Genomic DNA, 144,179 nt, shown 5'->3' on the forward strand with positions numbered 1-144,179 from the left:
TTCTTAGAATATCAGCGAATCTGTCACCATAAGGTACTTTTTTATATAAAGGGTTATTCAGCTGCCCCTATCGACATTATTTTATGCATCCCGCAATGTTTTCTGGCCTTGAAAAACACACGCGAGATTTTCATATTCTTTCCCCTGCTACGTGCAAACTTAGGATACTTTCGTAGGAAAGTTGATGTTATTAAATTTTTTACTGGGATACGTTTCCGCCGAAGTCCACGGTTTTCGAGTTATTCAAGAGAAAAGTACAAAAGTGACTTTCAAACGCACCTTCACTCTCACACTCAATCCCCATCGGTCGGGATTTCTAGTATGTTGTTTATGGCACTCCCTGTTACCTCTGTACAAAAATTTGCGACTGTATCTTATTACGCCACCGGCTTAGTCGAGCACTTACAAATTGTAAAATGACGTTTGTGTAAAAAGTTTTGTGAATTTAAAATCATGAAATAAACAGTTACGTCCATATATTCGTCAGGCCTTCTCTCTACGGAACTACTGGGCTTGTAAGAGTTGACTTTAGATCGAGTTGTCAACGTAATTAGTTTTAGCATAATATACACTAAGTCATTTTTCTTTCTTTACTCTCACGGTCACGCTTAAATCAATAACGTTCAGAAAGTTGCCGACTATGGAGGTGAAGTAATAACTCGATCAATAGAGACCAAAAAAACCGAATATAGGAAATAGTTTGTTCTGTGTTAGAAGGGACTGCCGCGAACAATATACTAGAAATCCTGACCGATGCGGGATGAGTGTGGGGAGTAGAGGTGCGTTTGAAGGTCATTTTTGTATGTTTTTCTTGAACAAAAGCTTGGTCTTCAGCAAAAATGTATCCCAGTACCAAATTTAAGTAGATTAAATTTCCTACGAAATGGTCCTGTTCATTTTTTCGAATGACTAAACAGTTTGCGTGTAGCGAGAGAGAGAATATAAAAGCCTCGCTCGTGGTTTTTGAAGGCCAGATATAACTTTACCGGTTGCATGAAACCACGTCGTTTGGGGCAGCTGAATCACGCTGTATATGCAAACCGATTGCGTTAATCCTTTATACTGGCTCGAGTGTTGCGCTAGTTCAGTAGAAAAAAGTTTTCAGCTTAGTATTCCACAGATTTTGAGAATACTGTGATAATGGTTAAATAAATATTCTTGGAAAACTTGCAAACAAAACAAATCTCCACGTCCAAAACGGAGAACAGAAACAACATTTTGTATGTACCCAAATCACAAAAATCTAATTCAGGAACAATCAATGTAGTTCAATATTTTCAGTACCCTGAAAAAATACTTTAAGCAAATGGATTAACTCAAGATGCAAATGATGTTGTAAGCGGAAAACTGAACATGGATATTAAGTACTCAAGGTATTCTGCAATATTAAAATTAATGTCAGTGAATACAAAAACTGGAAACTACAATGAAGTTATGAAATGAAATATATATGCAATTGAATACAAGGTAGGGGAAACAGAACAAATCGAGAAAAATGCTTCGAAAACTTCTAGGGTCGAAAACATATGCTACATGTTTCTCGAGCACGTAAAAAACGAGAATCCAGATTAGTAACATAAATGTATGAATATCTGAACATAAGAAACAAAGCGGTCGGTGGAACTGAAACATCGTTCTCTACGTCGAAATCTCAGTGAACTAGAAGTGAGAGAGAGTGGTTCAGTGTCAGACATAGATGTCATCTAGGGAAAAACCCCGAATAACTTGATTGGAAACAGGGAATTGGAATTATTTTTAATTTGTATTCAGAACAATATCTCCCATATAACTATACGAAGACATAGTGATTATTATACGTATCTGTCAGTGTGCGTGACGAAGTAAGCAGACTTAGAAGGCATTTTACTTCGTCAAGACATTCTGTAACCATCCACCCGAAGGGTAGTCGATTGAGAGTGGTTATTATAATACGGTGAAAGATTATGTGAATATGGGGACGAAGAAAAGAAGGTAACCAGATATTTGTGCCCACACTTCAGTGAGAGTGACACATTAGTTAGGTTTACGGTTTGGGATATTGATGCGGTTACTCGCACGTTCAACCACACTCCCAGTAAGAGTTCCTATTAACTTTGATTAGATGCAGATGGCTAGGACATTAACGGTAGCTGACATTCATTCATACAGCAATTGCGATAACGTATAGTATGTACATTTTTATGCTATTTTAATATGTTAACGCCTAACGAGATGAAACTAAGCTGGTGACCTTCACCAACAAGATCTTGCTGAAAACTCAAGGAAATTCTAGTCGCACGTAAAATCGGTAAGCGGGTCGAAGGCTTCCATCCAGTCACTCACTGATCAGTGTGGCCTGGCAACGGAAGACAGCCAAACTAAAGTTGAAATTTTAAATTTAGCATTTGAGAAATCCTTCCCGCAGGAGGATCGTACAGATTCCCGTATGGAGGACATAGTGATAGACATCCCTGGGGTTGTGAAGCAGCTGAATGGGTTGAAAATAAATAAATCGCCAGGTCCTGATGGGATTCCAATTCGGTTTTACAGAGATTACTCTACTGCATTGGCTCCTTACTTAGCTTGGATTTATCGCGAATCTCTTGCACAACGTAAAGACCCGAGCGACTGGAAAAATGCGCAGGTGACGCCTGTATATAAGAAAGGTAGAAGGACGGATCCTCAAAATTACGGACCAATATCCTTAACATCGGTTTGTTGCAGGATTCTCGAACATATTCTCAGTTCGAATATAATGAATTTCCTTGAGACAGAGAAGTTGCTGTCCATGCATCAGCACGGCTTTAGAAAGCATCGCTCCTGCGAAACGCAACTCGCCCTTTTTTCACATGATATCTTGCTAACCATGGATGAAGGGTATCAGACGGATGCCGTATTCCTTGACTTGTGGAAAGCGTTTGACTCGGTGCCCCACTGCAGACTCCTAACTAAGGTACGAGCATATGAGATTGGTTCCCAAATATGTGAGTGGCTCGAAGACTTCTTAAGTAATAGAACCCAGTACGTTGTCCTCGATGGTGAGTGTTCATCGGAGGTGAGGGTATCATCTGGAGTGCCCCAGGGAAGTGTGGTAGGTCCGCTGCTGTTTTCTGTCTACATAAATGATCTTTTGGATAGGGTGGATAGCAATTTGCGGCTGTTTGCTTATGATGCTGTAGTGTACGGGAAGGTATCGTTGTTGAGTGACTGTAGGAGGATACAAGATGACTTGGACAGGATTTGTTATTGGTGTAAAGAATGGCAGCTAACTCTAAATATAGATAAATGTAAATTAGTGCAGATGAATAGGAAAAAGACTCCTGTAACATTTGAACACTCCATTAGTAGTGTAGCGCTTGACACAGTCACGTCGATTAAATATTTGGGCGTAACATTGCAGAGCGATATGAAGTGGGACAAGCATGTAATGGCAGTTGTGGGGAAGGCGGATAGTCGTCTTCGCTTCATTGGCAGAATTTTGGGAAGATGTGGTTCACCTGTAAAGGAGACCGCTTATAAAACATTTATACGACCTATTCTTGAGTACTGCTCGAGTGTTTGGGATCCCTATCAGGCCGGATTGAGGGAGGACATAGAAGCAGTTCAGAGGCGGGCTGCTAGATTTGTTACTGGTAGGTTTGATCATCACGCGAGTGTTACGGAAATGCTTCAGGAACTCGGGTGGGAGTCTCTGGAGGAAAGGAGGCGTTCTTTTCGTGAATCGCTACTGAGGAAATTTAGAGAACCAGCATTTGAGGCTGACTGCAGTACAGTTTTACTGCCGCCAACTTATATATCGCGGAAAGACCACAAAGATAAGATAAGGGAGATTAGGGCTCGTACAGAGGCATATAGGCAGTCATTTTTTCCTCGTTCTGTTTGGGAGTGGAACGGGGAGAGAAGATGCTAGTTGTGGTACGAGATACCCTCCGCCACGCACCGTATGGTGGATTGCGGAGTATGTATGTAGATGTAGAACAAACAAATTCGTTATTATAATTGTGCAAGAAGGTGACGAGTGTCCACCAATTAACACTTCCTTTGCTGGCGGTGGTGGAATTAAGACGGGAAGCGCCCTCTGTTATGCACTTCACTATGATTTATAGATGTAAACGTAGATCGCGTGTTCGTGAAGGTGGTAGGAACGTGAGCAGCGGCTTGGGTCGCCTTCCGATGTTCTCTGATAGATACAAATATTAGCCGCTCATCGACACTTGGACGTCCAGGAACTCTGACGGCGAAGATGGCAGGTTCAGCTGCATTCCACGAATCTAGTCGCGCGCCGCGAATGCAGGGTTTTTAGCGTCCTATGTGAATGGCCGGCATCCTCATAATAAAAACATTACAAGCGGTTGCTCGCGGGTGGGTGTAGTTTGCAGTAGTCTGCACGCAAATTCACCCATAATCGACATACCTCGAAAGCACAGAACACCCAACAGCAATGGAACATACCGTTGGATTGAATGGAGCCGACCGAGTAAGTTCATGGAATCGGAGACACATCCAGCTGAAATCTCAGTGCTAAGTGAACGCTTCAATACAGGTTAGTAGCATAAAGGGAGAGAAGGAATCGCCTGAACAGATGAAAGAGAGAGAGAGAGAGAGAGAGAGAGAGGATGAGAGAGACTTATTTACACTAGCTAAAAAAGACCTGTAACTTAATTTTTTTTTCTGGGGACTTTGCATGGGGGCTTAATTATATTAATATGAAATGCAAATTCTTTTTAAATTTTTAGTATCTGTATGTCCGATTACGCTGTGTCTCGTAAACGGTTGGCCCTGGCTAGTTTTAGTACGCAATCTGACTGCATAGAACAACAACAAAGAATGAAATGAAATTTCCGTTAACACAATTAATTAATTAAGTCCCCAGCAACTATAAAACCTACGAAACCAAAGCACAAGTATAACTGTTCTGTGTGTCGAAGTATGACTCAACGTACACATCTGGCGCGGTTCTTCTTCAAAAAGAAAAGAACTTTCAAATACCATTTATACTGAAGTGATAAAAAAAATTAGAAATACTATAATTGCGCAACAAAACCAGAGTTACACTCTAATACAAGAACACAAGCCAGATGCTTTGTTGACTGAACCTGTAATGACGCATTATTTAAGACATTGAGATAATAAAAAGAAAAGGAAATTTTTTTTTTCTTTTACCTTCATATATTGACGAAAATCACTCTAATCGTTACAATATATCTCCACACCGACTCGCTACTACCACATCTCAACAAGAACTCTCCACCACGACCTCTCGACAAGCACTCTTCACTACGACATCTCAGCAAGCACTGACTACTACGAGTTCTCAACAAGCACTGCCCTCCGCTACTTCTCAATAATCACTGCCAGTGGAGGCGGCGAAACAAAACTCTCTGGCGCTGTGGCTCAGTGTAGCCACCTTTCATATGCCCTTCCTCCACGGGCTAGAATTTGATGGTATTTTTGCCAGCATTGGTGGTGAAAATACCACCAAATTCGTCAAAAAAAAATACAGACAAAAATAAAAGATAATATTAATACGTAAATATCACATAATTAGATAAAAGTTTGGCTTTGGACTGACCTTTCAATAACCTAATATATAAAATACAGTAGGCAATACAAATTCTTTCATACATGTGGCTTTACATAATAGTTTACACAAAAAAATCAGTTTATACAAATGTTCACATAAAATGCTTTCAATGATTAAAAAAAAAAACAAGTAGTTGATAGTTCCAGGAGTAGCACCCAGCAATGGTCAACAGGTGCAACCAGTAACAAGTGACATCATTTTAGTAAAAGCAGTTCCATCAGTAGCACCCAGCAATGTTGAACAGGTGCAGACACCAACAAGTGACATCATTTCAGTAGAAGCAGTCCATCAGTGGCACCCAGCAATGTTGAGTAGGTGCAGACACCAACAAGTGACATTATTTCAGTAGAAGCAGTTCCATCAGTGGCACCCAGCAATGTTGAGTAGGTGCAGAGACCAACAAGTGACATTATTTCAGTAGAATCAGTTCCATCAGTGGCACCCAGCAATGTTGAACAGGTGCAGACACCAACAAGTGACATCATTTCAGTAGAAGCAGTCCATCAGTGGCACCCAGCAATGTTGAGTAGGTGCAGACACCAACAAGTGACATTATCTCAGTAGAAGCAGTTCATCAGTGGCACCTAGCAATGTTGAACAGGTGCAGACAGCAACAAGTGACATCACTCAGCAGAAACAGTTCCATTGGTGGCACCCAGCATTGTTGAACAGGTGCAGACACCAACAAGTGACATCATTTCAGTACAAGCACTCCATCAGTGGCACCCAGTAATGTTGAGCAGGTGCAGACACCAACAAGTGACATTATCTCAGTAGAAGCAGTCCATAATATTCACTATCACTGTTCACACTGTTCATCAGAGTTTATAAGCAGAAATTAAACATGTCTTAGTGGCACCAATCATGTAGAAAAAGTACAAGTAACAGTCCATAATATTCACTATCCTAATCACACAGTTCATCAGCAGAAATTAATCATTTCTAAGTGGCACCCATTATGTTGAAAAAGTGCAGGTAACAGTCCACAATATTCACCATCACTAATCAGACAGTTCAGGCATGAACAATAGTTTGAATCCACATACAAATGCTTTAACAAAATTATTCTCAATGCTCTTACACTAAACATACAAATTCTAATAAACACACAAATGATATCAGATAATTGTCATATTAACTATTACAAATGCACAAATATCAGTAAACCTATAATATTTATGGGTGTCAGTGCAAGCCACTACAAACAAATAAAATAATATTTAGGAGATAGGTGGGTAGGATTAGGAAAGGAAAACACACAAAACACACTCACTCATCTTTCATCCACATTAAGTACTACTGTGTAATTGAATAGTGTTAACTGTGTAAATGCAATTCTGTCAAAATTTGATGTTCATCATGTGTATCAAGTAGTAGTGGCAGCAATGTATAACAGTCAATAATAGTTAAGTCAACATCATAGTCATCATGTCAAGACCAATGTTTGCCAATCCAGATCAAAATGTACGGTTGCTGAACAACTGTCAGTGAGCCAAGATATGCAATTACTTCCTCTCTCAAAAAAAAAAAAAAAAAAAAAAAAAAAAAAATGTACTGCTTATTGATTTAACAAAGTGTGTGTAGACAATCTTCCTTCTACTTGAGTGTTGTAGTCTGCTATCTTCATCCTCTTTGTTCCATATAGACCAACAAAAAAAAATATGCACCTCACTTACTTTACCTCTTATCCACCAAAACTCCAATAATCATCAGCATCACAGAATCTCAATACTTCAATAATACCTCTTACGTCGATACATATAAATCTTATCATCAATATCATTTACCTTACCTCTTGTCCACAAAAACTCCAATAATCATCAACTTCATTTTATCTCAATACCTCAATAATACCTCTTCAATACGTCGACACATATAAACCTTATCGCCAATATCATTTCACTTCCATAACAACTGCTTCCTCTAGTCAGTCTCCTCGAACAAGTATAGATAAAATCCTAATGCAAATCTCATCATCCCATACAATCCGAAGACACACTGTCAACACACAACCTCTGTGTAATCCATCTGACCCAAATCTTCTACTCATTATAAATTATAAGATGGATTTTGGTTACCTTGTCCATCATTAAATAAAAGAAATGCATACATGACCTCTAACAGACTTAGTTCGAATAACTCTCAGTAATTAAGTACGATTACGGAGTGTGAATGATCATAATATTTCACAGTGTGTACACCACTTCAAGAATTATGGCAAACAGAAGCAAACATGTGGAGTATTTCTTGTGTCAAGTTTCACTTCCTATTTCAATTGCTCACGAAAAATGCAGTGTAATAACTGTCAATGGTCTTAACCTAGTTTTGGTATGTCATGTCGTTAGCTTCCTTCCTATTAGCATAAATTTATACAGCTTCCATAAAACCTCCAGCTCATGTGACTTCTATGAAGTTTATGGTACTAATGTCGTTTATGTCGAATTATAGCAGTTCATTTTCCTATCTTAAAAATATAAGGCACTGAGCGTAAGCAAAACATGCAATAGCGAGTAAATATACCAGTAGAGAACAGAATGTCAACAAGTGGATGCAGCACAATCCCTACAACGAGGCTCTGCCAAGCGAACAATCTATAATTAATACAATAGTGTGACCTAAACTCTATGTTTGTACACAGTATATCAGCATTTCTATATACCAAATTAAAAAGTAGTTATGACAACAAACAGAAATGTATAAATATGCAATCCATACGCATAGCAGCAAACATATATCTTACGTAATAAACAGGTCATTAGCATCACATCAGCATAAGTAAATAAATGTTCATATGTCATCTTAATAAGTAAACATGAAGGCGCAAGCAGATAAATCACAAAGTATAACTTACATACATATCAGCACAACTAATCAAGTGACAATTATAATTTAAATATATAAGCACAGCAGGCACATAATTAAAAAATATGACATCAGTGAAAAAGCATTGCAGCCAAGCGATGCATAATATATACAAATAACAACCCTGTTCATTAATAAAACATTGACAAAACAATCATCAATCATTGTCAAAATCAGTTAATGTACGCAAGCACGTCGCTTCACAAGTAAATTCATAGAACATGAAATTAGCATAAAGTATGAATCACGTAATTGCGAGCAGCAAATTACGTCTAAAGTACGTACCTACGTGGAAATATGTTACCTGAAAAAATAAACTCAATTAATAGTTACCTTTTTAGTTTATTAGTTTCTTCTTGGAAATTACATTCTTTCTGAAATTTTCTCGATAGCAAGTCCTCTTAACGTCGGAGACACACAGAATTTACCTGAAGTTCTTAAATATTTTATGCAACCGTATCCAGAAAAATACTGAACGTTAATAACATAATTCATCAAGTCACTATAGCTTTATACTGAACTTAGTCGGAGAAATTAGACTGTGTATTGTTTACGGCTGTCAGTGCATTCAAACTGAGCGCTCGATCAGCTGTAGGCGCGTGACGTAGGAAGCAATTGTTTGCGGTCAACGACTGCCTTGTGCGGCGCGCAGACTTGACTGTTGCTTTGAGTATATGCCGCCGCCAAAACACAGCGCGGTATCCTTGTATTCTCTGCATGTTTACATGTAGCTGTTAGTTTCTCAAAAGTATGTCATTCCACAAAAATTTTAACGTTTGATATATGATGTATTCCCTTAGAGCGTCGAGATTTAAGAGTTTCTACTTCAACAGTGTTGTCATGTATAATTTTGCGAACTCTATATGGACCGTTATAAAGCAGAAAAAATTTGCGACACAAGCCTTTTCCTTTGTGAGACAAACGATGAGACTTAATTAATACCTTTTGGCCAACTGAAAAAGTTTTTAAACGACCAGGACGCTTAGCTGATTTCTCTCTTCTAGCAGCCGCAGATGCAATATTTTGCAGAGCCATGTTCACAACTTCAGAATGCCGCAGTTTCCGTGAAGGCGGAAAAGGAACGATTTCAGATATGCGATTTGTCGGTGCTTTGTTTTTTAATATCAGTATAGGCGGTAAAGAAGTTGAGTCATTAGGAAGTTCATTAAGAATGTTTTGAAAAATATGAAGATACTGATCCCACGTTCTGTGATTCTGATGACAATAAAGACGACACAATTTATTGATTTCCTTCATCCATCTCTCTGAAGCGTTAGATTGAGGGTGAAAAAGTGAAATGAAAATTGGTTTAATTTTACGACGCCGTAGAGCACGAAGCCAAATTTTAGAACGAAACTGTGATCCATTATCTGATATAACCTTATCAACATGACCAACTTCTTTAAGAAAATGGTTAATGAAAGCATTAGATACTGAACGAGCTGTTGCTTTGCGTAACGGTGTAAAACACACATATTTTGATGTCAACTTCACTGCTACGAAAATGTACGCAAAACCATTAGTAGAACGATCCACTGGACCGAACAAATCGACTGCAGCCATGTCCTTTAATTTCCCTGGAATGATAGGAAACAACAGTGCTCTGTGAGAAATTGTTGGCGGCTTAGCCTTTTGACATAATTTGCATTTGGCCAGAACAGATCGAATACATTTTTCCATATTACTGAAGTAGCAATTTTCCCGTAATTTATGAAAGCATTTTCTGGGACCAAAGTGTGCATAACTGAAATGCGTATACCAAATCAGTTTATTGACCCACTCATCAGGAGTACAAACTAACCAAACAGAGTTGTCGACCGATTTTCGTTTAAAAAAAAAGAACTTTCCAGATAGATCGCAAAAACAGGGTGTGGCCAAATCGTCCAATCCAACAAAGCGTCCAAGAAAACTACAGACACCAAGGAAACTACCAACATCACGCCCCGTGGTAGGAACAGCATAATTACGAATAGCGTCCAATTTCTCTGGATCAGGAAGAATACCTTCTGTAGAAATAATGTGACCGAGAAATTTCACCTGAGAACGACCAAATTCAGATTTTTCTAAGTTCACTGTAATGCGAACTCTTGCAAAGATACGTAATAATGAATCCGAAATTTTGTTATGCTCACTCCAAGAACGTTTCGCAATAAGAATATCGTCAACATATGAAGTAATATTGTCACGAAGATAAACAGGTAAGATTTCGTTTAAACTACGAATGAATGCTGATGAAGATACAGTAAGTCCAAATGGTAATTTCCGAAATCACTTTTAGGTAAAATAGTCATATCCGGTTATTGTTTACTTACTCTCTAGATAGATTGATAGTCGAAGAGTTGTTTTGACAGATGCAAAGAATAGTAAAAGAGTAGGCAGCGGTGCAGAAAACTAAAAGGGAAATAGCACCACTACAGCTCGGGGCCCTATGCACGCTACGGCACATATTCACTTAGTGTAGTGAATCCCCTGGGGACTTTAATAGTCGCACATAATTTCTAGTTTGTGACTTAGTGGCAAATTTGGCGGAAGTGCGTACGTAAATTGATCTAACCATGCACATGGATGTATGTCATTCTTAGAATTGCGAAAGATCTTAAATTTCCAAACAGTCAAGAAGTGTTTATAGTCAAAGTTTTCGCCTCGTGGCGACAAAGACCTACCGCGACTGTTCCAGTCCGAATGTCGATTATTGTCAAGTTCACGCTCCTGGCGCTCTCTTGTTGCATCCCGTAAATGAAACAAATTATTTTCTTCAAACCCCTCTGGTATCTGTGACTCTAAATTTCTTTTACTGTCTTTTCCTTCAATTTCGCCTTCAATTTGCTTGACTTGCTTTCGTAATGCCTCAACTTCCCTTTTAACGCGTTCATTAAATTTTCCCTGATTTTCAACATGCTTATTTATGTTCTGATACTCTTCGGTTTCTGCAAATGGCAATGGTGCTGTATCATCTGAATCTCTGTCCCCATTTAAACTAAGACTTGTCAATTTATCTGAAATCTCCTCAACTCTTTCCGATAAATCACCTATTTGTTCTTTCTGTTTATTTACGTCTTCCGTAAGTGTCGCGACTCGGGTTTCAGTATTAACACATTTAGTAGTTAACTGTTCATACTGTTGTGTTAGGTTATTTAATCTGTCATTTGGTACGGATTCCTCGATTCTCTCAAATATTTCTTCCTTATCTCTTGCACATTGTAAATTTAACTCTGAAAATTTCTGTACTATCACGCGATCTTTTTCTTCCTGTTCTCTGTCCTGTTCCTCTTGTCTAATTTCTGTTGAAATTAAACTATTATTGTGAGCATTCAAAATCGGTTGTACTTCTTCTCTAATTTCTTTCTTTGATTCATCTTTCATGTTTTTGAAACATGTCCCTATTCGTGAATCTAACCGTGTTTCCATTGTTTCCATCTCTGTTTTAATTGATCCTATTTGTGAGCATAACCGTGTTGTTATTGCTTTCATTTCTGTTTTAATTTCAGATCTCAAAGTTCCCATCTCAGTTTTAATTGTCCCTATCTCTGTTTTTAATTCAGATCGTAGTGAGTCTAACCGTGTTTTCATTGTTCCCATCTGTGATCCCAAATTTAATATTGCACTCATTAACTGCTCCATTTCTTCTGTCGTTAACCACGTAATCTGTGAATTTTCTGATTGAGAAAAATTTTGAACTGTTTCCGGACTATTTTCCCGACTTATTAAATTGTTTTCCACTTCATTGTTCATCATACTGTTCTCCCGTGTTGGCGAATTCGCCATGTCAACAATTTCGTCATTCTGACTATCCATCATTTTTGCCTTTTTCATCGATCGCGTAATCATTTACAAAACATACAAAATTCGTCACTATATTAAAATTACACACAATGACTCCTCATCTCCAACAATACCATTCACACGAAATGTTTCCCTCAAACACGATTAACGAACAATTGAAATAATTGCACTAAATTGTCAAACGCGTATACAAGACAACAAAATTAAATTTTGAAAAATACCATTAGAAGAATGCCAATTACCAAATCTACACATGCAATATAGACTACAAATACTAAAATACAAATTACTACAACACTACTACTGTCTACTATTTTTACAATCAGAAGAATTCCAAGAGACGATCCGAAGCAGCGGTCGCCACGTGCATGGGGGCTTAATTATTAAATTTGAAAATCATTTTTATTTTTGGTAGCTGTATGTCCGATTACGCTGTGTCTCGTAAACGGTTGGCCCTGACTAGTTTTAGTACGCAATCTGACTGCATAGAACAACAACAAAGAATGAAATGAAATTTCCGTTAACACAATTAATTAATTAAGTCCCCAGCAACTATAAAACCTACGAAACCAAAGCACAAGTATAACTGTTCTGTGTGTCGAAGTATGACTCAACGTACACATCTGGCGCGGTTCTTCTTCAAAAAGACAAGAACTTTCAAATACCATTTATACTGAAGTGATAAAAAAAATTAGAAATACTATAATTGTGCAACAAAACCAGAATTACACTCTAATACAAGAACACAAGCCAGATGCTTTGTTGACTGAACCTGTAATGACGCATTATTTAAGACATCGAGATAATAAAAAGAAAAGGAAAAATTTTTTTCTTTTACCTTCATATCACTCTAATCATTACAATATATCTCCACACCGACTCGCTACTACCACATCTCAACAAGAACTCTCCACCACGACCTCTCGACAAGCACTCTTCACTACGACATCTCAGCAAGCACTGACTACTACGAGTTCTCAACAAGCACTGCCCTCCGCTACTTCTCAATAATCACTGCCAGTGGAGGCGGCGAAACAAAACTCTCTGGCGCTGTGGCTCAGTGTAGCCACCTTTCAACTTGCAGGACCACTAGAGAACACCATAAAAATTAACATCCAAAAAATAATATAAATTTTAGTATTTCACTCTCCTTAGTTCATTTCGTAATCTTATTTCTTCAACAGTTTCTCTTTGTCCTTTTTCTGAGTGCCTCCCTCGAATCCTCCTCGCTAATCTCATGTCGTTATTCGTTTGTTAAGTTTTCTCGCAATTTGTCTATCGCTAAAAATGCTTCTCGCTCTTTATCTGTTTCATTTCTTCGCTGTTCTTTCTGCTTCTTTCTTTTCAGTTCACCATTGGCAAGACCTCCTCCTCCTTTTTGTTTCGACTTCCTCTTGAATATTAATGTTAACACACGTAAATTGCACTTAATACACTATTAACTATCTTTTAAAAACACTCATTCTCACATAATTTTATTTCGGTTTCTCTTTCAGGGCTGGAACCTGTCCCCGCTACAATAGGACAATCAAATTTTCGTGAACATTCTCGAACACCTCGAAATATTCTAGAGCATTATCAAACATTCTGCAAAATTCTAGAACATTCTGGAACGTTCTACTACATTTGTCAGCAATCTCGAACGTCTTACAACATTCTGAAGCATTGTAGTACATTCTGTCTCGAACATTCTAGGACATTCAGGAGGATTCTGGCTACTTAGACACTCGATTCCCAGCCAACAAGGGAAAATAGACAAATCAGCTGCAGCAGAGCATGCTCTTCAGTCCGGAAGTCACAAGGTGAAGTTCGCTGAAACAAAAACATTGTCTACGGTTATCTAGAGAAGCCATTGAACATACGGACAATTTTAATAGAACATAAAACTTAGTGACATATGGACAATAGCTCCGCAGCTTTGACAAGACGACAATCCATAGTTAAGTTTTATCTTTGACAAGGAATATCTCTGCCTGTCTTTTTTGCAGTACATATGTCGCTTGCAGACGACCGATCCGCCAATCCGCAAGACTCAATAGAGGAACAACGCCTCTGAAGATGTCCATCGCAGTTCTGGACGAAACGTTACGAACAGAGGAGTTTAATGGACCACGGCCTTGTACCTCTAAACATCTATCAGCAGCAGTGTCATCCGGTCGTGAAAGCCTTCATTTTGTCATACTTAACGGCTGTTCTCTCTCGCCTGATGAAAATATTAAGTGCCCTAAATGTAGGTTTGCCTTTCTTTAGTAATAAATAACAGAGAACGAGTTTGCACGTTTACGGTCTGTGACAGTACTTGGGTAACCAATACCACTCTCCCACTCCCTCCCGTCCACTCTATGACCTCTCCACCCACCACCTTCCTTGCGTCGTTCGTGAGTGGTACCGGAGAAAAGCGGTTGTCGCTAAGCCTCCGCACATGTTCGAATTTCTCTGGTTCTGTCGTCATGATTCCTAGAGAAGTGGGAGGGGGAGATTTCAACAATAAGCTTCTTCTGATGTACGAAGCCTTCCTTGTAGCGTATGCCACTAGTTGTCGCCTTTCCGCGGCGCTCGCACGCGTACTAATCGAATTCGTGACGAAATCTGTTTCTGTTCTTTGCATTTTCCCCAACTCCTCTATCAGCCCGTAATGGTAAAGGTCATAGACTGGTGGGAAATAAGAATCGGCCAAACGAGAGCTGAAGTCTTTCGTTGTAGGTCACTTTTCCTTCGGATTCTTCCATTGAATTTCAGTCTGGAATCTGCTCTTAAACTAGAGCTACGTTTATGTGGTCGTTCGACTACAGGTCGCTCCGTACGCTCCTATATATTTAAGGGCTGTTAACTTGAGCAAATACCTCTGTTTACTCCATAGCACCTGTGCTCTGTAATTTATGTAATGAAGTATTATTTATCTTTATGTGCTACGTGAACTCTCCCTGACATTGCTAAGTAAATGGCGCTAAATAGCTTTCTGACAGCATCATTATGTTCGCCAACTGTTTCGAAACGTTTGCTAGCGACCTCCTCTTTGATGTATCTCCGTAGCGCATTATCGTGAAATGACGCTTTAAGGTGACCGTTTTAGGTAGATGTGCAATTAAACGTAGGTACTTGTGCAGTTAAACAAAGCCACGTTGATTCTATTTGTCATCCAACTACTCACTGGAACAACTACATTCTTCCTGGAAAAGAGACTGTAGAAAGAAGCATTGAATATAGTGTATACTTTGCCTGGGTTTTATTCTTTGCATGAAAGACTTTGAATTTATCTTGACAAAATCAGTAATAAGTGAATACACACCATTTCATTAAGTAACAGCTACAGTAAGGCAGAAAATACGGGGGTGAGTCAAATGAAATTCGTAAATATTTTTTAAATATTATTTATTGTGCAGAAGTGGTACAAAGCTGTATCACTTTTCAACATAATCTCCCCCACGCTTAATGCAAGTCCTCCAGCGCTTACAAAGTGCATAAATTCCTTTAGAAAAAAATTCTTTTGGTAGTCTGCGCAACCACTCATGCACCGTGTGGCGAACCTCTTCAACATAACGGAACTTATTTCCTCCCATTGCGTCTTTGAGTGGTCCAAAGATATGGAAATCACTTGGGGCAAGGTCTGATGAGTGGGGTGGGTGAAGAAGACACTCAAAATGCAGGTCTGTGATTGTTGCAACTGTTGTACAGGCAGTGTGGGGCCTTGCATTGTCATGTTGCAAAAGGACACCTGCTGACAGCAATCCACGTCGCTTTGATTTGATTGCATGCCGCAGATGATTTTTTAGGACATCTGTATATGATGCACTGGTGACAGTGGTCCCTCTAGGCATGTAATGCTCCAAAATAACGGCTTCTTCGTCCCAAAAGAGAGTTAGCATAACCTTCCCTGCTGATGGTTCTGTTCGAAACTTCTTTGGTTTTGGTGATGAGGAATGGCGCCATTCCTTGCTCGCTCTCTTCGTATCCGGTTGGTGGAAGTGGACCCAGGTTTCGTCCCCAGTAACGGTTCTTGCAAGGAAGCCATTACCTTCTCGTTCAAAGCGCCGAAGAAGTTCTTCACAAGCATCAACACGTCGTTCTTTCATTTCAGGAGTCAGCTGCCGTGGCACCCATCTTGCAGACATTTTGTGAAACTGGAGCACATCATGCACAGTGTGGTGTACTGACCCATGACTAATCTGTAAACATGTTGCAATGTTATTCAGTGTCATTCGGCGGTTTTCCTTCACTATGGCTTCAATCGCTGCAATGTTCTGTGGAGTCACAACTCGTTGTGCTTGACCTGGACGAGGAGCATCTTCCACTGAAGTCAGACCATTTGCGAACTTCCTACTCCATTCGTAGACTTGCTGCTGTGACAAACATGCATCACCGTACTGAACCTTCATACGTCGATGAATTTCATCAGGTTTCACACCTTTACCACGCAAAAATCGAATAACAGAAGGCTGTTCTTCCCTGGTGCAAGTCGCAAGTGGGGTGGCCATCTTTATACTGATACTGCGACGGTATGTATGCATCTGCACTATGCTGCCACCTACAGGCCATTCTGCACTCTGTTTGTAGCACGCTTACCAACTTATAGGATAACGGCGCGAAATTTCAGTTTGTTATTACAAATTTAAGGTTTTCATTTGACTCACCCTCGTACTACGTATTCAGTGACTGACCTGTGATGACGACGGCTCTGAAACGAAAGAAAGAAAGGGTCATGAGGTATCGTTGGGTGGGAGACCCCGAGGGGTTGTTCAGCTACCTAATTCGCAAGAGTTTTTTTTCCTCAGCACACAGCTGTCCCTTTCAAGGTGCGTGTAAAAAGGCTTCGTTAAGGGAAACTGTTGAGTATAAATAATTAAAAAGGGTGCATATGTAGAAAAGTATCATTTTTTACTTATATAATGGAGAAAGGGTGAATCCGGTGTAAGCACACAGTCTATTACTCTCGAGTACCACCAAGGGAACCTCCAGGCTCAACGCCCCACCTGATCAACGGTGTCATATGGTCTCATTTCGTCAGAAAGAGTAGAAAAGTTTGAAATTTAAGCCAGAACATTGGCGCAAATTCTAATGGTCAGCAACTTTATTCCAAAACCCTTCCTCGTCTTTCCGGCCTAATTTATTCTATGACCAGAATTCGTACCGGCTACCTCCGAGCCGGGCATTGCTGCAACGGAGTGCGTTAGCAGTCTCGGCTACGGAGACGAGTGTGATTGGCTAGAGTCTTGGACAGCGTGTTGTTAGTAGTCTCGTGTTTATTTCTACTTGGGCTGTCTGCAACGTGACGCTTATCGACGAGACACCCGTGTTTACAGTGGGGCGAAGGATAGGACATGCAATGCTATACGCGATAAGAGAAGCAACAGGCCACCACAAATCGCGTTTCTGTTTCAGTTTCAACTGAAGTCATGAGCTCCTGTAAAGCGGATGTTATTGTGACTTATCATTACCTCCAGCGGTAAACGGAAAAACAAAAGGAAGTTCTTTGTGTACCCATACAATGCTATAAATGTGAGAATAGTTGAGTATTGGTTTCTCGTGAGTTCTCCCAAAACGGACATAAATTCCACTAATTCTATTAGAATCCAGACAGTTTCTTCTAGTATAAGCGCTGTTTTTTGTTATGCTGGTACTGCTAAATTAAGTGGTTACTACCACAGCTCTTTCATTTCTCTGTTGCGTTCATTACTGAGAGGAATTTGTTGAACGTTTTGGTACCACGCCAGAAAATTAAAAGTTTGTCACAGAAATGCACTCCTCCCTAACAATTTACCAGGAAAGACCCCAGCCTTAACAAACATCATATAGCCTATTGTAGATCCTAAGGGGGTTAACGCATTTCCATGGAACTGATAATAATCCAATTAACCATAGCCAGTTTACTTAATTCTTCCAAAAGAGGATACATGCTGTATCCTAGTGGCCCATTTATTTCAGCCAGAAGAAATATAGAATAATACTGAGACAAATTCAGTGATATAAAATTTATAAAGACATTAACAGAAGTATTTAGAATGTACAGAAACAGATTCCTGTCTTTGTAAATGATAAAGTATATAGGCAGGGGGGGGGGGGGGCAGTTGGGCATTGATGTAGACTTCTTTCGCATATTTTCCTGTTGTCAGTGAATTATCTTATGGGACAAAACATTTACTTATTCACTAGAAGTGAGCAGCAAGGTTATTGTACAAAGTAGATAACGATACGTTCTGCAGAATACTTTCTACAGCTCTTGGAATTCTTACACTCTCTTCCAAGTACACGAACTCCTTAACGGGTTTTGTTACTGCCAACAACTGCCAACAAAACCAAGTTTCAGCTGGACTGTGATGCACACAAACACAAAAGAAGACGCATATGCAAGGGTTCACAGAGGAGATACGGACTCTGCTACAGAGATATGGTATTCAGCAATTTCTCATGTAACATAAAGCAAGATATTGGGAACTTTTGTTAATTCAAAAGAAAAATATACTTAATTAACCATTCTTTCTAAAAATTATTTGAAGGTTTATATTTAAGTTTTAAAATTCCTGTTAGTTACTGGGCGGGTTCGAGTGAATTTTATAAAGCTATATTTCAAGTAGTGATGTGGCTGGTGTAGACATGAATATCACTATGTTATAGAGGTAGGTAGGTTAATGTTAATGTAGATTAAAGTCTACAATTTGCTTGTCATTTGTTAATGGTGTCCTTCTTGATAGGAACTACAGTGCACAACGAGTGACAGTTTTGTCACAGATCAAGTTTCGTGCTTTGTTCTAGAAGCACAATTATTGGCTTTCACTTATGCTCAGAGATCTCTCGTTTTGCACCCTACACATTAGGCAACACGAGGAAAATCTCAATTGTGAAAGGAAACTATGTCGTAACTCTAGTAGAGACATCTCCATGAGTTGAAAGTTCGGTTGTATGTTGGTCCTTACATGTAAGACGCGATAAATGACTAAGATTTTTATACGAGAGAATGTTAATATCTACGTCACAGCATGAGTATAATCAACATTTTCTAATATGTTATGCTTCCTATGTTGATACTGTTTCGATATCTGTTCTATGATAAGAAAAAGTCACAAAATATAAACCCTTATAATCGTGCAAAAACATTAAGTTCATATAAATTCATAATAAAAAATTCCACACATATTCTTGAGGAATCGTCAGAAAACTAATGCTGACTGCCTGATTATTATTTGATCTTCTACTCCTGTGGAAGCGGTGAACTAAAACGCTCACAATGCAACACAAACACTTATTCACTGAAGAACTGTAATTCTGTCATTTCTAAGAAGAACTTTCAATAACTTTCACCTGGCCACATGTAAAACCGATAACCATCGCATTAACATCACGAATTTCAGAAAAATTAGGTTAGCTGTACTATTACATATGGACAGTAATACTAGGGGTCTGTTGTTAAAATCAGTGATTGATTTTTGCTATAAATGAGAATAATTGTAACTATCATCTCCACTTCACATTTCATTGTTGTGGTGTCGCCATCTCGAACCGGCACTCAGTGAGTAATAATGAGTGAGAGAGCTTGCTAGCTAGGAAGTCTATTTACCGACAAAGAGTGAGAGAGAGAAAGAGAGAGAGAGAGAGAGAGAGAGAGAGACAGAGAAAGAGAGGTAAATCTTCAGGGGAAGAAGCTTGCGACGTGCTCGGCAAACTGTGAAGTGACGTCAGAATTACATATCACATAATATGATAATGGCAGTCGATAAATTTGGAGACTCCATATTGTATTTCTACATCTACTTCTACACACGTACTCTGCAAGCCACAATATGGTGCGTGGCGGAGCACACCTTGTTTCACTCCAAGTCACTTCCTTTCCTGTTCCACTCACAAGCAGAGTGGGGGAAAAACGATTGACTATATGCCTCCATATGAGCCCTAACTTTTCTTATCTTTGTTGTCCTTGGGTGAAATGTACGTTGGCGTTAGTAGAATCTTCCTCCAGTTAGCTTTAATAATCTGTTCTCTAAATTTTCCAGATAGTATTCCTCGTAAAGAACAATTCCTCTCGTCCAGGGATTTCCATTTCAGCTCACGAAGTATCATCGCAACACTTGCATGTTCAAACTATGGGTAACAGATCAAGCGGCTGGTCTCTGAATTTGCCTCGATATCCTCCTTTAATCTTACTTGGTGGGGATCCAAAACACTCGAGCAGTATTTAAGAATGGTTTACTCACTCACTATTCTCCATATTCAAGGCTACTCTTTAATGTTAGTTTTACACTTAAGACATCGTTTCTGTGACATGACAGGCAGTTATCAGCGTGAGCAAGCACTGATGGGAGCATTTACGTTGTTAACGCATGCGGGAACTTTATGGTACTCTCCTTTGAATAATATTTTCTGGAGTTCAGAACAAACAGGCAGTTTGATCATTTAACAGTAAATCTTGCAGTGGACGTTAGGGGTTTGGAAGCTATGTGCAGCTATAAAGGAAAGGAACATCTCGAAACGCTTACTAGGGACATGATGCTGGTCACAATAATTTATCACGCCGGTGTGCAGACAATGCGTTTGCGTGAGAGCTGTATGGAAACTCAAAACACACTGCCTAAAGTGGCTATAGGCAAAAACAAGTCGGAGCATAACGTCGTCTTCTCTCTGGGCTTGAATTTGCGAGTCAGGGATTGGCTTCTTCTCCTGAAAAGAGAAGAATATTGTTAACTTTGATTAGGGTAGGCCGATGGTTAGAGCAGACAAGTTAGAGGGGAGGTATGGAGCTCGTGGAGTCTTGTGGCTGGCACAAGACCCTTGTAAGCTCGTCTGTGGAAGTGCTTTTGTGAAATTTACCGAGATTTGATGGTAAGTGAGGAGGAACTTGGTCTACCAATTCAGACTCCGGTCTGGAGTGGTCTTGTGATTCAGACTCCAGTCTGGAGAGGATACTGGTCTTGACTTTGGTTATAAGTGGTTTGCACTTGTGACACTCGTCCTGAGTATGACTTCGCGCTAGCACTGGTCTTGACTGAGAAGCCTGTGGTGAGGACTTAGCTGCACAGACACCTCAGACAACTTGCTGTGCCGAAGACAATCTTATTCATGACAGATCTGCCGCCTTGACGTTTGATCTCCACGTGCATACTGCCATATAAGTGAATCAGAGTGATCCATGGTATGACTGGCGAATGGGAGTGTCAGACGCTGGAATCTGTCGAGATTTCAAGGCTGCGTTAGAGGGTGATTGCAACCCGTCTAAGAGATCACCAGCAGCGACTTTGCATATTTCGTGCCCGCAATAGCAAATTACAGGCGCCACACATCACTGCTCTGCTGATGCTTGAACTACAACTGTCACCTGAGACAGTGCTACACAACGAGAAAGGGATATAGCATTGTTTCTCTGGCTTGTTAGGGAAAGCAGAATGACAGTCTCGTCACTTCTTCTCAGCTGCACCAACATAGTATAACTTCTGTGTAGAGTAAATCCATCAATATCTACTAAGTGTTAGATTATTTCAGACTGTGTCATCCATGTTTTGAGACAGAGTAAATAATTCATCAGACAAAGCTTAGTCTTCGCCAACCAGTCGCTATCCGGTGGGGTGTTACGTATTCATCGAGTCTTTTGTGTTGCCAACAGCCGCTAACATGTATCGTTTATCCTACTATTTTAATCAATACACTTGTGTCATAACTTTTATAAAAGATCAATCCCATGTTAATATATTAATCACACATCAAGAATTCACTGAAATTATGATGGAGCCACCGTTTCATTAATATTATTTCAGCATTCAAACTCTCGTAGATTCTGACAAATATGATAACCTCTAATGCAGGCTAACAACAAGAAACACAGTCAAAGGGAAAAATCAATTTAGTAAACTCTGGTGCCAGGTATTAAGTGAAAGGCTCACTAGTTAATGTGATTGCTGTCAGGGCACAAATTCATGGTAGCCTGTAGCCTTTCAAAACAGACCGCAAGTCCAGTGTAGTCTTGCAATTTGGCGACCACTGCCAGTACCATGAACTCATGGCATCTTCTGTGACTGTCAGATATGACTCCTGTTACAATGTTTCTGTTTTCCCCTGTTGAAATTCAACTGCTTCTCTGAGGTTAATTAGTTTCGCGTGGACATAAGAATTTCTGGCGCTAAATATATTAATGATCTGTAAACTGGTGTGGGTAGATTGTCTGAATTTTCAATCATTTGTGGTTGTGATTTCTGTGTCACTTGTTGATTGTTCCTGACGGAGAATGGCGCTGTGTTAATGTGTGGAATGGTAGATTATCTGCGGCCCTCGCATTTTGTCGTCGATTAGGATTGTTTTTATTTGATAAGCATTTTCAGGGACTTAGAATTAGTGGCTCGCCAGAGAAAGTTTCAGGGTAGAACTGTGTGGCATTTGGACGAGGAGCAATAGAAATTTCTGGGAGTAGAAACCTGAATGCTTGCTCACCAGAAGCAAGACACGTTTGCTCCAAAGTGATGAGAATATTCGAATCTCGTCGCAAATGGATCAATATCAGACTGGTAGCACTGATCAAGGGGAAGTTGCGGTGAATTCTCAGTCGAATGTTGTAGCTTACCTTACGGATAGATCGAACGCGGAATTCTCTAATTATGACGAGGAAATTCAGTCAGACAACGAGAGCGAAGATGAAACTGCAGCAGAGCATCACGTAGAAATTGCAGGCACGGCAAGACGTAGTGAGAGTGATTGATCGCTGAGCGATAGAATCGTGTTCCTCTAGTCCTGGAAGCCCTCATGCGATTTATGCAGGAGGAGGAGAAGAAGAGGCAGGAAGCGGAGAAGAAGAAAAAGGAGGGAGAGAGAAGATAACCTCAAAGGAGATGAAGGAATTAACATCAAAAGGACAGGAAGGGGATGAAGGAGTTAGTCGCTAAGGAGAAAGGAGGTATGAATGGTAGCTGAAGAGCTGGTTGAAAGTGTAGAGCAGATTAAGAAGAAAGTCGTGGGTGTTAAGGAAGATGTAGAAAGCGTCAAGGAAACACGACAGAGACGCGAGAGATCACGAACGAGGCAAAACGCGATGCCAGGACAGCAACATTAGTATCCCCAGGTACACGTAAGGACGTTTTTTAGCTAAGGAACAAGTGAAACAGACCAAAACCAAAAATGTTCTTGCCACGATCCAAAAACGGGGGAGAAAAATCGTCCAGAAAACGCAAGAGGAAATTAGCGAGAACATGAAGCGCATGGAACAGATCGAGACCAAACAGAAAGAAATATCAGATCGTAAAGAAGAGCAGGCTCAGATCGCATCACAGCAAAACGAGATAGCAAAATACGTTCAGGAAGCACGTCAGCGGGTTGTACAATTAGGTCACGGTCTGGTACGGCAGCACTCTCACACGATCAGTGCGCAGTATGAGGCTACATCACCAGCACAAGGCGAATGCCGCAGGAGAACACACCAAGCGCCATGGGCCTACGACAGATAGCACGCCGTCAGTATAGTAGAAACCGAACCAGAATACAACTGTGCACGTCTTCGCCAAACGAAAACGTTACTCCGTGAATCTGATGACACAAGGTATTCCTGCCTGTCGCACGAGGTGACTGAAAGCAGTCTCCCACTATTCGGCCTAATACATTATGGCCCGTTTTAGGGTTTGACCTCAATTTTTCCGAAGTGTGGGCCATTTTGGAAAGGAAGCGTTACATGGTGCACCATATATCCCTCGTGCATTACGATCTCATGCACCTATTATCGGCAGGGCACTGCCATTCCACCCATATTCCAGCTATTTTGGGCGAGGAGATCTTACGGAGTGCAGAATCTCCATCGATTGCCTGCTGTCCTCTTTTGCCCCCACAACAATACAGGATTTCCATGCACACAGTATCCAGCGCTGTAGGAGCCCAATGTGGTGGAGCTGTCATGTACCCTCATGGTCGTAGCCCTCTGACAACACAGGGATCGGACTGCTGATGAGCTGTGGGCTCCCCACATATGCCAAGTAGTAGATGCCTACCTTCTTGGGCCTCAGGACTCCTAGCAACAGCCATGACGCCAGGTGGCCTTTGTTGTGGCTGAGTGGCACCCGTGGGGAGAGCCCCTGATTGGGCTGCGTGGCATCAGGGCAGATGACCTGCAATGAAGCAGACCAAGTCATCTGTTGCTGAGGACTGAATGGCCCCAGCAGTCTCAAAGACTGAATACAGTGCTGCGATCTGTGATCCCCAAGTCATCCCCCTAACCCACTACACCATGGGACAAATGTAGGGCTACAGAGAGAAGGGAGCCATATTCGCTTTGTTGTTTAGTGTGCAGCAGAACCAATGGGGACTCGTTTTTGGCTGCCAAGCCACTTGTTTTTCTAGAACACCTGGAGGATAAGTTTGGGGAAGAGGCTGCACAGTCCAAAATGTGCAATAGGTCAGTACTGATTCAGACTGCTTCTCCAGCCCAGTCATGGGCGTTAATCACAGGTGACAAGCTGGGTGATATTTCCATTTCGGTCACGCCCCATAAAAGACTCAACACGGTCCAGGGGATTAGTTTTCATCACGACCTGTTGCAGTCCGACGACGATCTACTCGCCAATTTAGAGTATAGGGTGTTCACTAAGTCTGGGGCATCTGTAGGGGACCTAAAGTCAACAGGGTTGCTACAGGTGCCTTCATCATTACCTTTGAGGGTGATTTGTTACGTGAGAAGGTTAAGGTGAAGGTCTATCTATGTGATGTCAAACCATATGTCCATCGCCCAATGTGGTGGTTTAAGTGCTGGAAATTCAGACACACATCTTCCCAGTGCCATTGCAGCTCCACATGAGAAGACTGTAGATGTCCACTAGATCTGAATACTCCATGTGCGCTTCCCACACCTGTGTTAACTGCACGCTGGACTACACAGTACTCCAAAAGGAGAGGAAAATTATGGGTAAAAAGACGCTGGACAGGAAGACTTACAGGAGGCTAAACTGAAATGTAAAAAGCTCATCCCGTTCGATTGCTATCTTTTTATGCTACCGCCACGACGATGTCACCCTCCTCAGCGACGTCAGTCTCCTCATCTGAACCTCCTACAGTGGGCCCTCAGGGCCTCCCCTCACCACCACCCCCTCCTGTAGGTTGGGGGCACATCTTCTTCTATTGCTCCCAAAGCTTCTCCTTTGGAGCTGAAGCAGCTGCAAGCTGCTGATCGAAGTGCTTCACAGTTTTCATCTGTACCTGAAACTGCTTCTGAGAAGCCCTCCCAGCAACCGCCTAAAGAGCAGCGAGAGGGCAAACAGTTCAATCCCCCACACCATCACTCCCTAACAATTCCACATGTGAAGATGAGGTGGTGATTATAGCATCCCCCAAGGACCAAGATCTCGCCGATGCCTCAGACACAATGGTATTGGACACTAGCACTCAACCAGTGGCAGCAGGTGACTCTGTGGCGTAAACTGCCTCCTTCGTCCCTTTTGCCTTCCCAAGTGACAGAGAGCGTCATCCTCCAGTGGAACTGCAATGGTTTATTTCCTCACCTGGCTGAGTTGTGACAACTTTTAAGCATTACACCTGCTTTTTGCGTTGCCCTTCAGGAAACTTGCTTTCTTGCAATGTGGACCCCTGGCCTTCATGGTATGGGAATGGAGGTATTACAAGAATTGTACTGACTGTAACAGGTAGTCAGGTGGAGTCTGTATCTACGTTCTTAATATAGCGCACCTGTGCCCCTTCAAACACCTTTAGAATTTGTGGCTGTCAGAATGAGGACGTTGCAGAAAATCACCAGCTGCGACATCTACCATCCTCCAGATGGTGAAGTAGCTGCACTCATTTTTCAACTCCCCCACTTTTCTGCTTCTGGGTGATTTTAACACCCATAACCCTTTGTGGGTTGGAATCAAGATTACTGGCTGTGGTAAAGAAGTCAAGGATCTACTAACTCAACTCAACCTTTTCCTCCTAAATACAGGTGCCCTTACCCATTTCAGTGTGGCACATGGCACAAACTCAGCCAGTGAGCTCTCGATTTGCTGTGTTGGCCTTCTCCTGTCTATCCACTGGAGAGCTCATGAAGATTTGTGTGGTAATGACCACTTTCCTCTCTTCCTGTGCCTGGCTTGCTTAGGTGGGCTCTTACCAATGCTGAATGGGATGCTTTCACCTCCACTACCACTATTGAATCTCCGTTGGATGGCACCATTGATGAGGTGATCCAGGCCGTCACTACTACCATTGTTGCAGCAGCTGAATCGGCAATCCCTTGTTCTTCATGTTTCCTCTGGCAGAAGTCAGTGCCTTGGTGGTCGCCGGAAATCGCTGCAGCCATTAGAGGCTGTAGTCGGGCTCTCCAACATCATAAGCATCACACATCACTGGAGCACCTCACTGCCTTCAAACAGCTCCATGCCCGGATCTGTCAACTCATCAAATGGCGCAAGCAGGAGTGTTGGGAATGATATGTCCCACCCATTGGAACACAAACCTTTGCTTGCCAGTTTTGCACCAAGTTCAGATGCCTTTATGAATATCAGACCTCTCCAAGTATATCTGGAATTTCCACAAATGGAGCTGTACATGTCGATCCAGACTTAATTGCTGAGTGTCTTGCTGAGCATTATGCTTGCATTTCTATGTCTGAGAATTACCGCCCTTCTGTTCGCCTCCTAAAACAGCAGGTGGAATGACGACACCTATCTTTTGCTCCCCACCACCTTGAGCCATATAACGCTCCCTTCGTTGAGTGCAAATTTCTCAGTGCCCTTGCCGACTGGCCTAGCACATCCCCTGGCTCCAGCCGCATTCATTACAATTTCTCATTGCCCTTGCCGACTGGCCCAGCACATCCTCTGGCTCCAGCCGCATTCATTCCCAAATGATTAAAAATCTGGCAGCGGATTACCAGCACCACTTCCTCGCCGTCTTCAACCGCATCTGGAGCGAAGGCGAACTCTCAACGCAATGGTCCGAAAGCATCATCCTCCAGTGCTAAAGCTTTGTAAGAACCCGCTAGATGTGGATAGCTGTCGTCCTATCAGCCTCACCAAAGTTCTGTGCAAGTTGTTTGAATGTATGGTAAGCTGACGGTTGTGTTGGCTGCCTGAATCTCAGAACCTTCTGGCTCCATCCCTGGACGGTTTCCGCCAAGGTCGCTCCACCACTGACAACTTGGTCTACCTTGAGTCTGCCCTCCAAATAGCCTCTTCCCGGCGTCAGTACCTTATTTCCGTCTTTTTTGACCTGACGAAACCCTGCGATATCACTTGGTGACACCACATCCTCGCTGCTCTGCACGAGTGGAGTCTCCAAGCCCACTCTTGATTTTTTTATGGAACTTTTTTTCGCTCAGCACTTTCAGAGTTCTAGTCATCGGTTCACACAGTTTGCCCCGCATCCAAGAGAATGGGGCTCTGTCCTGAGTGCCCCACTTTTTTAAATTGCCATTAATTGTCTCGCAGCAGCAGTGGGCCCCTCAGTCTTCCCCTTCTTATATGCTGACGATTTTTGTATTTGTTTCTGCTCCTCTTCTATTGGTATGGCTGAATGTTGCCTGCAGGTGGCCATATGAAAGGCATAGTCATGGGCACTCACTCACGGCTTTCAGTTTTCAGCCAGTAAGACTTGGGTCAGGCACTTCTGTTGTCGTCGTACTGCCCACCTCCATCCAGAATTTTACCTTGATGACCAGCTGCTTGATGCAGTGGAGACTTACCATTTTTGGGACTGGTTTTTGACACCCGTTCAGCTTGGCTTTCCCACCTTCGTCAGCTTAAGGAAAAATGCTGGTGGCATCTTAATATTATTCAGTGCTTGAGCCACACCGACTGGGCTGCTGACCACCCTACACTGCTGCAGTTGTAAGAAGCCCTTGCACAATCCCATCTTGACTATGGGGGCCTGATGTATAGTTCAGCATCGCCCTCAGTATTGTGGCTGCTGGACCCTCTACACCACTGTGGAGTTTGGCTTGTCAAGGGAACTTTCCAGACCACCCTAGTAAACAACCACCTCATAGAAGCTGGCGTTCTTCTATTGCTGATTAGGCGACAGCAACTGCTTGTGAATTATACTTCCCACATTCATAGTTAGCCTCACCATCCAAATTACTGTCTACTTTTCCCTAGCACAGCGATCCATCTCCCACAATGGTGGCCTAAATTGGGGATTCCAATTGCAGTCTGTGTCTGGTCGCTTCTTGCTGCACTCGACACTTTCCTTCTACCAACTTTCCTGTGGGTCCACTCATGTACGCCTCTGTGGTCCACGCCTCAGTAACAACGTCTTCTGGACCTATCACAAGCCCAAAAGGCTCAGTTCCACCTGATCCTCTCCGCCAGCACTTTCTCTGTATTCTTGGCGAGTTACAGGGCTCAGAAATAGTCTACAGGTATGGCTTTATGGTCGATGGTCACGTTGGCTTCTCTTACGGTCATGCTGGACACATTGAAAAGCGCTTCCTGCTGGATGGCTGCAGTTTTTTCTCTGCAGAGTTGGTAGCCATCTCTCACATTCTTGAGTATATCCACTCCTGCTTAGGTGAGTTCTTCGTCATCTTTAGTGACTCCTTAAGCAGCCTACGAGCTCTCAACCAGTGCTTCCCTCGCCATCCTTGGTAATGACTATCCATGAATCTCTTTATGCCCTCAGAAACAGTGGACGTTCAGTGGCAGTCATTTGGACCCCAGGACGTGACAGGACCCCAGGCAATGAACTTGCTGGCAGGCTTTCCAAACAAGCTACCAATACATTAACTCTGAAGATCTGACCGCCAGAGACTGATCTCCAATCGTTCTTATGCAGTAATGTTTTTGGGCTCTGGGATACTGAGTGGTGCACCCTCAGTACACCAAATAAACTATGTGTTTTCAAGGAGACAACGAATGTGTGACGGTGATCCATATGAGCCAGAGACTGATCTCCAATCGTTCTTATGCGGTAATGTTTTTGGACTCTGGGATACTGAATGGCGCACCCTCAGAACACCAAATAAACTACGTGTTTTCAAGGAGACAACGAATGTGTGGCGGTGATCCATATGAGCCACTCGTAGGGACTCCATTATCCTTTGCTGGCTGTGCATTGCCCTGGTCACCTCCTCCGTCGCAAGGCTCCGCATCAGTATCGCTGTGGTTCGCACATGACTGTCGTCCACATATTTTGGACTGGCTAATTTTAGCCGCTCTGCGGCGGACCTTTAACCTTCCCACCACACTGTCAACGGTGTTGGGAGACGGTGCCTCAACAGCTGATAAAGTTTTACGTTTTATGCATGAAGGGAGTTTTTATCTCACAGTCTAAGGTTGAACGTCTGGCCTTCTTCCCTAGGCCTCCACTTTCCTTCCATTTTAACTCTTCCTCACTGTTCCTTTGCTGTTTGTTCGCCTTGGTGTTCTTGTTTTCCCCGTCAGTGTTCCTGCAGCCTTGTGTTTTAGGCTGGAGATTTTAGTATGTTGCAGAGTGGCTGGCTCATCCATTTTCCTCTTGTAATCAGCCAGCCCCAGCCGTCTGCTATACTATTTTAATGCCTTCTCCTGCTTTCTTCCTTTTAATGCCTGTTTTCCACTTTTGTTTTACCTCTTTCGTTTCGTCTTTCAGTGTGTTTGAGTTTGTTTTCCACCTTTTTTACTTCCCAGACTTGTTTGTAGGATGGCTTTATTCTGGGACCTGTTTGAATATGGAAAAAGGGTGTGATGACCATGTAGTTTGGTCCCTTTCTCTCCAATCCAACCAAGCAAGCAAGCAAGCAACCAACAGGAGGAGGCCTTAGCAGTGCGCAAGGATCTTTTGACACGGATTTACGAAGATGAGTGCTGCAGAAACGAGGGAAAATTCATTCCCAGGAAATGTTGAACCATTCGACCACAAACATTTCTTATAATTTCAAAATTTCCAAGTGTACAAAGAGAACAACAAAAAGTTGGATAGTTCAGTTCGGGAAATTGCTACCGTGATCATGGCCAGTGAGATACAAGCTGGAATTTATCTGCAGATTTGCGGAGGGATTGATTTCGGAGCATATGCGCAGTGTTGCTGAGAGCCCGCTCATATTAAGAGTTCAGGGACACGTTGATTAACACACACCGGTCGCAAGACACACAGGAAAGAATCAAAGAGGAAATTATGCGAAGCAAAGATCTAGAAGCGCCAGGATTCCGTAGTCCGGTGAAGTTCTTTGAGTCGCTAACTAAGAGGAATCGGTTTTTGGACCAGTCGTAGAATTCCAAGGAAATATTGAGGCATTATCATGTCGAATTATCTCTGCACTACCAAAACCTCCTCATCGGAAGGTGCAAAGATGCCATTGAATCATTCTTGGTCGCGTTGCAAGAATTAGACTCTGTCAACGAAATACAACATGCAAGAGACAAGAACAGAAACAATAACTGCAGTTGGCAAAGCTCGTCAGAAAGGAGCGACAGCAGACTAAATGGGAGAAATTATAGATCGTGGGAAAACAACGACTCGAACTATAGAGGGGGTAACCAGCCACCATGCGAGAACACAGGTAGACGAGAAAATTACAAAAATTATTACAACAAACGGACAAACGGGAACTGGAGAGAACAACGAAATCCAAACCAATTTCAGCGGGATAATGGAGAACCACAGCAGCAAAGAAACAGCTGGGAGAACAAGAGTCAATGGCAGCAAGGAAACCAACAAGATTACCATATCCAGATCAGCCCACCCGACTCGTCACAGGAGAAACGTAGTAGAACTGTAAACAGAAACTGACACTCGGCTACTGAGGACACAGCACAAAACAAGGATGCAGGAACCTTCAGAACGAGCGACATTAACAAGCTAGAATATGAAGACACAAGGGGGCTTTTGCATGATCAAAAAGAAGTCATGACACGTCTGGATCTACGAGTACATCCTTTTATTCACTTTATCGTAGTTAACTTCAATCTGACCGAAATTGTGTGGAGTAAAAACTACGTTACGGCCGTCTCGGAATCTGTGTACGATAGATGTATTGCAGATCACCCATGACCAGCACACTAGGTGAAGAAAACGAAAATTACTGGCGCACTGAGGGGAAAGCAAACGGAGGTGCGTATACAAACCCGATTGATGTTCAGTTGCCAAGGGCACACCTTGGTAAACGAACTTTTTGGTATTCCCTTCGCTGGCAACTGAAATAATATTCGGCATAGATTTCCTGAAACAACAACAGACCATATTGGACTTGGGACAAGGAGAGCTCATTTTGCAAAAAAATGTCGTCAGCAAAATTAAAATTGCGAATCACACAATACGCGTGCAAATTCCTGCTGAGTGCCTCAACCTAAACACCACAAAACGGAAGGAAGGTAGAAATAAATCGTGGCGTGACGAGTGTTGTCGCTCCACGCAAGAAGATGAACAAATTCGACAGGAGGTGCGCTGTGCTAATGATAACATTCGGGTTAAACGTCTCCTCAGCTGTTTTCATTAGGGGACTCGATGATATCTGAAATTATTCCGTGAAACAAAAAATCACCACTTACGTAGATGATCTCTTAACTGAAGAACCGACGTGGAACGGACACAACGTGATCTTAAAGGAAATACTACAGATCTTCAAGGAATGCGGCGTAACTGACAACGCCACGAAATCATGCATTGGGACCTCACGAGCAAACTCCTCGGCCATATCACCACCGCGGAAGGAATCCCACCAGATCTGGACAAGATCGCGGCGATAGCAAAATTTCCAACGCCAACAACTAACTCGGCGGCTTTCTTGGTGTTGCCAATTTCTGCAAGAGATTCATTCACGTGAAGAAACTAGCTACAGCGCGACTATGCCAGCTCACCGAGAAGAAGGCGCCGTGGGACCCTTAAAACTGCGCTGGTTAATGCACAAATTTTGTCGCACCCAAACCTGACGGAGGAATTTTGTACGGCAATGGACAACTCATACTCTGATCTGGATGTAATCATCTTTCAGGGATCAGCAAGAGGGGAACATGGTGCATAAGACCATCACTTTTGGAAGACGTGTCATTAAATGCGAGAGAAAATGTTCGTTAACCGAGTTGGAAGCTTTGGCGGTTGTGTATGGCTTCGAAAAATGTCGACTCTTCTTGTACGGGAGAAAACCAAGACTCTTCACCGATCACAGAGCCTTGGGTTTCTTACTCATGGCGAAGCTCCGCAGTGAGAGACTCATGAGATTGCTACAGGAATACGAATTTACATTTGTAAAGAGGAAAAGAACATCATTGCGGATGTGCTGTCATGTTCACCTGTGGGTCTGGAAAGTAGTAGTGCAAACCCACCAGAAGAAAAACACTACAGCCTGTATTATGTTAAAAAAAGTGGCGTTTGAGAATTATATCACCACAAGCCTAAAGGACATCAGCAGGGGACAGAACAAGGATCCAGTTCTGCTTGCTCTGAAGAGAAGGTTAAAAAGGACAGGATGGAAACTAAGCTCAGGTAGTTCTACCAATCGCAGGAAGAAATCTTGTTCTTTTGTAGTGAAGGAGAATGAGCGCCGTGCTGTGTTTGCATTCCAGCTGAGCATGTAAATAAGGTCATCTGGCACACTCACCTTAGCTATGCACATTTTGGAGCCACGAAATGCTACCTGGAACTACGCACACTGTGCCAGTTTAAAGATATGAACAGACGAATTGGGAAAGCTTTGGTAGTGTGTAAAACCTATTAGAAATCAAAGCATGATTTGGTGACAATGCAGTCACTCTTGCATCCCATAATTGCAACCATAGCAAAACACCTCGCTGCAACCGATTTAATGGCCCTCTTGTGCACACTGGTAGTAGTGGTGCTGACTTCCAAGTATGTCACCTTAACTCTCCCAAAAAGGCAACAGCACAGGCAGTGTGAAGAGTGGTCAGCAAAGATTTCCTCCCCAGATAGGTCATGTAGATAGGATTATATCCGACAGTGATCCCCAGTTCCGGTCAGGAAGATGGAAAGCTTTGTTAAGCTAACACAGGATTAAATCGATATACGCATTCAAACGGCATCCCCAATCGTCCCCGGCAGAAATGATAATAGAAAGCCTTTGAACCCTTTGCCATAGATACTGCACGAGGTGACACAGCACCTGGGATTATTTCCTATGCGACTTCCAGAACGTGAAGAACGAGTTGCAACATGGAGTCATTAAGATAGCACCAGTAACTGTTCTCAAGAACAGGAAACCCAGAGGTCTAATCCGTGAAGTTGTAGACTCCCCCTCGAGAACTCATGTGCAACACAAGAAAATTTTTGACGTCGCTCTCAGGAGGCTACATGAGGTGGGAGTGAAACGAAAAGAGATCTGGGATAGAAACGCATTCGTAAGAGAATTCCGCATTGGCCAAAAAGTGTTGGTCAAAAGTTTATGACTGTCTAACAAGCAGAAGAAGCTGTGCCAAAAATTCTACACTATTTGCAATGGATCTGTTCAAACCCGAAGGATCGCTTACATAAACACATTGGAACTCGAAACCTTGAAATCAAGAAAATCTCTTGGTATTCATCATATCTGTCATGTGAAACCATTTATAGAACATGACTTTATAGGTGCTCCGTTAGGTTAGAATCAATTTGTAATTAGATATTCAATGAATCAGCAAATTCTGTGTGTTATTGTGTAGCGCGGTCTATATATTTCGTTTAATGAATTTCTGCAATTGATGTATTTGTAATGGTCATTTATTAGCTTATGGTACGATACCTTGAGGAAAGTATCCAGATGAGTAGTGTGGCTTTTACATCATCGTATCGACATGTTCACTGCCTGCCTGCTTGAAAATCAAAGCCAGAATTGAACAGAAATTCGTCATAAGTGACAGCTCTTCGTGTCAACTGACACCTTTCTGTGGCATGATAACTTCTGCACGTTGACTGAACAGAGTTCAGGATCTAACCTACATTTACCTTTGTGACGAACGGCCATTATGTCTTTGGACCGTACTGTCGTTGTCCATTATGACGCCCCATGGAGTATTAGAATGTTAGTCAAGAAACGACCGCATTAGGAACATCAAATTCAGCTGTATAGTTCTTGTAGTCGTGTCTTCCATAACATCACTGTAGCCTGTAGGAGTATCTCTGTGCCTTTCCCGCGCTACATAATCCACTGCCCAAGAGGTGAGTGTACGTTGCTTTCTGCTGTTTATCGACGACGAGATTGCGACCGTGCCACTGAGAATATTTGATCGTTTTTCGGGTGTGTTATGAGTGGTATTAGCTGCACACGCATTAGGTGTGTGGAGGCGTTATGTCTGCTGGGCCATTGTCAGCCATGCAATGAAGCCTTTCTCGATGTCTTTGTATTTTGCAGGTGCAATGAGAGCGCCGTAAGCGAAATACACTATGAGATCTGAGCAAGGACATTGAGAGTCACGGTGGTGTGGCGTACCTCAGGATCAGGAACAGGAGAGCAGCAGTAAGAAGGGGACTGTTGGCGAAGGTGAGAACGAACCTACACCAGAAAGTTAATTAACATTTTTGTGTTCTATAACAGCGTGGATCCAACAAGAGGAAACTGGATGCGTTTTTTTAACATTTAAAGTAACAAGTAAGCAGGTACTAGCGACATTTAAAAGTTTCCTGCGAATGCAGGAGCTGGCGTCATGAGACAGAACATTTATACAGATGATTAGGGGCATGGTTTCAGACCACTTTGGAAGTACCAAGAAAAGGAGGAGAATACATAGCGTAGTCATAATGTGAGAGTAGAAAGGGCTTAGAGATAAGGTTGACAGGTGTTGGGTAAAGAAAATAAGTTAATACTAGGTGTCGAGTGGAAAAAGCGTGTTGGGGAGGAGTGGATGGAGTGCTAATCTGTCATAGGGATAGTGCATGACAAGAAATGGTATTAACACAACTCCCACATGCAGACCAGACACACCTCACACCATGTGTTTAACATAAGTATAAATGTTAAGGATGTCATGTATAGTCAATATGATAACTCATATTTCTTCTTTTCATTCTTATCACAATCACTGAAGTAATTGTGTATGCACTCATAATGTGTTTATTCAAAGAGTTTACTTTTTGGATAGTTGTTTTACTCATGAGAAACTATTATGTAGATCATTGTAAAACACTGGCACTGAAACATACTACGAGGACTGTGCCGTTAAACTCACTATTCATGCATACTGTGGGGCATTGCAAGGCAACACCTTATGGCTGGAGACAATGACCATAATGGCAGCTTGAAGAAGAATGCCTGCAGCAGGTAGTCCAGAAACTGCCGAGTGGAGGGCCAATCGTCAGCGCTGAATGCATGGCGGGACAACTGGGGGTCTGCCTGCCACTTTCACGGCCCAACGAAAGTGAAAACGGAGGGGAGCTGCACCACACACTGTGACTGACGTAAACCTGCCAGCCCCGGGTGACTGTGAATGGAGTTGGCCCACTGGACAAGAGTGGCCCATAATTGATGCCACGTCACTTCATTGACAGCCTGGCGGATGGGTCTGCCGCCAAGTAAATGACGGCCAAAAGCATCCACCCTCAAAATCGCGAATTGGACCGCCAGACTGGACGCTCATCCCTGACGTCACACCATACCTTCAAAGGACGGAGACGAGGTGCACCACAACGCCCAGAGGTATTCCCCAGGTGGACACACCCCCTCTACAGACAGTGTGCATTATCAAGTGGCCATGATCAGCATGAATTGCTCTTACAGTCATGTACTATGATACAGACAGGCACTGGCGATGGTGGAGACATCACAAGTTATCCATTTGCACAGTGGGAGAGAGGAAATCCTCACTAGATGATAGGTTGCACACCAAACTCAATGCTGTGTCACCATATAATCCAAGGGAAGACTGCACTCTATCAGGTACTGGATTGAGAGATGAGACAGAGTCACTGACATCATTACCTGAGTTTGAGATGTTGGGTGATATGCAACCATACCAGTGTCTCATTCGCTCCCACCAGATGTCGTGTATATCACACCCAACAGCATGCCAGAATGCCAATTGCTGCCAGGTGCCTGGCTGCCTTACTGATGCTGCCATGGACCATATGGGAGGCCAGAGCAAGAAATTTTATGACTGAGCAAAACTGATGCTCCAGAGCCTTTTTAATCGTTTAGTAATTTTCTGCTGAAGGCTGTGGTGTAGCAGAGATCCTTGGGTCCACATGAATCATGCTACACTCAGCAGTGTTCATCTGTATGTCTTGCAGGCACGCAGTTTTGTGTGAGTTACTGACCTCTGAATAAGGTCAAGTTAGAATGTCATCTTTATGTGCAGTCTTGATTGGCATAGTTGCCCCCAATACCCATGTTACCATTATGAGATCTCAATACTATTTGATGATTTCCCCTGTACATGACCCAGTATGATATTTTGAAGAGAGACACTACACATGAGGAAATCAACCATGGTGGAGGGCCACTCTCACTATTCTCCATATTTAAGGCTACTCTTCAATGTTAATTTTATACCTAAGACATCGTTTTTATGAGATGACAGAAAATTATCAGTATGAGCAGACACTGATAGGAGCATGTAAGTTGTTAATGCATGCAGGATCTTTATGGTGGCTCTCTTTCGAATAGTATTTTCTGGAATTCAGAACAAGCACGCAGTTTGGCCATTTAACAGTAAATCTTGAAATGGACGTTTGGGCCTTGGAAGCCACACGCAGCTATTAGGGAAAGGAACGTCTCGAAGCATTTACCAAGGACAGGACACTGGGCCCAAGAATGTTTCGCCTCGGTGTGCGGACAATGCGTTTGGCCGAAGAGGCGAAACGAAACTGCCTACCTGGACCTACATGTTGGGCACCTCTAGCCACAGTAGAGGGAGGGCATTTCGACAGCGTCAGAAACGCTCTTTGTGAACAGGGATCGCGGCCGTAAAAATTCCATGTTCACCATGGACCTGACGCTATCGAGGGAGCCATTAGGTGGTGTCCCCGTCGGAGGTTCGAGTCCTCCCTCGGGCATGGACGTGTGTGTTGTCCTTAGCGTAAGTTAGTTTAACTTAGTTTAAGTAGTGCTTAAGCTTAGGAACCGATGTCCTCAGCAGTTTGGTCCGATAAGACCTTACCACAAATTTCCAATTCAGCTGGTGTTGTCCCTCTGCCTGAAGGTATTTTCGGAAAGCCCCAAGTCTCCATAACAATTCTAGAAGGAAAACAAAATTTATGGTGGCTCTGAAATTATCTCTATTGGGACATAAAAGTCACTTCTCTTAGTTTAGCCGAGACCCCAGTTGGACATGCTGTAACTTTCACGCCATCCAGATAATTATCTTTGTGATTAACGTCTCGTTCGTTTTTGAGATGTAAGGAAACTCAAAACACGCTACCTAAAGTGGTCATGCGAAATAACAAGTCAGAGCACAACATCTTCTCGTCTGTCGACAGGAATTTGTGAGTCAGGGATTGGCTTCTTCTCCTGAAAAGAGAAGAATATTGTTATCTTTGATTAGGATAGGCTGACCGGTAGAGCAGATGATTTACAGGGGATACACGGAGATCTTGTGATTGCCACAAAAACCTTGTGGGGCCTGTTGTGGGAGTGCTTTTGTGGATTTTACCAAGGTTTGATGGATAGCGAGCAGAGGAGAAACTTGGTCTTCCAATTCAGACTCTGGTCTGGCGTGGTCCCCTGATTCAGACTAGCATCTGGAGATGAATCTGCTCCCGACTTTTGTTATAAGGGGGCTGCACTCGTGACACTTGTCCTGTACACTGGCACTGGTCTTAACTGGGGAGCCTGTGGCGAGGACTTAGCTCTACCAACAGTTGGCAGCTCAGTCATCTCCAACAACTTGCTGCGCCGACGGCAATCTTGTTCATGACAGATCTGCCACCCTGACGTTTGATCCCCCTGTGCGCACTGCCGTATAAGTGAATCAGATTGGTCTACGGCATAACAGGCGAATGTGAGTATCACTCGCCGAGCTTTCACGGCCCCATTAGAGAGTAATTGCAATCCGTCTTATAGATCGCCAGCTGGACATTGCATATTTCGTGCCCGCAATAGCGAATTGCAGGCACCGCCCATGGCTGCTCTGGAGACACCTGAACCACGAACGTCACCTGACACCTGACACATTTAGAAAAGGGTGCAGTATTTCTACTCCAGCTCGTTGAGGCAAACAGAATGCCAGTCTCGCCACTTGCTCTCAGCTGCAGCGATGTAGTACAACTTCTGTGTAGAATAAATCCATCAAACCCCATTCAGTGTTAGATAATTTCAGACTGACATATCCATGTTTTGCGACAGACTAGTTTAATCAGACAAACCTTAGTCTTTACCAACCAACCGCCACCCAGTGAAGTGTTAACTATTTGTGTTGCCAACAGCCGTGTTTTATTTGTGAACACGCTGACTTGTATTGTTTGTCCTATTATTTTAATCAATAAACTTGTGCCATAGCTTTTATAAATGATCAGTTCCGTGTTGATATATTAATCACGCATCAACAATTGACTAAAATAATGACAGGGCCAAAATTTCATTAACATTTTTTCAGCCCTCATTCTCAAGTAGATTCTGATAAATGTGACAACCGCAAATGCAGGCTAACAACTACAAACACAGTCAAAAGGGAAAATCAGTTTAGCAGACGCATCGTCCAGGTAGTCAAGTGGAATGTTTGCTGAAGCAGAAGTGATTGATGTCAGGGCGTAATCTCACAGTCGCCTGTAACCTTTCAAAATATACCGCAAGTCCATTGTACTCTTGAATGTTCTACACACTGTCTCCTTTGCAGATGAACGACAGTTTCCTAAAATTGTCCCAATAAACCGAAATTTGCCTTCCGTGCTACAATCCTCAGATGCTCATTCCATTTCATATGGCTTTCGAAAGTTACGCCCAGGTATTTAACCGAAGTGACCGTGTCAAGCAGCAGACTGCTTATGCTGTACTCGAATATTAAGGGATTGTTTTTTCTACTCATCTGCATTAACTTACATTTTCTACATTTAAAGCAAGCTGCCATTCTTCACACCGTCTAGAAATTCTAAATCATCATACAGTCAATCAATGATGCTTTCCCATACACCACAGCATCATTACCAAACAGCTGCAGATACCTGCCGATCATGTCTGCCAGATTATTTCTCTGTGGAGAGAATGACAGCGGTCCTATCACATTTCCCTGGGGCACTCCAAACAACGATCAACACTCGACATCTAGGAAAACATAATGATTTCTATCACTTAAGAAGTCTACGAGCCACTCACGTATCTAGGAACCTATCCTGTATTCCCGTGCCTTCGTTAACACTCCGCAGTGAGGCACCGCGTCAAACGATTTTAGAAAATCTAGGCGTAAGCAATCTGGCTAATTGCTCTTCATCGACGTTTCGCGAATGCGAGTGCAACCCATCCGTCCCAATCTGTCTGGTCCCAGTTCACATAGTGTTGCAGCATCTCCATCAGGGAACGGTGTGTACGTTCTGGCGCTCCACTGGACTGCGGATGTTACACTGTCGTTTGTATTTTCTCTATTCTCAGTAATTTGCAGACTCGTTTCATGGTATCGCCTATGAAATTGCTTCCATGTCGCTCAACAGAACCGTCGGGATCCCAAATTTTAGAATAATGCTTTCCACCAATTTACGTGCAAGCGTATCCGCGTCTTGTCGAGCTATTGGTTCGGCTATTACAAACTTTGTGAGAGAGTCTTGAAAAGTCAAAATATATCTGTGGCCGGACTGGGTAAAGGGTAATGCACCTACGATATCAATATCACAGCGCTCAAATATAAATTCCGGTGTCGGAGTTAGCTCTAGTGGTTGCTTAATCTTAGCTTGCGTGATCTTGTTCTTTCGGAAACTTTTGCATGTCCTTATAAACTGCTCTATGTCAGCTTTCATACCTAGCCATGTATAGTACTATTTTATTCGTTCATACGTCCTTCCCATCCTTTGATGGCCTCCTATGGGAGATATGTGCATCTGTTTTAGAATTGCCAATTTATTCTCTGCACTCACAATCTCATCTTTGGTTATCTGGGATGTGTTACTGCCTCCACTAACCTCGGTCGCGTCAGCTGTCTCTTTGGGATCAGCTATCTCAGCTGTCGCCTCTGTCTCCGTTATCTCGTCGCTACGCGAGTCCTTGACTGCGGCCTAGGTTGCTGCGTCCCTTCGCTTATCTTTGTGCCTGTCAGTCTCGTTTGTGCCCCTCTTTGTAAGCTGCGGTGTTTGTTTGTCGCCGTCTTGCACACTGCGAATGCGTGATAGCGCGTCGGCCACGCGATGTTGCTTTGCTTCTTCATATATGATTTGGTAATCGTATTCTTCCAGTTTTAATCAAAACTTCATTAATTTCGACGATGGATCCGTAATGCTATCTAACCACATCAGTGGTTTATGGTCCGTGAGTATCTTGAACTTCCTGCCAAAGAGGTACAGTCGGAAGTACTTAACAGCCCATACCATGGCATGCAACTCTCGCCCTATTGAGCTCTAATTCAACTCTGCCTTGTTGAGAGTACGTGATATGTATGCAATTGGTAAATCCTTTCCCATTGGACCTTGACTCAAATATGCCCCTAACGCGTACTTACTGGCGTCAGTCGTTAATAAAAACTCTTTAGTGAAGTCTGGATACTGCAGTATCGGCGGGTTGGTTAACTTCTCTTTCATTTTTTGAAACGCCTCTTCCTGCGCTTCCGCCCAAACAAACGGAACTCCTGTCTTTAATAGTCAATATAGGGGTTTTGCAATTTTGCTAAAGTTGCTCAAAAATCTTCGGTAGTATCCGTTCAAGCCCAGATAAGTTTTTTAAGTCAGCGGTTGTCCTTGGTCGCAGATACTTTTCTATTGCTGCTACTTTAGTGGGATCGGGTTTCAGACCTTCCGCTGTCAAAACGTGTCCCAAGAACGCAACTTCCGTCCTTAGGAATTCACATTTCTCGACTTGCAATTTTAGGTTGGCTTTTCGTAAGCGATCAAATACTTCCTCAAGTCGCGCATTATGGTCCTCAAGTGACGCACCCACGACGACAATGTCATCTAGGTAAATGAACACTTTATTTCCCTGTACACCCGTCAGTACGGTACTCATTAACCGTCGAAATGTGGATGGAGCCGTCTTCAGGCCCATTGGCATCCTATTGCAATCATAATGGCCTGTAGGTGTGCTAAATGCCGTTTTTTCTCGATCCCGTTCGTCTATCAGGACTTGATAATACCCTTTCGCGAGATCTAGGGTTGAGAAATACTTTGCCTCCCCTAGGCTATCCAGTATTTCATCAATTCTGGGCAGTGGGAAGATCATATTCAACGACATATCATTTAATTTCCGATAATCGGTAACCATTCTCCATTTTTGTGTGCCGCTGGCATCAAGCTTCTTCGGTAGTAATAACAGAGGGAAGTTAAATGGACTGGTACACTGGTACTCTGCGATATTATGCCGTCATCCAGCATGCCATTTGTTTCCTTCCTGTTGTGCTTGGGAAATTCGGTAAGGCCTCTGATTTATGACCGTCCCTTCTGCTTCAGGTACTAGTGGAATCTGGTGCTTCACTACAGTGGTGTAGGTGAGCACATCTCCCGGTAAATGAAAGACATCATTGTACGCCAAACACAGCTCCTGTATGGCTTCTTGTTCTTCTTGTTTAAGTGCTCTATACGCATGTTTTCTTTCAACAAGCTCTGCCGCGGTTTTCTCCCGTCTTTCTTTTCCTGCGGTACACGTCGGATTTTACAACTGCAATAAAACGGACCTCTTGTTCCCTGGTGTTCATCACACTTATTACGCACATCCCATCCCGGATACTCACCATGGCTTCTGGTATATAGACCCCTGGTCTAATCTCTTGTTTCGGAATTACCGCTTCATTCCCTAGTTTTCGTGTCACGCGAACTTTTATAAATCTTTCTTCTCGCGGCCCGATTCTTATTTCTTCCGAATCCTCCGGGGCTGGAGACATGTCACTCCTACTCGTCGTGACCTTACATCGATTCTTCGATCTTCCGGGTGGCCATTTACTTCGCTTAGTTTCATTTTCCTTTGGTTTCGTACAACCCTCTCGGGGCGGCGCAGGCGGCGGCCGGCTTACGCGCCCCGCCGTGTATTTGTCTTGACCGATACCATCGTTATATACACGGGATGGGCCTCTATCGTCCGGTTGCGTTGCGGGGACTGTTTCTGTGTGCGCGGCGACCTTGGCCGGTATCTTTCCAAACCTCGTTGCAGCTGCGTAACTTGCTCGTAGAGTCTTCCCGTTTCTATCATCTTGTACATTTAATCTATTGCCGCTTGCTTCTTCGCATTCTTCCCGCAACTCTATCTATTCGTCTCGTACCTGCATTCTTCTATGGCCATAATCCAACACGACTTTATTTTTGTCCAGGAAATCCCGCCCCAGTAACCCATCAAATGGCAAATCAATAGTCTCATTAACTACTTGGAACTGCGTGACCCAGTTGCTTCCCTCACCGTTGCTTAAACGTATTGCCACAGGACCCTCTGTCCTGATCTCTTCGTTTACGATAGTTTTTATCGTTACCACCCTTCTAGGACCCCACCTCACGTTTTCCTTCAGAACCTTGGAGTGTATAAGGTTAATATGGGCACCACTATCTATCAATAACTTTGTTTCAGAGCCTTTCACATCCTTGTTCTGTACGCATATGTAATCATTTTTTCCCGTGCAGTCAGCAGCTCTTATGATTCCCGACGCAGCGTAATGGAACTGCGGAATTACGCCCGATGCTCGTTTCCCTGCACATTTTTCCTACGTATGTTAGCCCACTTACTTTCGCGACAATCACGAGCATAGTGTCCTGTTCGATCACGCGTGAAGCATGTCACTGGCTTGGCTTTAATACACGGGGCCGAGTGCCCCGTCATATTACATGCCGTACATCGTACTGGTGGGGGACACTGTGCCCGAAATCCAGTCCCTTTGAATTCAAGAACATCGAATTCTTTTATGGGGATGTGACTACGTTCTGTCTTTTGGGGAACCTCCTTTACAGTATCTGTCTTCCGGACAGTATACTTTTTCCTGCACTCACGCGATATGTGCCTCTCTTTCCTGCTGTTAAAAAATTTCGCACTACTTCTTTTCTCTGGCCGAGCTACAGTTGCTGCGCGGCGCTTATCTCTTTCCGAGTTTATTGTATAATCCTCGGTAGCTGCTAAATCAATAGCTTCGGACAGGGTGATCCGTTCACCTTGAGCCCGTATTACTGTCTTTATCCGCTCATCATACAACCCTTGTATAAACGCGGCCCGTCCTAACTTCCGTATCAACGCATTGCATCCCATTATTTCTTCTTCCTCCATGACCCTCTTCATTGCTTCTCGAAAATGGAATTGCACGGAGTCCACGCGAGAGCCCCATTGAGCTACACCTTCCCCTTTTTCTTGCCTACTATTGAACATGGTGAGGGCATAGTAGTCAATAGTGCGTTTACTCTCGTAATTTTCTAACAAAATTGCCCTCACGTCAGACCAAGTTTCTGTGTGATCTCTAATAGCTTACTGCGGGCGGAGCCCGTTATTTGGACAATACTAAACTTTAAAAATACTTGCTTATAAGTTGGATCTACTAGGTCGTAAGCGTTGTCACAATTATCGATGAATTCGCACAGTTTTTCCCTGTCACACTCAAATTTATGAGGCACTAACTTGGTGGCCTAACTATAACTTACAAGGAGACGGCACGACCGTGGGGTCGGGGAATTGTCAGAAATTTTGTGTGGTGAAAGAAGACCCCTAACACCTCAAGTGGTTAAAATATTAGGACGCACTACCCGGAAAATCCCGAGAAAAATCGATCCAAAGTTTTTTAGGTGCCTTATGAGTATACAATGTTAGTCCATTGCCGAGCCGCTGTCCAGCGTAGATGGTTAAGGCTCGGACTCTTACGTCAGATGTCTCGGGTTCGATTCCGCCTCCGGCACTTTTTTTCCTTCTCTTTTATTTTCTTTTGTTATTCCACCAATTATTCAAAAAGTTTCTCAAACCTACATTATTTTTAAAACATTATTTTAGCTCAAGAACGTAAAGTATTTCATTCGCTGAAAACTATACGTGCTCATTGTTCTATTTCGTTTTATGGGGATTCAAGGTTTAAAGAGGCTTTGTAAGGGTCCCCTTGGGATTATAACGGTCATCCGCGCATAGGACTGTGCGCGGGCCGTGAGAAGTAAATGGCAGTTTGTTTTTCGATTTCGTCGTGAACAGACGTGCCTGTTTCAAATTTCAACGTGTTATTCCGATCCGAGGTTAAAAATGTCGACTGAAGAAGTTGGTGGCTCGTCTGCAATAGGAGAAGAAATTCCTGAAGAATCCATTCACAGTGATGTATCAAAATTACAGTTGAAGGACGCAGTGGTGTATTATGAAAAGCTGTTGATGGAAAGTAATTTAATTGCATCGACATCTTCGGAAGAAATCTCTCGCGATGCTATGTTCTTGTTTATAATTATTATATGCATAAAAATTGAATGTTTCAGAACCGACTTTGTTATTCTGATTAAAAACCCAACGTTCCTCCTCATATACTTTACTATGAAAAACTGAAAACCCACCGCCATGCATTGTGTTGTTGGACAAAAAGAAAATAATTTTTATTCAGAAATGTAACTAATTTGATAAAGATAATGTAGGTTTGAGAAACTTACTGAATAATTGGTGGAATAACAAAAGAAAATGAAACAGAAGAAAAAAAAGTGTCAGAGGAGGAATCGAACCCGAGACATCCGGCGTAAGTGTCCGAGCCCTAACCATCTACGCCGGACGGCAGCTTGGCAATAGAGTAACATTGTATACTCATAAGGCACCTAAGAAACTTTGGATCGATTTCTTTCGGGATTTTCCTGGTAGTGCGCCCTAATATTTTAACCATGCGAGGTGCTAGGGGTCTTGTTTCTCCACACAAAATTTCTGACAAATCCCCAACCCCACGGTCGTGCCGTCTCCTTGTTAGATATAATCTGTTCTCACTGAGGCTTACTTGTATACCCCCACCTGAGTCTACTGCGTCAGCGTTTCCCATTTTCATTAACCTTGTTTCTTGTGGCCTGTACGGCGAACTCGGCGCTCTCGAAGCCAGTGCGTGGACCGTCCCGCAACGAGTGCTGCGCGAGATGGGTCAGCTGCTGTGGTGGCGCCGACCTGCGGCCCTCCGATTTCGCGACTGCGCGATGCGACGCTGGTGCTGCGTTGGCGTGAAGCGACGACCCTCTGCGTAGACGCGGTGCGTCCACCCTCTGGCTCTGCGTTGGCGCGATGCGACGCCCCTTCGCCTATTCCTGTACTCTATTTCTGCTGATTCTCCACCCTTAACCCCACACCTGGCACCAAATTTGTTTCTCCGCCTGTCGTGTCCCACTGACAAGTCCTGAGAGGGAGTAGATGGACTGCAAGAGTGGGCGCCAAAGAACTTACTTGACAGGAAGTCTCGTGCTTGTGTGCTGTCTTCTGTGCACCTGCTCCACTGAAATGAGGGCTGTAGGGTGAGTTAGAATACGGAACTCGGCTGGGATCTCAGGGTACACTGGATGCAATCATTAATCAGTGCATGCAGATATATATACTGGAAGCACCCCTGGCTCATCCGTTTTATAAAAAGTTGTACATACAGAGTCGACTAATTGCCTTCTTCGTAGTGTAGCCTCTCATAGTTCCCTGTGTTTAAGTCTCAATCTAGCAGAGGCGGGCGCACCGGACTAAGTGTTGACTACGTGGAAATAAGTCTAAGTCTCCTCGTAGTTACGCAGCACTGCACTGCGATCTCACAGCATCAGAACTCCAGCTAAACCATATCTGACCGAACGACCTGCTGCTCTATCACTGCCATCACTCCTTCAACAATATGGTGGCTAGCCTTTTAATAACGTTATTGCTCCCGGCACCACTTGTTCTAGAAGTTTCCAGTACTCTTGAGCATTGCGTGTGTGTCACGCTGTAGCACGCGAGGCCTATGGGACGAACAGGCCGTACGCCGCTGTCCAATGGTTGCGTCTTGCGACGGCTCTCGAGCCTCGTCTACATCTACATGTCTACTCTGCAATTCACCTTTAAGTGCTTGGCAGAGGGTTCATCGAACCACAATCATACTATCTCTCTACCATTCCACTCCCGAACAGCGCGCGGGAAAAACGGACACCTAAACCTTTCTGTTCGAGCTCTGATTTCTCTTATTTTATTTTGATGATAATTCCTACGTATGTAGGTTGGGCTCAACAAAATATTTTCGCATCCGGAAGAGAAAGTTGGTGACTGAAACTTCGTAAATAGATCTCGCCGCGACGAAAAACGTCTTTGCTTTAATGGCTTCCATCCCAACTCGCGTATCATATCTGCCACACTCACTATTACGTGATAATACAAAACGAGCTGCCCTTTTTTGCACCCTTTCGATGTCCTCCGTCAATCCCACCTGGTAAGGATCCCACACCGCGCAGCAATATTCTAACAGAGGACGAACGAGTGTAGTGTAAGCTGTCTCTTTAGTAGACTTGTTGCATCTTCTAAGTGTCCTTCCAGTGAAACGCAGCCTTTGGCTCGCCTTCCCCACAATATTATCTATGTGGTCTTTCCAACTGAAGTTGTTCTTAATATTAACACCCAGGTACTTAGTTGAATTGACAGCCTTGAGAATTGTACTATTTATCGAGTAATCGAATTCCAACGGATTTCTTTTGGAACTCATGCGGCTTTAACCTACTTTTATTTTGTTAATGTCAGTAGGCATTGTTCCATTTAAAAAGTCTATGTTTACACTGAAATACACTTTCTAAGTATTATTACAGTCTGTTGATTGGCTATGTGGCGTGTCGTAACATCGGTGTTGCACAATTTCAGCAAGACTACAACAAAACCAGTTACTTATTATTAACGTAACATGAGGTTTTATTTAATCACTGCTTTTCCCGGCTAGTGATCGTTATTTTGTTAAAGAAATCTCCACCTGGGAACGTGTAGCAATGTTGTCTGTCAAGCAGTGTAAATGGCACTGAGTTCATTCACAAAGTGATCATATACAACCAGAAAACCAGCTAAATGCATTTTAAGTAATCTCAACTATACAAGAGTAATGATTTTTAGCAATCTTCAGTGCTGTTGCATAATAGTCTCATTACTAGTTACATATCGTCTATCTAATTTACCACTACTCTTTTCTTTAAGCGAAATGAACAGTTTTGTCACACAATACCACACGCACGCAACACTAATTATTGTTTCCTGTCAAAATATTTCGTAAGATTTGTTACGAAATAAACAGGCTTCAAACATCAGCAAAGAACAATTTTTATTACGTAAGATGCTGTTTGCATAGACATAAGTTCACTATATTTAAAGATTATTCACAATCTAACTGGAATTTATTACCTCCGAGTGTGTTCTGGATCACCAATACACAATTTTTATCGCAATAATGACCAACAAGATTTATGTCTGTATAAAAATTCAATTTAAAAGTGCCGCTGCAATATTTCACTAAGATGGCGGCTAACATAAAACAGTCACTTACCGATTCTCCTTCAGGCACTGTTTTATTACCAACAAACAATATATATGAAATCTTCTTCTGTACCTTCACTATATGCATTAACATTTAAAAGTATTTCTCAGTGTTAATCGCTTAATATTCAGCGTTTACCAATAACCCCCGCTGCAGATCAATGGCGCTAATGACTGCACTCCACTGTAGCTGATCAGAAAGCTTAATATTTATATAGGACGAAAATCATAGTGAAATAAAAGTCGAAACAAAGTGGATTCATTTCAGTGGCACAGAAACTTTATTTTTCAGATATTACTTAACCACGTAATCCAGTCTGTTTTAGAACTCTGTGTTACGAGACATCAATCACATCCGATCAGTACAACAGTTCGAACAAGAAGAAGGATTATTCTAGAAGAATCATAGATAACAAAGGATTGAAATCTTCATTATCTTTTTCCATGTGTATTGTCTGAGATATAATTTCTTACAGAATATTAAATTGTCATTGACAATAATTATTTATTATTTTATTGTCGATGAAGTCCTTTTTATTAATATCACGAGAATGTTCATTCGCACTCCACACACAACGCTGTCGCGAATATGATTCTGAATAAAATGCAGGCGTGGATATTACAGCTAACAATACGAGCCATTGACTAGCAATCCATTCTGTGAAAAACGCCCATCAATAGCACTTTCCATTTCCGCAATATTTGCGGTGCAAGTTTTAGATGAGTCACTCTGTATATTAAATAAACAATTTTACTGCTTACAGGTTAACTACTATCAAACTATGGCAGCTGTATGGTGAAAAAAATGTGGCTTTTTTATTCGTGCTTGTGCTAGTAACATCTGCAGGAATCATCGACTCCTGGGATGGAAACTTTTACAGTTTTGTCGGCATATATGGCCTGAGGATCTGTGTGGCATTGTTTAGTGCAAATAGAGTAAGATTATTTATTACTCTTTTTATTGTTCAGTATACATATCTTAGCTGTGGCCTCAGTGACGGCAGGTTGCTGTATAGACTATAGGCAATAGTGCAATCTGTTGTCATCAGTGGCAGACTCAAGGTTCTGCCGTCCGTACCATGGGCCGGTGGCTCGTGGTCTGGCGGGTTGCCTACTTGCCGATCAGCAGGCGCTTCCCATGTGGCAGATCTGCTGCGAAGGAGCAGTGACCTCTTTGCGTGTTTGATCGATTCAAACGCCGCCTCTAGTCACTGTCCGCTTTATCCTATCAGATGGACCACCTTGTCGGGTACCATGATGTCTGATGTAGTGATATGTGCTGATTCTGGCCTGCCAGTTTCGTAGGCTCTCAGGTTCATACGACACCGAAGTATGATAGCAGCTAGTGCCCCAAGCTGGAATGGTGTTGGTGGACCTGTGGACTACCCACCGGTGGCAGTTTCACTCCTGGACTCCGGTATTACTTATCCATACTTACGGAACTGATGTCATTACACCAGGCAGCGAGAGTATCACTGGCACCGTGTGACAATACTGAAGCAATCGTACGCAATATATTACAATACAATAAGCAGAGAATCGATTGTGTACAACATGGATACAATCAATCCTACTGATCGAGTGCCCATAGACTGGCTGGTCGGGGTATTTGTTGAAATCAGGAGAGGCCTTAACGGTGCGTCGTCATTCATAATAACTAAAACGGTCCAGTTTATTACGAGTGGTCAACGGTTTCTGTTTCTGCTACATTTACTTAAAGGGATTTTTTTCAGTACGATCTGCGTTGTTGCGTCCAATCTACTGCATCGTACTAGATGTCACAAGAGCAACGAAGGCAGTTCGGTGTCCTTTTGTCTTACATTTTACCGCTTAGCTCGTTGTCTCTCTCACACAGAAGTGTTGATGTTGCTCGCATGGTGACTGACGAACTGCGTCGAAAAATTTACGTCTTGCAGCCTTTACACCTCCCTGTACTAAAACAATGCTAGGCTATGGGGACTTAGAAAATTTTACTCTCTCATTTCCATACTATCTTAGAGAAATTGGAACAAAGTAGGTCCAAAGTAGGTCCAAAGAAAAGTTATTGGTTAGGCATTACTAATGGTAACGCGGCACAAAAATGGTAAACATACATGAATAATTTTGTCTGTGTTCACAAACCACCTTCACGATTCCAAAATTCCAGGCTAACTTTAATTAAACACTGTTTGCATGTTTCGTTATTTATCGGAAATACTGAAGACATGAAGTCACCTTCACAAACATTTTTACTGTTGGTAGAACAATCTGGAATTGCTCATTATTGTCCTCAACGTTACTTACACCGTATCAGTTAAATTTATTAAACCTCCAGTCAATTAAAATTTCGTCTACAAAAGTTGGTGTGAAAATCTAATGCTGCAATCATCGCTGCAGATTCGACTAGCACCACGATTCTTTTATCAGTGTCAAATTGCGTAAAACTAAACGACAAAAGACATGCGGAAATGAATCGAGACCACTGCGCAATATACTTTGGCCGTAAACGCAAGATAGCTAAAAAATGGTGTGCTGAGTTCTTAGCCAGGCATCGTCGATATCACTATCGGCCAGACGTCGTACCATTCAGGGCTTACATAGATCTTGGTACCGCCTCTGTACGCTCCTGGCATCTAGTGGTAGTCTTCTGCACCAACTGTAGTTTCTGTGTGTTATCAGATGTAGCTTTTAATTGTTGTGAAATGTCTCTCGGGACTGTCGGAAGCCGTGAGAAGAACGCATACCATTAAATAACGTCGTTTTAAACATCAGTTGGAAGCATGCTTACCACTAACGTAATTTTACCACAAGACATGAGAAGTACACTTACCACAAAATTAATATTTCTTTTTTTTTTTTGGACGCCGGAAACATACCTTCCACCAACATAGTTGTTATATTACATTCACTGGAACATATCTTAAAATTGTAGAGCCCCACAAGTCGCAGATAATTTTTTCTTTATTTTATATATTTCACTCGAGCAATGCGAGTATCTTCAGAACTGTGGAAGTACAATGTGTTACACCACCATACAGTAAGATAAATTTAACATATTCAGCTTACAACGTGATAATTTACATTACGTTGCCGAAGGCCACTCATTAGAAATATCGGCCTGTGTTTAGCACTGCCGTCATATATAAGACGGAGTAACTTGGTTGTTTGCAGTTAAGGTAAACTCCCTGGTCAGGTGCAGTCTAAGACTGAGCAGCAAGAGATACCATTTCTTTTTGAGCGAGTCGAAACCCTATCGATATGAACTTTCATTGAAACTACCTCATGAAGCTCTATGTAAAGCTGTGTAATACAAAAATACTTATATCACTAAACTATGACATATATCCGCCACTTTTTCAGGTGTTCACCTGTACAAGTGTAAAGATATACCAGATTATTAAAATAGTAATAAAAGGACACAGTAAAATTACAGATTAAAATTATAATTGTCACTTTTGTGGGCGTTAATATGCATCTTATGTATATAACAGGCATTAAAACTGACCGATGTTAACGTAACTCAAATATAATTTTTATATGTGGTGGCACGATTCCTGTTACATCTACAATTATTAGAGTGCAATATACCGAGAGGAAGATGTTTACAACATATATATTTATTTTCAAGTCACATATTTGGTACATATACGTTTTTACTTGTACCCAGGAAGGTAACAAATGAGAAATTACACGGAGCTTTTGTATTTAAATTAGCAAGACCATTCATGTCAGCTCTGCTAACGTCATAAAGATGGTAAAGCGTTGCCACTTTTACGGGTATGAACGCATTTACAAGATTCATAACTGGTGATAACTACATTTTAAATTAACATAAAAAAGAAATTGTCTTTTCAGACGCTGACTTACGTATGTCGCACTTGTAAGTGCCTCATGAAAATCATTAAAACCACCTACAACTAAATGCATATGATTGCAGGAGCAGAACACGGAAGATTATTCGTCTAAAGATTAGAGTTCATGGAAACACAATTTTAAAAAAACGGTGTATGAAATTTTCATATTTAAGTAAAACGGCCCCCCCATGAACCATGGACCTTGCCGTTGGTGGGGAGGCTTGCGTGCCTCAGCGATACAGATAGCCGTACCGTAGGTGCAACCACAACGGAGGGGTATCTGTTGAGAGGCCAGAAAAACGTGTGGTTCCTGAAGAGGGGCAGCAGCCTTTTCAGTAGTTGCAAGGGCAACAGTCTGGATGATTGACTGATCTGGCCTTGTAACAATAACCAAAACGGCCTTGCTGTGCTGGTACTGCGAACGGCTGAAAGCAAGGGGAAACTACAGCCGTAATTTTTCCCGAGGGCATGCAGCTTTACTGTATGATTACATGATGATGGCGTCCTCTTGGGTAAAATATTCCGGAGGTAAAATAGTCCCCCATTCGGATCTCCGGGCGGGGACTACTCAAGAGGATGTCGTTATCAGGAGAAAGAAAACTGGCGTTCTACGGATCGGAGCGTGGAATGTCAGATCCCTTAATAGGGCAGGTAGGTTAGAAAATTTAAAAAGGGAAATGGATAGGTTGAAGTTAGATATAGTGGGAATTAATGAAGTTCGGTGGCAGGAGGAACAAGACTTCTGGTCAGGTGACTACAGGGTTATAAACACAAAATCAAATAGGGGTAATGCAGGAGTAGGTTTAATAATGAATAGGAAAATAGGAATGCGGGTAAGCTACTACAAACAGCATAGTGAACGCATTATTGTGGCCAAGATAGATACGAAGCCCACACCTACTACAGTAGTACAAGTTTATATGCCAACTAGCTCTGCAGATGACGAAGAAATTGAAGAAATGTATGATGAAATAAAAGAAATTATTCAGATTGTGAAGGGAGACGAAAATTTAATAGTCATGGGTGACTGGAATTCGAGTGTAGGAAAAGGGAGAGAAGGAAACATAGTAGGTGAATATGGATTGGGGGACAGAAATGAAAGAGGAAGCCGCCTGGTAGAATTTTGCACAGAGCACAACATAATCATAACTAACACTTGGTTTAAGAATCATGAAAGAAGGTTGTATACATGGAAGAACCCTGGAGATACTAAAAGGTATCAGATAGATTATATAATGGTAAGACAGAGATTTAGGAACCAGGTTTTAAATTGTAAGACATTTCCAGGGGCAGATGTGGACTCTGACCCCAATCTATTGGTTATGACCTATAGATTAAAACTGAAGAAACTGCAAAAAGGTGGGAATTTAAGGAGATGGGACCTGGATAAACTAAAAGAACCAGAGGTTGTACAGAGATTCAGAGAGAGCATAAGGGAGCAATTGACAGGAATGGGGGAAATAAATAAAGTAGAAGAAGAATGGGTAGCTTTGAGGGATGAAGTAGTGAAGGCAGCAGAGGATCAAGTAGGTAAAAAGACGAGGGCTAGTAGAAATCCTTGGGTAACAGAAGAAATATTGAATTTAATTGATGAAAGGAGAAAATATAAAAATGCAGTAAGTGAAACAGGCAAAAAGGAATACAAACGTCTCAAAAATGATATCGACAGGAAGTGCAAAATGGCTAAGCAGGCATGGCTAGAGGACAAATATAAGGATGTAGAGGCCTATCTCACTAGGGGTAAGATAGATACCGCCTACAGGAAAATTAAAGAGACCTTTGGAAATAAGAGAACGACTTGTATGAATATCAAGAGCTCAGATGGAAACCCAGTTCTAAGCAAAGAAGGGAAAGCAGAAAGGTGGAAGGAGTATATAGAGGGTCTATACAAGGGCGATGTACTTGAGGACAATATTATGGAAATGGAAGAGGATGTAGATGAAGATGAAATGGGAGATACGATACTGCGTGAAGAGTTTGACAGAGCACTGAAAGACCTGAGTCGAAAAAGGCCCCCGGAGTAGACAATATTCCATTGGAACTACTGACGGCCGTGGGAGAGCCAGTCCTGACAAAACTCTACCATCTGGCGAGCAAGATGTATGAAACAGGCGAAATACCCTCAGACTTCAAGAAGAATATAATAATTCCAATCCCAAAGAAAGCAGGTGTTGACAGATGTGAAAATTACCGAACTATAAGCTTAATAAGTCACAGCTGCAAAATACTGACACGAATTCTTTACAGACGAATGGAAAAACTAGTAGAAGCCAACCTCGGGGAAGATCAGTTTGGATTCCGTAGAAACACTGGAACACGTGAGGCAATACTGACCTTACGACTTATCTTAGAAGAAAGATTAAGGAAAGGCAAACCTACGTTTCTAGCATTTGTAGACTTAGAGAAAGCTTTTGACAATGTTGACTGGAATACTCTCTTTCAAATTCTAAAGGTGGCAGGGGTAAAATACAGGGAGCGAAAGGCTATTTACAATTTGTACAGAAACCAGATGGCAGTTATAAGAGTCGAGGGACATGAAAGGGAAGCAGTGGTTGGGAAGGGAGTAAGACAGGGTTGTAGCCTGTCCCCGATGTTGTTCAATCTGTATATTGAGCAAGCAGTAAAGGAAACAAAAGAAAAATTCGGAGTGGGTATTAAAATTCATGGAGAAGAAATAAAAACTTTGAGGTTCGCCGATGACATTGTAATTCTGTCAGAGACAGCAAAGGACTTGGAAGAGCAGTTGAATGGAATGAACAGTGTCTTGAAAGGAGGATATAAGATGAACATCAACAAAAGCAAAACAAGGATAATGGAATGTAGTCTAATTAAGTCAGGTGATTCTGAGGGAATTAGATTAGGAAATGAGGCACTTAAAGTAGTAAAGGAGTTTTGCTATTTGGGGAGCAAAATAACTGATGATGGTCGAAGTAGAGAGGATATAAAATGTAGGCTGGCAATGGCGAGGAAAGCGTTTCTGAAGAAGAGAAATTTGTTAACATCCAGTATTGATTTAAGTGTCAGGAAGTCATTTCTGAAAGTATTCGTATGGAGTGTAGCCATGTATGGAAGTGAAACATGGACGATAAATAGTTTGGACAAGAAGAGAATAGAAGCTTTCGAAATGTGGTGCTACAGAAGAATGCTGAAGATTAGATGGGTAGATCACATAACTAATGAGGAAGTATTGAATAGGATTGGGGAGAAGAGAAGTTTGTGGCACAACTTGACCAGAAGAAGGGATCGGTTGGTAGGACATGTTCTGAGGCATCAAGGGATCACCAATTTAGTATTGGAGGGCAGCGTGGAGGGTAAAAATCGTAGGGGGAGACCAAGAGATGAATACACTAAGCAGATTCAGAAGGATGTAGGTTGCAGTAAGTACTGGGAGATGAAAAAGCTTGCACAGGATAGAGTAGCATGGAGAGCTGCATCAAACCAGTCTCAGGACTGAAGACCACAACAAAGTAAAACGGCAAATATTCTACTCAGATTGGCAGTGATAACATCACAGGGCTGGTAATGAAACGCCGCTTTTATAGGCACGAAGACACACATCTAAAATTAACCACTATTTAAACATGACATGTTAAAAAGCAAACCAAAAGTGTAATTGACGTTTTAACAGGCGTTTAGGTAGCAAGCACAAAACAAGCAGTCATGTCGTCACTAAAAGGCTTGCAACCGTCATACTCTTCAATTATTATGCTTATAATGTGATGTCAGTTACATTTATTGGCATAGTTTGTTCCCATTACGGCTCAGTATGGGACAATTATTATGATCGTCTAATACCGTCAGCGGATAAACATGAAGGGCATGCGACACACGGAACGCTTTTTCTACTATTTGCAAGTGGACTGCACGCGCCAAGAACACTCATGAAGCAGAGTATTAAGCGCCATATTTCCACTGTATGTAACTAAGGTAGTATTCTATGGGAATAAGGACACAATTTAAACCGAGGCTTCCTATAACGGCTTTTGTTTAATCACGTGACACGTTGACGCACCAAGGAAGCTTCAGTTACTGTAAAAGGCATCGTGTGTGGTTGAAATGGCTCTGAGCACTATGTGACTTAACATCTGAGGTCATCAGTCCCTTAGAACGTAGAACTACTTAAACCTAACTAACCTAAGGACATCATACACATCCATGCCCGAGGCAGGGTTCGAAGCTGCGACCGTAGCGGTCGCGCGGTTCCCGACTGAAGCGCCTAGAACCGAGGCATCGTGTACAGTACGTTGTTGACGTATCTTGTATATATGCTTCCGCGTATAGACAAATTCAGATAAAGATTCTAAAAATGGAACACGTTTGAGAATAAAACAGCCGTCTGTTACAAGCTTTTTACTATCAAATTACGGGTGACGTTCATTCCTGCAGACATTGCATGACCGTTTCATGCGCGGCCAGCTACGGGTTTAGTTAGTTACTAGGTCGCAAGTGCCTGTCTACAGTACGTTACCGAAAAACAGGAAGAATCCATTCATATTAAACTCGTTCTGATTGTTTAACAAAGTGTGTGGGTTTCTGTTCTTTTCAATGGCGATTCCCAATTTTTCCATTACATTCAACGCAGAACCTTTATCTACAATGTGAGCAACTTTCATACTATCCTGAATGTCGCCTAAAATATGGTTGTTTGCGTTCAGGTGCTCGCCCTACGCGTTACAATTTGAAGGCAGATTACAGTGTTCTCTACACGGCGTCCGAAACGGTCTTCCCGTCTGGCCGATATATGTACTTCCACAATTCTGACCATTAATTGTATATACGCCTGACCTACTGTATTTATCCTTAACGACAGTCTCCCTGTGTTTCGAAACACATCCTAGCGAGTTACTTGTCCTATCTGCGACGGTAAATTTATGCCTGGGAAAACGTATGTCAATGCAGTCAATTACAGAACCTTTATATGTGAGTGCGATGTAGCATTTTCTTTCGCCTCGATTATTTATATTACTGTGTTTCGCCGGCTTATTTTTCTTTATTATACGATGTGACTTCGCCACAATACGTTCATGAAAACCGTTCCTTACTGCAACCTTTTTAATAGTCTATAGCTCTCTAGCTTTTTCCTAGTCTGTGAAAGGAAACTGTAACGTTCTATACGACGTACGCAAAGTATGCTTCTTTGTGCTGACTGCTGGGATGTATTTCCAATAGTAATTCCAAAGTACGTGGGATTTCTGCACGCTTTAAAAATATGTTTCCTGTTCATTCTGTCAACAGACACATCGAGGAAATTAATGTTAATTTCAGACTCATGCTCTAGCGTGACAGTAGTTTTTGGATGCATTTGATTTAGCCTGTCAGTTACCTCAACTAGCCCGCCCGGCTAGCTGCGCGCTCTAACGCTCTGCTTCCCGAGCGGGTAGGCGTGCCGGTCCCCGGCACGAATCCGCCCGCCGGATGGTTTCTAAGGCGGTTTTCCATCTGCCTCGGCGGATGCAGGCTGGTTCCCCTTATTCCGTCTCAGTTACATTATGTTGGCTATTGCAGCGCAAACACATCTCCACATACACTTACACCATAATTATCACGCAAACATTTTTGGTTACACTCGTTTGGTATAACACGTTCCTGGCCTGTTATGGGTTTGGGGACCACTGAGGGCTACAGCGGGACGAAGCCTCTCCGTCATTTCTAGATCCCCGGTTCGAGACACAATACCTCAACCATCTCTTGTTTCGTTCCTCGAAATAAAACTGTACAGTCGTCTACATAACGACAATAATACAGTATTCTCTATTTTATGTCAGGGTACGTGCCGAAAAACCCACGTTCCAAGTCATGAACGAAAATTTCTGCCAGGAAGCTTGATAGACAGTTATCTATCACTATTCCATCCCCCATTAGGTAAAATGGTGTTTTAATTTATAATTTTACTATGTCCCTTTAAAACTATTTTCATAGCCGGCTATGTTTTTAGACTTGCATGAGTGAAGGCACGAAAAGTCTGCGGATATTTGTCATATTAGTGTCTTTTCATATTATATAGCTTTACACAAGGCATCACAAGGTAGTTTCAACTAAAGCGCAATTCGATGAGGTTTTGACACGCTCAACAACAAATGGTATCTCTTGCTGTTCAATCTCAGAATGCACCTGGCCAGAGAATTTACCTTAACTGTAAAACCAACTAACTCTATTTTATACATGATGGCGGCGCTATACACAGGCCAATATTTGTAACGAGTGGTTCTCGGCCAACTAATATAAACTATCATGTTGTAAGTTGAATCTGTTAATTTATCTTATTTTATGGTGGTGTATACACATTGTATTTCCACAGTTCTGAAGATGGTCGCGTTGGTAGAATGAAATAAAGAAAATGTTACATGCTCTACAATTTTAATTTCTAACGATCGCTGTTCGCGTGCAGGCAAATACCTGCGCTCGCTATATAGGGCTATATCATACCACTTCTGCATGTGCCTGACATCTTGTCGTACTACGCTGTGCCAAGTGTACAGAATCTACTACAACCATCAGTTTCTGCTTGTCGTGAGGTAGCTACTGCTGCCACTTGTACAGTCGAAACACATTGCTGGTCGAGAACCTGTCGTCTGCTGCTATATAATTCCTAATGTTGTCTATCATTAGCAAGTTCCACCAAATTACAAGCTATCCAACAGCTTTCAGCCATAGACTCGCATATTTTGTCCATAAGTTTGGAATTAATGCTATGATTAATCGGCGAACCATCGTCTTGTTTTATCTCTGGCGTCTTCAGTGTGTTTCAGACCCATCATCAGATACCTTTCCCACATCAAAAGGTAATCTGCTACGTAACCCACCAACTGTCACTGCAGTGACACCAGGGAAAACTGGTGAATTCAAGGATGCAGGTTAGCCACAGTTCCTTTTCACATCAGTTTCTCTGCAGAATGTGCAATAGAACATCGACGAGATGTTCCTACGCTCTAAGAGTGCAACGGGAGGAGAGTGGAGGCTATCTTTCAAATCTTTAACATAATGCAGAGCTTCAGCAACCGTGAGTTGTTCAGACAATAAGAAATTCAGCCTTCAGTTGCAAGGTGAAATTTTTTTGTCTACCTAGTTCTCGATGCCAATAATGGTATCTTCTTCAGAACCTATAAATTAACCCATACGAACATATATTAAACATTGAAATACATCATCAATCTAATGATTTCATAATAAGGAAAATCGTGATGCTTACAAAAATTACATCTTTCAACGGTAAACAACCTGCTACCTGTTTCTGACGTTAACTGATGTTCTGCGTAATTTCGAAGCCTGAAGGAAAAAAAGCAAGAGAGAGACTGAAAGCATAAGACAAACCTGCTTGATCAATAACATATCAAAAATAGAAATCAAGTCTGTCGACAAACTTTCATAAGTAACTGCTTTTAGTATGAGGTTATAATTTCTTATTCATGTATAACTACTTAGTCATATATCATTCATTTATTTGCTCACCTTGGAAATAATACAGACTATTGGAATATGAGTGGGCGGCGGGTTGATCAAGAGAGACAGTAGCTACATCATAAGCAAAGCTTGAGACCAAGCGTCGCCCGAGAGCCAGCGATCATAGTACAAAGAAGGCAGGATGTAGCGAAGACGCTCATTCTCAGGTATCACCTGAAGATGACGGCAAGATATGCGGTCGAAATATTGTGTTACGAAGGCGATTGCACCCGGTTGGACACTCGAAAACAGTACAGACAATACTTCACAAGTTAGCTCAAATGCTGCATATGCCTCCTTTGACCGCACAGGTGGTTACAGGCTAGTTATTTACACATTACATAGTGTTTTGACTTTAATGAAAGTATGCATATTAGTCACTGATGCTACTTACGTTATTAGCGGACCACTGTAAAAGTTAATAACAACAATAAACATTATATTCTATAATACAGATTCTAGTTACTTTTAATTAAAACTGGTTTAAAATACTTGTCATCCATAAAAACAGATTTTAGTGCCAATTATAATTTTTCTACCCAACAAAAATATTTTTTTTTATTGGGTAAGTGAACAAAGATTTATACGGTTGCATATAAACTGAAGATCCAAAGAGACTGGTACACATGCCTAATATCGTGTAGAGACGCACGCAGAAGTGCCGCAACACGACTTGGCATGGACTCGACTAATGTCTGAAGAAGTGCTGGAGGGAACTGACACCATGAATCCCACAGGGCTGCCCATAAATCCGTAAGAGTACGAGGGGGTGGAGATCTCTTCTGAACAGCACGTTCCAAGGTATCCCAGATATGCTCAACAATGTTCGTGTCTGGGGAGCTTGGTGGCCAGAGGAAGTGTTTAAACTCAGAAGAGTGTTCCTGGAGCCACTCTATAGCAATTCTCGTCGTGTGGGGAGTCACATTGTTCTGCTGGAATTGCTCAAGTCCGTCGGATTGCATAACAGACATGAATGGATGTAGGTGATGAGGTGGGATGCTTACATACGTGTCACCTGTCAGAGTTGTATCCAGACGCATCAGGGATCCCATATCACTCCATTATAGAGCCTCCACCAGATTGAAAAGTCCCCTGTTGACATGCAGGGTCCATGGACTCATGAGGTTGTCTCCATACCCGTACACGTCCATCAGCTCGATACGATTTGAAACGAGAATCGGTCGACCAGGCAACATGTTTCCTGTCATCAACAGTCCCATGTCAGTGCTGACGGGCTCGGGCGACGCGTAAAGCTTTGTGTCGTGCAGTCATCAAGAGTAAAAGAGTGGGTCTTCGGCTCCGAATGCCCATATCGATGATATTTCGTTGAATGGTTCGCACACTGACACTTGTTGATGGCTTAGCATTGAAATCTGCAGTAGTCTGCAGAAGGGTTGCACTTCTGTCACATTCTCTTCGGTCGTTGGTCCCGTTCTTGCAGGATCTTTCTTCGGCCGCAACGACGTCGGAGATTTGATGTTTTACCCGATTCCTGATATTCACGATACACTCGTGAAATGGTCATACGGGAAAATCTCCAATTCATCGCTATCTCAGAGATGCTGTGTCCCATCGATCGTGCGCCGACTACAACATCACATTCAAACTCACTTAAATCTTGATAACCTGCCATTGTAGCAGCAGTAATCGATGTAACAAACAAATGCGCCAGAGACTTGTTGTCTTATATAAGCATTGCCGATCGCAGCGCCGTATATTGCCTGTTTACATGTCCCTGTATTTGAATACGCATGCCTATACCAGTTTCTTTGGCGCTTCAGTGTAGGAAGCTTTTCTTGTACACTGACAGCCTTAGTGCTGATTAATGAAGACGATTTTTTTCTCCAATACAATATGTAATCATTATATTAGTATTCTTTAAAAACTGTGTTTGATTATATGTGACGATTTTTGTTAACAAATATAAGTAAGACTAATTCCTTTTGGCGCTGGCGGAGGGCTGTAGTAACGTGCTCTACCGCTACTTGCCTCTAATACGTACTAATTCGAGTCAGTCGACTAAGCGTTATCCGAGCGGAAGCTCCCTCCTTTTCGCAAGCTCTATTTCATGTTCTCAGCATTTTTTGTTTTACCTATCGTGTATTCTGAAATATGCTTTCCTTCTAGAATTCTTTTGCATCCTACTGTAATTTGGGTGCAAAATTGTTCTCACTATGTGTTCGGCCGAAAACTGCCTGATACCGAAGCTTTACTTGATGGACCCGTCCTCACAGCTTCAATTCTGCCAGTACCTCGTCTCCTACCTTCCAAACTTCACAGAAGATCTTCTGAGGCCGGGTCGTGAGTCGTGCCTGGGTAGCTCAGATGGTAGAGCATTTGCCCGCGAAGCCAGAGGTCCCGAGCGCACACTCCGCTGCAGAGTGAAAATCTCATCCATAGCGGATTGTCCCCCTCACGTCTTTTTTTTTTTTTTAAAAAAAAAAAAACTTTCTTTGTGATCTTGAAGTACCCTTCCACTGACTGGATTGGTTTCTGGATCACACTCGTAACACCATGCAAAGTCATCCTTCAAGTGATTCAATTTTTGCTTGGTTGCTGGTTCTTACTCATAACACCGAGCAACGTCATTTCCCACGATTTTTTTTTTTTTTATCCGTACCTGCAAAACTGCCGAACACATGAAACAGCGCTTACGAAACAATCGGTTCACTCCAACTGATACTTCCTCACAAGAAAATTTCGTCAGCTGTCTCAGATTGTGCCTAGGGGAGATATTTAGCCGGAAGATTCGTGACTGCTGTCTACAGAACAGGTATTCTAGATACTTCTGGTTCCCCGCGTACATATTACGGAGGTGCGTGTAGAAGAGCTAACTCCATGACGACGCATTTACAATAATACAAATTAGGCTTGCCTTTGTAGAATCCGTGCACTCTTGCTGACCTATAAGCTACACAGAAAATTACACCATAGGATGTTAGTGAGAGAGGCTGTTGATTTGTTTTTTTTTTTTTTTTTTTCAAAATAAGCAATTATGCTTACAGCAAAAGTTTCTAAACCATACTTTTTGAGAATCTCAGTTATATGTTACATCCTATTCAAGTTGTCGTCGTTATTAAACCCTAGAAAATCAAGGAAAGCCTCCTGCGTTCCTGTTCAGTACCTCCATTAAATGGAGGTAATTGTTATAGAGAAGCAACTGTACTGCATTTTTTCGAAATTTACACAGGACCACTCAATAATTCTGCGAAAAAAAGGAACAACATTTACTGTTGCTGTCTCTCAAAACAGCATCGATTACGACAGTTGTTATCTCCAAAACTCTCAGTGATTTGTTTTAAGCACAAGACTAATATTCACATATACAAGAAATAGAAACGTCCCTTAAAACTGAACCGTATGACACTTCTTGTGCGGTTTCTTCCGAGACACGAAAATCTGTTCTCCTTCTCTAATTGTCTGTATTATGCCCCTGCAGACTAAGCGAAGGCGTGCAGTAAATTATGTCGAATATTTGCTTCACTCGTTGAATGTGGCAGCTGTTAATTCGCATGGACACCGTAGGAGGGGGTCTCCGATCCAACAGTGCCATACTATCATTTCATTTCAATGCTCTTGCCATTTGGACTGTGATACGACGGAGGAGGACACATTTTGCAGCCGATGTTGGGCACACTTGGTCTACCCTCTAAGCAGTCACGGAATGATTTACACGTACAAATACACCTATACTCTCCAAAATAATTGCATGGCACAGGGTACTTCAGATTTTACCAGTTGTTAGAGCTTCTTCCCGTTTCACTCACATGGGGAGCACGCAAATAATGATAGTTTAAACGCCACTCTGCGTGCTGTAATTAGTCTAATCTTGTTCTCTCTATACCTACGGAAGCGACTGTAAGAGGGTGGTGGTGTATTACCTGAAGCATCATTTAAAACAGGTTCTTGAAACTTTGTAAGTAAGCCTTCTCGGGATAGTCTGAGTGTGTCTTTATGCGCCTGCCTATTTAGTTTGTTCAGAATTTCAGGACCATTCTGACATAGGTCGAAGGAATCTGAGAACCAATCCTACTGCCCTCCTCTGTGTACGTTCAGTATCCCCTCTTAGTCCCATAAGTATGGCCGTATAGGTCCCACATGCAACAGCAATATTCTCGGATGGGTCGCACGAGTGTTCTGTAAGCAGTCGATATTGCAGGTTGATTGCATTTCCATAATATTCTACCAATGAACGGAAGTCTGACACTCACTCTACCTACGACTGAACCTATGTGAACGTTCCATTTCACATCCCTAAAAACCATTACACTCAGGCATTTGTATGAGCTTCGATTCAAGTTGTGACTAGGTAATAGTGTAGCCATAGGTTACTACATTTTTTCGCTTTTGTGAAGTGCCCAGCTTTACATTTCTGAACATTAAAAGCAAGTTACCAGCCTTTCCAGGTTTTTTCAGTTAGTATTTCATTACAGCCAACTGCATCAAATGCGAAAAGATGAGATTACCATTAATATTGCCCGCAAGGGCCACAACACACTTCCCTGAGGCGCACTTGAAGTTATTTCTACATTTGTCGAAGACTCTCCATCCAAGACAACATTCTGCGTCCACCATATCAAGATATCCTCAACCAACCGCAAATTTAGCTTGATACGCAGCACGATCGTACCTTCGACAATAAGCGTAAGCGTGGTACTGAGCCAGATACTTTTCATAAATTAAGAAACGCTCCATCTACGAGGGCATCTCGAACCGTGGCTTTCAGGGTCTCATCTGAGAACAGTGCGAGATGGGTTTCACATGATTGGTGTTTCCGGCATCCATGCTGCTTGTCATGGTTCAAATGGCTCTGAGCACTATGCGACTCAACTTCTGAGGTCATCAGTCGCCTAGAACTTTGAACTAATTAAACCTAACTAATCTAAGGACATCACACACATCCATGCCCGAGGCAGGATTCGAACCTGCGACCGTAGCGGTCACGCGGTTCCAGACTGAAGCGCCTTTAACCGCACGGCCACACCGGCCGGCACTTGTCATGGAAGAGGGAGGTCATTCTATTGGAAATATTTCATTGCGCTTGAGCTCAAAATATTTTCTATGATTGTACAACAATGGATGTCAAGGATATTATTCATGCCTGCAGTGATGCGACACTTACGTTGGGGCAATATTCCTGGATTTTCCTTTGTAAAGGAACATTTGAAAACGGATTACAGCATTTCTGCTTTTGCTTTGATACCCCCAATTTCAATTCATTTTTCTTCCACGTGTGCCTGCACATTAACTTGGCCACCATTAACGTCTTTTACATACGACCAAAATTTATTTGGGATTCGTGAGAGATCTTTCGATACTATTCTGATGCGGTAGAGGTAAAAGGCTTCACGAGGTACCCTCTTGACAGCCCGACGTGTTTCATTCAGAATCTGTCTATAAGCCCCGTACTTAGTTTTACATCTGTTATGCAGTAGTCTCTGTTTCTTTAGAAGTTTGGTAGTCTTTAACAGGCAGATCGATCAGCAGATGTGATGATAGATTCCTTCTTCTGACCTCATATGGCGAAGAGCAAAGTTTACGAGACTACCCTTTGATATTTGTGTGAAGCTCGTGTTTCAGTTTTTTTGAAGTAGCACGACAACCTCTTGAGATGCCACGGTTGAGTCGTCGTAAGCTGGCCCCTGACAGTTGGTAAAGCTGTTGCCAGCTTCCAGCTACGAAGTGCAAACGGTTTCAGGCGAAAACAGTGGCCATCTATAGAGCTCCATCAACATTGAGACGTAAGCGTAGAGACGTTTACAAAATCGTGGAACGTGATTGGTTGCTCTAGGCACGCGCAGCTGCTGCGCCTCCCACGGGAAATGTCAGGGATCAGCTTATAGCGACTCGACTATAGACCGTGTGCACAGGTCCAGTATGGGTCGCTGTATATTTTGTTGAAATCAGGGCAAACTGTTGTTTACACAAGCAAATATCGAATAGATTTGACAAACGTATTTTGTCTCAATACAACACTAATTGAAGTTTCGGTTATTTGTTTCTGCAAGCGTGTATTACAGTATTCTAAACGTAATGAATAGCGAACAGATAGACTCACACTTACAATTACTCTGTCGGGTTCCACAGACATTACAAGCCACTATATCTGCTATTATTTATTCCAAAAAGGGACATTCTAGTTCTGTGAAGTTCGGAAGGTAGGACATGAGCTACTGATGAAAGTGAAGCTGGGAGGTTAATAGTATAGTAATTGCACCTGCTAAAACAGGAAGTGATAGAAGATAGAAGTGAGTCGTACCTTGGCAGCGTAGATGTGCTGGCACAGTAGTTGGTGCGTTCGGCCAGGGCACTGGCCACCCTTCGTAATACTGGTAATATAAAAATGTCTCTCACAAAATTTTATCTTGCGCATATTTCGGGCAGTAATGTGGCAACACTGTAATCACCTGTACGGTAGCTACCTCTGTCAGCATGTACTGTAGCGCTGTGCAGTTGGTGCAGTGTTTTGGGTTAGGGCGCAGTAGGTCGAGAGTTCGAGTCTGGGTCTGGTTTATTTGTTTTTATTTGCTAAAAGCAGTCTGCGTGATAAGGTATCTGGCGTCTTAATAGTCATACAGCGATTACAGTAGGTCTTCTATAAAACATTTGCGTTACATACTACGAACATAGAAACGGAAATACAATCGTTTCCATTGGTCTGTTTTTAAAAGAATTGAGTTTCCTCTTCCGTGTTCGTAGTAGGTAACTGCAAATGTTTTGTAAAAGACCCACTGTGATCGCTGGTGAAGACGCCAGATACAGTACCACGCAGACTACTTTTAGCAAATAAGTCTCGACTCAGAATCGAACCCTCGACCTCTTGCACGCTAATCCAAAACGCTATCCACTGTGCCTACTGCATAGCGCTTTTACGTAGCCTGACAAAGGTAGTTACTGTATACACGATTACAGTTTTGCCAGACTTCCAATCTTTAACGCCCATTTACGGCCCGAAATATAAGCAGGACGAAATTTTGTGAGATATATTTTTGTATTGCTTGTATGTGAGGAATTGCGCTGCGAAGCCCGAGTGCGCGAATTTTTCTTCGCCCTGCACGTACACGCGACGTCTGCACAGAATCGTAGATGGAAAGACGACGAAGAAACAGAGAAACAGATAGAAAAAGATGGTAGAGCAATCAGACACGAAAGGCAAAGGTACCGGGTTTAAGTCCCGCTCCAGCACTCAGCTTAATCCGGCAGAAAGTTTCGCATTTTGACTGCTGATAGCGAAAACGCACTCGAAAGACGTGCCCATATTTTATACACAATAGTTAAAATATATAACCTATTATTACGTTCAAAGAAAACAAAGGTTATGGCCTTCAGGGACCAGGAGCCAATTCCAAGCAAAATAATGATAATGATCAGAAAATAGAAAGTATGTATTTGTTCAACTTCTTAGGAAATACTCTCTCTTTCATAACAGAAATGGACATACAAAATAAACCAAAAAGATTTAATTACATTAACGGAACAATATATACGTAACTCCAAGAACTAAAGTAAGAAATATAACATTACTTGTAGAAAAGGGCGTCAGTACAAATGATGACTCAGAGAAGTGAATTGTAGACCTTAAGAAAAAGAAATGAACAAAGAATTGGAGTATCCACTATGTGATTCTTTGGAAGAGTAGCTGGGTACACTAAATCCGACAGGGGAATGAACACTGACATCAGAAAAGAAATGCAAGTGAAAAGCTTAAATGAGCGCATGAAGAAATACAGGAACAGCTATAAACACCACACCACAAGAATGGGAGACGATCGAATACTGATATTAATGACCAGTTATTACCCAATGGACAGAAGATCTTCAGAAACACGGAGGAAAAGCTGGCGAGATCAATAATTTCAAGCAGGAGGGCCTAACAGGCAAAGATCTCATACGTGAAGGCATTGAGCTCTTGTGAATTGCAGATGACGAAACAGGATCGAGATCGGAAGCACACATCATGATCATTCTGTGGCTGTTGTACTACATCGCGCGTAGTTTCCAAACCTGTTCGCCTTCACTAGACGTCAAGCCTAGTGAAAAAAAAATGTTGACGAATACTAATATGAGCCTGGAGAACCACCAAAGCGTAACTGAAGGAAGCACTTAAAACAAGGGAATAAAAATTAGTGTTTGATGTCTGGTTCACGCCGAGATAGAAATGGGGCTAAAGCTGGAAACTAAAATGGCAGTGCTCTATCCAAAAGAGCTACCTCAGCATTCGCTTTCATCAGTTCGGGGAAAAAAAGTAAACCTAAAATATGAATGACCGGCGGGGGATTTGAGCACTTGTCTTTATCAAAGCGAGTCCACTGTCTCACCCACTGCGACACCGCACTCTGTAATAAACCATTTCTTCATATACGGAAGAATGTAAGTGCGGATGCAACGCAAGCCCTTCAGTTATTCACGCCAAGAGATTAAAATAAAACTATAAATGACAGAAGTCTTCTTACGACGTTCTCAGTAGTACTTTGGGGAACCTAACTTTAAGCAAGAGAATCTTTTTAATTAGGGGAAAACATTGCCCAGGAAGATCATGAACCTTTTGTTTTTAATAACAGTTTATTGGGTGTTACGGCTGTTCTTCATTAGAAAACTAACTTCTTACTAGCAAATCCACCATCTTCACGTCTGTAGTCGTCGCAAAATGATCCTATAACAGTAAAATATTTCGTATTTTGTGTTGAGTTACTCCATTCTTTTGTCGCTTCCTGTCAACACAATTACATATTTATGGCTATAAATTGTATTAATCAATGTTTTTCTACTCGGAGACACTTACATTTTTTCTATTAGACTTTTCTTATTGTCGAAACATGTATCTTTCAGTTATCAAACTATCGTGTTTAAACATGACTTGTCACAACATGCTGATTTTTGAAGATCCTAAATTGATCAAAACTAATAACTGTGTGAGAACACTTTTGTCCATTTGTGCATTTTGTAATAGCAGTTGTTTAGCGTACAGGAGGCCAAGCACCACCTCACTTCTCTCTAAAACGGCGCTTCTTACTAACCCGGAAGCTCGTATCGCAGACAAGCAGGCGGTACGCGATATCCGTTCGCGGCGCTCTGTACCGGTATACGCGACTTTCGCTGCGCTCAGCGACAGCAGTGACACAGTTATCGCGCGGAGTGTGTGACCAAGCATTCCGCTGCTATGATTAGACGCACAGTGACACCAGAAGCATAAACATTTCCTTCCTCCTCGCGGGATGTAAGGAAGAAGTGCCGAGCCGCTTGCGGCATCACAGGAATCCAACATAGCTCGCTTGCGTCGTTTCACGGATGATAGAGGAAGTTGGAAGATAAAAGTCTTTCACTGGCTCAAAGTCTCTCAACTTTGTCATTTTCTTTCCAGGGTTCTTTGATAAGCATTCTTACCACCTGAGCCCCATCTTATCCTGTTACTCACTCCTGTGAACGGGAACGCGTTATGCAGGTATTGGTGTCACTCGCGTCCATCTATAAAAGATAACCTGAAGATGCCTAAATAAGGCGAAACGCGTAGTTGAAAAATAAAAAAAAAAAAAATTGCAACCAAGACTGTTTTTAACCAATACTGTTAAGCACAGGTTTGCTGTATGCCACATATGGATTGGAAGAATTTCTTCGTCTTTGTATTATTTTCAAATGACTGACTGCGTCTGCAAAGGGGGTTCAGAGTGAGTAGATACTTTCTGTTTATGCGAGATTACTGACAGATATCTCATGTTAAGAAAGATGAGAAGCGACAGCCAAACAGAAAGCCTCCTGTACTGTGTCCGTTCCCAGTCAGAATGTTACCGTCACACATCACGTTTCGAAGATATGGTGACCATCTTTGTGGAAACAGGAAAACAGCCGGCCGCGGTGGTCTCGCGGTTCTAGGCGCGCAGTCCGGAACCTTGGGACTGCTACGGTCGCAGGTTCGAATCCTGCCTCGGGCATGGATGTGTGTGATGTCCTTAGGTTAGTTAGGTTTAAGTAGTTCTAAGTTCTAGGGGACTGATAACCACAGCAGTTAAGTCCCATAGTGCTCAGAGCCATTTTTGAAACAGGAAAACATCAGGGTGAACTGTTTTATTTTCTTGAAGCGTGTCACCTCAAGGTGACTGTTTCACTTAAAATTTTGAAAGACAGTTATAACACCAGCATGAAGTATGTACACTATGTGATAAAAAGTTTCCGGACACCTGGCTGAAAATTACTTACAAGCTGGTGGCTCCCTCTATCGGTAATGCTGGAATTCAATATGGTGTCGGTCCACCCTTAGCCTTGATGACAGCTTCCACTCTCGCAGGCATACGATCAATCAGGTGCAAGGTTTGTTGGTGAATAGCAGCCCATTCTCCACGGAGTGTTGCTTTGAGGAGAGGTATCGATGTCGGTCGGTTAGGCCTGGCACGAAGTCGGCGTTCCAAAACATCCCAAAGGTGTTCTATAGGATTCACGTCAGGGCTCTGTGCAGGCCAGTCCATTACAGGGATGTTATTTTCATGTAACCACTCCGTCACAGGCCGTGCATTTTGAACAGGTGCTCTATCGCGTTGAAAGATGCAGTCGCCATACCCGAATTGCTCTTCAGCAATGGGAAGCAAGAAGGTGCTTCAAACAGCAATGTAGGCCTGTGCTGTGATAGTGCCACGCAAAACAACAAGGGGTGCAAGCCCCATCCATGAAAAGCACGACCACACCATAACACCACCGCCTCCGAATTTTGCTGTTGTCACTACTCACCCTGGCAGATGACGTTCACCGGCACTCGCCATACTCACACCCTGCAATCGGGTCGCCACATTGTATACCGTGATTCGTCATTGCACACAACGTTTTTCCACTGTTCAATCGCCCAATGTTTATGCTCCTTACACCAAGAGAGGCTTCGTTTGGCATTTACCGGCGTGATGTGTGATGAAATCCAAGTTTCTTACCTCCCGCCTAACTGACATAGTACTTGAAGTCGATCCTGATGCAGTTTGGAATTCCTGCGTGATGGTCTGGATAGATGTCTGCCTATTACACATTTCTCCCCTCTCTAACTGTCGGCGGTCTCTGTCAGTCAACGGACGAGGTCGGCCTGTACGCATTTGTGCTGTACGTGTCCCTTTACATTTCCACTTCACTATCACATCGGAAACAGTGGCCCTATGGATGTTTAGGAGTGTGAAAATCTCGCGTACAGACATATGACACAAATGACACCCAATCACCTGACCACGTTCGAAGTCCGTGAGTTCCGCGGAGCGCCCCATTCTGCTCTCTCACGATTTCTAACGACAACTGAGGTCGCTGATATGGAGTACCTGACAGTAGGTGGCAGCACAATGCACCTAATAGGAAAAACATATATTTTTGGGGTGTCCGGATACTTTTGATGACATAATGTATGTCAGAAGACAAACGCCTTTCCAGGAATGTGTGTAACGACCTCCTGAATGTGGGGGGTGTGCCCATTTAAACTGTAGACGGTACAAGACCTTCCAGATGACAGCTTTTCGAAGCATGTGATTTTTCTGTTTTGGCTTCGGCAAAATGTAGGAACCTCTAATCTCTCAGTAACTACGTTGCTAATCATAGACGCTTATTTCACTATAGAAAATACGCTATTTTATAAAAATTTCTGGACGTCTGTTAGTGGACATTAATACTGGGTGTGTTCATCCTTCATCTTTATGACGGCTTGAACTCCGTTGGGTACACTTTCAGTGAAGTGTCTGAATGTCTATAGACGAATGACAGCCCATTTTTTCTCAAGAACCAAAGCCAGGGAGGATAGTGATGTTGGACGCTAAGGTCTGGAGCAGAGTCGACATTCTAACTCATTCCAAGAGTTTCTCCATTAGATTCAGGAATGTTACTATCCACAAACATTCCTTCCCATATTCTTCTTTCTGACAGCCTAAGTTGTCATGCTGATGCAAACAGTCAGCGTCTCCGAACTGTTCCGTTTCTCTGTTGTACGCAATACGCATTGCTGTAAGATGTGGTCATATCCTTCCGCATTTAGCGTTTTCTTACTCGCAGTAAGAGTACCACACCGTAACTACTTAAAACGCCCCCATATTGTAACACCACCTCCTTGGTACTCCACTGTTGGCACTACACATGATAGCTGGTAACGTTGGCCAAGCATTTGCCAAACCCTTCCATCGGATTGCCAGAGTGTATAGGGTAATACAACACTCCAAATTACTCGCGTCCAGTCATTCATTGTCCTGTGGTGTCGCACTTCACTTCACTCCAAGCATAGCTTGGTACTGGCTGCAAAAATAAGTGGCTTTTGAGTAGCTGCTCGCCCGTTGTACCCTAATTTTTCTCTTTACTTCCTATGCACAGTCATTGCGCCAGGTGGGCAGGTGATAGCACTTTGGAACTCACGAGTGACTGCCTCCGCTGTTTCCATGCGACTTTTTACGCCCACCCACCGCAATGTTCAACGCTCCCTCGTTCCGTCACAACATGAGATCTACCTGGTCCTGGTTTAGCTGTTGGTGGGTGTCCCTTCGCACCACCACTTCACAATCATGTCTCCAACAGTTGGTTTCGTCAGATTTAAAATGTTGAAATGTCCTTGACAGACTTGTTACTCAGGTGACATCCCACGACTACACCACGTTCCAAGTCACTGAGCTCTCCTGACCTACCCATTCTGCTGTTACAGTACACCCCACCTCCTTGTATCCTGGTGATTCCGATTCTCGTGACACTGAGTGGTGACCTTCGCATTACGTATGGGTGTCCAGATTCTTCTGATCGGATATTTATTTCAACTGAACGACAGCCATGCATGGGACATTTACGACCCGAGGTAATAGTTTAGGATGCATTTAATCATATTTTCAGTAAATATGTTGCTGATGACGACGTAATTATGTTTCTTTACTCTGTCGGCACCACAGCTGGCGAATCGCCATTACTATGTAACGTTTTCTTTGTAACGTAAGATAGTGAAATGCGTCACCGAAATGGCAGGCAACCAACAGGAATTGCTTCAATCCCTATGCTGTCACAGTAATGTGACCGCCGCATATGTTCAACGTCAAAGTCCAATAACCACCTCACAGACGGTAGGTGGCAGCACTGACAGTGGAGGGAATGTAAAGCGTCTCTGGGGGACGCGGGAAACAATGCAGTCGTTATCGTAGCCCAGATAATGGAGCGATTTATCTGCCGTCCAAAAGGGGATTATCATTCGCTTCCGGGACAAGGGTGGATGCATTAGCGATACGGCTCAGTTTGTAAACTGTGCATATGGTGCCATGGTTAAAGTATACCGTGCATGGAAAAAGGCGCTATCCAAAACTTGCACCGTGACAACTGTCGTGTTACACGGGCCCTGGATGACAGGGGTGAAGGACGACCGCGGCAAATCAACTATGGTGACGGTATTAACAAATGCTGCCATACAGGAACAACGTACTATTTTTCTTTTGCTGCAGCTTATATGCAAAGAAGCGCGATTCAGATGCGGATGTATAAGCATTCGTATCTTTCAAGCGTGCACATGGTAAATGAGGAAACTTGAACTATGGCGACGTTATTACCAAATTCGTCCATACTGGATCGCCTTTTTGTTATTCTCTTGTCGGCTGGTGAAGGATAAACACCGGTAAACATCCATCTGATAATGAATACTGTGTATCTGGCGGCGTGTGAGTCGAAGACCACTGTTGTGGAATGGTGCGCCAATCGGTGCTGCTGCTTCATTATAACGCACGTCCCCAGAACGCAAATTTCGTAAAGCGGAAGTTACGCCAAGTCGAATGGGCGACACTCGAGCACCCGCCCTATAGTCCTAATCTCTCTCGATGCGATTATCACGACTCTGTGAAAAAGGCCTTGAAGAGTCGTTCTATCGGCCGAGGATGTGCAGCAGGGAGTTATGGACTTCACGCAGCACAACACAGTATTTTACCAAAAGGCAAAAGCGGTTCCTTCAACCTGTTGCGTCAGTGAAATGATCGACTCGATGCTCACTGCGATTTTGCCTTATTGGAATGCTGATTCTGGACTTTATGGACTTAGAACGAAAACTTTTTAATCGCCACTTTTAATAAGATAAGGAATGAAAGTGTTAATATTCTCATGATTCCTACATGTGATTTAAGTATTTATCCGAAGTTCTGCTGAAAACACAATTATTTTAAATTTTACTTACGTATACTTTTTGTTAATCATTAAAACAATGCGGAGTTATCACGTTGCTCTGTTAGCCATAAGTGTTGTTTTTTTATACTTGTTAAGCAATGAAGTATCTAAAGAAAAATCAGTTATTCTTTGTACATACAATTACGCAGTAATTGTGTTTGCATTGTACAACAATAACTGTGATTTTATTTTTACACATGTGTGGCGATTTCGATGACCGCTTTTCTTCCATCTCCCTCATGCCGCAAGCAATTCTTTGTTCCGCTTTGTAGTCAGTTATTGTCAGAGTTAGTAGACAATTTCTTTTTTGTCTCTTACAGGGTTCTTCTCCAATTGGTGTAAGGGATACTCGTCTTCTTTTACTGCTTCCTAATGTCATCAGAATTCCCACATCCTACGAGGAACCCACATACATCTTTTTTGGGCACGGAAAAAGATATAGTGCGCGCAATTGTCCTACCATACATTCAAGGGTCATCTGAGGTCTTAGATAATGACTCCTAATGCGAGGGGTTGGTTTAATGTGTCCGAGCTTGTCATTTTTAATGTTGTCACCAATTGAGCCATGATTATCTTGTTTGCTGCTCAGATCCTCTAGTGAAAACCCATCTCTTAACTTTTTCGAAGCTAGCTGGAACTGTTCGTCGATTAATATCCAAAGTAGCCACAAAAACTTTTACAGAGCCTCTATCGATCTCCATTCTTTTCAAAGTAGAATGCATGGTTCAGCTATCTGTCTTTCGTCGCACACCTGTATTGAGCTTTTGTTTCGCCAGTATGGCCTACTATTTAGTCAAGTTGCTTAGCCTCTCACTTCCAGTAAGCTGAAAAGTAATTTAAACTAAAATAGGCGTTTTTTAAATGAAAATAAGTGAATTTTGTCCTAAACCTGCCATATTTCATTTGGAAAACGGTTTTGACATGGTGGATTAATAATACTAGCTGATAACTCTTTTTTGCTTGCAAAGAGAAATATTCTTGGCCGTAATTATAAAAGGTTTTTGCTTTTGATTGCTTTTTTCTTTTGGTGTTTACATTACTTTCGGGTGCCAGGTTTTCATCGTAGGTGCTATCTGAAAGAGGTTGCTCACAATCCTGGTGGTGGTTCTTCAGTTGATAGACCTCCGAAGTAAAGGACTTCAACCTTTCAGTATACTACAGTGGAATATTCATAGTACCTAGACTGTTTTCTTTGCTACGCTTCGCTTTGCTCTCACTGTGGTCTTTATATGGATCGTATTCTTTTTGTGATGTCGAAATATTATTTCGTTCAAAATCAAAATGAGTATCTTCTATGCTATCACCGTTTTTGAGGAGTTCATAGTTAACTTCGTTTACTTGGAAGGACGTTATTCCGTTTGAGCATTTGATTAGAATAGGAGGTGGAAGAAACTCTTCTCTCAAAAAATCCTGCACACTTATGGACTGAAAGTATTGGGCACATTCGTAACTGAAAGTTAGCCGTACCTCCCCATTAGCAGCCTGTTTCTTAAAATTTAAAGCTAGCACGCTTATTAGAACTTTCCTTCATGGTTTGATTCTTTCATCTTAAGCAGTCGTTCTGGCTCTAGATGGTCCTCAGCGTTCTGTATCTTGACAATTAAAATTATTTTTCTGCCTCTCACAATGAGGCTACAGACTGTCAACACTTTGATTTTAACGTCTACATTCTTATCGTAGCACACGTAAATTTGTATCATTGAGCACTTTAAATTTCCCACAGAATATATATCTAACATGCATCACATGTTGTGATAGATACAAAGTGTTTAAAGTACATGAGTGTCAAAGGTGCAATGATATATCTTAACGTTATAAAGATGTCCCATGTCTGGAAAGGGGTCATATATTCATTTATGCAACTGAAACACATTTTACGCAAGTACAGAGAGACATTGATTTTGTGAATTTTAGAGCGAATACTGTTACATTATGAAGATGTTCCACGTCAAAGATTTTTTTATATGGATAAGACAGTAAATTATTTATTTACATTTAGCATCATGAGAAGACTCGTAAAATGTAAATTTGCTACTTGATCTGCAGATAGGTGTAGGAATATTATTTGCTTTGGAGGGTGGAAAATAATTTTTGGAAAATTTTCAGGAAAGGTGTGTTAGATAACTCAGTTTGTTCATCAGGATATATTCTGGACTGCTGTTTTTGTGTTTGTGTATTTCTATTTCTTCTAATATATTCACAGTGGCTCCTTTTTCTGCTAGAGGTAAAATTTTTAGGTTGTTCTGAATGTTCTTCACTGAATGGTTTTCCTTAGCAATAAGTGGTGCAAATGCAGATTTCTTCAAAAGTTGCCAAGCTTTAAAGCATCAATATGTTCTTTGATCTAACTTCAAAACTTCTGCCTGTCTGTCCAGTGTACAATTTTGGGCATGTATCACACTTGATTTCCTGATTTACTGTAGGGACTCTTGGAGGTATTTACATCATGGATTACTTTTTGTTGTAATTTATTATTTGTGGAAAAGCTGACTGTGATATTTGTCGTTTTAAATAAGTCTGCTATTTGCGATGATAGTGCGCCTATGTATGGGAGAGCAGCATATTTAGATTTGGCTTCTGTGGAAGACTGATTTGTTTTGGAGTGAATGTTATGTGGATTTTTGTTAAGTGGGTCCATCATTTTTGTTTGCATTTTGTTATGGAGTTTTTCTATTATTATTGGTTTATATCCATTATTATGAGCAACTGTTTAAATTATAGTGATTTCATTTTGTTGGTCTGTGTCACTCATTGGTACTTTTTTTTTAATTCAGTGACCATCTAACATTATGCGCGGTGTCTGTTTGTTCTATATCATGTCTCCCTACCACTTTCGCGCAACAACGCTCTGAGTGTGTTTTTTAGGGAATTGACTAGCTTTAACCTGGGACCTGTTGCTGGTAAGGAGACGCCAGACCACACATGATATGTAGAATTCAGAAGAGTTCAGTGAGACTAGCAATGATATAACCAAATACTTAATGATTTCAGCGCCAGCTTCACTGCACTCCCTGTAAAAGAATCTTAATACTAACTAAATTTAGTGGAAGGGGTTCAAGGCTCTCCTATTTTTAGTCAGCTGGTAAAATAACGTCGAAAAAGCAGTTAGGTCTACCATTGGAAATTTTATTCTACTCACAAAACATTGTTTATAAATTGCACTATTGATGAAAGGAAATGTTTTAATACAGGATGGTAAAAACCGACTGTGTTCAACAAAAATGTGAACGAATATTCCCTCAATGGGTTTCCAAGTTCTACAATGGATCGAAGGATGACCTATGCCATATCACATCTATAATCTAGGTATAAATTAAGTTTCACAAAAGAGAAAACTATCAAAATGGTCTACAGTGACCCTCAATTATCTTTAATTACTTATCTAACTTGTCGTAAATCACAGTGGCTGATGTGGCTTCTCAATAACTATATAACAGAAAAATCATCGCGTTTCAGATTTTTACTTCAAGTGGCAAATGTGAACACCATGAGCTTTAATTGACGATCGACACTAGTATTACGCGAAAAGGGGATGTAACAGATGAGACTTCTGCAGTTCTGAGTGAAGCTTTATGCACTCAAAATGCGGCATCGCGTGCGTTCATTACCTTGTCGGTGTTCGTCAGGGGGCGGCGGACAGCACAGCTCCGCTCACCTCACCGTCTCGGAAGCAACTCTCACCTAACTTCTCCTTACTACAATTTACCGAAGTTGGTTTAAAAAAAAACCTACTGGCTGTGTTTTCATCTGACCAATTAGGGTCTCAATGTTAACCTTAAGCTCCGCCTACAAAAATTCTGTCTATCCAGTGAGAAACGTTATACTTTTCGTGGTGGGGCAATGTTTTTAAAGTTTGCAACGTAACAGAGACGCGAAAAAGTCTCACACTAAAACTTGCAGCTGGTGTGGTCCTTTTAGCGTTATCGTAAGATCTATACTGTTCTTCTGGGGGGCTCTATCTTTTAACATGGGCTGGGGGGGTGGTCCTAACGTAACAGAGATGCGAAAGAGTCTCACGCCGAAACTTGCAGCTGGGGTGGTCCTAGTGGTTAGCTGGCGACTTGGATGTCCAGTCCGTCCCTTATCGTAGGGCCTTCCAACTTAACACGGTTCTCCTCTCGGCTTCTGTTCTCGTTTCTCCCCTCGGAACTGCATCTGTCTCATGGTGGGAAGGTATGACATGCATTTAGGCATTCTTGTGTTAGTCTGTGGTATTCCATTTGCTCACTCGTTACTCGTATTACTTTGGTTAGTTTAATGTCACTATTTATTCTGAGCTATGTGACATACTACTGGATTTGCTTATCATGTCAGGGTTTTCATGGAAGGTGTTGGATTTGACTGACACCTTACATATCACCACCCTTCGAACTTAATTTTTGCACTGAATTTAGGCAATGATTGAATCGTTGTCTAAGTCAGTCAAAAATTATTCCTCTATCTAAATTTTGTTGCCTACTGTTCAGCCACGTTATTCTGGTTCTATGCTAGTTTCTATTACTAATCTATATTTTTATATTCTTCCACATTATTCTCAAAAATGACAAAAGAAGAATATTTTTATGCTATTATTAATTTTTAATTATTTTCTTTCTTTATTTAAGTGTGAATTTTTGTTTTTTAAGAAGTTTGTTATCGAAAATGATGAGTCTTTCACATCGATTTTCTTAGAAATATATTTTTTTATAAATGTAGTAATTAAGTAAAATTTATTCCTAACACATTTTCTAAATATCATGAACAAGTAAAATGTTTTTGTTTCTAGACACTCATTTCAACATTGTTACACTAACAAATAAGAATTATTTCCAAGAATTGCTTTGGCAAAGAAATATACATACACAAGTATTGAGATATTATCCTAACAAATGGTACAAATGTTAAAAAAAAAGGGAAAACATCCAACAAGATAATTTATTATTCTTTGTTTTTATAAGAAGAAAATAAGTAAGATATTCTTTTATTTTTATGAGGAGAAAATAAGTGGCATATAGTTTTAGTGTTTATTATGCCTTACTTTTGTTCTTTATATACTGTCCATTTCAGAACTAATGACTTATTTTTATCGATAGTCTATTTTTTACTTAAGTCCATAGTCAATTACTGTCATTTTGTAGTTTATTAGCTGTCTGGTGTGCTTAACTTATTTAGTTTTTCACACATTTCTTTTGCACAATTCCTACATCACATAATTTGATTTCATACATTCACACAGTCCTATGAATGTTTAAGCATGAGGTTGGCGAATGTTTTTGCACGAAGGTGATGGACTTGAGCGAGATGGATGTGGGCAAGTATTTGATGTACAGCTTCGTTCGTCATTCCTTGTTGGCTTTGCAAGTGTGTGTTGCTGTTGTGGAGGTCCCATAATGGAATGGAGCTGTGAGTGCCGAATCTCGTGGTTTGCTGGCTTTGTATGCGTGAAGGTCATCCTTATGTGCCGCTGAAAGCGGCCGTTTTTCGTTGTAATACTTTGCAGACGACTAGTTTACAATAGGATAGGGATTTGGGAAGGTATGTCGTCTATTCTTCACCCATCTTCTTTCTTGGTCTCAATCTTGCGAATCTTCAACTTCTGTTCTTCCTGCTTTTTCTCTGCTTCTTACTTGCTTCTTGGTTCTTCTCTGGGCAGGATATGGAAATATTTATTGATAACTAGTCGCTTTGAAGTTCTCCTCTTAGTAACAGTTTGATAAATTGTTTGGGTGTGTCATTTTTACTTTGTGGAAGTTTTCTTCAGTTTCATGCATCAGCGTGCTGTTTAATAGCAGTAGCGTGACTTTTACACATATTTTTTTGCCGGTGGTGCTTTGCCCAAGCGGTCTTCTCGTCGGGCCATTTTTTGCTCGCTCCATTCATTCGGGGCGCTCGGAGACCCTTCCGTCGTTCGGCGTCCCGTCTCTGCAGGGCTCTGCCACTGTGCGCCTCCATGTTCCGTCCCAGCAGGGTTCCGCCTAGCGGCAGATTTATTTACTGCCCACTTTCGATACAAGAGGGGCCCTCTGTTGCTCTCGCTGTCCTTTCCCTTCTCTCAACGTTTCTGCCTTGGAGGAATCGTGTCTTGCTAATTATGTCCTTTTCTTTCTTGATACTTCTCTCGTTGCAACTTGTGGATCATTGCATCTCGTCCTTGTTGGAGTTTTTACAATGGTTCTTACAAAAAGTTTTACTTATAATCATCTAACATATGTCTAGTATCTACATTGTTTTAAACCTTTTTAAAAAGCTTTACAAATTTAGGCGCCCTTTGCATGCTACAATTCTAAGATATTTTGAGTCTTAACTTCTACAAAAATCCTCAAATTCGTTTTTATTTTTGTGTAGTGTCGTGGTGTATAGCATTTTAGTATTTCATGCTGTTAGACTATCTACGCTTTATCCCTTCACCTTAATTTATGGTACTATTGGTGTTATTTTTGTTTTTGTTTTTTTGAAACTACTTTCTTTTTCCCACCTTCCTCTCTCTTCATTCTTCTTTCTCCTGGCAATCTTATCTGCAACATAATCTTGAAATATTGTGCTGATTATTTACCAGTAATAAAATTAATCTTCAAACTTTTTGATATGGCTCACGTGGTGAAGTCCTACGATTTTGCCTGTTTTTGGGTTCATTAGTTCCACAGCATTATCATGAGCAATTCGGCTAATTATGACAGGTCTTTTGCATGCAGCATAAAACTTACGTATTTTGTGTTTCTGTTTGCTGGAGAGATGGTGTGTTTTTACAAATACTTTCTGGCCTACTGAGAATGTTCTTTTAATTGCTGTTCTATCTCCTCTTTCTTTTCTTTTAATGGCTGCCTTTCTGATGCTGGAGAGTGCTGTTGCTAAGACTTGTTTGTGCTGTCTACATGGTACAAATTAACATTTTCTCTGGTTATGTTTGGGGGTTCAATATTTTTAAGTACAGTAACTGCAGGTAGTAGTGTAGTGCTATGTGGCATTTCATTTATTACTTCTTGAAAATCTTTAAGGTATATATCCCAAGTGTTGTGTCTTTTGCCTGCATATAATCGGCATAAAGTGCCTATGTCCTTCATAGATCGTTCTGCTAGATTTACGCCAGGTTTGTACTTCGATATGTAGATTGGTTTTATTTTGTGTTGTTTTAACGTGTTCTGCCATTGCACTGATTTGTATTGTGGGCCATTATCCGAAATTATTCGTTCCACTCGACCTACTTGTCTGAGAAAATCTTGTCTAAATGCTTTACTTATAGTAAGACCTGTTGCCCGTTTTAATGGTGTCAAGGTAACATATTTAGAAGTAAGTTCCAAAACGACAAATATGAAAATATATCCATTTTTTGTGCGTTGGAGGGGCCCCATCAAATCTGTTGCAGCTATTTGTTTTAATCTTTTAGGGATTATTGGAAACATAGGTGGTTTGGTTTGGAAAGTGACGTGTTTAGCCCTCATACATTTTTTGCATTTGACTAATACTGTTCTAATTCGTCTTTCCATATTAGGAAAATGGCTTGTTTGTTTTATTTTTGAAAAGCATTTCTTTGGTCCAAAGTGGCCATTACTTAAATGCATATACCATATGTACTTATTAATTAGTTCATCTGGGATATAAATTAACCATTCATTCGTTGCAACATTTCGTCTAAAAAATAAAACATTGTTTTTTACGAGATAGTGCTGTCGAATGTCTGGAAAATCCTTACTTCTACACTTGTCTTTGATTCCCAGTATTTCGGGATCCTTGTCCTGTTCTTTGCCTATGATTTTCAATGCTGTCGTAATGTAGTTTTCGAAAGGTACTTGTTTCATGTAGTACATTGTAAACTGGTCTTCTGCTGCTTCCAAACCTATGTTATTGGATGCACCCTGTGGACATTGTGATAAAGCATCTGCTAATACATTCGCTGGTCCTGGTATGTGTGTAATAGTGAAGTCAAATTCTTGTAGTATTAACATCCATCTGGCTAACCTCCCATGAGTTAGTTTGGCGGATAACAGAAATTCTAATGCTTTGTGGTCAGTGTATACTTTTGTTTTTCTTCCGAATAGGAAGTATCGAAAACGTTGGAAGCCCCATACAATGGCCAATGCTTCCAGTTCCGTGACTGAATAGTTTTTCTCGCTTTTTGTGAGTACCCGACTGGCAAATGCAATTGTTCTATATGATCGTAGCCCTGCCTGTTCGTATTCTTGGAATAAAACAACTCCTAAACCTGTTTTCGCGCTATCAGTGGCCATACAAAAATTTTGTGTTAGATCAGGATGTGCTAAAATCGGTGCTGTTGTTAGTGCGTTTTTCACTTTTAAAAATTCTTCATTGGCTTGTTGATCCCATACCCATGGCGTGTTTTTTCCAGTCAATGCACATAGGCATGGTGTTGCGAGAGAGTCGATCCAAATAAATTTTTTATAGAATCCGGTGAGACCTAGAAATCCTCTGAGAGTTTTCTTATTATATGGAGTACAGAATTCTTTGATTGCCATTAGTTTTTCTGGGTCGGGCTTTACCCCTTTCTCTGAAATTGTGTGTCCTATAAATTGACCTCTCGCCTTCCAAATTTGAATTTTGTTATATTTACTGTGACCCCATGCTCTTTCATTATCTGTAAAAACTGATTTAATGTGTCGTTGTGATGTTCCCAAGAGGGTTCTGCTATAATCACATCATCAACATAACAAGTAATTTTTTGTAAAATTTCAGGACTTAGTATAGTATTAAATCCCCCAATAAACACTGCTGGTGATATGTTTAAACCAAATGGCAATCGTTTAAACTGGTAACATCTACCGAATACGATAAATTCTGTAAATTTTCTACATTCTGGAGCCAATTCTATTTGCCAGAAACTACTCTGTATATCAATTGATGAAAAAATCTTAGCACCGTTGAAGTTTTGTATCAATTCCTCTAATTTTTCTGGGCGATCTGTCTCAGTGATTATGATTGTGTTGATCTGTCTGGAATCAAGCACTAACCTGATGCTCCCATCTAGTTTTTGTACAATATGGAGCGGGCTGTTATATGTGGAGGTAGCTGGTTCAATAATATCGTCATCTAACATTTTAGATATCTCCTGGAATACTTTATTCCTGTAGCTTAATGGGATTGTATAGGGTGGCACCCTAAATGGTTTGTGCTGTTTTACTTCAAACTTGTACTGAAAGTGCTTAATACTGCCAGTCTTCTGTAAAAATACCTCTGCTTTATCTCGTAAAATACCCTCTAATTCTCTTTTACTGTGTTCCGAAATACTAGAACTTCTTGCAATTTTTACTCGATTTCTTTATGAACTTCTAACATGAGTTGAGGCGATTCCCCCTTTTGTGCATACCATTCTAATTATTCATCCTCTTTATCTCCCGTCATTCTTAATTGTTTGTTTATAACTGGTATTTCTTCTAATTTTAGCTTTTGCTCAAAGAGAAGTGTGACATTCCCGAATGTTACGCTACCTTTCCCCATATATATTATCGCTCGTCTCTCATTTAAAAAATCTGCACCTATAATCAAATCTACAGTTAGTTTAGGTAAAATCACGAAGTTGGCTTCGATATTTTTATTTATTTATTTATTTATTTAACCTGGCAAGATTAGGGCCATCAGCCCCTCTCTTACATCTAACCAGGCATTCTACTTATTTTACATTCATATGTTTTAGTAGGCATGTTAAACTACATCTAGTACAAAAAGTGAAATAAACAATTAGAAAGGTACACCTGGAAAATACATACATATAGAGTTTATATTCGTAGATCATAAGTACTGTTATAATTAGACATTATTGAAGAGACAGATTTTAGATAGGAGTGCCGGCAGCAGGGAGTATGAGGGAGACTCATGGTGAAGGGAGGAGAAGAATGGAGAGACATGATGAAACATAATTAAGGAAATATAAAGGAAAAGAAAATTGCGTGGCTAATAGAGATAGATGAAGAGGAAGGCATCTCAGGAGCAAGATAGGAGACGCTAGCTTTGCTATTTGACAGACGAGAGGATTGGCCTTGTACATTAATTTTGTGGAGAACTTTTCGAGGATGATAGTAGGAAATGTTTCAACTTCTTCTTAAAAGCAGCAGGAGATTGAATTTTGCGCAAAGTAAGGGGCAGTTTGTTCCAGAGGCGGACAGCGGCAACTGAGAAGGAGTTTGCAAAAGTTTTTGTTTTGTGAGTGGGCACAGTTAGGATACCAAATAAGAGTGACCTCGTGTTTCGATTATGATGGCATGACAAGTTTTTAATCTCTGAAGCAAGATACTGGGGTGCTTGCGCGACGAGGAGTCGGTGAAGTAGACATAGAGTGTGGTAGTCACGCAATTTGTCCGGCCGCAGCCACCCTAGCTCGGAGTATGAAGCACTAACATGATCATATCGGCGAATGTTGCAGGTGTAACGCACACAGGCATTCATGGTTAGCTCTAGCCGTCTTTTGTTTTCACTACTCATGCCTTGTTGAATCACATCACAATAGTGGAGGTTCGGTAGAACGAGTGCTTGCACGAGATGGCGTTTCAAGTCCTGTGGAAATATGTTCCGAAACTTTTTGAGAGCATAGAGACAAGCAGACGTCTTTCGGCACACTGCGACTGTATTCTCCGCCCAGTTGAGATGCTCATCCAAAGTTACACCCAAGTTCTTCACTGTTTTCTGATGTGGTATTGGAGTACCGTCGAGCAGAATAGGAGGTAGCCGTTTGCGGAAATCTGAACTTATTAATTTCTGATCGGCTATTAAGATTACTTGCGTCTTTTTTGCATTTAGTTTAAGCCCCAGCTTTTTCGCCCATGTCACTACCGAAGACAGATCATCATTCATCTGAGCGATTGCAGTGTTTGCATCTTCAGGTCTGACGCTTTGGTAGAGCTGGAGGTCGTCGGCATAGAAATGATATTTACAGGAGGACAGAACCGACGAAATATCGTTGACATATAAAGAAAACAAAAGTGGTCCTAAGACTGATCCTTGCGGCACTCCTGAGGAAACATGTTTCCAGGAAGAGTTTTCATTTACGCAGACAACACATTGTGTCTGTCTTTTAAGTAGCTTTCAAACCATCTCATTGCACTATCAGAGAAATTAAGCTGTTGCATTTTTCTGAGCAATATGTCAAAGTTAACAGTGTCAAAAGCTTTGCTGAAGTCCAGTAAGGTCAATATTGTTGCCTTTCGATTGTCGATGGCATATTTTAGGTCATCAGTTACTTTAATTAGAGCAGTGTGTGTGCTGTGATGTTTACGGAAACCGGATTGAAATATGTCATATAGGCTGAATTCATGCACGTGTTCAGTGATTTGGTCATGAACAATATATTCAAGTGCTTTGGAAAAGCAGGCAGTATGCTAATTGGTCGGTAATCACTAGGCAGTTTCGGGTTTTCGATCTTAGGGATGGGTCGAGTAATGCTTGTTTTCCATGCAGTGGGGTATATTCCGTTCACGAGGGAAAAATTAAATATGTCAGTTAAGACAGGTACTAATATATCGGCAACATTCTTAATCATGGTTATACCGATACTGTCGTTGCCTATTGCATCAGAAGAGATTCTCATTATTGCTTTTCTTGCCGTATTTGTTGTTACATGTTTTAGATGGAAGGTATCGTTGTTAGTTATCCTGTTTGGGGATTCTTGTGGACGGTAATTATCAGCCGTGCGGGTATTCAGAGGCGCAGAGAAGAATTCATTTAATTCGTTAGCTGACACATGAAAAGTAGTTTCCGATTTTGCCTTTCCGACCCCCAAGCTACGGAGATTCTTCCATAGAGTCGTGGGCGTCAGATCGCTGCATGCAAGGGAGCGAGCGTGCCTGATTTTAGCATTGCGAATGCATTGTTTCACTCCGTTCCGTAGCTTTCTATATTCTTCGAAACGCTCGGGTTTCGGATCTGCCTTGAAACGCCTGTGGGCAGCATCCCTATTAGTCATCATTTGACGTAATTCAGCTGTCAGCCATGGAGCAGGAGATATTCTTACAGGGATTGTGCGCACAGGTGCATGTTTGTCATAGAGGGCAGTGAGTTTATCACCAAGTTCATTAATTTGGACGTCGATTGTAGGTTCTCTGATTATTTGATGCCATGAGATTTCTGAGCAATCGGCTGTTAGAGCGTCACGGTCAATACGTTTCATGTTCCTACAAGTTATGTAACGCGATTTGATCCTTAGGGGCTGCACAGAGTAGGCCTTGATACGAAAGAGTTAACCTTGTTCGTCTCGTAACTTCCGCAGCATTGTTTCTAATAGGACCTCTTACTTTAATCTTACGTGTTTTCAGAACTGGCAATTCCTCATTGGCATCACACTGCATGAATAAATTTTCTGAGTTCGCAGTCAGTTCACTTCCACTATCAATTACAATATTGACTGGGATATGCTTTGCCATAGCCTTCACAATTGGTTGAATTTGAAAGGGTTAGTTCTGTTCTTCTTCTTCTTGCATCAACGAATCCTCCACTGAATCATACATGAGTCTTTTCAGGAATTTCCCTTGTGCATTCGAACTTTCTGTAGGATAAGCTTCGACTGCTACTTCTCTCTCTTTTATTTCCTCTTCTCTATTTCTTCCTTCATTTACGGTTTCTTCAAAATCCTCTAATTTTTCCTCATCCTCGTCTATCTTCTCCTTCTTCGTCGCTACTTCCACATAATCGCATCTAAATGCTCTAATTATCGCTTCATAACTTCCTTCATTATATACGCTGGGTTGTGCGCCCACTCGTAACTTATTTTCAACTTCTGTTGACTGCGCATTATCCTCATTGAATTCGCTTTCCCTGGTTTCCATCGCAAATAGCTCTGCAATACTCATTACTTCGTCCTTTCCTCCTACATTCGTTGTGCATGCCTCTGGTAATTCATCTTCCTCGTCAGTATTCTCCCAATTAATTTCGTCCCAACACGATATTGTTATTTTCTTGTCTTCCTTATCATCTGGTCCCTGCGGATTTGTTTCTTCCTTCTTCTCTTCTCGTGATAAAATCTTTACTTCTCTGTTCAAGGTGCTGCAATTATCCCGGGTCGGTGCGTCATTCTCTTTGGCATGGCCGCTTAGCTGTCAATTCGAATGTTTATCGGGGTTTGGTGGTCTTACCTCCACCTCTTCTATCTGTATTCTCTTTTCTTGTTCAGCTTGTTGATAGTGGTTTCTTTGTTGATAATTTGTCGCTCTATTGGTTCTCCAGTAGCCGTTCCGGTTGTCGTTATTCCCACTGTAATAGTTGTTGCAGTTCCTGGGTGAATTATAGTTATTGCCATATTCTCTTCTAAATCCATAACCCGTTCTTTGTTGAAATCTATTGTCGTTTCTTGGTGCGAATTTATCACATGGTTCGTAATTATTGTTTCTTCGCTCTGTGTCTTGTGGATTCCACTGCTTTTTGCTTTCGTTTTCACGTGCGCTTCGTCTTTTTCTTGCGTCATCTTCCGAAAATATGAACTCTAGTTCCCTTAGAATACCTTTAAATGCTTCGACGTCATTGCCTCCGCGACCTACTAATGATTGCTGGTATTTCAATGGTAACTTCATCGCGCATAATTTAATCAACTCTCCGTCACTTTATGGTACATCTAAGCACTGACTTTTGTTTGCCATTAATTCGAAAAATTTCACGGGACTCTTCTCCCCTGAATTTTCAATATATGGGTTCTGTAATAATTCGTACTTCACTCTGTTCTGTGCTTCGCTGGACCAATATCGTGAGAGAAACTTCTCTCTGAAATCTTCGTACGATCGGCATGTCGCTGCAACATTCTGCATGGTTTCTGCGACTATTCCTGACATGTGTTCACATATAAAGTCTAATTTGTGTGCTCGCGTCCAGTGTTCTGGTAATCCTACTCGGAATTGATCAATAAAAGTTCGTGGATGTAATGAATTTCCTTCTCGAAAATGTTGAAATTTTCTGACTGTGAGGAAATGATCGTTGTCGTGCTTTCATATGTAATTCGCGATTCTTCGCCACTTTTGTTTCTGATCATTTCTCCCGTCGTTCTTTCTGGTTGTGGTAGATCCATTGGATATTGTCCACTGTAACTTTCGCCTACCCTTGCGTAGTATCGTTGGAGTGGTACGCAATAATTTTCTTCCATCGGTTGTGAACGTGTAGCTGAATGCATTGCACTGTACTCTTCGCGACCTGGCTTTCCATTGTCACGTATGTTACTTTCCTCCTGTGATTGGAATCGCAAATGCGTAATATCTTCGTTAATTTCTTGTTTTTCCGGTGCTGTTACAGATACGGATGTGGTTGCAGACTCTGTGCTTGTTCGATCCTGTTCACTACGCTCTTCAATGGTTTGCAACAACTCTGTTCGCAATTTCTGAAATTGTTGCTTCGTTTGCGTCTCTATTTTGACTATGCGGTTACCATATCTTTTCAGCGCTGCTTTTGTGATACGTTTGTGTAACACACTGTTTTCAACAATTTCACGAGCTGTACCTGCTGCTTGTCTAGTAATTTCGTTTATCTGTTTCTCTAGTTTCTTGACTTCTCCCTGGGAGTTGTTACGTCATGTTTTGATCTCGTCCTGAGTGTCATTAAGCAATGTTTGTACGTCCACTTGTACCTTGTCAATGTCTGTTCTCAATTGATTGTAACCTGTTATTAAGTTTCCTATGACTTCTCGAGATTCTTTTGCTTCGTCTTCAATATGACTTAGGTGTAACTGAATTTTTTTGTTTTGTTCTTTAATCGCACGCATTTGTCTCGTGGTTTCTGCATTTTGTTTCGTCATTTCTGCATTCTGAATTTTAATTTCGTTCGCAATTTCTTTATTTTGTCTTGTCATGGTTTCCGTCATTAATTGTAATAATTCTGCCAGATTGGTGGATCCTATTGCGTTTTCTTCCGACGTCCTACGCTCTGTGTTTTCGCCCAAGTGTTGGTTTGCAGCCGATTGCATTGAACTGTGCGGTGACACGTTTCTGCTCGAATTCCTTGTACTCTGTGGTGAGGGAGCTCTGATTACTTGTACTATGGGTTCTACGTATTCAAAACACAAGTTAGAATCCTCATCGGCTGTCTCTCTACTTTCCTGCTCCTCTGTCGTATGCTGACTTACGTTTTCTATGGCTTGACGTACATTATCCTCGTCATGGTGCGTTATATGTCCTATTTCTCGCGATACTGCATCGTCTGTTGTACTGTCCTCTATTAGCTGTCCATTTTCATGCTGGGTCTCTACCTCAATTCGGTCAAGGTCTCGATCTGCCATTGCTAATCTTTCCGAATCCCTTATTTTCTGTTTTAAAAGCAATTCACGCTCCCTACTTCGAGTCAACATGCGCTCATACGATCTCACGCGTTTCATAAACTTTTTGTTCACACAACTTGACAAACCATTCACTTACTTGTTGGGTCAGAACCAACTTGTCAACGATGTATCCGCCACCTGTGCGTTTGCATTGGAGAGAAAACTTAAATCTAACAATATTAAAATTCATAACTTAATTATGCTATTGTCTCTGCCAGAATGTCTCACTTTTATTGAATACTTTCTTACTATCTATCGCTGCAGCTACTGTTTTCGACTATTTATAAAGTTCAGAAAAAAAATTTTTATTACGAAAATTTTTTTAACAGTATATTTTTCTGACCGAGTTAGGCGTGTGGTCGACCTTCAATCATGGTATTTTACCATCCTGGCAGGGTCGCCATTTTCTAACATTCTGCGTGGTGTCTGTTTGTACTATATCGTGTCTCCCTACCACTTTCGCGCAACGACGCTCTGAGTGTGTTTTTTAGGGAACTGACTAGTTTGAAGCTGGGACCTGTTGCTGGTAAGGAGACGCCAGACCACACATGATATGTAGAATTCAGAAGAGTTCAGTGAGACTAGCAATGATATAACCAAATACTTAATGATTTCAGCGTCAGCTTCACTGCACTCCCTGTAAAAGAATCTTAATACTAACTAAATTTAGTGGAAGGGGTTCAAGGCTCTCCTATTTTTAGTCAGCTGGTAAAATAACGTCGAAAAAGCAGTTAGGTCTACCATTGGAAATTTTATTCTACTCACAAAACATTGTTTATAAATTGCACTATTGATAAAAGGAAATGTTTTAATACAGGATGGTAAAAACCGACTGCGTTCAACAAAAATGTGAACGAATATTCCCTCAATGGGTCTCCAAGTTCTACAATGGATCGAAGGATGACCTATGCCATATCACATCTATAATCTAGGTATAAATTAAGTTTCACAAAAGAGAAAACTATCAAAATGGTCTACAGTGACCCTCAATTATCTTTAATTACTTATCTAACTTGTCGTAAATCACAGTGGCTGATGTGGCTTCTCAATAACTATATAACAGAAAAATCATCACGTTTCAAATTTTTACTTCAAGTGGCAAATGTGAACACCATGAGCTTTAATTGACGATCGACACTAGTATTACGCAAAAAGGGGATGTAACAGATGAGACTTCTGCAGTTCTGAGTGAAGCCTTATGCGCCCAAAAATGCGGCATCGTGTGTGTTCATTACCTTGTTGGTATTCGTCAGGGGGCGGCGGACAGCACAGCTCCGCTCACCTCACCGTCTCGGAAGCAACTCTCACCTAACTTCTCCTTACTACAATTTACCGAAGTTGGTTTAAAAAAAAAAACCTACTGGCTGTGTTTTCATCTGACCAAGCAGGGTCTCAATGTTAACCTTAAGCTCCGCCTACAAAAATTCTGTCTATCCAGTGAGAAACGTTATACTTTTCGTGGTGGGGCAATGTTTTTAAAGTTTGCAACGTAACAGAGATGCGAAAAAGTCTCACGCTAAAACTTGCAGATGGTGTGGTCCTTTTAGCGTTATCGTAAGATCTATACTGTTCTTCTGGGGGGCTCTATCTTTTAACATGGGCTGGGGGGGTGGTCCTAACGTAACAGAGATGCGAAAAAGTCTCACGCTGAAACTTGCAGCTGGGGTGGTCCTAGTGGTTAGCTGGCGACTTGGATGTCCAGTCCGTCCCTTATCGTAGGGCCTTCCAACTTAACACGGTTCTGCTCTCGGCTTCTGTTCTCGTTTCTCCCCTCGGAACTGCATCTGTCTCATGGTGGGAAGGTATGACATGCATTTAGGCATTCTTGTGTTAGTCTGTGGTATTCCATTTGCTCACTCGTTACTCGTATTACTTTCGTTAGTTTAATGTCACTATTTATTCTGAGCTATGTGACATACTACTGGATTTGCTTATCATGTCAGGGTTTTCATGGAAGGTGTTGGATTTGCCTGACACCTTACAACCCATGGCTCTGAAATATGCCATTTTTTGTTGGCAGGGATGGCAAGATAAGTCATCAATACTGACATCTGTAGTGGTAGACTTTCTGTAAATACTAAATTGATTTTTATGGTTACTATTACAAATCTTCAGGTCAAGAAAGTTAATGCTTTTATTAGTTTCTTGTTCAACTCTGAATTTTTGTCGATTTTGCTTAGATCTGCTGCTAATGTATCAATTTCATTGTTTGTACCATCAAAAGGCAAGAGTGTATCATCAACATATCTTTTGTAGTAGGTTATTTTGTTTCAGATGTGCTGGTTGGTTGAGATGAATTTTTGTTCTACAGGGTGGTCCATCTGAAGTTTCGGATGAGATTACCTCTAAAACTATACATCAGGTAAAAATAGTGGGTAAGACAAGTTCGTAAGCTCAATGGGGGAGGGGGGCATCAAATGATACTACACATGACCCCCAGCCCCCGCCCCCTGGGGTGGGGCGTGGGCCACTTTTAAATCTTAAATGGAAACCCCATTTTTATTGCAGATTCCGATTCTCCATAAAAAAGTAATCAAGTTTTGTCTGAAACATTTTTAAACCATTGACAAAATGCACTGAAATCGACAAAAATTAAAATTGGGGAAGAACTCTGATTTATTTACACTGATCCGAAGGACGGATGAAATCGATACAAAATGTGCAACAAATCCTGTCATTACGCCAAATTAAGCTATTTTTTTACAAAATGTATCCTACCCACCACAGTTTTTGATGGAGGGAGGCGAAATTGTAATAAAATATCGTTAGGGAACACTTTACAATAACATTGCTCACCCGACTATAGCGCTACCGTGGCCAAACTGCGAACTACGGCTCAGTATAAAAGTCGGTGCAATGCGATCAGACGTCACTTCGCTTTCAGATTGTGAACCATAAACATCAACTGACGAAAGTAAATTATTTTTTAGTGAAACATGGCTTACTATCCCCCTACAGGGATTGTTGATATGATGTTAATTTTAGGTGATTGCCATAACAATTACGCTGCAGCTGTGCAATTGTATGTGGATCGTTTCCCAAACAGACGACATCCAAGCGAAAACATTATTCGAAATTGCACTCTATTAGCTCGAAATGGGTACATGCACCGTCCACCTCGTCATCGCGAATACAATGAAAATGACGCTCGTACCCTTACTGTTCTCGCCTGTGTTCAATTGGATCCCGAAATTAGTAGTCGTGCGATTCAGAGACAAACTGGAATACTGAAATCAACTGTTTTGAGGATTTTGAAGGCACATAAATGTCATGCGTATCATATCACACTGACACAGGCATTAATGCCGAAAGATATGCAAATACGGGTGCATTTCTGGCAATGGGCCTTGGGAATGTTAAGAGGTGACAATGATTTTTTTTTTGGAACGTTATGTTCACCGATGAAGCCACATTCAAAAACAATGGCGAATTAAATCGTCATGATTGTCATTAGTGGTCCGCTGACAATCCACACTGGCACAGACCCGTTGACAAGCAACACAAATTGTCGTTAATGGTCAGGTGTGGAATTTTAAACGAGTACTTGATAGGACCGTATTTTTTTGACCGAAATGTTACTGGGGAATCTTATTTACAACTTCTCCGTGATGATTTGTTGGAGCTAATGGAAGATGTTGATTTATAAACTAGGTTCCAACAGGACGGAGCAGTTTCAGTTATGCTAAAAATATGCGGAACGTTTCGAATTTACTGTACCCTGGTAGGATGCGGCGGACCAATTCAGTGGCCTCCACGTTCACCAGACCTAACAACTCCTGATTTTTTCTTGTGGAGGTATTTAAAAAATATTGTTTATGAAAGACAACCCACAACCTGAAACGATATGGAGTAACGCATTCGAAGAGCGTGTGCAGCCATACCACGGGATGTGCTGCTCAAAAATGTCGACAACTTTCGCAGACGATTGATTTTATGCATTGAAGCAAATGGGGATAATTTTGAACAATTTCTTCCTGGCTAATTTCATTAATTAAGCACCCCTAATTGTGAGAGGCAAGGGGACTCACATTAATGAAGCATCCCAACATGTGAGAGGCAAGGGGACTCACGCTAATGAAACACCCCATGGGAACATCGTTCTACTACCATGTAGTTGTTCCTAGGTAACGCTAAAAGTAGGATAAAGTGCATTTTGTACAAAAATAGCTTAATTTGGGGTAACGAAAGAATCGGTGCACATTTTTTATCGATTTGATGCGTCTTTTTCGGATGATTCTAAATAAATCAGAGTTCTTCCCCAATTTTAATTTTTCTAGATTTCAGCTCCATCTGTCTATTGTTTAAAAAATGTTTCAGACAAAACTTGATTACTTTTTTATGGAGAATCCGAATGTGCAATAAAAATGTGTGTTTCCATTTAAAAGGTTCAAATGGTTCAAATGGCTCTAAGCACTATGCGACCTAACTTCTGAGGTCATCAGTCGCCTAGAACTTAGAACTAATTAAACCTAACTAACCTAAGGACATCACACATATCCATGCCCGAGGCAGGATTCGAACCTGCGAACGAAGCGGTCGCTCGGCTCCAGACTATAGCGCCTAGAACCGCACGGCCACTCCGGCCGGCCGCCACCCAAGGGGGCGGGGGCTGTGAGTCAAGTGTAGCATCATTGGATGTCCCCCTTTGAGCTTACGAACTTGCCTTACCCACTATTTTTACCTGATGTATAGTTTTCGAGATAATCTCATCCGAAACTTCAGATAGATCACCCTGTATATGGTTGACGTAAATATCAGCCAATATCCGAGCTAAGCTACTTTCCATTGCCAAACCACCATGTTGTCGGTACAGCTTTTTGTTGAAGCTAAAGTAATTATGCTCCAGAATAACTGTAAGTATTTCTATCAGTTCATAGATCTCTGCAATACTACTTTTCTTATATTTAAGCAGATTGTTTCTTATAATGTTAAAAAGGCTCTTTGACAGGGATGTTCGTGTATAAGTTCACTATGCCTAGTGATGTTAATTAAAGACATCCACATCCCACCAACAGCTAAATTAACATCACTAGACACAGTCAACAATTGGCTGATATTTACATCAACCATGCAGAACAAAAATTCTTCTCAAATAACCAGCACATCTCAACAAAATAATCCAATACAGAAGATATGTTGACGATACAACCTTGCTTTTCGATGGTGCAAACAATTAAGTGGTTGCAGAATACTGACACGAATTGCTTATAGACGAATGGACAAAGTGGTAGAAGATGACGTGAGGGATGATCAAGTTTGGTTTCTCAGAAATTTAACAACACGTAAAGGAATACCTGATGCTTATCTTAAAAAACAGGCTGAAGAAAGGCAAACTTATGTTTATAGCATTTTGGAGTTTGCAGAGAGCTTTTTAAAAATTACAGCGAATATTCTATTTGAAATTCTGAAGGTAGCAAGGATAAAATGTAGGGAAGAAGAAACCAAACTGCAGTTACAAGAATTATACAACATCAAAGGAAAACAGTAGCAGAGAAGTCCGTTTGACAGGATTGTAGCCTGTCCATAATGTTATTCACTATGAGAAACCGGTAAAGGAAACTAAGGAGACACTCGGATAGGCAGTTAAAGCTGTGTAATGGAAACTTCATGTATTGTATTACTTAAGGGACGACACGTCAGGAGTGGGGGCTCAGGCACTTCGTCACTGTTAATAAGGTTTGATTGTCCTCTGTTTCTCATTATCTTAAGATTAGCATTTGAGAGTACACTTATTTATTCTTACAAAGTTTTTGTATCAAGATGCCTGCCTGCGACTTAAATATAGTCCTCAGACAGGGAGAAAATACAGTGGTTGGCTGTTTTGAGCAGTACAGTATTTGTTACTGACGTGTGCAGTACACACGAATTTAGTATCATGAGTTTTCACCAATCCACCACATAAAATTAAAGTTAATGAAGAGTGCTGAATTTATCTCAGTGCTTTATGATGTGTTCTCGTTACTTGATGAAGAATTTCATATTCTATTCAGATTATGTATGTGACAAAGTCTGACATATTTTTATTTCTTTTATTAATGCTGACTACTGCTGTGTTTTCAACACGTGAGTAGTTTTTAGGTTCATCTTGGTTATTAGCTTCAGCTGTATTTTGGTCCTTTATTACTGTATCACTACCGGTTTCGTGGCGTTAAGGCCACATCTTCAGGTGACATATGATTAAAACATTAGAGTGGAAAAGTTCAGAATCTTTTTTTCCCAACATTCGTTGTCCGTCAAATACAAAACACCCCTAAAAGACGGTATGTCATGGATTAAAAACTGCCAAATTCCAATATAGTGGATGGGTCCAAACAAATGAAATCATAGTGGTCGCTCCTCCAATCTACGTGGAACCGCGTTCAGAGCGCAGTACAGTTGCTCTGTACGCGGTTCCATATAGATTACAGAAGCGACTACTATGATACGATGTGTTTTGGACCCATCCACTATATTGGAATTGGACAATGTTAGAGAAGGAAAGTTGTTACTCATCACATAGCGGAGATGCTGAGTCGCGACAGGCACAACAAAAAGATTCATACAATTATAGCTTTCGGCCATTAAGGCCGTCAGCAATAGACACACAGACACACACGTGCACACACACACTCACGCAAAAGAAACAAGCACACACGTCTGCAGTCTCAGACAACTGAAATCACACAGTTTTAATATCAGAAGTTAGTAAGAATATAAGACAGAAAACTTTCCACAATAGATTCATATGTGACCAAGAATGGACAGCTGTGGCCAATGCAGTGGGCTGAACAGGTAAGTATTGGTTTATTTTTTACTTTGTATGTGCGAATATCCCGATTTATGTCTTTACGGTGTCCAAAGGAGTTTCGTCTTGTTGTTTACGATCATATATCAGTTATAAATCCAACTCTTTGCAGTTATTTTGTTTCTTTTCTGATTCCACTTTACAGTTGTCAAAAAGTGATTAAATATGTATGAGACTTTTTAAATATTTGATTATAACTACTGTTTAAGACGCATTTTACATTAATATGCGTAGTCTATTTTATTTACACAATACACACTAAAATAGACTTTAGGGAATTGTTTATCATTAAAATAAAACTTTTCTGAATATACGTTGCCGTTTTGACTGATATCACGATATGTCTGCTAAATGTGAGGTGTGAAATGTAGACATTGCACTCAATATCAAATTTTTTTTCATTTTTACAAATCTATGACTCAAAAGTTTTCCCTTCCCTTCATGTCACCTGCCGCGCTACGTTTGCTTTTCTTTTTCTGTATTTTGTAAATATAATGAAGGACTAGAATGATAAATTGTCTTGTCCTTAAATCTTCCTGAACATTCTGGTATAGTTTGCCATTTGTTAACTGTAATAGGCAGTCTCATTAATGTACATGTAATGAAATATCACTTTATTTTTTTCAAAAATGTGAAGAAGACTGTCATTATGTTACCTAGTATTAAATTGTTATGTTGTGCAGGTATGTTTTGAAATCCAAGTAATAGGCAGTAAATTTCCTAACGATATGTTGTGGTAGCTGCAGTGTATGCGGATTTCATTATTCACCGTTGCTTACGTTCTGGTTATAAATTTTGAAACTGTTATACGTGTTTAAGGCCTGAGTGCTGTTCTGGTAGGTGACTCATATGTTGTACCATATTAATGTAAGTTAGAAGCCAAAGAATTAGCTGGCTGCTTTAAAATGGTACTTAAATATTAAGTGGTATATAATTTGTAGAATAACAAGTTTCACTTTCTTCTTATGTATTGCCCGCATCTCGTGGTCATGTGGTAGCGTTCTCGCTTCCCACGCCCGGGTTCCCGGGTTCGATTCCCGGCGGGGTCAGGGATTTTCCCTTCCTCGTGATGGCTGGGTGTAGTGTGATGTCCTTAGGTTAGTTAGGTTTAAGTAGTTCTAAGTTCTAGGGGACTGGTGACCATAGATGTTAAGTCCCATAGTGCTCAGAGCCATTTGAACCATTCTTATGTATTATTTTTCCTCAAGTGGAAAAACTGAGGACATTTTCCTATTATTTTGGCTAGTATTACCAGGTATGCTGCAGGTTTTTTCTACTTTCATCTTAGCATAATTAATTGGTCACAGAATAAATTTAAGGAAAAATATTAATGCACAGTCACAAAGATAACTTTTATTACATAGTTGCTTATCTGGTTGAAAGATCTCTGTTGGATTCCTTTCATGTTTAATTTCTTAAATCTGTTGTCATTTACGGCATAAATTCCTCTTCTAAATTTTCTGTGGCGTTTCTGACTATCTGGGAGGAGACTGAGTAGTGGAACGTGTTACTCTTACACATAAACAAGAACGATCTGTCACACTACTACACTTTAAAACACAGTTTATATGTAATTCATGTCACACAGTCTCATACGGAACCTACATCCGTTTTCTTTTATATACTGTATATGATAAGATACTGTCATCCCCCTTCCCTTCTATGTGAGAAGGTGAATAAGCAAATGTATTTCTAGTTGCATGCTTGAGGGTAGCAGACAAGCCTGTCTGCTAGAGAACAGTAGGATCAACGTCGGAACAGGTAGCTACACTTTCTAAAAGCAAAGAGGTTTCTATCCTTAGTTGGTCCTGTCCATCCGTTGTCATGTTGGTATAGGAAGCTGCCCCTCTGGCCACTTCCGTTTGTATTTGTGAGCCACCCCTCAGGAAGAGACCGGGCAGTCTGTCCGTGGCGAGCGTCTGAAGTGGTAAGATCTCCGGCTAAGCGAGTGTCTGCTAAGTCCGTAGGACAATGGATTTCTTAAGTTCAGCCTAACTGAAAATGTAATCACCTTTATTTCAGGTTTAGCTCTAAAATATCAAATGTTACCTAAAATTGCAGTGCAGTGTATTTCTCGTGTGAAGTTCAGAATATATTCCGGTAGTTGCTTTGTCACTACTTTGTGAGTAAAGTGGAACCACGTGTTGATCAGTAACTCTAACTAAGTTCACCATTCTTAAATGCGAATGTGTGTGAGATTATAACGTCTCGTCTTGACAATATTTTTCAATATAGCAACTTTTCTTTATGTTCAACCCACGTGGGGTGTACTTTGTGAGACCACTACCACGTGCTTATATAATTGTTTGACCCATCAGGTTAATAGTAAGATGTTAGTAACCAGTTTGAGGTTTTTCTTTTGTAAATTGCTTTTCGATCTAATTTATTTTAATTATCAAAATTATTGTGGAGTTATACGCTTTGTGTAAACCAAGTTGACCACGTGAAGCATGTGGTGTAATCATCAAAGTTGCCCTCAGCTATTCTTTTTGGGAAGATTTCACAGAGAGTTAGTATGAATTTAGTATACCAGTGTGTGGTAATTACATGACGGACAGGATTGTGCTACGAACGTAATTTCTTTGGGGGAAAATTGAATTGGTTGGTTGTGGTTAATTTCCTCTTGGATATGTTTCAACGTTCTTCGTGTGTTATTTTATGAATGCAGTGTTGTATGCAGTCTCCCAATCTTGACTCCATATTTGATGTGTTCCGTAAGATTACAATCTCACATTTTCACAATCCTAAATAAGGTACCAGCTTAGTTACGACTCAAGTTTAATATGCTGAAATTTCAATGATCAATGTTAAAATAAATTTCCAAATATAAACTGATTTATTTCTTTTTATTTAAATTCTCTTATATATATATATATATATATATATATATATATATATATATATCACCGGTTGTCGTATGACTATTAAAAGATTATAATTAATGTTAGTCTGGTTGGGAATTTGGTAAGCTATACTGGATACCTGGTGAAACAGTTGTGCAGTAATGCAAGGTTAACTTCCCCAGACAGCTCACAGCTTTTAACCCGCTTTTATTGTCCATCAGTACCGCTTTCATGGCAAATTAAAGCGACAACGTTACACATGGCGACCCTGTTCTGTGATTCCGCTAGACTCTGGAATCTCTGAAACATTAGATTGCAAGCGTGTTATAATCTTAATTTTTTTCCCCCTGCAGCGCTCAATCAACTTCTGCGTTGTTTCTGAGCAGACTTTCAAATGATTCACGGCGTTGTTGAGCGGAGTTTTGTTGTTTGTCTTGTTGTTTTGTTTTCTTTATTTGTGTGTTTTATTTGTGTGTGTGTTTTTTTTTTCTCGCTTGTAAATTCCACTGTTTCGATCAAAGATAAAAATTTGTTTTGCGTGTGAAAAAGTGCGTACTAGGTTGGGTATCTTTCGTGTGACTGTCGTAATTTTTGGGGGACACATTTATTTTGATTAGTGTGTCGCGGACCGGGTATAAATTGCACTAATGCAGACACGTAACCAAGCTAAAAGTAAGCGGTCCGACAACTTAAGCAACATGGACCAAGGGGATATATGATTTCGAATATTAACGCGTCGGACAGTTCCGAAAATACAATGGGAAATACTTCAGACAAAATGCAAAACAGGGCAAATGGGCTCACAGCAGAGCGAGAAATTAATTTGCCCCTTCTAACCAAATTGATTTGGCAGAACTCATGAAAGCCTTATTGCAACAAAATAAAGAAAACGCTGAGAAATCAGAAAAATCGTTCCGAGAACAAAAAGAATCATGTGAAAAATCGATCCGCGAGCTAGGCGAACAAATGATGCAGAAATCTGAAAAATCGATCCGCGAGCTAGGCGAACAAATAGACGAAAAACTAATCCAGCAGACAAATAAAGTCGACAAGTCGATGCAGAGAGTGTCCGATGATATCTCACAAAGAATAAACAATTTGGCAAGTGAAATAAAAAGCGATATTATGAGAGAATTAGGTCGTACATTTGAACAAATCGATGATCATCTGCAAGCCTTAGAACAGGGCAAGCAGAGTCGCGATGCGGAATCGAAAGAGGGCGAAGAACAGCTACTTAGGAATTTCCAAGCGCTGAGAGAAAAATGCCAAAGGGAACGCCAGCAGGTACTCTCGAGGGTCCAAGAGGCGGAAACGCATTGTCCCACGTCCGTTAGCAACACAGTAGCGGACAACAGTCTAGCGATTCATGCGCTGGAACAGCAAGTAGAACAATTGAAGCAGACTGGGGCGGAGGACAACAGACAAATACACGATAAGATTGCGGCATTAGCGGACATCGTAGGCACGATGAAGGTGATGGAAAGCGAGAACAATACTGCACCAGTAGCGGTCGCAGAGACCGAAGAAGTGCGTTCGCTTCTTAGATTTCAGAAGGGACAGTTCGAAGTGAACAGGCGGCACAAAGCTGTAACAGGCGAATTACAAGAACGCATGGCGCATCTGGAAAACCGCATGGCGTGCGATTACGAACTCGCCAATAGCACTAAAAATAGCTGTACGAACAGTGCAGAGGGGGACTCCGGCCACGAGGGAGATTTTGACGACAGGGAAGAATGTATTTTGAGGGGCAGACATGAGAAAAATAGAAACATTCAAGGGCCTCGCCAGGAGGAAATGCGGGGATTTGATTTCAAACATTTCCTTATGGTGAGAAAGTTTGAGATATTTCGAAATTCGCAAAAAGGAATACATCCACGAGCATGGCTCGAGCAATTTGAGTTTTGTCTTCCCCCCGACTGGGCAAGTTCACATAAGATAGAATATATGTGTGGCTATTTGGAAGGCGAACCGGCGATTCGCATGAAGTCGACAGTGCGTCACTGTAACTCCACTCGGGAGTTTCAACAAGCCTTTCTGTCCGCCTGTTGGTCGGAAGCGGCACAAGATAGGGTCAAACATGGCATAATTATGCTGCCAAATTTGAACCAGTCTGGTTTCGGCAGCCCAGCACGCCTATTCGACCACATGCTGCAGGCAAATCAATTTTTACACGACCCATACTGGCCTGCGGAACTAATTAGGATATGCATCACCAAATTGCCGATGCTCTTGCGCCACGTCATTCTTGCGGGACGATGCAAAGAGGACGTGGAAACGTTTAAGACACTTCTCCAAGAGTTGGAATATAATACAGCAGAATGCCCGCCTAATCAGGCACAAAGTTATTACGGGGCACAGCAGTGCGATCACAATCGTGGCCGTAGTACTAATCAACGGCGTGACTAGTCGTAGCGACGCGAACGGAACAATAATCGGGACCGGCCGTATAGAAACTGGGGTAACAGTCGCGAACACAGGTGGAACAACGGAAATGATCGAGGACGTGGACAAGATCGTGAACGCTACAGGTACGGCAACCAGAATCGATACTACGATGAATACGGTGGGAATAGGACTGTAGGCGGAGCACCTCATGATGTTGAAATTCGGCCGGCTAACCCTAGACATAATCCAGCAAATGGAAATGAACAAAACCGGCAATGACAAACGATCAGCGCAGAAGGCAGCCAATCGGAACAAATGAGCGACATGGCAAATGAGTAGAAAGGACAGTGAGAAGTAGAGAGGACGGTGAGGAGAAAGAATTGATTAGTTCAAATTTGTGACGTATGCATTTTGAATAATATGTTGGTAAAAATAGTGATAAATATGTTTCTATGTGATTGATTGAAGTGAGGTTTGTAGTTTTTTTTTCTTTCCTTGTGCAATTAGGATTTAGGTTGGTTCAAATATGAATATAAAAGGTTTCTTTGTGAACGAGTGAAATGCTGTTTAAGTTTTTTTTGTGTAAATTGAAACGAGTCGGTCCTGAGGGAAGCAAGATCTGTGTTGAATTAATGCAAAACTCAGGGGAATATCCGATCTGTGGGTATTATGGGTCTGGCAAACCCAGGTCCCCAGCTGTTAGTAGCCTTGTTTCAGATTTTCTGCTTTCAGTGCTACTATCTATCTATCACTATTCTATATCTGTCAGTATAAATGAGGATCTCTTACTATAGTATGCGTGCTGTATGAATATTTTAAGATAGGAGAACTCTGAGAAAGGAATGAGTAAATTTGGAATCTTGAAAACAGGATGCGATAATACAATTGTTTAACCATTGGGTTCCCAATATGCGATGATACGTTAATATTGATGATATATGTCTTTTTTGTTCTTTATACCTGAGTACGTAAAGTGCTGTCTGTGGATTTCGTAAGTATATTGATTCCCTTCAAGGTGAAAGAAGAATTGTGGTTTGTGTAATTTACGTGGCCCTGAAATATTATTGTGGTTGTCAAATACGAGCAGTTTTTCAGCAAATGGAGAATGGAACAGAAATATGGATTCTTTTTGTAGTCTTGATTGATGTTGAGCCAAAGCCTGAAAAATTATTCTGCATTAATACTTGTCCTAGAAAAGCGACGTTTATGTGTTTTGCTGATGCTGTGAGCATTACAGCTTACTGTTTTCGCTGGTGGGGGATGCACTGCAGCTTATATGATTTGTACTGAGGAAATTTCCCTCTTGAAGGTAGAGGAAGATTAAATAATTTTGATTATGGGACTGAAGGAAAGCTTGGTTTAAGGTAATAAGGATGAAGCAAAACATTTGTCATTTAAACTACAGGAGGATTCGGATCTTTTGTGCCTATTGTAAGTTCAATATGTTAAGATGAAACTGTTTTACAGAATAGAGGAGACCACAATTTTGCCATTCATGAGAAATGAATCCAGAATAACCACCACAGGCGAAATAATTGATTTAGAAGCGAAAGGTAACTTAAAGAAGGAACGAAATTGGAGCAAAATGGGTAAGAAAATGTAATACAACCTGTAGGATAAAAAAAATTTTTTTACCCTTCTCAGAGTCATCTGCGTGATTAATTCTTGTGATAACGCAATTTTAGATGAAATTTTCTTACTGTTTTATGTGTGAATATATAAGTATGATAAATGTATAATTGCGAGTCTCTTGTCAGGTGTGTGAACTGGTATAAATGTTTTGATTTGCAAATAACCATTGTTCTTTCTACTTTGTATGTTTAAGGAACGTTTCTCCATGGTGACTGTGACACTGACGTACCAGAAACTGATCCTGGTAAAAGTGTAGTCTCCAATGGCACTGTTGATTGTCTTGTGACCGGGGAGTTCCTGCCTAGCCCAGAAGACTATAACTGTCTGTATGTCACATCACCACCTCCACCATTACTGACATGGCCAGCGAAGAAAAGTAAATCTGCTAGTTTTGAGAGAGAACTGCTTGAACTAGAAGCAAGAAAGATCAGAATGATGAAGTAACAAGCTGAATGTCGGAACACAAAGTCTTTGTTATCAGTGGTACCTTATTTTAAGCAAATTGAACCACTACAAAAATTGGCAGCAATGGGGCAAATAATTGTTGAATTAAGAAACGAAATTTCAAATAAAAAATAATACAAATAAGTGTCTTTTTTTATCTGTAACCATACCTTGTACCCTGCCATTCTGGTTTCATTGATTCAAGGTTGTGGATAGTAATCACCAGTACAGTTGTTATCAGTGACATGTATCTGTTTTTAAACTGTTGTGATTAATTTATACCACTTACCACAATGATCTTTTTGTTTGCATTTTTGTAGATTTGTACAAGATCCTATTAGAAAGCATTCTCAGAATTTTGTTGTTACGTGCTGTTAAAACAAGGAGACACAGATTAAGATTTATGTAACTTACGTGCGAGGAGTACTGTATGTTGTGGTTAAATGAAATCTGTTAAGTAAATTGATCTGCAGACAGACCAAGTGGTGGTGTGGCAAAAAGGTTGTGGGAATTTGTACGTTACTATATTGGGATAAGTGTGTGTATATTTCAAGACTGCAGAATGTATTGGTACTGAGGCACAATATTAAACATGTAGACTGCAGTTTTCTGCAATAAATGTGGGGAAAATGCCACAGGTCTGAAATATCATAGGTAAATTGATCTGCAGGGAGACTAAGTAGTGGTGTGGCAAAAAGGCTGTGGGACGTTAAACGTAGGTGTATTGGGATAACTATTTGTACATTCCAAAAATAGTGAATGTTTTTGTACTGAGGCCAGATATTTCTACAAGAGGATTGCAGTTTTATGTAACCGAGGCATGGAATATGCCACATTTTTTATATTGTTCGAAATGTAGTAGGTATGTAGGTCTTCAGTGAGACAAACAGTTGGTGGTTTCCTGTCATTCATCATATTCCATAGATCACAAGAAGGAGGTGAATCTTCAGAAATGTGGAGCAAAGAAAGATATACACTGTTGTTGGTGCATGCACTGTCTGCAAAATGGTTCAAATGGCTCCGAGCACTACGGGACTTAACATCTGTGGTCACCAGTCCCCTAGAACTTAGAATTACTTAAACCTAACTAACCTAAGGACATCACACACATCCATGCCCGAGGCAGGATTCTAACCTGCGACCATAGCGGTCACACGGTTCCAGACTGAAGCGCCTAGAACCGCACTGCCACAACGGCCGCACTGTCTGCACAAGGACCTTTAATCCTTTGCTTATTACTGGGTTCTGTGTTTATAGACACTGGATTACACAGCGTTTTCCTCTAAGCACAAGATACTTTAGTGCCAGGAGTTATCCAGTGTTTATCTTTTTGTTGAGTTTTCCCCTTGTTTTATATAGTTAAAAAATAAGATTGAAGTTGTTCCTGGAATATATTTAAGAATGGGTTAAAGTTACAATTAACATACTTTATAAATTTCTGCCCTACATGCTTTTCGTAACTCCTCTCTAAATATGGTGATAGTTGTTTTTAACAGTACTGTGAAACAACAGTTCTGTTATGATCAGTGCCTAACTGGCCAGTAAATTTCATTGATGATATTTGAATATCATATGAAGATGATATCTGTTCTTTCGTACATGTCCGAAGGAACAGATACCATTGGAGATCTTGCAGCTCGCGAAGAATGAAAGTACAATGGAATCCAGACCATTAGCTGCTTACAGGCATTGATAAATATCAACAGGTACAGTTGAAAATGTGTGCCCTGACGGCTCAGTAGGACAGAGCATTTGTCCTGTAAGCAGGAGATCCCAGTATCAAGTCCCTGGGGGCACACATTTTCAACTGTCCCTGTTGATATTTATCAAAGCCTGTAAGCAGCAATAAAGGTCTGGATTTAATTGTACTTTCATTTGAATATCCTGGGCAGATAAATGATTGACTATAGGTTTTACAGCTAAATAACTGAAAGAAGTTGGATTTGAAACCAAATTGTCAGTAGCTGTTTCACTGTCTCATTCAGTCATCATAGGGAATGACACTGTGGAAAAAATACAAAGGTGGACATGAACAAAGCCAGGCACCCTTGGTCAATACTATGTGACTGGAAATAAATGTGCAGTTATCCACTAACAATGATTTTCCGGTTATGTTGGCACAATCTTATTAAAGTGGTTTCCAGCTGCTTTATGAAGCTTAAGATGCTTCCTGTTGAGGGTCTGTAAACTGTCAGTGCTCTTGCCAGAAGCGTTAAGATGCAAACCATGTCGTCTATGCCTTCACCAAATGAGGGCAATGTATCACTCACACCCATATGTGAATGTCCCTCTCCTCCAAATTACCTTCCAATCTCTGCATTAACACAGTCCTTAGAATAACCCACACACAGTTTATCATACTGCTCAAAGAGTGATGCAATCTTCGAACTAGTATGAGGAGTATTATCAGCAATGTGCCAAATGCATGTAATGTACTTCAAAATGTCATTGACATTGACTATTGATGAATAATGTGCTCAGCTATTATCAGCAACAGGTCTTGGTTGTTCGTCATGTTATGTTAGGAGGTACTTGTGGATATATGTGCATACATTTCAAGATAATGTACTTCAGTAAGACCTTAAAAATATTTTTTGATTACAGTGTAAAGTGACTTGGTAAAACTTAATACACACATCAGGTGATAGAACTGTGGCTTAAATATTTTGCCATCTCTGCTGAAACGTGTAATTTGATAGCAAATTCATGTGTTTCTAGTGACACAGGGGTTGACAGCTACCACAATGTTTATGATATTCATTGCTGTGAGGCTAGCGGCAGCACAGTAGGGCCATCTATTGCAGTCATCAGTGACCATATAACAGTCAATGGATTAATCATTTGGTTAAGCCCATATTCATCAGATATTTTAGGCTTTGCTGCAGATGTAGGTGAACACTCAGTAGAAATGTTATACAGTACAGTAACCACCAGCCTTAAATAATTATACTGATAAATGTTTACACAACAAAATTCCATGTCAGCTGTGGTTTGCAGTATTAAAATTTAGAGTTATTGGATAATAAAATCTCTCTCATGAATATTAAACGAGTAATGTTAATAATCATGTTTCTTTTTCTTTTGTCTTGGTTCTCACGAATTAAAAGAGCTAACAGTTTTCTTCATTGATAAATATGTTTGTGAACATATACATTTATACACTAGTTAGTAATGAAAACATTCAAGTACATATTTAAATGAACTTTATTCCAGATTTCCATTTAGAATTTGACAGGAATAATTCCCCAATCAAAATTATTTCATTTGATTCAATTTTCCTATGGAAGACTGAATTACTGAATACTCCAGCATCACTGTCTCTTCCATATGCACCAACAACAATTACAACAAATCTATATTTGCCATCTGTTACTGACAGCAAAACTATAGAAAAGTAATTTTTTATAATTGAAATATTGACTTCCCGAATTAGGAGTGGCTGCGAATTTTGATGTGTTTCCCATCTGTACTGCCAGTGCAATTTGGGAACTGCCATTTTTGTTGTAAGTCCTTACGCACTAATGGCGAAATACTCTTCTGTTGGTTGTGGTATATGTAATGACTTGAAATATGACCACAGAGCTCTTGAGACTTCCTTTAAAATATTTGCCACTGTTGTTTTGTCAACCCTGAAGGAAAAGGAGAGCTGACGAAATGACACTCCTGTTGTATAATATCTGAAGGCAGAAAAATTTTTTTGTTTATATACAGTTTTTGCTTTGTAAAAGTAGTATGTCTTAAATTGGATGAGCTCATCTATAATAACAACTTTCTCTACAGACACGTAAATCCTGTCAGTAAAAGTGTAATAAACAAGTATTATAAAGAGAAAAAGACGGGTGACTGGTGAAGCAGACCATACAAGAAATAAAGTGAAAACATATTAAGTCCTCATAAGCAAAGAAACACTGATGCATATTATACTTTTTACAAAATAAAAGACAGATGACTGCAGTTTCAACAGAGAAACAAAAACATTACTCGTTAACAGCGCAGTAGACAGTGAGACAGTGACAGTGACAGCAGCAACTCAATACATAGTGTTTGACAGTGATGAAGATGAAGAAAAAGAAAATGTGTAAGTGGTTACAGATTAAAAACTGTGGAACAAAACAGTGTCTGTAGAAACACAACACATCAGAAAAACCACACCATGTGATAAAAAGATGAAAAATAAAAGCCCACTGAAGATGCTGCAACTGCAGTGAGACATGTTTGGGTTAAAAAACAAAATTGTGTTTTGCTAAAGGCGGACCCTATCCAAAAACGTACGTAGAATATTAGCTGTTACGGTGTGATAGAAAATGTGTAGTAATCTCATATGTGCCTATAAAGAATGATCCTCTTTTCTTCATTATACATAAATTGTAAAGTAACATAGTAAATGCAGCCAGAACAGAGGTGTTCATCTGTCATAGTCTGTGTGCCTATAAATTTGTATAAAAAGTCCTATACTCTCAACTGAAAACTGTCAGCTAAAATCCACAGGCAAAGAATAAATAAACTTTTATGATATTCAAACTAGCAATGAATAGTTTGGTCCTTTGCAGTATGAACTTATCAAAAATGTAACAATTTTGCCATAAATTGGTAGAACATTCTTTACTGTCGACATAATTTACACAACATAATCTCTAGCTCTCATTTGCAAAAAAAAAAAAAAATGCTACACAGCTCATGCTACATTTTGAAAGCACATATTAGTATGTGGTAGTAACTTACCTTAGTACAATTATCAGCCTTTGTTCCATGCTTGCGGGTCGTTGTGGCCGAGCGGTTCTAGGCGCTTCGGCCCGGAACCGCGCTGCTGCTACGGTCGCAAGTTCGAATCCTGCCTCGGGCATGGATGTTTGTGATGTCCTTAGGTTAATTAGGTTTCGGTAGTTCTAATTCTAGGGGACTGATGACCTCAGATGTTACGTCCCATAGTGCTTAGAGCTATATGAACCATATATATGTTCCATGTTTATTGGCTGCTGAAAGTGGTTGCATACGAAATACACATCTTTAAACCGCTGACGAGATAATCCAAGGTATTATGTTCATTCTCTTCATTCTTGTATATTCAAAAAAGTTGTTTGGTGATCGTTTTAACTCACGATATAAATGATGGAATTCGCCATGGAGACTCCTCGCTTTGTAGATTTCATGTACAGCGCTCCTTTGACGTCTTAATTCCCTAATTGAAATCATCAACAATATCATTCTACGATTTTTGGGCGTCATGTTTCGGAATCGGCTGATCGCACGCAGTACACCTTCGCATATCGCGCGAAGCTGCGAGTTGTAGCAGGAAATGTCGCGAATTCGGCCATCGCCCGCTGTCGGTCGCTTCTCCCGTTCACGTAGGACACGGACTTACTCCTCCTAACTTCAGGACTTCAGACAGTGTCGTTAAGTCAGCACTGTCTGCTTTTTCGAAATCTACAAATACTGTAAGCGTACCTTTGCCTGCCTTTAACCAGTCTTCCAAAATATGTCATAGGGTCACTACTGGCTCGAATGTTCCGACATTGCTTGAGAGTTGCTAAGGAACTGAGACATTGTTGGACAAGAATAATCACAGCCAAGAGCATCCCAGGCATGGCTATAGGGCTTAGATCCAGGGAGAAACCACGCCACTCATAGCGTTCAATATCTTAACTTTCCTCCTGTGTGGGCAGACATTGTCGTCCACAAACAGAAACTCGTTACGTATCGCACCCATAAACAAACGGACATGATACAGAATTATCTCCCTGCAGTACCGCTATGCTGTAACGGTACCTCGCGCAAAGACATGCATCGGTGTTCGGCCATTTTGTGTAATGCCTACCCACACCACAACGTTTACGCCATACCAGTGATGTTCATGAACATTCTGTGATCTGTAGCGAGTTTCCCCCTCTCTCTCCACACTAACTGCTATCGAGAATCACTTTCCACAGTGAAGCGGACTTCGTCAGAGAACATCACTCTGGACCATTGTTGTTGACCGTTGTTCTCTACACCAACGAACTCTTGCTGGGCGATGGCGTGTTTGAAGTGAGCTGCATTTAACAGGCTACCAGGCACACAAACCAGCCTGCTTTAGTCGCCGCGGAATGGTTCTGACTGAGACACGTGTACCAGTAGCGGTTTCAAGATTTGCTATGACTTGTATAGGAGTGACATGTCGCTACTTGGGCTACGTATCGATGCTCTTGCGGTATGATGGTTCGTCTACGACCACCGACGTGTTTTCGCATAGCATTTACACCTTCAGCGACTTTTTTCAAACACAAGATGACGCTTTGGCAGAGACCCCATTACTGAGGCCACAGTAGTAACACTTTGACCTGATACGATCCATTCAATAGCTTGTCCACAACAGTAAGCACTTAAATGAAGTTCTGCAGATATGTGGCCGTCCCACACGGAATGCTGCACTAATCAGTTTGAAAACAACCTTGGTCAAACACCGTACTGCATCAACCGTCGAATGCATATAGAGCATTTATTTTTTTTTTCATTTTGTCGATATAGTTCGTTGCATTTGGCCTGGGCGGACGTCACAAGACATTCCTTCAAATTGATTGTTGATGCCTTGACTCAGTTTTTTTTAGTATTATTTTTATTACAGGGAGCACGCAGCCCTCTGACCGAACACGCTAAGCTACCGTGCCGGTAGGCGTTCGTGCACAGGCTACGCTGCAGTTAACACATCCCGCCTTCTACATTTCCTTTACTATTATTGGTAGGGTGTTCCGTTGCAGTTGACAGTTGTTCCTTAGCAAAAGTCAGTTTCCGCTAAGCAGTTGGCAAGCAGTGTGCATTTCTCCGAAACCCAAACTGATTTTCCCCATGGTCGGCAACTGCCAGCTTTCCATTCTTCTGTAAATAATTCGTGTCAATATTTTCCAACCATGCCTTAGTAAGCTGATGGTTCGGTAGTATTCACACCGGTCAGCATTTGCCTTCTTTGGAAATAGAATTATTACATTCTTCTCCCTGCCTCTTATATCCTAACTTGCTGTTTAAATCTTGCAGTTTCTTTGACTGCAGCTATCGCGCCATGCCGTTAACGTCAGGCAAGTATCTGTGTGCCACATCAATAGTGCTCTCACTATGTGACTGTGCCATTGCCTGTATCGTAATAAACATCCTAAATAATACGTAACAGAAATTAATAAACATTTGAGCACCCATTCATGAAATTTACATAGGTTCCTGCTGGAAAATGTCTTCAATGAGCGGCTCGACATTATGATCGGTTGAAATGTATATTAGATCAAAGAGGAATCTCAAATTTTCAGTGTAAAAAGTTTTGAAACGCTTAGCTTTAATGGAGAAGCTAATGAGAATTTGTTGTTTTAATCACCGTGCTACGACCCGTCATTTCATTAGGCTTTTTTTTTCAAACATTTTCTGTAGTTTCTATTAGTGGTGCGTTTAATTTCCGTCATCACAGAGATCTACAAATCATCCAGTAATATCGTTTGTATGTCTCTTTGTTATTAATTCCATAATGCTGCAAAGGAAGACGGCACGGAAGTTTCCTTCAAGTCAGAACAGCTCCAGAGGCAAAGAGCAGAAAGCGAATCGATTTCTTTTTTACGCGAAACCAACTTAAGAGGCACGCTATCTGCCACGTGGCCCGTAAGTCGCCAGCAGTGTCGAAAGTGTTACTGGGAGATTTTCAAACAGACTGCGGAATATTTCCCACGGCACCGCGGCACAGCGCCATCGTGCCAGGTCAAACTGTCGGCTGTCGGGACCGTTTCAGGTATTCTAACAGCGGGAAGGCTACTAATTAAAAGAACTACTAGGAGTCGTTCCGCAAAACTGCCTCAGAATAAACGGAATCGAAAGTTCTCTTCAGTGGTATTTGGTGTGTTTCTAGACATTCTTTTACGAGCCCGTAAAGACGTAAAAGCGAGGCGACCAACTCAAAGACAGAATACGACACCGGCGTGGCCTCTGGTGGCTTCTTGACGTTCGGCAGGGAACGCTCCGTAAAAGCGTTACTGCGTCGTTACCGAGAAATTGCTGATAAAAGTGCCGTCGCGTTCCGTGCAGTTTAGGTCTGCTTTAAGTGGTCTCAACCGAGGGAAGCGCTGTTTCCGCCACGCGCTGAGTCTGTTTTCTCGCCTTTTACTCACTCTGCCATTTCCGTAAAAAATAAATAAATAAATATATTCTGTGTTGTGGCAGCACACTGAAAACGTCCGCCTTAGCAAGTCAAGCAGGAAATGCATTCGCAGTTGCGAATATGAACCACCTTCGGCTATATTTGGAATGACTGGAATGACGACAACGAAAATTTTTGCCAAAGCGGGACTCAAACCAGGATTTCCTGCCTTACACGAGCGGCCGCGTTAACTGTGAAACATCCCCTTAGAAAAATCAATGAACTACTGTGCTGATAAACCTCTTACATTATTTGATTTTCAAACAGCTGAGCAGAACTGAACGTACTCAGACATTTCTATCTTTACTTGTTCTGATCAACACTAAACTGACACACAATGTTTTTAGCGCAACGCAATATGACTTCCAATAATCCCTACAAGAGAATGGCCCTGACTAACAATAACCTATACCTTTCATGAATCACTTACCTCACAAAAATCTTCGTTACTCGAACTACTGCAATACAGCGAGCGCCAATACCGCCAGCTAAATAAAAGATTCTAACTACTGAAGGCACTAACTACTGTTAGGCATACTTAGCAAATGAAAGATTTTGATAAATAACAAACGATGTATTTACCTTAATAGTGTTCAAAAGTCATAATATATATATCAGTTCATGACATCCAGTCTTACAAATTTACTGTCTCTGATGGACACACGTCCAGATCATCCGCTCTCAAAACTCCGCCATCTCTCTCCCCACATCCACCACTGCTGACGGCTCACCTCCAACTGCGCAAAGCTACGCGCTGTTCACACCCAACTGCCTAACACTACAATAGCAAATTCCAACAATGCAAACCAGCCACAGACTTCACACAGCAGAGTCAGTGACTTTCATATAGAGCGCTATGTGGCGTTACCAACATAAAAACCTAATCAGCCTACTTACAACTGCTTTCGCTATTCGTGCACGAATCACGGCCAGACCCTAATTTCCGTATGTCGTCCCCCATGAGTCACAAAACGCACTCGCACGTTAGGTATATTCCCGCGCAGGAGGGACATTTTTAAGGTATTGCAGTGCCTATCTCGTGAAGGAGAACGATGCAACGTGTTGTTAAGAAGGAGCATTCCTTCTTAACAACACAGGTACCACAATATCTTATTTATCCGCCGATACCTGACAGCGACTTTCAGTGAAGTTGTCTTCCGCTGTACGGGAATTACATAATAGGTGTACGAGTACACATTGTGATGCAGGAACGGCGACGTATGGAAGCTTGGGCCTGGCCAAATGTAATGTAATAAAATAAGAATTATTTGTGACTCTTTTTCTTTGCTATCAGTGTAATGTAACAGGATGAATTGAGCCGTGACTTATATAAAAAAAGAAACACACATTAATGCAATGGTTCAGCATAAAAGAGAAATAATTAATGTAGGAATATTATTAACAATGTAATATGTTGTTTAATTTAGCCCGACGTGTGTAAGCACTCAGTAAACTAGCTCAGTTCTCAGGGTAGTTACGTAATCGTCGATAATTAATTTACATTTTCTTATTTACCCATCACTGCAGATATTATTCCAGGCTCGTGAGAAGTCGTGTGCTTATTGCACCAGAGAATATTTACCAAGTCTGTTCGATGTACACTACTGTAATACGTAACTTAACACCGTGGTTTCGTCTCGATTCCCCAATATAAGATAACAAGAGTAGCATCTACAAATTAAATCCTATAATGGAACTGGAATCCTGTGACCAGACCTTTTCTGCCTGGGATTTTATCTCGTTATATAAAGAAAATCTATAAGTAAAATTGTTAAATTATTAGTAGCTGCCTCCGGTCTCGTGGGATCTGAAATAAGGTTAGTTGTCCTAACCGACGGCACGTCTCGTAGATGAGCTAAAAGAAAAATGTTAAAGATTTTTCTAAGATGGCGCCTAACAATGAAAATTCTTTGTTAAGGCCTATATCTACTTAAGACAATTCAGGTATCAGACTACCAATTGATTGACCACATACACAAATTCTTTTGACAAAATAACTATTGTATTTTTCGGGTTTTAAGTACAAATTACATTATCAGCTGGTACAGCAAGATGAGCTTTACACAAGAACATCCTCTTAGGTCTGTATCCAAGCAGATAAGATAAGTAAATAAAGTGAAAAACAAAGGAAAGATAGTTCATGCATATAAGCGCAAGAGTCCGTGGAATAACATGTCCATTGTAGTTCTATCTGTTCTTCTTTGGCGTACTTGTCGATTATTTACAAAATTTATCGTAATATTTAGTTTACATTCTTTTTAAACCCAAGCCCACCCAGGAGAAACAGTGCACAAAGCAGTTAACGCTACCGCTCGAGTAAGGCGGGAAATCCTGGTTCGTGCCCCGGTCCGGTACAGTTTTTCATCGTCGCCATTCGCTTATACGGATGATGGTTGTTTCTAATCGCAACTGCGATTAAATGTCGTGTATTTCATAACAGCTGTAGTCGCCGCAGTGCTTGTTTCTTGGGACATGCACACGTGTCAGAAAGAACATTGGATCGTACTTCTTAATAACATAGTCACTGCTGTTTCTTACTTAGAAAGTAAATTTCAGAAAACAGTGAAAGGCTGAACCAAATACCGCCCCACTTATTTAAATGATAGGCAGTCATCCGTTGTTATCGATGAGGTAATGGAGCGAAAATTTGGTTGCAAGCAAGGCTCTCTTTGAGATACTGAAGGTAGCAAAGATAAAATACAGGAAGTGAAACTTGTAACAATGGAACTACGTATAAAGAAAGGGAATGAGACAGGGCTGTAGCCTATCCCCCATTTTACTCATTACGTACACTGAACAAGTTGTAAAGAAAGGAAAGATAAATTTGTTTAGGGACATAAAAAACTTGAAGTTGTCGATTTCAGTGTAATTCTGTCAGAGACAAGAGATAGCCTAGGACTTGGACGATCAGTTGAACTCAAGTAATTGTTCCTTGAAAAGAGAATATACATTCATGCCCAGAAAAAAAAAACAGAACACCTTGAACGACTTGATATAGGGCGTTTATATTCGCGGAACATGTACATTAGTATATTCTGCAGAAATTATTGATTGGCGACTCCATAGAGTGCTGTGTGACCAACGACCATATAAGTGAAATTTGAAGGAGGGTCAGCGTTGACCGCAATATTGATGGTTTATTGACAGCAAAATCGATTTGCAATCACATAGTGGTCATCTTCAGTCGTGTGGTGTACAAATTAAACTCATAGTCACTGGTGTCATGTTATTATCAGCAGCCAAAGCTAAGAAACGATCACAATAAACCATCAATATTACGGCCAACGCTGACCTCCCTTCTAATTTCTGCAGAAATGATTAGCATTGAACCATGTCACCAGGCAGGGTGTCCGCGCGATTTGAGGCACCATGTCACGGATTCAAAAAAATGGTTCAAATGGCTCTAGGCACTATGGGACTTAACATCTGAGGTCATCAGTCCCCTAGACTTACAACTACTTAAACCTAACTAACTTAAGGACATCACACACATCCGTGCCCGAGGTACGATTCGAACCTGCGACCGTAACAGCAGCGCGGTTCTGGACTGAAGCGCCAAGAACCGCTCGGCCACAACGGCTGGCCATGTCACGGATTGCGAGGCCCCTCCCTCCTGAGGTTCGAGTCCTCCCTCGGGCGTGGGTGTGTATGTTGTTCTTAGCATAAGTTAGGTTAAGTTAGTTTAAGTAGTGTGTAAGTCTAGGGACCAATGACCTCTGCAGTTTCGTCCCTTAGAATTCACACACATTGGAACATTTTTTGAAGCATGTCGGCTAGCAGGTTGGAGGTCGATGTCGACTTCACGGCGCAACACTACCCACGGGTAAAACGTGCCTGGGGCTCTCGTTCTCGTTATTAAACGAAGGTAACGGGTCAGAGTGAATTGAGCTGACGTGCAGGATGCCTCGCAGACGTATGCGCGAACCGTACCTTCAGATCAGTGAGTCTACATCTGCATCTATATCTACATGATTACTCTGTAATTCACATTTAAGTGCTTGGCAGAGGGTTCATCGAACCACAATCATACTCTCTCTCTACCATTCCACTCCCGAACAGCGCGCGGGAAAAACGAACACCTAAACCTTTCTGTTCGAGCTCTGATTTCTATTATTTTATTTTGATGATCATTCCTACCTATGTAGGTTGGGCTCAACAAAATATTATCGCATTCGGAAGAGAAAGTTGGTGACTGAAATTTCGCAAATAGATCTCGCCGCGACTAAAATCGTCTTTGCTTTAATGACTTCCATCCCAACTCGCGTATCATACCTGCCACACTCTCTCCCCTGTTACGTGATAATACAAAACGAGCTGCCCTTTTTAGCACCCTTTCGATGTCCTCCGTCAATCCCACCTGATAAGGATTCCACACCGCGCAGCTATATTCTAACAGAGGACGAACGAGTGTAGTGTAAGCTGTCTCTTTAGTGGACTTGTTGCATCTTCAAAGTGTCCTGCCAATGAAACGCAACCTTTGGCTCGCCTTCCCCACAATATTATCTGTGTGGTCTTTCCAACTGAAGTTGTTCGTAATTTTAACACCCAGATATTTAGTTGAATTGACATCCCTTGAGAAGTGTACTATTTATCGAGTAATCGAATTCCAACGGATTTCTTTTGGAACTCATGTGTATCACCTCACACTTTTCATTATTTAGCGTCAACTGCCACCTGCCACACCATACAGCAATCTTTTCTAAATCGCTTTGCAACTGATACTGGTCTTCGGATGACCTTACTAGACGGTAAATTACAGCATCATCTGCGAACAGCCTAAGAGAACTGCTCAGATTGTCACCCAGGTCATTTACATAGATCAGGAACAGCAGAGGTCCCAGAACGCTTCCCTGGCGAACAACTGATATCACTTCAGTTTTACTCGATGATTTGCCGTCTATTACTACGAACTGCGACCTTCCTGACAGGAAATCACGAATCCAGTCGCACAACTGAGACGATACCCATTATTGGCATGAGAGAATGTGATATTCACATCCATTCGGGGAATTGCTACTCATGTGGGATGAAGTGTTTCGGCAGCGCAACGGGTGTGAGCAGAATTATTCACGGAAGGCCGTAGAACACGACGAGATGCGTCAGGTCTCGCCACCCACACCACTTCCCGAGAAGCTCTACACCTCATCCTAATGGCATTGCAGAACAGGTCTTCCTCCTCCTCGGCTCTGGCGCTACAGTGGAACGGTGGAACGTATAGTATATTATCAGGGGTGACAGTCCGTCACGTTACGTGCGCAACGTCCACTTCTCCGCCTACCTATGACGAATGTGAAGAAACATGCTAGACGGCAATTGTGTATGAAATGACATCACTGTGGACAAGAATGGCACCAGATAGGGTTTTCGGACGAATCCAGGTTCTGTTTGTTTGAAAATGATGGCTGCATTTTGGTTCGCCGCAGACAGGGGAAGCGGCATCACAGTGACTGCTTTCGCACAAGACATATAGTGCCAACTCGAGGCCTTATGGTGTGGGGTACTATTGGGTACAACCACAAATCAGAGGAGGTGCGTGTCCAGCGCACTGTAACCAGTCTGACCTATGTGAATGACTTGTCGCCACTCGAAAAAGTGTAGACTGTGGTGAAACAACGGGTGCAGCACTGTGACCCAGTGCCGACCACCATAGATGGACCTTGGAACTAAGCGAATGTACTATGGATGGCTATACCACAGGGCGCCATACGCGCCTTATACGCGTCGATGCCATCAAGCATGGAATAAGTGATCGGGTTCCTTGGCGGACCCTGTGCCTACTAGGCAATAGGACACATACTGAACTGTGGTGACTGAAATACTAATCATTTCTGCAGAAGATACTAATGTACACTACTGGCCATTAAAATTGCTACACCACGAGGATGACGTGCTACAGACGCGAAATTTGACCGACAGGAAGGAGATGCTGTGATATGCAAATGATAAGCTTTTCAGAGCATTCACACAAGGTTGGCGCCGGTGGCGACACCTACAAAGTGTTGACATGACGAAAGTTTCCAACTGATTTCTCATACACAAACAGCAGTTGACCGGCGTTGTCTGGTGAAACGTTATTGTGATGCCTCGTGTAAGGAGGAGAAATGCGTACCATCACGTTTCCGACTTTGATAAAGGTCGGACTGTAGCCTATCGCGATTGTGGTTTATCGTTTCGCGACATTGCTGCTAGCGTTGGTCAAGATCCAATGACTGTTAGCAGAATATGGAATCGGTGGGTTCAGGAGGGTAATACGGATCGCCGTTCTGGTTCCCAACGGCCTCGTATCACTAGCAGTCGAGATGACAGGCGTCTTATATGCATGGCTGTAACGGATCGTGCAGCCACGTCTCGATCCCTGATGCGGACGTTTGCAAGACAACAACCATCTGCACGAACAGTTCGACGACGTCTGCAGCGGCATGGACTATCAGCTCGGAGACCATGGCTGCGGTTACCCTTGACGCTGCATCACAGACAGGAGCGCCTGCGATGGTGTACTCAACGACCGACCTGGGTACACGAATGGTAAAACGTCATTTTTTTCGGATGAATCCAGGTTCTGTTTACAGCATCATGATGGTCGCATCCGTGTTTGGCGACATCGCGGTGCACGCACATTGAAAGCGTGTATTCGTCATCGCCATACTGGGGTATCAACCGGCGTGATGGTATGGGGTGCCATTGGTTACACGTCTCGGTCGCCTCTTGTTCGCATTGACGGCACTTTGAACAGTGTACGTTACATTTCAAATGTGTTACGACCCGTGGCTCTACCCTTCATTCGATCCCTGCGAAACCCTACATTTCAGCGGGATAATGCACGACCGCATGTTGCAGGTCCTGTACGGGCCTTTCTGGATACAGAAAATGATCGACTGCTGCCCTGGCCAGCACATTCTCCAGATCTCTCACCAATTGAAAACATCTGGTCAATGGTGGCCGTGCAAGTGGCTCGTCACAATACGCCAGTCACTACTCTAGATGAACTGTGGTACCGTGTTCAAGCTGCATGAGCAGCTGTACCTGTACGCGCCATCCAAGCTCTGTTTGACTCAATGCCCAGGCGTATCAAGGCCGTTATTACGGCCAGAGGTGGTTGTTGTGGGTACTGATTTCTCAGGATCTGTGCACCCAAATTCCGTGAAATTGTAATCACATGTCAGTTCTAGTACAATATATTTGTCTAATGAATACCCGTTTAACATCTGCATTTCTTCTTGGTGTAGCAATTTTAATGGCCAGGACATGTCCTGTGAACATGAATATCCTATCTCTAGTCGATCAAGGTATTCTGTTTCTTCTGAACATGAGTGTAAAATGGACATCAGCAAATGTAAAATGAGGGAAATGAAGCGTAATATAAGGAGCAGCCATATGAAAACGAGATAGATGAAAAAACAGTAAGTGAACTGTTCATTATTTCATAAGTAAACGCCATAACACTTAAATCATTTATACCGCTGTGAGACAAGACGATGAATGCCTACGTGGAAAAATGTTTGAGATTGCCTGCAGAAACACGATTGTACTCAGGCTCACAACTCTCCATCCGAAGCAAATCGACGGCCACGAACGTCTTCCTTCAGGGCTCCACTAAGTGTATGTAACTCAGATGGGGAGAGATCGGGGCTTTTGGTGGAGAGACCCACAAGTTATCCTAGCTGGGAAGTATTTACTGATCTCTCTCTCCACGCGATTTCCATATTCTCGGAGCCCTGAAGAAAGACGTTCATGGCCTTCGACTTGCTTCGGACGAAGAAGCGTATGCCTGGGTACAATCATGATTCTGTAGGCAACCCTAAAAATTTAGCCATGAAGGCATTGACAGTCTTGCCTCACAGTGGGATAAATGTATTAACAGTTATTGCCATTATTTTTAAAATAATAAACAGTTTACATCCTTTTTTCCATCTGTCGCTTTTTCCTTTGATTGCCCCTTATACGATTAACTCAAGCAATGCTAAGGAATTTGGTTACGAAATGAGTCGTTAAAAAAGAACCTTTGGTGTATGGGCAAGAAAATAACTGATGATATTCCAAGTCGAGATCGATATAAAATGGAGACTTGCAATAGCAAGACAAGCTTTCCTCAAAAAAGACAAATATGTTAACATTAAATACCAACGCGAGTATTAGGAAGTCTTTCCTGCAAGTATTTGTCTAGAGTGTAGCCTCATACAAAACATGGAGCTTAGGCAGATAAGAAGAGATTAGAAACTTTTGAAAAATGGCGCTGCAGAATAATGCTCAAGATTACAAAGATAGACCGAATAACTGATGGAGAGGTGCTAAATCGAGTTGGGGAGGAAAGAGATTCATGACAGAACACTGGAAGACAGGATCGGTTGACAGGACACATCCTGAGGCGTCAGGGCATCTTCAGTTCGGTAAGGGGGGAAAGTGTGGAGGTAAAAATTGTTTGGGGAGACCAAGGCTTGGTTATATTAAGCAGATTTAAATAGTTGTACAGGGGTTAGACAAAAATATAGAAACGCCGCAAGAAGAGCATGCTTGAACATAAATGCAGATGCTATCCATGACAACAGGTTGCATCAATGTATTTGAACACGTCTGGCACCTCTCCAATAACGTCAATATGTCGCAAGTGTTTGTCGTGGTCACATCACTGTTCTGTGTAGCTGTGAGTACATTATGTCGGAGCTCAGTGCATTCAAACGTGGGGAAATTGTTGGTGCTCGTATGGTGGGTGGTTCTGTTACCAAGGTGGCCGAAATGTTTGGTTTTTCTGGAGGCGCCGTATTGATGATTTACACCGCATACGGGGAAAGCGGAAAAACATCGTCCGCTAAGTCACAACGCGGAGAAAAGTGTGTACTGAGTGATTGTGACAGACGGTCGTTGAAGAGGATTGTGATACAAAAAATAGGAGAACGACAGCTGCACAGCTGGATCTCCCACTCGCGAACCCTGTCAGCACCAATGCGAATGGAGTTCCTTAAGCAGAAAATTGCAGAGCGAGACGGAATTCCAAAACCACTCATCAGTGATGGAAATTCCAGTAACAGGAAAACGAGGAGCCGAAACGATAAAGCCTAGCCTATGGAGAGAAGAAGTACGTAATTTGGCCAGACGAGTCCTGTTTCACACTGTTTCCGTCTTCTAGTCGGATCTACGACCCAAGAGCTAAACAGCCGGGCGTTCAATGACGATTTGGGCAGCCATATAGCGGTATTCCACAGGCGCCATGGTTACTCTGCAAGGTCGCATTACTGTTACGAATGATGTGACCATTTTAGTTGATTAGATTCTTCCCATGGCACAACGTTTGACCACCTATGGTAATGCAGTGTTTCTAGATGACAGGACCCCTATAGTAGCGAAGACTACTTGAAGCAATTTTCTTTATATACACACATTAAAAAATGTTTTGCATCACCCCTGTTCCAAGACCTCCTGAAGATAGACGTTGACTGTGGATATTGTATCACAGACACAGTCCCTTTGACTGTTCAGAGATGTCCATAAGCCCGCCCAAAGATGTAAACAACCATGCATGGTTCAAATGGCTCTGAGCACTATGGGACTTAACAGCTGAGGTCATCAGTCCCCTAGAACTTAGAACTACTTAAACATAACTAACCTAACGACCTCACACAAATCCATGCCCGAGGCAGGATTCGAACCTGCGACCGTAGCAGTCGTGCGGTTCCAGACTGAAGCGCCTAGAACCGCTCGGCCCCTACGGTCGGCAACCATGCATGAGCAGCACAGCAGCACCTATTAGACTGAGGGGGTCCGACAGCCGATCAGTTCCAGACATTCCACGACGAAGGAGGCACACGACTCGTGTTGTCTGTAGTTCAACTATGCCCAGACGGTCAATACCGCGGTTCCATCGCGTCCGCATTGTTACTTTGTGCCAGGAAAGGCTCTCAGCAAGGAAAGTATCCAAGCATCTCGGAGTGAACCAAAGCGATGTTGTTCGGACATGGAGGTGATACAGAGAGAGACAGGAACTGTCGATGACATGCCTCGCTCAAGCTGCCCAAGGGCTACTGCTGCAGTGGATGATCGCTACCTACGGATCATGGCTCGATGGAACCCTGACAGCAACGCCACCATGTTGAATAATGCGTTTCGTGCAGCCACAGGACGTCCTGTTGCGACTGAAACTGTGCGCAATGAGCTACATGGTGCGCAACTTCACTCCCGACGTCCATGACGAGGTCCATCTTTGCAACCACGACACCATGCAGCGCGGTACAGATGGGCCCAACAACATGCCGAATAGACCGCTCAGGATTGGCATCACGTTCAGCAGTAAGTGTCGCATATGCCTTCAACCAGACAATCGTCGGAGACGTGTTTGGAGGCAAGCTAGTCAGGCTGAAAGCCTTAGACACACTGTCCAGCGAGTGCAGCAAGGTGGTGGTTCCCTGCTGTTTCGGGGTGGCATTATGTGGGGCCGACGTACGCCGCTGGTGGTCATGGAAGGCGCCGTAACGGATGTACGACATGTGAATGCCATCCTCCGACCGACAGTGCAACCATATGGGCAGCATACTGGCGAGGCAGTCTTCTTCATGGACGACCGTTCGCGTCCCCATCGTGCAAAAAAATGGTTCAAATGGCACACATCCATGCCCGAGGCAGGATTCGAACCTGCGACCGTAGCGGTTACGCGGTTCCAGACTGAAGCGCCTAGAACCGCACGGCCACACCGGACGGCCTCCCCATCGTGCACATCTTGTGCACATCTTGTGAATGACTTCCTTCAGGATAACGACATCGCTCGACTAGAGTGATCAGTATGTTCTCCAGACATGAATCCTATCGAACACGCCTGGGATAGATTGAAAAGGCCTGTTTAAGGACGACGTGACCCACCAACCACTCTGAGGGATCTATGCCGAATCGCCGTTGAGGAGTGGGACAATCTGCACCAACAGTGCATGCATCAATGCAAGAGGACGTGCTGCTGGGTATTAGAGGTACCGGTGTGTACAGCAATCTGGACCACCACCTCTGAAGGTCTCGATGTATGGTGGTACAACATGCAATGTGTGGTTTTCATGAGCAATAAAAAGGGCAGAAATGATGTTTAGGTTGATCTCTATTCCAATTTTCTGTACAGGTTCCGAGAGTTCCGGAACTCTCGGAACCGAGGTGATGCAAAACTTTCTTTGATGTGTTATATACATATACGTACACACATAGTGTAAAGCACCGCTCATACACACCAAGAAATTTTTACACGTGTACAGTAAAAATTGAAACAGTCAGTGAACAGGGAACTATTGTCGATCGATTGGTCGATAATAACAGAACAAAATCTTGAAAATACCATAGATTCAGGTTTTGCGTCAATACACTTTTCTCAGTTAAGTTAATGGTTCAAATGGCTCTGAGCACTATGGGACTTAACTTCTGAGGTCATCAGTCCCCTAGAACTTAGAACTACTTAAACCTAACTAACCTAAGCACATCACACACACCCATGCCCGAGGCAGGATTCGAACCTGCGGCCGTAGTGGTCGCTCGGTTCCAGTCTGTAGCGCCTAGAACCGCTCGGCCACCCCGGCCGGCTCTCAGTTAAGTCAAGACACACTCTCTGCTTTTCAAAATACGAAAACCACAAATAACATGTTTCAGTCGGTAATGCATTGTTTTTGCAATTAATTCAAAAATTTGATCAAACAGAGAAACAGACACAGCAACAAATGGAAAAAAAATCAGGAACGAATACAGAAACAAATGGAACAAAATCAGAAACAAACGCAGCAACAACTTCAGAAGTTAGACACAATTTAACAAACACTTGAACAAACACGTAAAGATTTAACCGCTGGGACTCAAAATCGAATCGAATTATGAAAAAATTTCTGCAGATGTAAAAAACACAAACTGATGAGCATTTTCAGCCTATTTTTTCGCGACATGATACCACATTCCAGAATCATGAAGCAGCCATAAAATAACTGCAGACAATTGAACACGAAAATCACGACACCTTGCTGGCTAAAATTGACTGTGTTGCTTCTACCGATACAGTCGTGCAACTTGTAAAAAATCAGGAAAGCTTTAAGGAAACAGTGGATACGATTACGACACAAATGGACAATCTAAATTGGCTCAGAAAAACGTACGGATGGAATCAGCACATTATGGGAAAAAGTAGTCGAACTTTCAGATAAGTTAACAAACTTATCTAAGATCGTAGATGATGATTTGAATGATACAAGACCGGTAGCCTTTACTGACACAGAGGAGTACCAGGAAATTAGGAAATTCGAACAAAGTCAGAAACAAATCAATACGCAACACAAAAGAGAAATGTGGGAAGTACAAGATCAGTTGGCACAGGTGGTACAACAATTACTATTTCAGAGGGTCCTCGCGCTCCGATACGGGAAAAGGGATTTAGAAATACGGAAAAGTCACAAAGTAATGACACATGGTATTTCGGAGATTTTGAAAGGATTCGGCAGGGTGCACCGAGCCTTGTGGTGGAGCCGCCGACACGACGTAAGAATGACCGATTTACGACTCGGCGTCACGATGGCTTTGAATATAAGCTCTTCATCACAAGGCGTAAATTTAAAACATTCAAGAATTCTAGTAATGACACACATCCACAAGTTTGGCTTCATCAATTTTCTCATTGTTTTCCTCCTAATTGGTCATTAGAGCATAGATTAGAATTTACTTGTGGCTATTTAGAAAATGAACCAGTTGTAAGAATGCGATCGGTTATTCGCGGCTGTCATAGTGAAGGAGATTTTTATCATGCATTCCTTTCTGCATATTGGTCTCAGGCTACTCAAGATAGAATAAAATACAGTATTATAATGATGAAACATTTCGAACAGTCTGAATTTTCCACCCCGGTAAAATATTTTGAAAATATGTTACACAAGAATCAGTATTTGTCAGACCTGTACAGCCCCTCGGAACTTATTCGCGTTTGCTTAATAAAGTTGCCTGAACACTTGTTGTTGTTGTTGTGGTCTTCAGTCCTGAGACTGGTTTGATGCAGCTCTCCATGCTACTCTATCCTGTGCAAGCTTTTTCATCTCCCAGTACCTACTGCAACCTACATCCTTCTGAATCTGCTTAGTGTATTCATCTCGTGGTCTCCCTCTACGATTTTTACCCTCCACGATGCCCTCCAATACTAAATTGGTGATCCCTTGATGCCTCAGAACATGCCCTACCAACCGATCCCTTCTTCTGGTCAAGTTGTGCCACAAACTTCTCTTCTCCCCAATCCTATTCAATACTTCCTCATTAGTTACATGATCTACCCATCTAATCTTCAGCATTCTTCTGTAGCACCACATTTCGAAAGCTTCTATTCTCTTCTTGTCCAAACTATTTATCGTCCATGTTTCACTTCCATACATGGCTACACTCCATACGAATACTTTCAGAAATGACTTCCTGACACTTAAATCAATACTGGATGTTAACAAATTTCTCTTCTTCAGAAACGCTTTCCTTGCCATTGCCAGTCTACATTTTATATCCTCTCTACTTCGACCATCATCAGTTATTTTGCTCCCCAAATAGCAAAACTCCTTTACTACTTTAAGTGCCTCATTTCCTAATCTAATTCCCTCAGCATCACCCGACTTAATTAGACTACATTCCATTATCCTTGTTTTGCTTTTGTTGATGTTCATCTTATATCCTCCTTTCAAGACACTGTCCATTCCATTCAACTGCTCTTCCAAGTCCTTTGCTGTCTCTGACAGAATTACAATGTCATCGGCGAACCTCATAGTTTTTATTTCTTCTCCATGAATTTTAATACCTACTCCGAATTTTTCTTTTGTTTCCTTTACTGCTTGCTCAATATACAGATTGAACAACATCGGGGAGGGGCTACAACCCTGTCTTACTCCCTTCCCAACCACTGCTTCCCTTTCATGTCCCTCGACTCTTATAACTGCCATCTGGTTTCTGTACAAATTGTAAATAGCCTTTCGCTCCCTGTATTTTACCCCTGCCACCTTTAGAATTTGAAAGAGAGTATTCCAGTCAACATTGTCAAAAGCTTTCTCTAAGTCTACAAATGCTAGAAACGTAGGTTTGCCTTTCCTTAATCTTTCTTCTAAGATAAGTCGTAAGGTCAGTATTGCCTCACGTGTTCCAGTGTTTCTACAGAATCCAAACTGATCTTCCCCGAGGTTGGCTTCTACTAGTTTTTCCATTCGTCTGTAAAGAATTCGTGTTAGTATTTTGCAGCTGTGACTTATTAAGCTGATAGTTCGGTAATTTTCACATCTGTCAACACTTGCTTTCTTTGGGATTGGAATTATTATATTCTTCTTGAAGTCTGAGGGTATTTCGCCTGTCTCATACATCTTGCTCACCAGATGGTAGAGTTTTGTCAGGACTGGCTCTCCCACGGCCGTCAGTAGTTCCAATGGAATATTGTCTACTCCGGGGGCCTTGTTTCGACTCAGGTCTTTCAGTGCTCTGTCAAACTCTTCACGCAGTATCGTATCTCCCATTTCATCTTCATCTACATCCTCTTCCATTTCCATAATATTGTCCTCAAGTACATCGCCCTTGTATAGACCCTCTATATACTCCTTCCACCTTTCTGCTTTCCCTTCTTTGCTTAGCACTGGGTTTCCATCTGAGCTCTTGATATTCATACAAGTCGTTCTCTTATCTCCAAAGGTCTCTTTAATTTTCCTGTAGGCGGTATCTATCTTACCCCTAGTGAGATAGGCCGCTACATCCTTACATTTGTCCTCTAGCCATCCCTGCTTAGCCATTTTGCACTTCCTGTCGATCTCATTTTTGAGACGTTTGTATTCCTTTTTGCCTGTTTCACTTACTGCATTTTTATATTTTCTCCTTTCATCAATTAAATTCAATATTTCTTCTGTTACCCAAGGATTTCTACTAGCCCTCGTCTTTTTACCTACTTGATCCTCTGCTGCCTTCACTACTTCATCCCTCAAAGCTACCCATTCTTCTTCTACTGTATTTATTTCCCCCATTCCTGTCAATTGCTCCCTTATGCTCTCCCTGAATCTCTGTACAACCTCTGGTTCTTTTAGTTTATCCAGGTCCCATCTCCTTAAATTCCCACCTTTTTGCAGTTTCTTCAGTTTTAATCTACAGGTCATAACCAATAGATTGTGGTCAGAGTCCACATCTGCCCCTGGAAATGTCTTACAATTTAAAACCTGGTTCCTAAATCTCTGTCTTACCATTATATAATCTATCTGATACCTTTTAGTATCTCCAGGGTTCTTCCATGTATACAACCTTCTTTCATGATTCTTAAACCAAGTGTTAGTTATGATTATGTTGTGCTCTGTGCAAAATTCTACCAGGCGGCTTCCTCTTTCATTTCTGTCCCCCAATCCATATTCACCTACTATGTTTCCTTCTCTCCCTTTTCCTACACTCGAATTCCAGTCACCCATGACTATTAAATTTTCGTCTCCCTTCACAATCTGAATAATTTCTTTTATTTCATCATACATTTCTTCAATTTCTTCGTCATCTGCAGAGCCAGTTGGCATATAAACTTGTACTACTGTAGTAGGTGTGGGCTTCGTATCTATCTTGGCCACAATAATGCGTTCACTATGCTGTTTGTAGTAGCTTACCCGCATTCCTATTTTCCTATTCATTATTAAACCTACTCCTGCATTCCCCCTATTTGATTTTGTGTTTATAACCCTGTAGTCACCTGACCAGAAGTCTTGTTCCTCCTGCCACCGAACTTCACTAATTCCCACTATATCTAACTTCAACCTATCCATTTCCCTTTTTAAATTTTCTAACCTACCTGCCCGATTAAGGGATCTGACATTCCACGCTCCGATCCGTAGAACACCACTTTTCTTTCTCCTGATAACGACATCCTCTTGAGTAGTCCCCGCCCGGAGATCCGAATGGGGGACTATTTTACCTCCGGAATATTTTACCCAAGAGGACGCCATCATCATGTAATCATACAGTAAAGCTGCATGCCCTCGGGAAAAATTACGGCTGTAGTTTCCCCTTGCTTTCAGCCGTTCGCAGTACCAGCACAGCAAGGCCGTTTTGGTTATTGTTACAAGGCCAGATCAGTCAATCATCCAGACTGTTGCCCTTGCAACTACTGAAAAGGCCGCTGCCCCTCTTCAGGAACCACACGTTTGTCTGGCCTCTCAACAGATACCCCTCCGTTGTGGTTGCACCTACGGTACGGCTATCTGTATCGCTGAGGCACGCAAGCCTCCCCACCAACGGCAAGGTCCATGGTTCATGGGGGGGGGGCCTGAACACTTAAGACATATTATTTTGGCTGGACGTTGTAAAGATGATATCGAAGCTTTTCATGGACTTTTGCAAGAATTGGAAATCGGCACAGACAATCGCAATATACGAAAACAGGAAAACGACAACAATTAGGGGTCACATCGATCACAATTTCGTGACGATAGAAATAATAACCGTACAAGACAAGGCTACTATTATAACGCAAATCGTGACCAAAACAGACATCACCCGTATGACAATCATTGGCAGAATAACAACAGTTACGGAGAAAGATCACATTTCCGTGGTAATGACGATGACAGAGACAAGAGTAGAAATAGCCAATATGGGAACCAGAATAATTATTATCAAGGGAGACAAAATGACTTCAGACGCAACAGTCCACCACGTAATTCCGGGAGAAATTCTCCAACACTTAATCGACAAGAAAGAAATTACAGAAATTACCGACAAGACGACAGACGCTATAGTCATGACAACAGACCTGAATATAATCAGAACTGGCGTGATTCAGATAGGGCAGGGGCCCTCTCGACAAGCTGATATTGTAGAAATTAGACCTCCAAATCCCAGTAACGACGAGCGCCAACAGACAGTAGGCAATGACTCACACCGCTGGCAGCCACAAAACCTACCTATGAAGCTGACGCCGAAGCTGCCGTGACTATCAGTTACGCGAAAATGGAAGACATTAGGGACATTTTACACCATTAACATGACATGAAACAGAACAATACTGCGTACCCTATAATTCACATCACAACAAATGACATAAAATTTACCGCAGTACTTGACTCCGGCAGTCCTATTTCGATAAATAGTGAAACAGCTTTCAGTAAATCAACAAATCGAACGATTGCCCCATACTTACTTTATGTAAGATTAAATTACAGGGTGAAATTTTTGGAAAAAGTGTAGATGTAAGCCAACAAACTATCTTAGAATTCTTTTGTCAAAGCCACAGATTTATTATGAATTTTCTTACTGTTCCATTTTTGTCGACGGAGATTATATTAGTCGTAGACTTTTGAATTAGTACAAAGCAAAACTTTCACGACGCTGAAATAAGTTTAGAGAAAGAAGGTAAGCCAATAGCTTTGAAATTTGAAGATTGGCTTTCACACCTTGATGAAGAAATTAATCGGCTTTACCTTTTGTCAGATCACAGTTTGGAACTTTCTACGGAATTTGACACTAATAATAAGATACTAACGTTTCAATTCGGAAAAAATTTCACACAATTGAAAACTGTAATGACACTGATAGGCATGACTTTTCTGACATTTTACAAGCACATTATACATTTTTTCTCATAAAACAGGAACAATTAAAGGATTTCAATACAAATTTCGTGTTCGTGAGCATACTAAATTTTGCGTCAGTTTATACGTAATTCCGGCACATTATAGGGACCGAGTTAGAACGGATATAAAATCTATGCTTGACGAGGGCGTTATTGAACAAGCGGTAAGCTCATACAATAATCCATTACATGTTGTTGAGAAGAAAAACGGATCGATCAGGCTTGTCTTAGATTCCAGACAGATAAATACCATAATCATTCCTGAAACAGACGGCCGCAAACGTTGAAAGAACTTCTTCAAAATTTCAATGGCGTAAAAGGGTTGTCTTCTGTAGATCTCAGATCCAGCTTTTATCAAATTGAACTTCATCCTGAATGTAGAAAGTATACGGCTTTTCTTTATTTCAGCGTTTGTTATCAAATCCGGAAACTTCCTTTTGGTATGAACATTTCTTCGGCAGCATTCATTCGTGGGCTAAATTCTACATTACCTGAGTTCTTAAAACGACACATCACCTCGTACGTGGACGCTATTTTAGTAGCAGAAGCCTCTTGCGAACAACATAATCGTATCCTCAGTTTGTTGCGTATATTTGCTGAATCTGGAATTACAGATAACTTCGAAAAAACTGAATTCGGTAAGACAAAGGTGAAGTTTTTGGGTCACATTATTTCTTCTGAGGGCATTCTGCCGGATCCTGAAAAGTTGGAAGCAATCAGAGCCGTTCCTGTTCCATCCACAAAAAGACAAGTTCACAGTTTTCTAGGTCTCGTGAATTTTTACCGTCGTTTCCTGAATATGCAAATTCTAGTTACAATAGAACTTTGCTCTCTCACTAGCAAAAGCACTACTTGGAAAGGCACAGTTAGAATTTGATTCTTAGAAATAAGAACTACTTACCGTGCCAATCTTAGCTCACCCAGATCTGTCACAAGATTTCTGCCTTAGCACGCATTCTTTTGAAGTTGGTCTTGATGCCCATTTATTTGATGAAGCTGTAGAAAATGACGTTACTGTTCAGAAAACCATCGCGTGCTAACAAAATCTCAGAAAAATTGGAAGCTTTAGCTGTCGTTTAGGCACTTGACAAATTTCGTTTCTTTCTTTCTGGAAAACATGTAAAAGTTTATAGTGATCATCGAGCATTACAATTTCTTATGTTATCAAAATTAAATCATGACAGGTTGGAACGTTGGGCAATGTTTCTGCAAGAATTCCGCTTCACAGTAATCTACATTCCTAGCACGGAAAACATTGTTGCGGACGCACTATCACGTGCACCGGCTGGCCTTGAGAAAAGCAACACAGAAGCTAAACTTGAGAAAAATTTCAGTATCCTTTACAATCAAAAAGTAGCCTTTGAGAACTTCGTCACTTCATCTTTAAAGGACATTGCTCATTACCAAGACAAATATCCGAGTTGAAAAGATATTAAAAGTAAATGGCATGAAAAGACACACACGCAGATTCGTCATTATTATCTGGTTAGAAACAACATACTCCTCAAACGTTACACTGTTGAGGACAAGCTATGGGTACTTTGCATTGCTGACGATTTTGTCAATAAGCTCATCTGGTACATTCATTTCAGTTACGCACAGTTTGGTCCACGAAAATGTTATCATATTTTTCGGACGATTTGTTATTTTGACAACTTGGAAAAGAGAATTAGGAGAGTCTTGTCTATTTGTAAACTTTATCAAAAAGCTAAAACATCTACCATCTCACATCGTGCTCCATTTTCTCCATTATTCCTACTAAATTAAAAGAATTGGCTGCTGTTGATCTTCTGGGACCCCTTGTTAAAACATTGAATGGATTTTGGTACATTCTCGTCGCTGTTGAACTTACTTCAAAATTTGTTTCTTTCACACTATTACGAAAAGCTACTGGACGGTCTGTATCCAACACCTTTGTTAAAAATTTCTTACGTGAAGTTGAGCACGTTGCCACGGTCATTTCACTTAACGGACCACAATTCAGATCTACTGTTTGGTCACGCATGCTTCGGAATAGTGTGTTTATTTCATTGTACTCTCCACATTGTAACCCGGCTGAACGCATTATGAAAGAAATTAGCAAGCTTTGCAAACTTTATTGTCACAGGAAGCATCAGTATTGGGACAGATACTTACACCTGTTTCAAAACGTACTGAATGAAATGCCTCATGTCTCCACTGCTTTACCACATATTCTTGTGCTGAAGATTGAGGAACCACCGAACAGAATCAGAGAGCTTGTACCTTTTCCGAGTAGACGTAACTTAAACATAAAGACATAATTGATTTCGCTATTAAAAATATAAATTCTGCTGCACACAAAAGGAGAAAACTACACGGCAAGACAAATGCAAAGAAACTACACATTGGTCAAAAAGTTCTCATTAAAACCCATTCATTGTTAATATAAGAAGAAACATTTGAATCACAAATTCTTTCTGATTTGCAATGGACCTTACAGGATCCAACATATACTGCATGATAATTGTGTTGAAGTTGAAAGTCTGTGTACTAAGAAAAGTAAAGGATTACACCACACTTCTCATGTAAAACGGTTTATTCAGAAATAATTTACTTTCTGACATAGTGTTTGCTATTAAATTTTCACTTCAAATTATTATTACACTTTGTCACGTTTAGCGTGCAGCGATGTTTCGAAGTTAACTATCTACTCAAGAACCTATGGAACGTATCAAGACAATAATTTTACGAGTTCACTTTCATAGGGAACAGACGACATAGTCTTATTGTGTGTACATTTTTGCTTGTTAGTTGCGCGATTAGATCACGACTATAAGGTTCAACTTCTTGGAACGTATACTACTAATGAGGTTTTACTGCAACATTTTGGCTTACTTGAAAAAACATTTTTTATTTAAAGTACAGATGACTCAGTATTTGGTTTGTTTGACAGATACACGTTTATATTACGACGCTACTAACAAGTGACACAATTTTCATTATTGCTTTTACACTGTATCTGTTTTATGTCTGCAGTCTCACATTAATATATTACAGTACAGTTCTTTCAAGGTCACGACAATGAACGTAATAACTACGACATTTCTACGCATAGCACTTTACTTTTGTATATGACAAGGTAAGTACATCGAGTTTTGGAGAACGTTGCTTACGAACGACGATAGCTACGACACTTGGCACATTTATACCGCTAAGCAATGAGAGAAATTTTCCTACAGTAAGAAGTATAGTTTAGCGCTACATGACACGCATGTGAGTGGTTACATTTTGTACTTGGAACATTTTTAGAAATATTTTTGAACTACAATGATACAGAGAAGGTTTTCGGTGATACATTTCATTCTGCAGTTTTAATCTGTAAGATCTGAGGTACAATTACATTATCCCTCATAGGGGTACGCCTACTCTGTGTACCATGCGTGTGGGAAGCGCAAGGAGCCCTAGCTAATATGGTTTTTGCTTATACAGTTTTATACATCGGTACCATATTTCTCTAACACGAAATAACACAGCTTACTGGTCATTTAACAGAGAAATAAACATTTTTACTATGTCTCCGACATATGTCTAGGTAATTACACAGTGAGATTACTTCGCATTTAGGAAATTGTACTTTGTCTGCATTTTGTGAACTGTTCACATATACTTTAGGAACCATTGTGATATTGTGAGAGCTTTGAGTGATGTATTTTGTATGTGACCTAGATGTAATGCTCTGCTGCGCTGGTCTGCCCCATAGCCAGCAGGTAATGCCCATTGTTGTGTTGCCTGTCAGCTTTAATGGTGTCGCTTAAGCCGCTTTTAAGCTCACTGTGCTCCCGCAAGCGCTCGCCTAGCGGTAGAAAAGAGAGGCCGTTGACCTCGCTATTGACATTTCTTTGCAGAACACACCACAAATGCGACATACACTATTACTTGGAAACATATGATTACATTTTGGAGTTTGTATTTTGTGCTACATACTGAAATGCTTGTAAATTGATGAGAAATATTCTTATGTTTACATACCTGATTATGACAAGTTTTGAGAGAATTTCTGCTGACTTATGAAATGCCACATGGATGTTGAATGATGTTTTTATGTTTTGCTTTGTACATACTTGTTTATTTTATTTGATATCTGGTTTCTAGCTGCGCTGCACCACTGGTTTTATAAAATAAAATTCAATATATATGCTAATGTGAACACTTTCTGTCAACAGATCCATTAAATAATAATTTTATGATCCACATTCTTCAGAAAAGGAGCACTTGGAAAGGAAAGAACAATAAGAAGGAGAAGGGACTAGTAACAGGAACTGCATACATAATTTTCTTTTTGAGGACACGTTTGAAATGCCTGGTCTTTGGTAGAATAAGTTGAGGTGCACCACTTTAGTGTTAAGGGGAGACGTAAGGCAAGTGGGCTTCAAAAATTCGATTTTTAGATTTTGACACGTTTGAAATGCCTGGTCTTTCCTGCTTGAAACAGATTTTGTTTTATATAAATACGACAATTTTTTCGTGAGATGTGATGGTTTTCCTGACGCTCTGTGCAATCTGGGGACAGTGACAGCAAGGCTTATGACCAGGTATGTGCAGAACAACCCTATGGTCCTAATGTCACAATTTCTAAATTAGAGTGCGCTGGGCATGTCCAGAAGAGAATGGGGTCCAGGTTGAGAAGATTATTGGAAGAAAAGTCAAAAATAGTATTGGAAGATAGTAAGAAGGTAGGTGGTAAAGGTCGTCTGACAAATGTTGAAATAAATAGATTACAGAATTATTATGTCTTGGCCATAAGAAGAAATGTAGGGAATTTAGAAAACATGAAAAAAGCTGTATGGGATCCCTTTTTCTATAAGCTTTCCATAAATGCAAATCCAGTGCACAGTCTTTGCCTGAATGGTCCTGACACTTGGTGCAAGTGTAGGAGAAGTGCCAGATATGACCATAAACATTCTTTACCTGCATCTGTAATGAATGAAATTAAACCCATATTTAGAGACCTTTGTAAATATACCTTGTTACAGAAATGTCTTCATGAGAAAACCCTAAATTTAAATGAATGTGTGAATTCTGTCATTTGGAATCGGTTACCGATAACTGTATTTGTTCAGCTTAAAACCCTCAAATTTGGTGTTTATGGTGCTATTTTATGCTTCAGTGATGGTGTATTTAGAAAACTGGATGTTTTGGAATTATTGGGCATAAAATCAAGTGCAAATACTGCAAAATCCTTGGTTCAAATAGATAAAGAGAGAATCCGCAAAGCAGATATTGCTAATTTAAAATGCACAAAACAAGCCAGACAGAAAAGAAGAGGGACCAAGAGAAAAAAAGATCAGTACGATTCAGATGATGTCCAGTATGGTGCAGGAAAATATTAGTGGTATGTAATTCTCATCAATAACTATACTAGAATTGCAATATTAAACTTTAAATGGATTTTTCTCAAAACTACATTCTTTTTTACTTTCAGGTACCATTATTTGATAAACTAATGGGGTTAGAAACATGAAATTTGGTCAATTAGTACTGCAGATAGTAATACGTTATTACTAGTAAATGGAGAACCACCAAACCATCAGAAACTGTTTTATAATAATTAATGTACAAAAAAGTTAAGTTTTACTAGTGAAAGAATAAATTTTTTCTTCAAAATCATAAGAGATATTATGTTCATTTTACTTGTCAATTGAGGCATGTATGTTATATATATGCAATAAAAATTTCATTGTTTTAACACTTATAGTGCACCTATTCAAAGGGTAAAATAGCATTGGCAGAATAGGGATAAAAATTGCCTTCCATCTCCCCTTAAGATGTGACTAAAATCATTGCACTTCACATGGGAGATAGAGCTTGTTCCTTGTGCTGGCGCTTTGCATAGTTTTGATGATCGCAGATGCACACATGCTGTTGTAAGCTTACACATATATTTCCCTTACCTGCATTGCTATCTTCACTGTAATATTTTTTCTGTTTGTGCTTCTTATGTTTAGGTATAAATTATTGCATTTTCTGCTGCTATTTGTCAGGCAAGGTCCTACTGAATTTTGCTTTGTGTTACTATGATAAGCCAGTTTTACCACTGATTTATTTTTCTTGTTTTCTGCATATTGCCTTAATTAGTCGTAATGTTCCATTTGCTTTGCTAATTAAGATATGCTTCTGCTTACTTTGCCACTTTGCATTTTTTGTCATTGTTGTTTGTGCTAATTGTTTTGTGCTCTTGCATTGCCTCATTCTCTGCTTTATGTATCTGAGCTCAGTAGACTTAAGGTAGCTAAAGTGGGGTATGCTATATAAGGAAATGTGTCATGATGAGTTGGGAAGAAATGCATTGAGAAGCTATAAGGAAAAGGTTTGGCCATAAGGTATAGTATAATGAGGAATAATTATTTTGAAACAGGAATTGAATAGATTCAAATGGTTCAAATGGCTCTGAGCACTATGGGACTTAACATCTGTGGTCATCAGTCCCGTAGAACTTAGAACTACTTAAACCTAAATAACCTAAGGACATCACACACATCCATGCCCAAGGCAGGATTCGAACCTGCGACCGTAGCGGTCACGCGGTTGCAGACTGAAGCGCCTAGAACCGCACGGCCACACCGGCCGGCCGGAAATGAACAGATATAAGTAGGGTGTAGTAACAACAGAGCTAGGTAGGATCTTTTTGGAAATGATTGATGAGGTAAGAAATATATGAAGGTATAAATATAGACAGATAGCAGAGTTTTAATGGCTGCCTGGTTCAATCTAAATATTTAAATTCTGATGAACAAACTCCTAGAAGTGTTGAAACCTGGTCAAAAAGACTCAGAATTGTGACTGAGGGTTTATTTAGTTCAGCTTTAACAGAAAAGTAGGATTTCGTTTTTTTTTTTTTTTTTTTTTTTTTTGTGGACACAAATGTTCAAGTAAGAGAAACTGGCGAGAATTAACTGAAGTTTTAGTTGGAAATGAAGTAGTTTTGGTTGAAAGTAACACAGGTATGAGCATAAAGTAGGTATAAAATGCTCACTTCAAGTACTGCAGTACCAAATGTTACACTTACACTTTGACACATTTGCACTTGAAAACAGACCCTGACCTTTCATTTTGTGTTATTCCGACATGTTTATGTGTACCCTTGTGTGTCTGTGTTCTTCCTATCTCGTCTGTTTCCTCTGTGTGTTTACCTGGTAAGATACATTTGGTAGACTTTTTTCCTTCTAATACTAAGCTGCATTCACTACGATGAGGAATACTGTTATCCTCAAATGTAGCCTCTGTTTTTGTACCATGTTCTTTACGTTATGAAGACCGCCAACGAGAGTACACCGCGTGTTCCTGCTGCTAATAAGGCGAGTACACCGTTCGTTTATCACATATTTTTACGAGCTCCAAACAGGAGCGACTTATTTTCAGTTACCTGTGTAGTTACTAGTATATTTCTGTAATTTCTCGCGTGTTTGAGTGCTTACTAGGAACAACCTTTTATTTTAAAAGCAATGTAGCGTACAGTACCGCCGTTGCTATCGACCATCGTATCGTACAGGCTTTTGTTTGTTTTGGTTACAACAGCTCAGTGTCGGTTAGACTGTCATTGAGAGAGCCGCACGAGTTCCTGCTGCTAAAAAGGCGACCACACCATTCGTTTCTTGCATATTTTTACGAGTTTCAAACGGGAGCGACTTCAGTAATGGATAGGCACTGTGATTGCTGTGTACAGATGCGAGCTGAGTTAGTGATCCTTGGCTCAGAGTTCCTGGCAATGTTGGCTTCCGTCACACAGTTTGAGGCTGCTGCCAAGGGGCATCACTGTCGGTGCTCACAAACGGGGATGCAAGGGACGTCGACCACGACCCACGTGTCCTCCCGTCAGTCCACTGCTGTGACCACCCCGGGTACTGCCTGCCCTGAGGTTGACCCCTCACCCGTGGTCGATTGGGAGATCGTTTCAAGGTCTGGCAGGCAGCGAAAGACTTTCCGAGAGGCCGATCGTAGGGCCTCCCTGGTTCATTTGATGAACAGGTTTCGGGCATTATCTGTGTCTGACGAAGTCTCTGAGCCGGATGCAGTCGTCCACCCTGTTCCAGAGGAAGCTTCTCGGTCTGGGCATTCACAGAGGGTGGGTTTGCTGGTAGTTTGGAGCTCCAACATTAGGAGCGTAATAGGGCCTCTTAGGAACATGGCTGCCAAGGAGGGGAAAAAAGCCAGTGAGCACTCCATGTGCATACGGAGGGGAGTCATTCCGGATGTGGAAAGGGTGCTTCCGGATGCCATGAAGAGTACGGGGTGCAGCCAACTGCAGGTGGTGGCCAATATCAGTGCCAATGACGTGTGTCGATTTGGATCAGAGGAGATTCTCTCTGGTTTCGGGTGGCTAGCGGAAATGGTAAATACTGCCAGTCCTGCTTGAGAGATTAAGGCGGATCTCACCACCTGCAGCATCGTCGACAGAACCAGCTGCGGTCCTTTGGTACAGAGCCGAGTTGAGGGTCTGACTCAGAGGCTCAGGCGGTTCTGTGACCGTGTGGGTTGCAGATTCCTTGACTTGCGCCATCGGGTGGTGGGTTTCCGGGTTCTGCTTAATAGGTCAGGAGTACATTGCACATAGGAAGTGGCTACACGGGTAGCGGGGGCTATGTGGAAGTGACGGCAGTTTTTTAGGTTAGAGGGCCTCGAAACCACAGAAAGGGCGTCCGTCTGAAAGAGGGCAGGTAGCACACTGTTCAGAAAATTATTTTGAACAATTAGTTCATGAGCCCATTCGAAGTGTAAATGGTTGCGAAAGCATACTTGACCTCTTAGCAACAAATAATCCTGGTCAAATAGGGAGTATCATGACGAATACAGGGATTAGCAACGGCAACGCACTTGCTTCTAGGCTGAATACCGTAACACCCCCAACCATCAAAAAGAAACGCAAAGTACATCTGTTTAAAAAATGCTCTTAACGCCTTTTTAAGAGATCCTCCCGATCTGATCACGTAAGCGTAGGAAAGATGTGGAATGATTTCATAGAGATAATATCGGCGGCTATTGATATTACCACATAAATTAATAAGCGATGGTACTGATCCCCCGTGGTACACGAAACGGGTCAGATCTATGTTGCAAAAGCAACGAAAAAAGCATGCCAAATTTAAAAGAACGCAAAATCCCCAAGATTGGCAAAGTTTTGCAGACGTTCGAAATACAGCGCGTACTTCAATGCGAGATGCTTTTAATCATTTCCAAAACTAAACTCTGTCTCGGAACCTGTCGGAAAACCCAAAGAGATTCTTATCATACATAAAGCACACCAGTCGCAAGACGCAATCAATACCTTCGCTGCGCGTTAACAACGGTGAAGTCACTGATGACAGTGCCACTAAATAATCAGGGATTATAATTACAAGTAACCAAAATTGGAACGATCACTTAGGTAATGTTGTGGGCAGAACAAATCAAAGACTGCTATTCACTGGCAGAACACTTAAGAAGGTGAAACACATCTACTAAAGAGACTGCTTACGCCACACTTGTCCGCGCTGTTCTGGAGTATTGTTGTGCGGTATGGGATCCGCATCAGGTGGAATAGTGTCACATACATGATATGTGAATTGGAATGGCAATCATTAAAACAAAGCCGTTTTTCGTTGCGACGGGATCTTCTCACAAAATTTAAATCACCAGTTTTCTCCTCCGATTGCGAAAACATTCTGTTGGCACCTACCTACATAGGGAGAAATGATCATCACGATAAAATAAGAGAAATCAAGGTTTGCGCAGAAAAATTTAAGTGCTCGTTTTTCCCGCACGCCGTTCATGAATGGAGCGGTACAGACAGCTTGAAAATGGTTCATTGAACCCTCTGCCAGACACTTTATTGTGAATAGCAGAGTAATCACGTAGATGTAGGTGTAGACCTTTAAACATTATTTATTCTGTTATGCTTCTACTGATATTCTCAGTTTTCATTTATTTACTTATGTCATAAATCCTGTAATACTAGCATATACGCTTATTTTTATTCTTTTTGTAAAGCCTTTATTATTGCAAATGCTATTTGTATTATCCTGTTCTTTATTATAATGATGTTTTCTTTAAATTTGTAATTGAATCGGTATGCTTTTAAATTGTAATTGTATAGACACCCGTTCTTGAAGTTAGTGCATAGTAGGGATTCATTTTACTGCACACATTTGTCTGTTGGTCATACTGTTTCAAAGATTACATGACTGTTACTGCTTGCACGGGTGTTGATAATTCAGCAAGGGACTGGTTAACAGCATTGCTGGTTCTAAGGACATTGCAAAAAAAAATTGTGAGTGCGCAATTGGTGGCTCATGGACTTGCTACATTATCCTCAAGACTCTTCAAATGTGATTGTGCACCCACACAGTCGCAGCGGATGGCTGCTGGCCATCTCTACAAGGAATAAAGTGGGCCTGCACCTTCGGTGGCCCATTATTATCATAATCTCTACAAGGAATACTGTGGGTCTGCTCTGTGGCGACCCACCAATTCTACCAATATTCTTCACGACTTCAACTGATTCTGCTGTGAGTCTGCTATATTGCGCCCATTAGCAGTCTTCTCAACTGAAATCTTCATGTCAAGAGTTAGCACTGTATTTCTGTGGGGAGGACAACACCACTTTTTCAAGACTACGTAGTGGTCCACTACTTATGTGTGCATTTTCTTTTACTGCTCAGCCTTTGTGCAAAGAACTGGCGTAGACTACTCTTCTGCTGAATTATAACTCTCTTTAGGGACTGTGAGCAGAATTTTTACTTTATTCACCAACAGCATATTACTTAACCATTGTGTGCGTTTGATCTATTTGATATTTTTAATATAAAAAATTTTAAGAACTTAGTCTTGGCCACTGCCCAATATACTTTGTAAATTTTTTTAGAGGGGAGCAAGGGGGCTATGTAAGTTCAAATGGTTCAAATGGCTTTGAGCACTATGGAGGTCGTCAGTCCCCTAGAACTTAGAACTACTTAAACCTAACTAACCTAAGTACATCACACACATCCATGCCCGATGCAGGATTCGAACCTGCGACCGTAGCGGTAGCGCAGTTCCAGACTGAAGCGCCTAGAACCGCTCGGCCACTCCGGCCGGCGGCTATGTAAGTACCCTGTTTGTATATTCGTATGTTGGCAGCGCTACAGACTGTAATTAATATCGCTGACAGCGCTCTGCGCCCTCGGTAAGAGACACTGTGATTGGACGTACTGGCAGTTAGCAGTTAGCGAGCGGACCGCTCGGACATGAGTCCTTCGTGGAGACTCAGTGTTGGTAGGACATGCATTGTAAAATGAAGAAAGGATGTAGTTGATGTTTGGGTAGTGGAATTATTGACGATTATACAATTTTTGGATGTCATATGAATAAGGTAAAATCTGATAAATACATTGTTTGCTCTTCAACAAAAATGTGTCTTTTGCTAACCACATGCCATATGCCTCCTCGTAGTTAGAGCCTTTTGTAATTAGAATCTTTTTATATAGCTGGCTATAGTTGCTGCTTGCTGTAATTGCTGTAGTTCGTGTTATGAAGATTTTCTGTGAGGTAAGTGACTTATGAAAAAGAGTGGCTTATTGTTAGGATTTCTTCCAATTCAGGGCTATTTTTTTGGGTTAATTATTTGAAATCATGTTATCATTGCAGAACAGTCAGATTGCGTTGCGCTTGTATCTTGTGGGTAATAAATGAATAGGTTACGTTTGTGCTGTCTTTGTCGGGGAAAATTCCGTAGGTCATTGTTGAAATGATAAAAATAAGGAATAAGATAGTAGATTCAGTTGCATTCAGCAGTTTAAGTAAACACGAAGGAGTTTCACCTACTCAGTTACTTCAGTGGACACAAACTAAGTAGTTTCAAAACCTGTTCGAGAAATTGTGGATGCATTGCCACAAGTCCCAACGATGGAGACAGGGTGCATGAAAACGAGTGAGTCTTGGTCGATCCATGATGGGGGACCACGGCCTCGTCTACATGACAACTGACATGCTGGGCCACAGTCGGCCTGAGAGTGTGACGGTTTGTCTCAGACAGTGCTTTGAGTGGAGCCACAATGTACTGCAGAATGCACAGGTGAGCGATGCCTTCTGCTGTGTTGGTGGCATTGTGGGGACAATGCCACCAACACAGCACGCGGCCATGGGTCACTGACGAGCAGTGGCAACGTCGCAACTCACCGATGAGGTCTCAGCACTCCTTCCCAGCAGGTGCTAATGCCTGACCGCTGGCTGCTGCCCTGAAGCCACTTGATAGCTATGTAAACCCAATCCATAAAATAAATTGTAATTGCAGATACCATTGTGTCACTGATGCCTCCGGGTGTAAACTGGACCACTCACACACACTCTGTGCCCAGCTCCCTGCACACAATGTGACACCTTCTCCCCAGCTCGCAACAATACGGAATGAAAATGTTTTGCCAGTAGGGTTCCGAACGACAGTGAGCTTTTGCACCTAAGTTCAACGAACAGTACTTGCTTCAAGCAGTACTTAAATCAAAGTATATGTATTTTAAAATAAGTAATGCAGGAATGCAGACTACACCGAAACTTCATTACATTTATCTTGTGTAGAATTATCTCGAACGACCACATCAAATACTATCATTGTTATTTAAGTCTGCAAGCTTTCGTGGCCGTTGTCACTGAAGTTAAAATCTTCTGGGTTATTAGGCTGCGTCATGTTTCTTTCAAAAATGTTCGACGTTTCGACCCCTCTGCTGGGATCTTCTTCAGGATATTTTGGTGTTCACTACTGCTAGAACACTGTCAGAGACGAATGTCGCGTCCACTTATAAAGGGGGAGTTTTCTGGCGTTCGTGCTGGAGAAGTGATAATATTTGTTAAAATTCAAATGGCTACCATTGGTGGGCCATCGTCATAGGCTAATATTCCCGCTCTGATGCAGAAGAAGGGGCGTTGGTAGCTCATCTCCTGTGGATACCATTGGCGGTCCATCGTCATTGGTTAGAAAGGCACTATTGCACACCTATGCTGGAGAAGGGTTATTGGTTGAAATGCCTGCTACCGCTATTGGGTGGTCGTCATCAGTGGCTAGATTCGAAACGGACAGAGTAAGAGAGGGGGAATGTTTACCCAAAATATTATTGTCCGCCGAGGTGACTTGCAGCGTGTTGTTTATGCCGCTCACACAAAAAAAATGGTGCAAATGGCTCTGAGCACTATCGGACTTAACATCTATGGTCATCAGTCCCCTAGAATTTGGAACTACTTAAACCTAACTAACCTAAGGACATCACACAACACCCTGACCTCGCCGGGAATCGAACCCGGGAAGCGAGAACGCTACCGCACGACCATGAGCTGCGGACCCGCTCAGACACCGCGGCCGCGTATTTACTTCCGTGATGGCGGGGAGCCACGATGCCGGAAGCCTGTAGACGGCCTCTCTATTGAAATTAGATGCGTTCTTACAAATTTCAACCGCTTCTCGGGCCTTTCTTCTACAAATGTTTGTTTCTTTAGCCAGTACACGTACGTTATTAAAATCGATGTCAGAGCCACACTTCTCGTGATGTTCCGCTACTGCCGATTTTGCACTTTGTTTTAGCCACATGTGCCGTTCGTGTTCCTTAATGTGTTCTTTAACAGTTCTTCCCGTTTCGCCTATATACAAAAAATGGCTCTGAGCACTATGGGACTTAACTTCTGAGGTCATCAGTCCCCTAGAATTTAGAACTACTTAAACCTAACTAACCTAAGGACATCACACACATCCATGCCCGATGCAGGATTCGAGCCTGCGACCGTAGCGGTCGCGCGGTTCCAGACTGAAGCGCCTAGAACCGCTCGGTCACCCCGGCCGGCGCCTATATACACTTTGCCGCAGCCACATTACACTTGATAGACGCCTGCATTGTGGAGGTAATCAGGTGCATCCGTTCTCCGTCAGAAAAAGTCTTTTATTTTGTTTTGACTAAAGAAAGATGTCTGAATACCATTTTTCTTTAAAATTTTGCGTATGCGGTCAGTGACCCCAGAAACGAACGGTAACCTGACGGAGTGAGAAGGCGGTTCCTCGTCATTCTTATTAGCGGAATAAATATTCCGCCTAAAAGCCCTGTCGATTGAATAACTATCGTACCCATTTGCCTTCAATGTCCTCTTTAAAAAATTCAACTCCGATTCCAAGTTGTCGTCATCGCTGATACAGAAGGCACGTCGAACATTTTAGAAGAAACATGACGCGGCCTAATAACCCAGAAGATTTTAACTTCTCTATCATTGTTCTTTGCAAAGGCAAAGTTGAATCTTCTTGTCCCTTACGTTCTGGGATGTTACCCAGAGTTCTTCAAGCGTCCCGTTGGCAAAGTATTCGGCTTCTCTCACCCCCACCACCAAACCACAGTTCGTCCAGAAACTGCGAGAAAACAAGAGCCTGCGAAAGATATAATATGGTTTAGAAACAGACCGACTGAGTTGATACCAGGTTAAATTACAGAATTCGGTGTCTTGGTCGCATATTAGTTTATTAAAATTGATTAACTTAAGCTATTGTGTAACCAAGACAGTGATATCTGTATATAGTATCCGTTGCAAAGGTCGCCAGTCTCTTTCCATAGGTCCAAGCGGCCTCATTTCGCAGGGCTGGTAACAATTTCCGAAAAAAGAAGAACTTTTCTTCCAACACAGCTCTCCGTCTCCATTCCAGGGAAGTAATGATATTAAAAAAAAAGTCACAGTGTAGCGCCTACACGCTAGTCACTCTTTGCGAAAGCGAAAGGAACAGAGATAGGAAACTGGTTGGCTGGACCCAGGGTTACTACACGGTAGGGTGAGAAGTTAAATGGAATTCCGGTCCGTCTCATCAGAGGGGATAGTCTGCAGCCGTTAATCAAGAGAGGAGCGCTAACACGGGGTCGTTTGGAACGGCGCCATTCCAATCTGTCTTCCTCCCACGCACTGCAGTGGACGAGAGCTGAAGCGTCGCGAAAATAGACGGTCGCAGTGGCCGGCGCGGACGTGGGACACGGTGCAGGTGGCGAAATTCGACCTGCTGAAAGTCACGAGCCGGACGGACATTGACGCTGCGTTCAGACAAAGAGCAGGTGGACGTTGCCCCTTTGAACATAACGCTAATGAAGGTCAGATGTGGAACTTGTCAGCGGCTGCCAGTACTGCTCTGCTACGGACAAACTGTTCTCATATGAATAAAGAAGCAACAGGTAACACTCACCAAATTTTAAGTTTTTTTTTTATTTACTACGCTTTTAGGTTGCTTTACTCCATCATAAAAGGCAGTTACTATCTTAACTTACGTGCATCGCTCTGAGGAAAATCAACGCTATTTAAATTTCTAGAGTTTTTTTTAGGTCACCACTTTGTTTTGCAAAAAACTCACGGTAGGTTAATTCATTATTTGGAAACTGTTGTCACATACAATGTAACATTTCCGGTTTTTGCATACGTGACTACTTTACTATCATTCAAAGCATCCTCCATGTTGTACCAGGCAGCTGACATCATAACAACTTAATGATCGGCTAAAGTGACCAAGGCTAGAGTGAACGGCGGTCTCCATTTAGCTACGAGGGGCCCGCGGAACGATCCAAACGTTGACTGGCTACTGAGGTTCTGCATGCGCGCCAAAACTTATACCCCTATTACCTATTATTTCTCAAGTAAGACGTCAAATGAGAATTCCACAAGTGCAAAACGTCTCTCATCAACGTAGTCCTTAAGAAGTACTGATGGAAACACTATAACAATAATATTTGAAGCACAAAAAGTTATATAGACAACAATCACTTTTTGTGTTCTTCTGTTGCAACGAACGATGTCCAAGGAGAGTGACTCGGATGGCTATGAGTAAAATTTCAGAATGTAATGTTTTCGTGCCGCGTCTCAGCAAAAAATGCAGACCAGTTGCATATTAGTAAAGTTTCGTTGTTCTTTCGTGTATGAAAAGTACATTAATTACATGCGTGGATTATTTTGCACCTGGAGTTGTAGATCGCTTACTGAAGCGAGGACACGATTTTGGCATGACAGTTGTTTTGTTGTTTTTACTAACGCTAATGTCGTGGTAAAATAATTGGAATCTTTTTTGAAATTACGACTACTTAATGATCTGCCTGAGCTTGAATATCCGAGTCACACATTGTAGCAATCCATTTCACCGATACCCAGAGTCTTAACCTTCGCTGTGCTGGGGTCGTTACTTGTAGTGGAGACTCCAGGTCACTATAATGCGTGCACGCGTTGGGGGAACAGTTCACTAATACGTCGT

This window comes from Schistocerca serialis, chromosome 1 (genome assembly GCF_023864345.2).
Source record: "Schistocerca serialis cubense isolate TAMUIC-IGC-003099 chromosome 1, iqSchSeri2.2, whole genome shotgun sequence".
Classification (NCBI taxonomy): Eukaryota; Metazoa; Arthropoda; class Insecta; order Orthoptera; family Acrididae; genus Schistocerca; species Schistocerca serialis.